We start from the raw sequence: 144,179 nt of genomic DNA, 5'->3' as shown, positions 1-144,179 counted from the left end.
GGAAGTGTAAGAGGTACATAACGGATTTCTCCCGTCTCAGGGGAAAATGAGAGAGTGTTGCACGACCATTCAATAGTATGACTGGGTTTCTAACAATGCAAAGCTTAATGCAAATGGGTGAAGTGTCCCTTTAAGTAAAGGGGGACAGAACTGTGTCAACAATTTTTGTGTAAACTAATGTATTATAATAGGCTTATATAATTTGGCCAAACTATTCAAAACATCATTCAATGTTGTGATAATTGTAATTAATAATCACAATTATCGTTCAGTCCTACTTATTAAAATAAAATATGAATGCATTTGACATTAATTGTTGTTTACTTGTTTGTTTATATCCATAATTAATTGATACCTGATTCCCTTACAAGAATTTTTGGCTAAAAAGTCACTGAATCGATTTCAGGCCACTGAATCGTTTCGGATCGTATCGTTCTAAATGAACCAATATCGTCCTTGAATCGTATCGACAACCACGAATCGCGAATCGAATCGAATCGTTGTTAAACCGAATCGTTACACCCCTAGTAATAAGTGAAGCTGGTAATGCTATTTGTGGAGTTGTTTAATCCTCCTCTGCTGAGATCTTGAGAAATGTAATGTTTTATCTTTAGTTGATTTCATCTAAGGTTGTGGCTGGAAGTCGTTTCTTGTGAAGTAGTTCTTGTGTTTCTCTTTTTTCTGTTCTTCTTCTTCATTTTCCCTTCAGTGATTCTGCTTGTTAACTGCAGGTGTTCACCACTAATGCTCAATCATCACTTAATTAATAACTTAATTTCTTGACTGCAATGTATATCTTCTTTTAGTGAACTCAACTGATATAATTTCCGAGTACTCATAACTATTGGTTTCTACAATTAAATTAATTAAGGTAATTGGTGTCCTCAAATGTTATGTGTTATCTTAACTTATTGTATTTGACTTTGTATGTGATATTGTGAGCTAGCAAGCGCTCTGAGTTCATTTAAAATTAAGAAATATCCTTGTTTTAGTAGACTCTATTAAAATAAGTTCAGAGAACTTAACATAACTATTGTTACTAATTTTATCAAATTAATTAAATAGAGGTAATCTGTGTCCTCAAAATAAATGAGCTACTTGAACTTGTTGGGTTTTACAGTTCTGGTTAGATCACACTGTAAAGTTCAAGTAGCTCATTTATTTTAGGCAAGGCAAGTTTATTTATATAGCCTATTTCATATGGCAATTCAAAGTGCTTTACAGAAAGGAAAAAAAAAAAAAGGAAAATTAAAACAGTTATAAAAGAAATTAAGAGCGATATATGATACAGTTATAAAATGATTTAAAAGAGTAAAAATATTATACATAGATAAACTCATCTGGGAAAAAACTGGTATATCCTATTTTTCACAACTCCCAGTTTTACTCTAAGATTTTCCCATGGTGTGTGTGATGAACTGTTCCCACTGTGTCTGTGGTTGTAACGGTCACTCACCTTGAGAGCCACCAGAGGGCATATATACTCGTATTACTCGTATAATACTCGTACTCGGCAAAAGTGCTTTATCCGTACAACTCCACTGATTGCATTCACCTGTGTCTCATTACCCTGTTAGTCTCAGCCTATTTATACCATGTTCACTCATTTACTCACTGTGAAGTTTTGTATGTTGTTGCACTGCATTTCCGAGCGTTTTCCCTGGTTTCATGTCTCTTCTTTTTTTTGGATTTCTTGCCTGTTCCGTGGATTACTCTTTTGCCTCTGACCCCTGCCTGTTTTGTTTGTTTGTACAGACGGACGGACGGCCTACCTGTGTTTTGACCTATTGCCTGTATACTGGATTACGTGTCAGGATTGCCCCTTAAGTAAAGCTGCATTTGGATCTCAACCTTCGTGTCTCGGAGCTGTTTGTGTCACGGTTCATGAATTCACTGTCGTCTTCTTGTCTCGTGTCGTTGTTGTATGTGTGTGTGTGTGTGTGGGCGTGGTCCGAGATGGGTCTGTCTGCGGACTGCAAGACTGGGGGCGTAACTTGAAGGGGGCGTAACTTGAAGTTGTCCAAATCACAACCGAATCACACGAGATGTCAGAAGAACGAGATTTTGTTGGCAAGATGGCAGCTCGTTCAGAGATCACGATAAGAATTTTTTCCTCAGATAACCATTTAAATTGAACTGTATAAGAAATGTTCATACAGTAACACATTTTGGTACTGTTTCTGGAGTTGATAATCTATTAAAAGTTTTTATTTATTTAAAACTAAACCGTCCTCGCTCGGCGTTGTTAAGTATTTTACTGGCTGGCGTGGAATTAATAATGCTGTCTGCCTTGCTCTCGGAATTGGCGTAAAACGACTTTCCTTGGTATAAAATGTACATGAACACCCTCCAATTTCGAACTTGAATGCAATGAGCTCGAAATCACGATTTCAAAAGTTGTAAATATCACATTTCTGATAGCATGTGAAAGCAACATAACTATTGGCGGGCAATAAGAACAATATAAGCTAGCTGGCCAGGGTAAACATTAGGGTAATTTGGGAGCTCACTCTGTAACATGCAACGTGTAATATTATTTATTTCCCCTCACACATCGCTGCATTCGGAATAATGCAAGTTTCTTAGTTGTGATTACTTGACGAGTGCCTTTTTACATGAATGTACCATACCAGTAATTCTGAAGATCTTGTTCACCAGCACAATAAATGTTAATGTTTGTGATAATTTTAATTCTTATTTTATTTTCCTCTAGCTTCATTCAGCAGTTTGTAGCGATGGTATCTTAAAAAATCTAATTTTTGTAGCCCCAAACTACAAATGCCAGTTCTGCAGCAAAATGGGAGAGTATGCATATGTTGCGGCACATATGCAAACACACGAGAAGACAGCTGTTAAACATGGAGGTATTTGTCAGTTTAAATAAATGTTTAATATTGTCCACTAGTAATGTTAAGCAGTTAATTGCAATGTTAATTTGTGTACAGTTTTAATCTTACGATAATGATAATGTTAGTTTGAGTTTGTAAACCTGGATTTCTATTTGTTTATAGGGTATAAAATGTACAGATGCCACGGTGAATGTTGCAGAAGTCATCATTATCACTGCTGCTATTGTGCTAGGACTATTACTCGGCAAAATTTGTTTTTGATCCATGTGCAGAAATGTGGGTTAGCTGATGTGTCAACAGCTCCCAGTATCTCTGCGCCCTCCAGCGTCCGTGAGCCCTCCTCCAGCGTCCGTGAGCAGTCTTCCAGCGTCCGTGAGCCCTCCTCCAGCGTCCGTGAGCCCTCCTCCAGCGTCCGTGAGCAGTCTTCCAGCGTCCGTGAGCAGTCTTCCAGCGTCCGTGAGCCCTCCTCCAGCGTCCGTGAGCCCTCCTCCAGCGTCCGTGAGCAGTCTTCCAGCGTCCGTGAGCCCTCCTCCAGCGTCCGTGAGCAGTCTTCCAGCGTCCGTGAGCCCTCTTCCAGCGTCCGTGAGCAGTCTTCCAGCGTCCGTGAGCCCTCCTCCAGCGTCCGTGAGCAGTCTTCCAGCGTCCGTGAGCCCTCCTCCAGCGTCCGTGAGCCATTCTCCAGCGTCCGTGAGCCCTCTTCCAGCGTCCGTGAGCCCTCCTCCAGCGTCCGTGAGCCCTCCTCCAGCGTCCGTGAGCCCTTCTCCAGCGTCCGTGAGCCCTCCTCCAGCGTCCGTGAGCAGTCCTCCAGCGTCCGTGAGCAGTCCTCCAGCGTCCTTGAGCCCTCCTCTAGCGTCCGTGAGCAGTCCTCCAGCGTCCGTGAGCCCTCCTCCAGCGTCCGTGAGCCCTTCTCCAGTGTCCGTGAGCCCTCCTCCAGCGTCCGTGAGCCCTTCTCCAGCGTCCGTGAGCAGTCCTCCAGCGTCCGTGAGCCCTCCTCCAGCATCCGTGAGCAGTCCTCCAGCGTCCGTGAGCCCTCCTCCAGCGTCCGTGAGCCCTTCTCCAGTGTCCGTGAGCCCTCCTCCAGCGTCCGTGAGCCCTTCTTCAGCGTCCGTGAGCAGTCCTCCAGCGTCCGTGAGCCGTCCTCCAGCGTCCGTGAGCCCTCCTCCAGCGTCCGTGAGCCCTTCTCCAGCGTCCGTGAGCAGTCCTCCAGCGTCCGTGAGCCCTCCTCCAGCATCCATGAGCCCTCCTCCAGCGTCCGTGAGCCCTCCTCCAGCATCCGTGAGCCCTTCTCCAGCGTCCGTGAGCAGTCCTCCAGCGTCTCTGCATGCTATCCAGCAGTCATTACACGTTCTAACAGTGAAGATACATCTGCCACATCAACTCCAGCCCAAACCACCTGTATGAGTAACGAAAAAATATTCAAGGCAAGGCCCAAAAGAACTATATGCACATTTTGTAATTTGATTCTGAACAAGAAAAATATCAAGAAACACATTGAAAGACGTCACTCATCAGTAAATGCAGATGTAACCGCAAATCACCATCTTCCATCTCAATGCATTGACCGCAATAATGGCATTTTCGCTGTTGGAATTTAGTAACCCTATTCATGTACAGAAATGCACCTGGGGTAACAAGCATCATGTCAGCTGTGAGCTGGAGCAATGCAAACGGGCTGCTGAATTTACCAGAAGAAGTGGCTTAATGGGGTTTCAGTGCATCCATGTTAAGTCGATATCATACTGTCCTATTTCATCCGAACCAGACATCACCCTTAAAGAAGAAGTTCTGTCAGATATGGTAAAACGAAAGTGGATTTCTGAAAATACAAAGAAAATGTGTCTTGTTAGGAAGCAAAAAGCAGAGTCTGAGAGCTGCCCACTGAGTCAAGAAGTTTCATTAGGAAATGGCACATCAAAAATATGTGTGTCAGTCCTAGAAACAAGCATCTCATATTATTCTCGGTTAGGGAGAGTAATTGTTTGTTTCGACAAAAAAAGAAACACTTGGCACTGCCCTTGCTCAAAGCCAAGGAATTCATGTCCTCATAAGTCCATTGTAAAATGGCACTTGAACCAGACTCACCCGGAACTTTTCTTAAAAGTGAGAAGTACAGACAGTGATGTGTTTGACATCTTTGTAGAATCTGGTCCTCAAGACATAAACAGTACTGAGAAAATTATTCACTATCCGCCTGAAAAAAAGGATTTGAATGCAATGGTCCTTTACTTGCTGAACAACAAGAAATTGCCAGCAGTTCTGCCAAAAGATCTTTGTTCACCGCAGAACATGGAGACTCTCCCAAAGCACCTCATTCCAATTGAGACCTTTTGCACTGTATGCCCAGGAAAGATCCCTCTTTCGGATCCAATATTAATTTCGCAAAAAGCTAAGATTGTCACGTTTACTGGCATACTGGAAGGTGGGTGTTAAGGAATACTTTATTGTTTCTTAGTATTTACATGGCAAAGTTTAATTATTTATTTTTCTTCTTTATAGATGTGACCACATACTGCAAAAGGTGTGGTGTATGTGGTCATTTTTACAGATACCAGGAATGGGCCGAGGGACTGCACAATTTCGATGACCACCCAATATTAACACTGCATCTTTGCATGTTTTTGAGACAGTCTGTGCAGGTAATTTTGCATTTATGCAACTTTAATGCACCCATCCTATTTTAATAAACGCAGTACTTGCATGTTTTTCTCATATACTACTTTAATTTTTTTAAGAGTCAGTCATGTAGGAATTTGGGTAGTTTGAAGTCTATATAAGCAAGCATATATAAGCACTTGCCCTTAAAGTGTGTCCCTGAAATTCCTGTTTTGTAAACCTGTACATAATGTTAAGAGAAAAGCAAACATGACTTATAATCTGACGTAATCTAATTTCAAATGTTATTACAGAATCACACTGCAGTTGGCAGGGCCTTGGACATCTTGGAACAAACAAACCAAACAAAGTATCCGAACCATGACTCCCTTCTTCATGGTAACCTTCATTTTGAGGCATTGACAGAACATAATTACAATTTTCCATCCACCTGTCGTGATAATGGATTTGCACAAGAAGGGAGTTTTTAGCATGCCAGGTAGGTAGTGGTCTCTCTTCTCTTAACATTAGTACTACCAAACAACACTGATTTTGAGGAAAATGTCTTACAGTTAGTGATATTGAGGATCCCCCACCACAGTTTGAAGGTCACGTTGACATTGAAGAATTCTGGCAATCTGTTGACCAAGAAATTGTTTGCAGAGGCTTTTTACAAAGTAAGTTATACATTTCTCTGTAAAAGGAGTATTCTGCAGCCATATTTAAAAAAGTTTTCCAAAAGATCTATCTATCCATGGATGATGTAGTGCCATGGATGATTGTGTATATACTTTTAATTGCCATAAATTGTATTAAATGCAATAACATTAAAAGAGCTTTTGTTTTTCAACTACAAAGGTAACCGTGAGAATCCATGTAAAGTTTCACCTTCCTATGTGAAATGGGCACCATGGATTGGGCCTCTCACCAGAGCCAGCAAAAAAGTACTCAACACTGAGTATGCCAAACTCACAGCAAAAAAGTCTGTTGTAGAACAGGCAGACATTGACATATCAGAAGACCGGCTGTCAAGTGAACTAATGAACTTAAAGGTGAATTTAGAATTTTTTGTAAATGTAATAGCAATGCACTTTAACTTTTTATTTATTTATAGACATTTACTACATTGTTGTACTGGATGTCTACTCTACTAGATGTTTTTTAAACCGCTTCAGATTTGGCTATTTACTAAATGCCAAAAACGCAAGGTGATGTATCCTGCTTTTTAATTATTGGCTGTTGTTGCATCTACTTTTACACAGGTTGATGCCTTGAGGAAACTTGTCAAAGAATGTGGTGTTGACTCAAAGGGCTCCAAAATGGATCTTCTCCTCCGTTTAAGGGAGGATATGAAAACAAGGAGCACTTATGACAAAGTGTTTCAAAAAGTTTGGGGAGCATCTGGTAAGTCCTACATATATGTAGTTCTATATTTATGTAAAATGTTTAATTGTTGTAAACATGTCACTATGTGTATGTACGTGTACCTGAAGACAGCTAGGTTAATGGCCAAGCTAATCGTGTGTATTTCCATTTCAAGGAGGCTGGGCAGTGATCATGTGTCCTTGTGGTATTGTGAACTCAGTCAAATTTAACATAAGAGCTGAAAGCCCACGCGATTATGCTGATATGTTGCTTTCCTTCAAACATTTCCCAAACGTTGTCATCTATGATTTTGCTCGGGGGTTAGTAACTCATACTAACCTCCGGGAACCAGAGAGACTGCCCTTCAGTCCATTTGAAGGAAGAGTGGCTGCAGCTACCCCAGAGAATATTGCATCTGCCAAGAGGGGGGAACTGAAAATAAATGTGTCATGGTTGCAGATAAAAAAAAGACTGCATTTTGTTTGACACAGCTTGCATTTATTTGTAATGTGTAGGTGAACTATGTGCTGGACGAGGACAGACCAATGAACGAACTGATTGTCAAAGATGGTCAGACGTGCCTCACAAGAGAGAACTTTGTATCCCTGGGACTTCAATGGATTCAATGGTGGGGAACATTTTTATTTTTAAAGTAATTGCACTTTTCCTGGAATTGGGATTAAAAGTGATGTATTTGCAGGTGGGAAATGCTTGCTTTAGGCTTATCAAGGAAATATTCCAGCATCAGGTGTGTCTGTCATATTATACAGATATCTGTGACCAGTTCAATTGAATTACAATTACTGTCTGTATTGTAATTATTGATAGAGATGTCTTCTACAGGGGAAAGATGTTTACATTGTGGATCTCCATATTCCACCAACGTGGCTCTTGCCCTCATCCTGTGACCCTTTCCTCTGTCTTCCAGTAAGTACCCACAATACTTTTAACTAATAGTGATAACCCTTATGTCTTATACAACGTTTTTTAAAACAAAGTTGCAACACTCAAGATAAAAACACTTTAAGGTTGTACAAAATGGAGAAAATGAAAAAAGGAGCTTCAAATGTCATGTCAAATTTAATAAAAATAAATATTATAAATGATGGATAAAATAAATGTTAAAAGTCAGAGCTAAGTGTTTGCAATATTTTCTTTAAGTTGGACCCCCAAAAGAAAGATGCCTTGATTTTCCCCCTATGGACCCCAGGGCACTTTCTGTGTGTAAGTGCATTTTTAGTATTTAACAAAATCACATTCATGGAAAGGATTCATACTGAAAAACACATTTAAGTTGTAGGTTTTCCTTTCTTTTTAGTCTTTTGTAATCCTGGCTGCAATTGACTTTATTTGTGGCTTAATGGTGAAGACTTGTTTACTCATTTCCAAGACTATTTTCCCTGTAGGTTATTAAGCCACTTAAAAGAGAGGTTCTGTTCCTGGATTCCAAATATTCAGTCATGGGACAAGGCTTTGCACACGGAACTTATCGAAACATCTTAAGGTTTCTAAAGGAAGATGTTTGCTGGAAGTCGTGTTCTTCAGACTTCCTCAAACTGTTTGCAATGATGTTAGTCGTGTTCACCAGACTCGCTCAGAATGTTTGAAGTTTTAGTCGTGTTCACAAGACTTGCTCAGTTGGTTTGAACTACTGCTGTTTTCCAGTCGTGTTCCTCAGACTAACATGTTCTATAGCGCAAAACAATGGGTTCCTCAACAGAACTTTGTGTGTGCTCTCAGTACTTCGAGAAGTTTCTGATGCCAATTTTGTTTTTATCAGGTCTGTTGCACAGCACATTGTCTCTGGACCATTGACCGAATTAACGGGCCTGGATGTTGAGGTAAAATATAATTTGCAAAGGACATTTTGTCAGCATATCACTTTTTTGTATTAATTATTGGTTTGTCACAACTTGGGCTATTACTACTTTAAATATTTCTCGTTTTACACTTACACACCCTACAAACCAGCAAGCAAGACCCTTTCACACTAACACAAATCTCTAAATCTTTAAACTTTTGTACTTTTTAGTTTGCTGTTTATTAAAATATATATATAGATATTGTATTTATTTTAAACAGGGACAACAATTTGGGATTGACTGTGGAATCTTCATGATGATGGTGAGTGAAGTTGGACTTGTGTAAATGGATTAAGGCTTTCTGTTCTCCTCAGTTCCACCTAAAGTAGTTTTTGTTAATGCAATGGGATTCATACTGTTGGAAAGAGGATTCTCTTTTTTCATTCAGCTTGCTGAATTCACATGCACACAAAAAAAGAATTACAACTTTAGTACAAACACAACTTTTCTATATTTTCAGTACTCCTGGTATGCTGTCTTGGAGGCTCCATTTGATTTCACAGTTGTAAGTTTAACTGCAATGCTCATAGATATGGGTTATAATATGTGAAATTTGGTTTTTGATTTGGTCCAGGAAGTCCTCTGTTGTCCTTCCTGATATTCCTCCCCTATTTACCTTTGTGTTTTTTTGGGAGAGTTTTTATTTTCTTGCTACAATGAGAGTTTAAGTCAGGGATTGTCATCCTTTTTTGCTTTATATAAAGTGGACCAGTTAAGCCCTTTCAGTCTGGAAAAGTGAGTTGGGCCTCAAAATAAACTTAACTTGCAACTTGAATTGTAAATGTGTTGTACTCCGTTCTCTTCTTCAGCATGACATGCCGTGCTTAAGGAGGTGGTGGTGCACAATGTTGGTTGAGAATCTCGAGATTGAAGGGTACCAGTGTCTTTAAAAAAATTAAGAAATTCAAGATAGTATTATTATTATTATTATTATTATTATTAGCAGTAATCTGGGGCAGCCAGGTAAACTTTTTTATTTTATTTTTTTTACTTATTGCTACAGCCATGGCCGGAGGTTTGCCCACTTTACCGAGCAGGGAATACAGATGGCCAGGGGAGGTCTGGACCCAATTTTCCGCATCCCTAGGAAGAGGAAATATGATGAGGTTACCATGGTAATAATTATGGCAAACAATTTACAGGCCCAAAAACTTGGTCTAAAGTAATCATCTTTCTTGTGCTTTACATGTTATTATTTTAAATGCATCTCACTACCTTGTTTTAAAGGAACCAGTCCCCTTAAAACCATGTAAGGTGAAGGAGCCTTGCAGAGTCGAGTCCTCTCCCGAGGGAATTGGCATTTTGCAGGTATGTATCTGTGAAGCACATCTATATGCCATAGTTTAAACTCGCACACAGGATCACAGTTAGTTATAACTGCACTCTGTAAGGCCCGATATATTGGTCCAATGGAGGTTTTCCAATACACGGGGAAGTTTTTTTACATGCTCCGTGCCTTTCTCATGGCAAAGTATTTTTTGGTTAAATTGCAATACATTAATCATATGTATTTACTCGTTATTTCATCTAACTCCATAAATGAAAGGTTTTAATATTTAACATTTTACAGGATAGTTGGTCCCAAGGAGCAGGGTTGAAGACCTCTAGTATATGCTGTTTGCAGGACACAAATGTGAAACCTACAGAACATGCCAATTAATAGTGGTCATTCACCCTTTCCTGGTTGATGATAATGATGATGGAGACCCGTTATTGAGCCTATAGATTTTGTAGTGACTCATGTTTTATGTTCACAGCTGCCTGAGGAAGTATTGCACAAGATCTTTATCCTTGTGGTGCTACAAGATGGTGATCCTGCAATTCTTACTCTTGCTCTCACATGCACTCATTTCTGGAAGATAGTGAGAGAGGAATCCTTTCTGAAGGAAGCACATTTCTGCTGGCTTGACAGTAAGTTTTGTCTCTTTCCTTCTGCCTTCCTCCCATATTTTTAGAGGTTAAGCACCCTTCTGAGCTATAGGTGAAAGTCACTCACTCACTGGATCAGTGCACTCAACTTGGACATGCCTTTTTACATTGAAGCCACTTGTCAATCTGTGTCCTGAAGCAACACAACACATAAGATGGACCCTGGAGTGGTCACTTGCCATTATTAAAATGTAAATGCATGTTGTACATAGATGTTGCCTAATTTATTATTTTCTGTATAAGTTTATGACTGTTTCCTCTGTGATTTGTGTGCAGCTGTTGTGCTTTTGAGTGACGAATCATAACTGTGGCCCACACAAATGTAGAATCAAGTCAAGGTTCTAGTGCTAAAATTATTTTAATCATCATAATATAACATTCACTTCTACATTAGACTAATGTTTTTTGTTTTAGGCAATAAGTGTTTCTTTTCATTTCTGAATTGTCTTGTTGTGGTGGCACACCACTACTAAAATTAATATTGAGGAAAAAGTTCATATAAAAAAAAAGAAACGCAAACATGTTTTACACTTAAACCTTTCTTTTCTTTTGTCAACAGGTGTGGTAAACTGGAACTCCTTTTTTAGAGGAGTATAAAAGGACCTACCGCGTTCCCGATCTGATCTCCCGTTGCATTCAATGCAATGATTTGTACAAAGACTGTGAAGGATACTGGGGAAGTGGACGAAGAGGAAAACTTCAAGGGTTCTACTCTGAAAATGTCTGCTGGATACTGCTGCATGGACTGTTTTTATGTGGCTGGAGGCACATGTCACAGGTCAGGGCGGGCCAAATCAGGCTGCACCCGACCCCCTAGGACCCGTACCACCCTTGGGGAGTTAGACAGAGGCCAGGCAAGAACAACAGACAAACAGGCTTCCAACAACACAGTATTTTATTGAATAAGATAGGGGCAAGGGGATCTAAAATGGGGAGTCTTCTGAGCAGGGTCGTTCCGTCCTGCGGACCGCCGGGGGACCCACAGTCAACAGACAGAGAACTTACAGCTGAAGGGCTTTACTGTAAGCAGACAGGTGAGTATACAGGCACGTAATCCTCTTCTTCAGTAACGACAGACAGGAACTTACGGCTGAAGGGCTTTACTGTAAGCAGACAGGTGAGTATACAGGCACGTAATCCTCCTCTTCAGTAACGACAGACAGGAACTTACGGCTGAAGGGCTTTACTGTAAGCAGACAGGTGAGTATACAGGCACGTAATCCTCCTCTTCAGTAACGACAGACAGGAACTTACGGCTGAAGGGCTTTACTGTAAGCAGACAGGTGAGTATACAGACACGTAATCCTCCTCTTCAGTAACGACAGACAGGAACTTACGGCTGGGGGAACTTCACTGCAAGGCGGTCAGGTGAATATTCAGGTATGCACTCCTCTTGAAGGGCTGACAGACACAGAACTTGACGACAGAGAGACATTACTGCAAAGCAGACTGGGGAGTACACAGATACGTAATCCTCTTCTTCAGTAATGACAGACAGAGAACTTACGGCTGGATGAACTTCACTGCAAAGCAGTCAGGTGCGTATTCAGATATGCACTCCTCTTGAAGGGCTGACAGACACAGAACTTGCGACAGGGGAACGTTACTGCAAAGCACACAGGTGAGTATACAGACACGTAATCCTCTTCTTCAGTAATGACAGACAGAGAACTTACGGCTGGAGGATTTCACTGCAAAGCAGTCAGTTAAGCATTCACCTATGTGTCTCTCTTCACAATGGGCTATCAGATAGTACACTCAAGTCTCTGTGGGGTACAACAGTATTAGCCTTTTCTCACGTCCTTAGAACATGATAGAACACACAGGCGAGTGATGGACATCCAGCGAGGTTAAGTTCACACTTCACACTCTCATCACATCATTTCATCACTGCAATTCAACACTCAGTGGGAAATACATATGGCCGTCGCCCATTTCCTGACCTGGCATTCTCATCAAGAAGTTCCATAGACAAGAGAGAGAAAGGATAGAGATCGGTTGAACTTCTCACAGTCTTTCACAAACGATCTTACTGTCCAACGTTTTCTTCCTTCCGATTGAGTCAGAGTGCTCTTTCTCCCAAACACATCACCATGCTCGTTTGCCAGCCCCATTTCCTCTTCTCCACCGCTCACGCTCCTTCCGGGATACCCGGTCCCCAAACACTTCCCTCTCCAGACACCTCCCGTCCCAGCCTTCACATCGTCCCAAACCTCTGGTCCCCCAACTTCACCCCTGTCTGATCTCCACTCTCTCCTTTTATCCTCCTCTAAATGGCAACGTGTCTCATTGCCCACAGCTGGCGGCAATTTTGACTAATTATCCCGTTCACGGGGATTTTGCGCTTGCCTGGAAGCGGTATTTTTTTTTCACAGGATGGTAGGGGAAGACTCATGAATATTCATTAGGGAAGTCATCCCTGATTGGTCTTAACCCCAGTGACGGGTAGGTTTAGGGCGGGGTTAGGGGTAGGTCATCAGACCCCCAGTGGCGGGTAGGTTTAGGGGTGGGGTTAGGGGTAGGTCATCAGACCAATCAGGGATGACTTCCCTAATGAATATTCATGAGTCTTCCCCTACCATCCTGTGAAAAAAAATATCGCTGCCCGGAACTAAACCGGTGTTCTCTTGCTTTGGGTCCGGCGGGAAGCAAATCCCGGCGGACATTAGTTCCGCTTTTGGGGAAAATTTTTAGTTTTCGTCACCCTGTGACACACAATCTGATTTTCTATGAGAATATTAGTGCCAGAAATTGTGGATTGGGTTTGCATAAACTCTCGTGTTGCCTTTCAATAAAAAATGTTTTGTGATAAGTTTGCTTGTAGTTAATTTGTCTCAAAGTATCATAAGATATTTGACAGTAGTGCATTTAGCTGTTTATTAGTGTTGTCAAAAATTCGTTTGTCAGCACATCAGGCAATATGACATGAACAGATGTTTAAAATTATTTATTTAAAACATGAAAAGATGTTTAACAATATTTATTAAAAAAATGTTTTAGACAAAGCACAATTTCAAAAGAATAGCTATATTAGTACTTGCTCCACAGTCTAGTTGAGGTGGGACAATTAGAAAAAAACAATACATTGCAATATGGTTTCTAGCAATACATTATCAATACCTTGGCATTAATGCATATTGACACTTGCTTTACTGTATACAGACAAAAACAAGCATTTTGAAGATGTCATCTGAAAGGTTTATGTTCTTGAACAGCTAAGAGTCAGTTTAGTTTATTTGAATATGTTCAGTTAAACTTGTGCGAGATCGATTAAAAAGCATACGGAACTAATCGCATACTTTTCTCTAATCGCTCTCGCGGTCATCTCGTCATATCGCGGAAGTGGGCGTAACTTGACGTGACGTAACTCGAATGGGCGTGGCGTGACGTGACTTGAAGTGGGCGTAACTTGAAGTGGGCATAACTTGAAGTCTTGCGGGGTGCAGACAAATTCTGGCCACGTCCACACGAAGCCGGTGCGTTTCCGATCCGATATTTTTTTTTTCTCGTTCTAAAAAAAAATTCCGTAAACACGGCGTCGTCTCAAGAAATATCTGCGTACACACGAAACCACTGAAACCGACTGAAAACGGTGTAGTATATATGCCAGACCAGTATGGGGCACTGTAATTCTGCCACAGAGATACACTATACACGGAGAAGAAGACTTTGAGCATGCGCATAACCTTGCGCGCTGTATACGAACCAAGAAGAAGAAGACAAAGATTATCGCTTTTTGCTCACCACAGTTGCAGAGAAGCAATAGATTTTGCTGTAATAAAGCTAGTAGGCTTAGTAGCTTCTGCAGCACGAATACAATCATATAAGTCCGCCATTATTGTTGTTGCTGTTACTCGTGACACAGACGACACGTGATGTGATGACATCATCGTTTCACAAAACATACGGATTGGCTGTACACACGAAACCGCAAGGGTGTCGTTTTCAGATTTATCCACTTTAGGACCCGGTTTCAAAAAATAGCGGTTTCAGTCTCCCAAAACGCCGGATCCGTGTGGACGAAACGCCAATACGATAAAAAATGTATACGTATACAGCGAAACGCGTCTCCGTGTGGACGGGCCCTCTATTGCGTGGTCCGGATCGTTACCGCTGATCAGTGGTGACAGCTGTAGCTCACTAACGGCGCCAGCTGCAGCTGATCAACGTGCCTTCATATACTCACGTTCTCTATCCTCTCATTGTCAGATCGTTGTGAAGTCTCCTCGTGTTATATCCTGTTCCAGTCTGGCGTGTTCGTGAGTCGGTGTTCCCGTTTGGTGTTGCAGTTTGTTCCTCGCTCTGTATCTGTATTTACTTCAGTCTGGTTCATTCACGGATTCCACCATTCACCACCGTCATCTTCTGTGTTGCCTGTCGAGGTCCCTGCGCCACTCAACTGTCACTGTGTTTGTTCTGTGTTCATCTGACTCTGAGTATTACTAATAAAATACTTTTACTTGCATTATTGCTTCCTCGCCTTGAGTACTATGACAGATTGTAACAGTGGTGTTCTTTTGGCGTGCCTAAGAAATGTATTGGACGTTTCTGATGGACCTGATTTTCCTCTAAAAGTAAAGTGAAAATTTAAGCAGTCTGTAGCCATGTATTTTTTTGTATTTTATTTTATAGGGGTAGCTAATAAGCGAGTATTAACAAATTAAAGTATCAGGGGTTAAAAAACAACCCAATTTACTGGGAAAAATTTGCACAACATGTGTTCTGTCCTATATTCACCTAGCCCTTGGGCTAAAAACAACCCAAATTGGGTTGTTAAACAAGTGTTTAAATATTTCACATATGTATGTTGAATGTTTTACACTTAATACACATAATGTTGAAATTGTCATTGTATGTGCTTTCTTGTCAAGTTGCTATGAAAGTTTTTACAGCAGTGCATGGGGCCAATTTTCATGATCTCGCCTAGGTCCCCACAATCCTAAGGGCTGTGTGTGTGCGCGCTTGTGTACAACCAAATGTAATGCCCTAAAAAAAAAAAAAGAAAGAAAGAAATTGGAGTGATTAGTCTACATCCTCATAATTCTTTTCTAATGCTTTCATGCTTGACACAGAGTCCAAATCTCCTAATTATCATACCAAAAGACTTGCACCCTAAAAAAAAGGCTTCAGACAACAATGGTCATGAGCGCTTGAACAAATGCCTCCACAATGCTGTCACTATGCCATTCTCAACTCTTTAGAAATGCAAATAGACTGCGTGAATATGTGATTCTTTTAGAAACTCGCGAGCACGTGAATGGCGTGTGAATCATGAGAGAGAATGACTGATATTTCTTAATACTTCAGAGGTTTAGCGGTCTGCTTTGTTTGTCATCGGTTATTCGACTATTAAACACAATTTTAAATAGAATAGTTGATTTATGATTTAACATTAACAACACTTTAAAAATATATAAATCTTAATAATGACATCCTTTCTCTTTGAACACTGAAGTGATTACACTGCTGTCAACTGATTGTGGTTCATATAGATATATATTTTTTTCTCCTTAACAATGATTTAAAGATCCATTGCGAGGTGTAAGCAAAAAGATTAGAAATAGCCTACATTTGACCCAGCTTGTTCCTATGGATCAAAACGGCTTTGTTTGGGGGAAGCAGGGTTTTCATGACCTTTGAGAGTAGGCTAATCAAAAAAAGCTGGGTTGTTTTATCCCATGGTCAAATATGGACTAACCCAACCTTGGTTTAAAACATTTAATTACACTTTTAAACCCAATGGTTGGGTTTAACCATTTTTGACCCAAACATGTGTTGTAACAACCTAGCATTTTTTTTTTTAAGTGTGCTTAATATACTGCATGGCAAATCTAATACTTATGACAATGCACTTCTTTCATTTGATGCTGAAAAAGTGTTCCACAGGATGAAGTGGCAATACCTGTTCAAGACTAAAGGATGGCATTTAGGGAAAAGTTTATGAAATGGGTCTAGATCCTGTATGCTAACACTTCAGATGAGATCCTAACAAATGGAATGAAATCTGCCCCATTCAGACTTTACAGGGGAACTCGTCAGGGTTGTTCGCTTTCTCCCTTGCTCTTCACCCTAAAGCGATTGATTATTTTTATGTAGTTGAAAATTCTCACCTCATTTACTCACCCCTCATGTCATTCCAAATATGACTTTTGTCTGTTGAACATAAAAGAAGTTAAGATATCCTGAGAAATGTCGTATTGTTTTTTTCCCATTTAAACAATGGGGACAATGTGCACAAATGGTTTGGTTACCAACATTCTTCAAAATATCTTCTATGTTCAACAGAAGAAGGAAACTCATACAGGCCTGGAACAACATGAGGGCAATTTAACGATGACAGAATGTTTATTTTTGGATGTACTAACCCTTTAACCTTTTTTTCAGGATTATTGGAAGGCATTTTTACTGGGTCACGTATCGATCTTCATCCCTACATGGGAACTAAAATTAAGTTACGTGGAAGCGATAAAAATTCTGTATTATAAATTTTAAGGCCAGACTAGTAGTATGTTGAGGGTTTACTTGTAGGGAAGGACTACACGCCTGCACACATATATTCAAACACACATACCTATAGACTGAACCCGTAATACGCATGTGCACACATTCGGCGTTCTCACTGGTTCGCGTTTTTGAAGTTTGCGCCGAAAGAACTTAAAGAGTTTTCTGTTAAAACGGTGTCGTGTTAGCGGCCCCTAAGTTAATAACTAATGATCGTTGCGACAGAAGTGAATCAATCAAACTAACTTTAGCTGGACGATAACTTTATTCTAGACCTGCTATAAAGCCAGAATAATCTTTGTTGCTTTAATTTCCTATTATCAATGTAAAGCTGCTTTGGAACAATCTACATTGTTAAAAGCGCTATATAAATGAAGATGACTTGACTGCCATTTCACGCACGCTCAATCCTCTCCGCATTGGATTGTGAGAAATAAAATCAGCAAGTGTACATCGAATGTACACTCAAATTCAGAGAGGATTGTGGGTAAAAGTAGTGAACGAATGTAGGGAATGATATCGTTCACTCAGAATTCGGACACCACTACAGAATGTCCGACACCCGATATATAGTGCACTATAGGGAGCGGTTTCGGACACAGCTTTAGTCATGTTTGTTCTTAGTTTCACTTTCATGGACTTTTAGTTAGTATTCATTGGTTCCTGACTTCCTTTGTTCCGCTCCCTCTACTTGTTTGCCTCCATGGTTACTAATATGATTTGTCATTCTGTTCAGATGTGTTCACCTTGTCATCATCTGTATATAAGTGTCCTGTCTCCTTAATGTGTTGTGGTGTTTATCTTTGAGTTTCATCATCTGTGAGCTATATTAAAATACCCTTTACCCTTCATCGTCGTGTTCATGATCCCTACAATCCTTGACAGTTGGAGGCTAATCATGTAATTGCCTGTTCTTGTAAAAATTTGAAAGTTCTGGGGTGTCTCATTACATGCATGGGATGACCACATGTCTTGCCTTATAAGATTCATTATTTAATGAAAAACAAACTTCATATATTTTGGTCCATCTGGAAAGTGTTTATGACTTTTTATAAAACCTTGATGGTAATTATTTTATAGATCTAATAGTTAGTATAAGAGTAGGCTACATAACTGTATTTTATACATGGAGATGTTTTTTTAAATATATATGTGGGCAGTCGTGATTAAAGAGTCAGACTGGTAACTTGAAGTTTGAGGGTTCGATTCTCAATACCGGCAGGATCTACTGAGGTGCCGATGAGCAAGGCACTTTATCCCCAATCATGTGATGGTTTTCAAGTGTGTGTGTTCATACTCACTGCTTCTAATGTGTGTGACTGTGCACTAACTTGGATGGGTTAAATGCAGAGGACAAATTCCGAGTTACCATAGTTGGCCTTCACATGTCACTTTCAATCAACGTTTTATCGTTAATGGTGTTATTATTATTATTATTATTAGTAATTTATTTGGTTTTGATGAAACAACCTATGTACACGCACACAAAATGTTAGAGGCCTTTCTTAAGATTTAGGAATTTCAATTGCATAGAAAAAGTCCAACAAATTGAATAGAACAATCCTTATTATTATTCATATTATGAATTTTAAATGAGTAAAAAACCTAGAGCTTGATCAAATATTTTGTAAAGGTCTAGGAACAAGGAAATGGAAACAATTTTTTGTGTGTGTGTGTGTGTGTTTAAGTAAATGAATGGTCCTTTCCCTTGTTCCATTAATATTTTTACAAAATGTATATATTTATTAAGCTCTTATTTTAAAATGATTACATTTTTTTACTTCATAATATAAATAATATGTAAGGATTATTCAATTCAATTTAATGGATTTGAATTGAAATTCGTAAATTAAAAAATAAAAACACTTTTTGTAACTTTTTTTTGAGTGTACTGTCTAAACTTCATTGTCTTTATAATGTTTGATGAATAAAATTATTGATCTTATTGACAGCCTAGGCACAACCGTAAGCAATGGCCCTGAATGGTGGTTCAATATCAACATTGTGACAACCTTAACCACACAACGCAGTTATAGCAACCTTTTGGCCATGTTGTTAAAACGTTGTTAGAAGGTTGGGTACGTTGTGCCAATTTACCTTGTAAACTTTATTATTCTAAATATAAAATAAAATAAATATAATTAATATAAAATTAACCTACACTTAGATTTAAACTTAACGTTATCTTATAAACCAAACAAGTGCAAGAGAAAAATATTGCCACAATCGTAAATTGCGTCTCGAGCACAATGGTGACAGATGGATTCCAACTGTTTCTTTGTGGCTCTGTTGTAAGTGTTGTCCAGTGAAGGGGAAACCTCCAGAAAATCCCTCTTAACTAGCCGTGGCGACCTCAGAGGCGCCCTAAACGCGTTTTAATAGGGCCTTCAAGTCGGCAGGAGCAATTCAATGGCCAGCTTAATTTAGTCAAAAGAGTTACGACTGTTGTGTCCCGTGGAGGCGACACGCATATGGCGCTGTCTTATTGTGTTCAATCTAAACGCAGACAGGAGAACTCCTGGGACTTCACCTCCCTCCGGCTGCCATTGCAAAATCATGCCATTGACGTCGCATTAGGATACCCCACTAAGCTATCACATGTGCTGAAGAGGGGTTCACAAGCATTTGATATTGGCTAATCCTATAGAAAGCCCTTTAAATACCCTGAAGCTTTAAATAAATCCTATTTGAGAAGGACCGTTTTACCCCTGGCACAGCAGGCTAGATTCCAGAAGGGAACAACAGAAATGTTGTGCTGTTGACATATCTCGTAAATTTAACAGTTGACTAATCACCATTAATGCTAGGCCTATATAAGAGGAAAAAGCTTCTTTTTTTTTCTTTACAATGCCTTATAATGGCTTAGCAATAAATAAGTAATCTAAAACTAGTTTGAATTTTTTTTTCTTTTTTTTTCCGTCAGTTTATGAGGGAGGACATGGCTTGGTGGATGTCAAGAGTTGTATCTGTGCTTTCAGATTACAAACAGCAAAAAAAAAAAAAAAAAAAAAAAAAGAATAAAATCTTATCTTATTATAAAGACTTGTCATGGACTTATATGTGCCATCTTGCAGAGGGCAGGTGGGTTTGGACTTGACAAACACCTGTTTCTAACAAGACTGGAAGATATGAATTTGTCCTCAAATGACACCTTTTTATCAGACAATGTTTCACATGAAGGATGTTTTAAAGGTGGACACAGATATTGTATCCTGGGGATTCTATGTGAGGTTGGGTCACCCAGGATAAAGATGGATGGAAATCTGTGAAAACTATTCAGAAAGTGATGGGCTTATGATCACAGAGACTTGCATCAAAACTGATAGAGGACATTTTTCTGGTAATACAAAAGTATGAACCAGAGTGGCAGACAAGTTTTTGAAGAGACAAGGATTGGTATTGCACCGCTAATGTGTGATGAGAATGAGGGTGAAATTGCTGACTCAATCCAGAATTTCTGGACTCCTCAATTAGATTATCTGGAATGTGCTTCAAAAAGGGCACTTTATCACACAACAGAAATCACTAAAGAGACACAAAGCCTCCAGATGGTCAGGGGCCATGTATAAACTTCCTGTAGAGAAGCAAACTGTTGATCTACAGTGGAGGATTATTCACCCGGCGATAGCTACGGACAGACATGTGGCACACCTGAATCCAGCAGTGGGTGAGTATTGTAGGGTTTTTGGCAATTGAGATTTTGAGCATCTGTTTTTAAAATGTTTTAGTCTTTTTGAAATACTTACAACTTAGTTTCAGGGCTTTACATTAGACTTTTCAGATAAAATATTCATAGGACTGAAGTATAGATTTGTATTAAGAAGGAGATTATGTTTATTGAATCTAATAGGGACAGCAAAACTGGCCATATGGAAAACAAGAAAGAATAAGCGTGTAGGTTGCAGCAACAGATGCTAAATCAAGCAATATTGAGAACAGTATTTGCATATTACAGTCTTACAAATAATGTTCCTGCTTTTTGTGAGATATGGTGTATTAATAAGGTTCTGTTGTACATGATGATAAATTGGTTAGCTTTTTTAACTTTTAATTCATTTTATCTATTTTGTATTCAATTGCTTTTCAATGATTATGTAATATGATGTTATATAAATAACAATATAAAATATGTCAAAATTAAAGTTTTCTACCCCTAAGGGGCCCCCTTTGGAAATAGGTGGCACTAAAATGCCTGCTTTGTGGCATGTATAATGAGCTTTTAAAAGACCTCTTTTTTCAAAGCAGGGATTAGTCACACTTTATCTCATTTGCATTAAGATGTCTATAAACCACCCCATCCATTGCAGTTTTCTCAAGCTGCCCGTAGAGCTGACAGTGTGCGCACCGAGAGACAGCTTTCTCCTCCTGGCTTCAGAGAAACAAAATACTTGTTTATTTGACAACTGTTGGCTTTAAAATATTTTCCTCAATTGAAGTTACATTCAGCGGTAACTTCTTGACAAACCACGATGGGAGGTACTCCTAGCAGTCGAGTTTTGTGCCATTGGTGGACAGAGGTTGCCTTTGTACTGCCTTTTCTGTCTACTTTAGCAGTGGGAATGATCATGACATATCAGACTTATGAAGAGGACGCTTTATTCACTGTCATCGGAAACTTGGCCGAGGACATGAGCTTAAATCCCTCAGATGACGCTAAGACCAATTTCAAAATGATGAAGCAGTTCAACGCATCTTTTATTAGGCTCAGAGAAAAAGACGGACAGCTAACAGTTGGAGAACGAATAGACAGAGAAAAAATATGTAAGAATGTGGTCCAGTGTCTTATTGTATTCGACGTTGTGAGTCTCTCGAATGAGCAATTTAAATTAATTCATATTGAAGTGGAAGTAAAGGACATCAACGATCACGCTCCTGAGTTCTCTAGAAAGGAATCAACTTTGGAAATTTCAGAAAACACAGCAGTCGGCACTAGGATATCTCTAGATGTTGCTATGGACGAGGACGTGGGTTCGAACTACATTCAAAGCTACCAAATATCTGTCAACACTCACTTTACTATTGACGTGTTGAGCAGAGCTGATGGGGTTAAATATGCGGAGTTGGTGCTAATGAAAGAACTAGACAGGGAGACACACGCATCCTATGTTTTGGAGCTCGTCGCAATAGACGGAGGAAATCCATCAAGGTCCAGCACCACAAAGATCAATGTCAAAGTAAAAGACTTTAATGACAATAGCCCTGTGTTCGACCGGAACAATTTTTCAGTTGATATACTGGAGGACTCGCCGGTGGGATTTCTGCTATTGGACTTAAATGCAGTTGATCCAGACGATGGATTGAATGGGGAAGTTGTGTATGGGTTCGGAAATCAGGTGCCCTTGGAGATCCGACAACAGTTCAGCGTTGACCAAAAATCCGGGCAGTTGACGCTCAAGAGCCTGATTGATTTTGAGAGCAAGAAAACATATGAGTTCGATGTACAGGCATCTGACTTGGGTCCTAATCCGAGCCCATCCATCTGTAAAGTTGTTGTTCATGTGCAGGATGTGAATGACAACGCACCAGAAATCACAATCACACCACTACATTACATCACTATTGCCTCAGTCACAGCGGAAATAGTGTACATCACAGAGGATGTTGCTAAAGAAAGCTTTGTGGCTCTGATCAGCACAGCGGACAGGGACTCGGGCGCAAACGGACAGATTAACTGTGCCCTCTATGGGCACAATAACTTCAAACTCCAGCAAGCCTATGAAGACAGTTTTATGATTGTAACGACTTCTCCACTTGATAGAGAAACAATTGCGGAGTATAACTTAACGGTTGTTGCCGAAGACCTGGGATCACCTCCCTTAAGAACAATTAAGCAATATACTATAAGGTTGAGTGATGAGAATGACAACGCTCCTGTCTTCAGTAAACCTGTCTATGAAGTGTCCTTGGTGGAGAACAATGCACCAGGTGCATATATCACAACTGTAGTGGCCAGAGACCCCGACTTAGGGGAAAACAGCAAAATCAGCTATAAGCTCCTGGACACCTACATCATAGGCTCTCCGGTGTCAACTTTTGTCTCTCTAGATCCCGCAACGGGCTCGCTCTATGGGATCAAAAGTTTCAACTACGAGGTCCTCAAACAGCTACAGCTACATATTCAAGCAAGTGACGGAGGCTCGCCACCACTCCAAGGCAGCGCAATCATCAATCTAAAAATAGTTGACCAGAATGATAACGCTCCCTCTATCACACAGCCTGCGTTAAGTAATAGTTCTTCCGAGGTTCTACTACCCAAAAACGCGCCTTCAGGTTACGTTATAACCCGGATACATGCTAGGGATGCTGACGAAGGTGTCAACGCAGAATTGTCATTCAGAATCTCAGAGGACGTCACCTCTATGTTCTCCATTAATGGAGCCACCGGAGAAATCTTTCTGAATCGTGAACTCAACTACGATGTTAACGAGAACTTGAGAATAACAGTAAGTGTCAGTGACAACGGGAGACCTTCACTAACTACAGTAATCACAATCGATTTCAAGATCATTGCAGGATCTCTTCCCAGTGACCGCAATATATTCAGGCACAGAACTGACGAAGAGATTCGGGAAGGGGATCATTCACTCGTTATAATTGTGGTACTGGCGGGGAGCTGCACACTACTACTTTTAGCCATTATTCTCATTGCAACTTCTTGTAATAAACTGAAGGTGAATAATCGAGGAGACAGCCATTCTGGAACTGAGGACAGAGTTAAAGCGGACCACAACGACCCACTAATTCCCATTCACAGTGGCATCGTGTTTGATATTCAACCTTACTCAAAAAAGCCAACTTTTTCTGGCTTCACCAAGACAGACAGCGATATTTCCTGCAGCTCTGAAGATGGTACGTGTGTCTTTGATCTAAAGGACAAAAGCCGCGGAGTCAACTCAGAAGTAAGTTATAGCCTAATGTCTTGCACTTTGAGATTCCATCTGATATTATCTGGTTCATATTCTAAAGTTTTGTTGTTGTTGATGATGATATATATTTTTATAGGATTATTCCACTCTACCTGGTTATGGTAATGATGCTCTGAGACTTACTACAATTTGGAAAGGCACCTCAACTATATCAGCACGAGACCCTCAATTCAGTGGAAAGGACAGCGGGAATGGAGACAGCGACTTCAATGACAGTGATTCAGATACAAGCGGACCGAGAAAAGACGATCATCAAGACAACGTTCAAAATGGTAGCCCTAAGCATCAGTGCCGTCTAAATATGCGCATGTAGTGTAAAGCAGGGTGCGAATTATACACAATGGGCTTCAGGGGGGTCAGAGAGTTGACTGGGGATGTGCACACATCCCTAATATTTTAATAATGCAACTTTAACGCACAATTGATTAATAGATAACCTGCTTGCTCCCATTTCAGTGTTAAGTTGTGTAAGCTATATTTTCAGCAAACAGCTTACTTCGTACATTCAGATTAACAGCATTAAAAAGGGCAAATGTTCTCATTCAACTGAACTGTGTATCTGCATTTTAAACACTTTATGTGTTTCTTCCATGCATTAAATGCACGTCCCTGAAAGTGCATGGTTTTTATAGACTATTTAATTCTGCTGCTTAAGTAATGTCAGATGTAGCCAATATTAGGAGATCAAGCCTTCTTTAGGGGCTCAGATATTTTTTAATTACCTTTAATATAATGGAGTCTATGTAAAAGAGCACAGCTGAGATTAAAATGTCAACAAATTGAAATTGAAAAAAGTAGTGTAAACCAAATAAACAATTAAAAACTACTGTACTATAGTATAATATCATATTGAATTGCTTTTATTATAGATAAATGTCTCCCAAAATGTAATTTGTGTGACAATTTACAAGCTTAAATGAACACATGACAGTATTTATTTGATAACTGCATCCTGCCTGAAACTCAAATGTAAAATTACGTAATTTACATACAGAGAGATTCAGCACAGCATGTTTTACTGAATGATTTCCTCACTTATTTAAGTGTTCCTTTTTGGATAAGCATGTTGTTATTTTTTATTTATTTTTGCTGGTAGATGTTGCCACTATAATAATCATTTTGTAGCAAAAAAGCATCTTCGCATATAATATCAAGTCTTAAAGACATAGCAAATAACCTATATCAGAAATGTGGTTTTATTGAGAGACAAGAGATGTAGGCTACTACTAATATCAGCTGACATATATGGTCTATTAAGCATGTATAATACCTCTACGTTGTCTGTTTTCATAGACTAAAAAGCTTATACCTACTGATAATGATCTTCTTTTTGTTGATCAAGGTCTGTGGGCATGCACAAGCAAGTGCAAGATTTTGGGCCATTCAGATGACTGCTGGTGTCCAACTGCTGCCATGACAAACAGCAATTTAGCACATTCCTTTGCTAAGACGGGTTCACTTCAACACAACACTCTCGGGAGGGAGAACTACCAAGCCCACATTCCAAAAACAGAGGGATTGCAGAATGTCTGTGAGAAAGTAATGTACAGAGAATATGACTATATAACTATAGTTAATTCACCTCAACAAGTCAGGGTACATGAAATGAACAATATTACAATCCCAGTGTATTCACCAACAGAAACACACTTTTCCACACATGAAGTGTAAAGTTAACAAAACCTGCATTACTGACAGCTGTTGGCAATTTGTTTATTGTGTGGGCATGTGTGAAAAGTGTAATGCTCTTAAGTTTTTTTTTTTACACAGTCAGACTTTGTAGATATTTTTTGTTTAAATCCTTTTGAAAAAGCTGAGTATATTTTTTATAATGCCACTATAAACAAAAGATGACTAAAATGATATTGCCTACTTGATTTTAAAAGCATGTTGATATATTTTTCATACTTTTTAGTGAAGTAACATTTATCTGAATTCAAAATGTGTCTGTTTATATATTTATTTGTATAGTATGTCTGTAATGTTAAGAAAATAAATGGTAAAACATGTTTGAGTTGCATTTGGTTAAATGTCTCATTTTATATGTATTATTTGACTTGAATCTTAAGGGATAAAAAAATATTTAAAAAGTGCATTAGCTGTAAATGTGTCTTTTATTTATTATACATTCAAAGATGTTGCACACACAGAATAGGCTGTTTTTCTGGTTGCACATATAGTTTTTATTTCTGTCACACACTGTGAGATCTGCAAGTTTAACAAAGACAACAGTATATTAGTTTCTGTATCACACAGTGTTGAAATACCCTTGTGAAAAAGAAGTGTACTTAATTGTATTGAAAGCGGGGGTGCTACCACAGAAACCGAAAATTCTCGGGCCAGCAGCATGTGTCCAAATTTCAATCTTAACCATTCTATTTCATCAGAAACGATCTGAAAACAGGGCTTTAAAGGAGAACTCCGGTCAATTTTAACACTGAGCTCATTTTTTTGTAAATTTGGAGTGCTGTCAGTACAGAGAACAACGACAAAAATCAGTGTTGCCTACACCGTGTTATCCTCTTTTTAACATTTGCACCCTGTTGACTTCAATGGGGCAAGTTTTAATCCTGCTTTTAGCCTCTTAAAGGAGAAGTTCACTTTTAAAATGAAAATTCTGTCATCATATACTCACCCTCATGTTGTTTCAAACCTGTATGAATTTCTTTCTTCTGCTGAACAGAAAGGAAGATATTTAGAAGTTTATCAGTAACCAGACAGTTTTTGGGTCCCATTGACTTCCATAGTAGGAAAAAAATATACTATGGAAGTCAATGGGACCCAAAAACTGTCTGGTTACTGATAAACTTCTAAATATCTTCCTTTCTGTTCAGCAGAAGAAAGAAATTCATACAGGCTTGAAACAACATGAGGGTGAGTATATGATGACAGAATTTTCATTTTGAAAGTGAACTTCTCCTTTAACATCCTTGGTGTGTCATTACAAGTGCACCAGCCATGTGAGTGATTCCTTCAGAGTGAACACGGTGAATCTGACTGCAGTAGATATGAAAGATATGAATAAAAATTATGTTAATAAATCTCCTTTAAGTGTAAAATACCGAACTTGTCCTTTAACAAATTATTTTTGGACAACACACCTGAGTTGAAATTAAAATTATATTCCATGTTTTCCATTAAAATTCTTATTTTATTTAGTATATTAGTCAATACATCAAATAAATGTCCTTTAATTCCTAACTTTAATAACTTTAAAACACTATAAAATCATAATTATTTAAAATGTTTAAGTAAAACTTAAGTAGACATTATTAAAAAGTGAATTTAAAAAGTGAACATGCACTTAAGTGTGTTTAGAAATATTATCATAAAAGTGTACTTTCTAAAAATAAAATTAATTAGACATTATTATAATGTGCATTTTTAAAAAGTACACTTAAGTGTTTAGAAATATTGTGATGAAAGTGTACTTTAAATGGGTTAGCTGGAAACTTTAGGTTCTCCTGTTTAAAATGATATATGGCACTTGATGCTTGCTGCTAGAATGGGTTAGAAAAACAAAGAAAAGTACAGGTGAGTCAGGCGCCCCAAAAATGTTCTAGGTCTTTAAGGGTTAAAAGTACTTCCAGTTATACGTCCTACTCTGTGTATGTTCCATGTTGTGCACTTTGCCTGCTCTTTAGTCACATCCTGTAGATGTTCCAGTTTAGAAATCTTATTCTCATTTTGTCAAAGCTAACTTCACAGTTAACTTTAAGGTCAGCTGGTGACAGGTCCCTTGCAGATGGATCATACATGGCTGTCAGAGGTTCAGGGAGTTCGTATTCAGTTTCAGAGGCTGTATCTGTGTCAGAGTCCATGTCTGTGTTGATAGCATTGTTTTCAGAGCCTGAAGATCATCGGATGTAATTGCTGAGTGTAGGAACAGATTTGTATATTTTCAATAGAAAGGCAGTATATTTAATACAACTTTTTCAATGAACATTTTACTACAGTTTGTATGTTTTTTTGTATTATGAAAATGCAACACCATCATTGTATTCATAATTTATTTACATGCAGGCCTATCTGTTGTCAAAGATACTAGAAAAGGCAGTATCTTCACAACTATGTTCCTTTCTAGAAAGAAATGATATCTGCGAGGATTTTCAGTCCGGATATAGACCATACCATAGTACTGAGACAGCTCTCGTTAGAGTAACAAATGATTTGCTCTTATCATCCGATCGTGGTTGTATCTCTCTATTAGTGTTACTCGATCTTAGTGCTGCGTTTGACACCATTGACCACAACATTTTTTTAAATAGACTAGAAAACTATGTTGGCATTAGTGGAATTGCACTAGCATGGTTTAAATCATACTTATCTGACCGTTATCAGTTTGTAGCAGTAAATGAAGAGATGTCTCATCGATCACAAGTTCAGTATGGCGTACCACAGGGCTCAGTAGTAGGACCGCTGCTGTTCACTCTGTACTTGCTACCATTAGGAGATATCATTAGGAAACATGGAATTAGCTTCCACTGTTATGCCGACGATACTCAGCTCTATATTTCTTCAAAACCTAACGAAACTTACCAATTCACTAAATTAACAGAATGCATAGCTGATATAAAAAATTGGATGACTCGTAATTTCCTACTTCTAAATTCTGAAAAAACAGAGATTCTAATTATTGGACAAAAAACTTCCTCACGTAATAACCTAGAATACTGTCTAACACTTGATGGCTGCTCTGTTAAGTCTTCGTCGTCGGTTAGGAACCTGGGTGTGCTCTTTGATACCAATCTTTCATTTGAAAGTCACGTGTCTAGTATCTGTAAAACCGCATTTTTCCATCTTAAAAATATATCTAGATTACGCCATATGCTCTCATTGACAAATGCGGAACAATTAGTTCATGCGTTCATGACATCAAGGCTAGATTATTGTAATGCTCTACTGGGTGGTTGCCCTGCACGCTTAATAAACAAACTACAGCTGGTTCAAAATGCAGCAGCTCGAGTTCTTACCAGAACCAGGAAGTATGACCATATTAGCCCAGTTCTGTCAAAACTGCACTGGCTCCCTATTAAACATCGCATCAATTTTAAAATATTGCTGATTACTTACAAAGCACTAAATGGTTTAGCTCCGCAGTACTTGAGCGAGCTCTTAACGCATTATACTCCTTCACGTCTATTGCGATCTCAAAATTCCGGCCAGTTGATAATACCTAGAATATCAAAATCAACTGCTGGCGGTAGATCCTTTTCCTATTTAGCACCAAAACTTTGGAACAGTCTTCCTACCATTGTCCGGGAAGCAGACACACTCTGTCAGTTCAAATCTAGATTAAAGACAAATCTCTTTGACATAGCGTTCACATAATACATTATAGACTTCTATAATTCAATATTAGGCTGCATAGATTAGGTCAGCTGGAACTGGGAACACTTCCCATAAATCCTGATGTACTTGTTACATCATGAGAAGAATGGCATCTGCGCTAATTTTAGTGTCTTTGTTTATCCCGAGGTTTTCCCGCAGCCTGCCGGATCCAGGCCGTTTCCAGATCTGATGAAGGACCTTCGCCTGGACCCGATGTCAACGCAGTGCTGAAGTGCCAACTAGTCTCTCCCTATGGGGGATCCCTTTCCCACTCTACAGATAAAGCGTCGTCGGGAAAACTCAATTTGCGTATCTACCCCGAATTGATAAAATAAAATTCTGAATCAAAACTATAAGGAAACACCAGTAATTTGTTTAGGCTTGGTTTGCAGGGAATTCCAAACCTGCACACATATATTCAAACGCACATAACTATAGAACCCGTTCTTAATGCCATCAGCGTTTCTCACAGGTTCGCGTTTAAAGTCTGTGTAGAGAGAATGGTGTCGTCTTGGCGGCCCTAATTTAAAAACAAATGATCGTTGCGACGGAAGCGAATCAATCAAAACTAACTTTAGCTGGAAAATAACTTTATTAAAGAACCGCTATAAAGCCAAAACAATCTTACATTAAATTATACATTTATCTCTGTAAAGCTGCTTTGAGACAATCTACATTGTTAAAAGCGCTATATAAATGAAGATGACTTGACTTGACTTGTGTTTTATCTGCTCATTTAAATGATACATGTTGCAAGTAATTCCAGATCAAGGCAAATGGAAGAGTGGGACAGAAGGAGGAAGTTGTATGTTATATTCTTTCTATTCATAATGGTTGCGCCTCTATGATGCAGATGGCTCAGTTTGTAGGCTACCTGGAACGTTTTGGAGTGTTGGTACACAACGAGATTGGGGTAACTCGGTTAGATGCCTTTTTGGACGGCTGAAGTTAATCATTTTCAGTTTCTGTGGCTCGACTTTTGACCGGGACATATCCTTCCACTGATTGGGTTTGGAGGTGCAGGCAACCTCCTCCTCAGTGGCATATTTCTGTCCCGACAGTTCAACTTGACACATGATGGCAGCAGCATGACTACAACAAGAGGCTAGGCTGGAGTGATGGACAGAGTAATGTGAGTAAAAGCAGAATTAGCATACATTATTTTTGTGTGATGGCAGATACATTTTAATAGACGGACCCTGCCATGCATTTGCAGTTAGCCGTAAGGATGTAACCAAGGCCCTTATGGACATACACCCAGGCATCATAAGGCTTGGCTTTAATGCCTTGCCTTTGACTAGGGAGCACATCTGACCTCAACACGCAAAAATCCGGTGCAGCATCAAAGTATTTGACGAGCTGCACGTGACCACATAGCACGTAGATGTATGCATCAAGGGATTTGTACACTCTAATCATTTCTCTTGTATACACACTTGGTGTCTGAATTAGATAATTATATATATCAGGCCATACAATTGCTGGCCACTTCTTGTCATCCACAATCCAAAGATCGTCAGGTATTGTGTAGGGATCCGGCAAGATCTCACCATTGCTGAGAGTAAGTTTTTTAATATAATCGCCACGGTCAGAGGTACTAAGGCTTCCCACATAATCCATCGTCAAATATTTGATTTACAGTAAAGTAACGTTATATGTGTGCAGTCATGATATGTTGCAGGTCGTAAAGTAACGTAAACAAGGTTAACTTATATAAAAGCAAATTCGGGCTCTATAGAGGCTATTACATTACTAACTTAGTCTAACATGATCATTCATACATGCATCACAGTATGTCCGGATTTTGATTCGTAAACAGTTGGACGTTTTACATAATGTTATATTAATATGAAACACAAACAAACAGATCCAACTCTGAAATTGCAGTTTATTATTGAGTCAACAAGAAATTACAAACAATGCGAAATCTACGTTAATTACAATGTTCTTTTACAGAACTCGGCATAACAGATAACGGTTTTCTGCCTCCTGGATGCGCGCGCATCCGGTATTGTTTGTATACAAGAAACCCGTGTATAGAACCAAAAATATATGCAACAAGTATTTAAATGAAAACAAAAATGAAAATATTTATAAAAATCGAGTATAAATCTGTAAATAATCCCTTAGCAGAAACAAATGAAAATACATACCAAAACTGTTAGTGATAATAATTATGCACTTATCAAAGAGGATTATTCAGCATACCACATTTACAAATTATGACAAAGGCTCTATCAGTCTTAGAAAAGGCACGAGAAAAGGCATAAGTAGCTGCTACTCCAGAGGATTGTGTACCCTTGTCACTTGAAAAGTACTTCTTAGGCCCCATTTACACTGCATGGTTCAAGTGACCCAATTCCGATTTTTTCCTCTCATGTGGCACAGATCGGATATGACCGGTGAACCGTGTAAGCAGGAAAAAAACGCATGGATTCCGATTTTCTCAGATCGGATTCAGGCCTCATTCATATGTGGTAATAAATCGGATATGAATCGGATATGTGCATTTGTGTGTGCCATGTAAGCAGAAAAATCGGATATTCCCCAGTATATGCGAGTCGTACAGAATTTCATTTTCTTAATGGCATAAACAGGCTTTACCCCTTGAAACTTAAACTGGAATGGAACATGCTCATATTTTAGAGAATGTAGTTAATATTTTCGTTAATAATTATTTATCTATCCACCCGAAATTAATCTTAATGTTATTTTTATTAGCCTATACCCGCCCGATCCGCGGATTATCTGCAGAGCCTCTGCGGATATAACCGTGATCCACGCATCACTAGAATAATTTTGTCGTATTGCATATCGAGCTGTTTTACTTCATTTTCCGGGCAGGAACGTCTACATTTGTTTGTTTTGGCAGTGTATAGTGTAAATGCAAATATCGGATACGGGTCACTTTTAAAAGATGATGTAAGCGGGTCGTCAAAAAAATCGGATACAGTCAGCAAATCGGAATTGGGCATCAAGACCTGCAGTGTAAATGCAGCCTTAGTACCCCACAGGAAGTGTACCCTTTGACTTGAATAAGGTACTTTTTTGTACCCTACAGGATGTGTACCCGAAAGGTACTTCTTAGTACCCCATGGGAACATGATAGGACCTTTAATGGTACATTTGTGAATATTGAACCTTAACTATTACTTTATATATGACAATGTACCTTTTCAAAGGGTACCTATATGTACCTTTCACCATGCATATTTCATTGTGTACCCCTTTTCTTTGGAAAGGTACTTTTGGTACTCAGCTGGATACATGTTTGTACCTTTGCTGGCACATTTGTGAAATTTGTACTTTAAAGTACTTAATTGTACCCTCACTGTACCTTTATTTCTGAGAGTGTATGTATCAGTTCCACCAAGATTTCATGATTTAAAAAATAAATAAAAATTGTGACCAGAATGACTGATTTCACAGAAATTTGCGAAAAAGTGTTTATTTATCATTAGGATACCCTATTTACCAGATTATGCATTGTGTTAGATGCACAATAGTCATACAGAGCAAAAAGGACAAACATACATCTGATACATTTTAACTTTTAAGACAACCTATTGACATTTTTTTTCAGGCTTGGAAAGAGGGGTATTGAGTGTAGGGCACGGTCTAATTACACAAGTCTTCACATCTGAAATCATATTATTTATTTATTTTTCAAACTTGTTAGGCTATTAAAGATAGCTAGTCTAATGGTGTACCAGCTTTTAGCATGAACATATATATGGGATTTATGAGTGTGACAAAGAGGAGAAAGCTTATGGACTGCTTTAAAAGGTAGACTAGGTCTGCATTAGTCATTACTGAGTCACTACTGTAGCATCTGGACCAATCAGACACACAGTTATTCATTATATTTAATGAATAATCCAACAGACACCTCAAGGCTGTATCAAGCAAAAGGTCCATGCAGGCGCCGGGATGTCTGCTCTCCCACTGATCATTATCAGTTTTTATTCCCCCTGGCTCGATACCACTTTTTCATGTCCGATACCGATTCTGATACCACAACCTTGAGGATTTGCCGATACCGATGCACTACCATCTTTTACTCCCTCTTAAACAATTAAGCTGTTAATTACACATTTGTCAGGAGAATGCACTATGCTTAACCTATCCATCTAAAAAGCATCATGCTCAAACAGTGCAACAAACGTTCTACTCCCCTAAAGAAAGAAATAAAGTAGCCCACAACATGACTCGGTTGTGCAATACTGCTGCTTAATTATTTATTTATTTTTCAAACAGAACTTGTTGCAGCATTTTTAATTAGTCAGCACAATTCAAACATTTAAAGTGCAAATTTAAAGAATTATAATTCCATTCGAATACTGGATGTAACTCAACACTCAATGTAGTCATACCTCTAATGTAAACCATAACTTATATAAATAAAATAAATAAAAACATAAAAAATAATAGTATCTCATTATAAAATGTACAGTAGAAAACAGTACAATAAGTACAATATTTGAACTGTAAAACACCTGTATAAAACAGTATGAAATTCCAGTATGAAAAGATACTTGCAATGTAAACAAAAGTTTCCCCCTAAGACGAAAAGAAATAGCAGTAGCTGCCTGACCTCAATACTGTCACAAAAACCACTGACTCATGTTTTTACAGTCCTTCTGTGACTTCCAGTAAGTGTGTTCACTTTAACATGAGGGGCAAATTCTTCTTTAGAAAAATTAGCATTTCATCCTTCTCAGCTGTCAGGCTGCTCCTCCTTTCATCAATAATAATAGAAGCTGTGCTGAAGAGTCTCTAGCTGTCCACTGCGGATTCAGATGAGGTCCCCTCTTCTGGCTCTGAGGCTTCTGATATGGTCCTCCTCAGCACTTCTCCCATCTTCCTTGCTTCTGCCACCAATGCATCCTTTGCATGTTTTGAGGTTTCTGCATTTGTGAAGTACCTGCATCAATATAAATACACATATGTAACATTTAAAATTAGCCTACCCTTAACATCACGAGATCCTATTCTGAATGCTAATGCTTGGTATGAAATACTTCACACATATCATATTACATATAGTTAGCAGACACATACCTGTCTTTATATCTAGGATCAAGGAGGGTGCCTTTCATGGTTTTAATTCCCTCGTCGGCCTCGTTTTCTCATGTGAGAACACGTTTAAGGACACTGGCAATGGGGATGACATCAGATGCAGAGGCAGACTTCATTGGCTTGCATTGGCTATAACCATAAGTTGGAGTTGTCTGTATTAGATTCAGTAAAACACTGCAGAGGCCAATCGTTTTACTGCTTCCTTGACAAGTTATACTGTTACTGAATACTGTAAAAAAACCTAAGAGAGCTTGATGCTGTAGTCTCTAAATTAGGTGCATGTTTGAGAAGGATTGGTAGAGATCTAGGGAGGCTTCATCTTTCAGAACAGTGAAAGCTGTCTGGTCAATGTATGCTAGGTAGAGATGAGAGCTGAAACTCATGTGAAAGATGTTGTGTATGATGGGGCTGCCTTATATAGAACTAACTGTTTACAGAAAGCTTACAGAAAGATTTTGTCATCAAATGTAGCTTTGCATACTGCCAGCATCTAGAATGATTTTGATCAGCATTTTAGTGTTCATAGTAGAGGGCTCTCTCAACTGTTATATTTTAGTTTGTGATTTTGTAGGCTTTGTATACACGTTAGGGCTGGGAGAAAAAATCAATTCACCAAGGTAATCGTGACTTTTTTTTTTAAACGATTTTAAAATCGATTTGTTTTATTACAGAATCGATATTAATTCAAATTAAATTGATTTATTTTTGTCCTTGCTTATAGACGAGGTTGACTGAAGTTAGCCGCTTTCATTCCAACAGAGGATGAAATGTGTCATTATCTAGTGTTGAGTGACGTAATATCCCTTTCAAGTGGACGCGTGAAAGCGATGTGAGACTGAACACACTGAAAAGCCCCTCGCAGAGATATAAGACAATAGAGCTGCACGATTCATGTTTAAAAGACTGTGATCTCGATTCAAACAACCACGCAATCTTCTTCCATTTCGTCTTTCTATTAAACCTTTGACAAAATCATATCGCAACATTCAAATCTGTGTTGGCGCTGCCGCTTACCCGGAGAGAGTCGTCAAAAAAACAGCTTCACAAAAAGTCTTTTCAACCTCATAGTATCATTATTTCTGTGATACAATAGTTCAAATTATCATAGAAGTACTGGGATAAAAGTTTAAAGTTCAAATATAAACACTGATGTCTACGATAGCGATCAAAATAGAGTAAATCAGCTTTTGATTTGGCGCTTAAATAACGCATTTATCGATCACATTGTTTCGCCACAAGGTGGCGACAAGCGACTGTTAAAAAATGTATTTGTTATTGAATCATCTATTCAAGAGAATGTAGGACTGTATGATGATTCTGAAATAAAAGTCAGAAAGATGTGATGAATTGTTTTTGTAAATATGACTCATCTTATACATCATGTACAGTCTGTATAAGTGAACGAATTAACTTTTTCCCAAAGTCTAGTGTTACTTTCTTTTTTTTTTTGCAATATATCGAATCGCAATACTTGAGGAATAGCAATTCTTAAAAGTCTCACACTTGAGACTTGCTTGACAAATATTAATAAAAGACTTGACTTGACTTTGTCATGAGTCCTCCTGGCAGAGCCTAGTAATCCAGCGCGAAATAGGCCTCCAAGGAAACAGGGCTCAGTCTGGCCCCTGCTACAGTGGAATAAACGCAGCTCCGGGTAATGTTTGAAGTAGCGCACGAAACGTAAAACAAATATACTGAGAACGTCACTCAACATGTCATGTCATGAGTGCTTCCGGTTCGCGAGTGAATGCTGGCACGCCTGGCTGCCGCTACTCCCCGGTGTCTTTGTTTGTTTGTTCTCAGTATATTTGTTTTACGTTTTGTGCGCTACTTCAAACGTTACCCGGAGCTGTGATAACGTTTATTCCACTGTAGCAGGGGCCGGACTGAGCCCTGTTTCCCTGGAGGCCTATTTCGCGCTGGATTACTAGGCTCTGAGTGTTTGGCTATTTGCTGTTTGGTACACCTGTTTGGACTGAGCTGGATGGTGTCCTACTCATAGCCCTTCCTAATGCATGTAACAATCGTGACGCTGCTCTGGCTTCTTGTTTATGGGCCAGAACACTTTCGCTACGGAGAGCCTAATTATCCGCATTGGCTCCTCTATGACTCTGGCATGGCATTAAGATACTCGTCAACCTATCTCCACTGCCTCGGGAACAAAGTCTACAAAAACCCAGATGTTCTCCATTCACACCAACATCTCGGTCTGCTGCGTCGTCCCAAACATATAACACCACTCTAATAACATCGATTCACTGTGGAGTTTGTCTCGTAGAGAGACGTGGCCTGTTGCGTGGCGAACTGCCGACATTGAGAACTTACACTCTATAAAGCTGAAAAAAGCCTCCCTGGACTACCCTGCCTCTAGAAATGCGCAGTTTGGTTTGCTTAATGTGCGTTCTCTTAACAAAAAAGCACCTTTTAACCCTCTGGGGACCAAAAACGCGCCTGCGCGTTTTGCTCGTTTTTTTTTTTTTTAGCAATGAAAATAAACACTAAATGCTCTGTTAATTTTGATCTTTCATTTTCGTGTAATACATCAATCAATCCTGTTCAGTTTCTATTTTTTTTCTGTATACTCACAATAAAAATAAAGTGTTTTGCTTTTTGACAAATAAAGAAATATTAACATGATGCGATTTCTGCCTTCTCTCTGTCAGTAAACTCCCATTTGAAACGCGTTCGAAAATGATCTATAACTCCGCGAAAATTCAGTCAAACAGGCAAACAGACCCACGGGCATAAAGCTTGAGATTGCATCTTTTAAATGAAGTAATTTATATAAAAAACAAATATTCTCAGCTTCTGTAATCTGTACAAAAAGAGAGCGACTCCAGTCAAGCTCATTACGAGCCATTCAAAAGTAATTTGACCACTCCCCGGAGAGCGCGTGCTATTCAAATGCAAATTCTGAGAACCATTTCAGTCTGTGAAACGCCCCCACATCAGCTGTAAACAAAGCGCGTCGCAATCGAGTGAGGCATAAGTTTCCTCAGAACAGTGCTGATATGAGGAGCAATATCTCCTGATATGAGGAGCAGATCCCGCTGAGGAGTGAGGTAGGCTGTTTTCTTTTCTCAAGTGTTGATGTGGAATAACGTTATGGAATAACGTTAGTGTAGGCCTATGCAAACCGCAAAAAGATGAATCGCATTTCTATAATATGACTCGCCTTTCTGTGAGATGAATGAAGGCATATTTGTAAAGACTGTTTAGCCTAAATACATCTTTTGTCCTTGCATTGTGGCTCAGTCAGTGTCACACCTGAATGAATGGCTAATTATGCAGAGTCATTATGCAGAGTGGGTGGGACATTGTAATCTAAGGTGTAAACTACTCCTCCCCCTCGCATATTGGCTTTCCAAGCAAAACCTGTTTTACACCATTTAAATCAATGTATTTTTTTTTGTGAACGATAAAGCAAGACTATTTTCACATAATTTTGAAGCTAGAACTCAAAGGGACAACATCAATTAGTCAAAAGTCTTGTGGACACATATTTAATATGTGTTTTGTGGTCTTAATTTAGCAACTTTCATTTAATTTTTTTCCAATAACCACGCATAAACATTATTCTCTTAAAAATACAAACATCTACATACACGTTGCTCGCATATTATGGTAGCCCTGTTTGTGCTATATAGAGTGAATTTACACCTTTGCCATTAACATGTTTATAAATAACTGAAAAAAGCACAAATGTCAGAGCATGTCAGAACATAAAAAAAAAAAAAAAAACCAGCTTGGTCCCCAGAGGGTTAACAATGATGTCATTACTGATGCTGGTACTGATTTATTTTGTTTAACTGAAACTTGGCAGATACCAAATGATTTTATTACATTGAATGAAGCTACTCCTCCTGGTTATGAGTTTGTTGCTAAGCCACGTTTAACTGGCCGGGGAGGTGGCCTTGCTGTGGTCTCCCGCTCCAGCTATAGGGTTGTATCAGTGCCCGTGCAGGATTATTCATCATTTGAATGTCTAGCCTTGAAATTCACTGGTGGTTTACCGCTCCTGTTATTACTTGTTTACCAGCCTCCAAAAATGTCTTCTGTTTTTATTAAGGAATTTGCTATGTTATTCTCATCTGTTAGTCCTATGTACTTATCCATCCTGGTGCTTAGCGATTTCAATATACATGTAGATTCTGGAAACTGTAATTTTGCTGAACAATTTCTGAATCTGTTAGATTGTTTTGACCTCACTCAGCATGTTGATTTCCCTACCCACTCAAAAAGCCACATATTAGACCTTGTCTGCACTGCCGGCATCACGCCAACTAAGGTGTGTCCTAAAGATCTCTCTGTGTCTGACCATAGAGCCATTATGTTCAATCTTGTTGTTCCTGAGCCTCTCCATCGCCAATGCGCCTCTCGCTCCATCACATACAGGAACACATAGAACAATATAGCTGCAAGCAGCAATACGGGGCCAAGCCCTGCAAGGCACAGCAAGCAGACAAAATACAGCAATCTACAAGTACTGTAAGCACAGCAGCGCAGCAAGCATTTAAGCAACAACAGCAGTGCAGAGCCGCAAGAACAAAAACAGCAGAAATTAAATATAAATGTAGCAAAGCGAGCATTTAAGCATCAACAGCAGTGCAGAGCCGGAAGGAATTTAAATGACAACTTTATACACAACGTTAAAGTCATCCCACATGGGACTCGAACCTACGACCAGAATGGTTCAGGATTCTAGATACATGGTTTAGCAGATTGCGCCACTCAGAGGACGTACAATCACTAACTGCAGAGGAGAGCTTCAGCGTAAGAATGAGCACACAAAAGCAAGTTAACCAGATTAGCATGCTAAGCTATCTTAATGCTAATGTAGCTTATGATGTGGTATATCCAATCCTGGCAAAATAGATATCCTCAGATTCGACATGACGCAAGGAATCGATAGACACCAATTTTATGATTTTGTGACAAACTGTTCACAAGTTACAGCCTCTGAACCAATTTTGGGTCGACCTCATTAAGTTTGCGACATCATAACTTTTTTTTTTTTCCAGTATAGCAAAAAAATCGGGGACAGTACTTTTATGCGGCTCAGTCCGAAGATGATTTGAGCATATGTTTGAACAAAATTAGACCAATTTTGAAGGAGGAGTAGTGAAAAATAACATATGAGATATCGTTGAAATCGGCATAAGCCAAGGAATATATTGACATAAAGAAATCACATTTCAAGCAATGTTAGCAAAAGTTATAAGCGTTTTTAAAAAAAACAATGATATCTCTGGAACACTAGGTGGCGCTGTGATCAAACTTCTCAGGTACCTTCGGTCCATGATAATGATGATCCATACCAAATTTGGTGAAGAAATTTCAAATAGTTTAAAAGATATTGCAAATTATGACAAAATTCAAAATGGCGGACACGTGGTACTTCCCATCATGGCAAAATCGATATCCACGGATTCATCATGACCCAAGGAATCGATAGACACCAAGTTTATAATTTTCTGACAAACCGTTCACAAGTTATTGGCCAAAGTATGCATTTTCCATATCTCATGACCCGTAGGTGGCGCTGTTCCCAACTTAGGCATGGCACCTCAGATAATGCTTTCAATGAAGTGTACCAATTTTCGTTTCGATTGATCAAAGTTTGGCCAAACTATAGCTTCTGAACCAATTTTGGGTCGACCTCATTAAGTTTGCGACATCATAACTTTTTTTTTCCAGTATAGCAAAAAAATCGGGGACAGTACTTTTATGCGGCTCAGTCCAAAGATCATTTGAGCACATGTTTGGACAAAATTAGACCAATTTTGAAGGAGGAGTAGCAAAAAAACTGCATACTGTACTTTTCAAAATGGCCACTACTGTAATGGGCGGAGTCTTAATGTAAGATATTGGTTCTGATCAGCATGATGAGATGAATCAGGTGTACTAAGTTTAATTTTTCTAGATCAAAGGGTTCAAAAGTTATAACCATTTCAATGTTGAATTTTTGAACTGCTGGTGGCGCTATAGAGTTGCTCCTAGAGACTCAAAAATTGCTACAATTACTTTTCATTACCATCACTACAAGTGTGCCAAATTTCATCATTTTCCTATGTATGGTTCATAGGGCTGCCATAGACTTCCATTGGCGGAAGAAGAAGAAGAAGAAGAAGAAGAAGAAGAAGAAGAAAACTAACAGATACAATAGGTGCCTTGCCCCTTCGGGGCTTGGCCCCTAATAAGAAAACTAACAGATACAATAGGTGCCTCAGCCCCTTCGGGGCTTGGCCCCTAATTACTACAGCTGCTCTGTTAGACACTCTAAATTCGAAACCCATCATAGAGTCATTGGATGCTTGTCTTGATGACTTAGTCGAAAATGAAGGTGGCTGGACGTCAGCTAGAGCGATTTAGTCGGAAGACTGGCCTAACTGTCCATGCCCTGGCATACAGTGATCATGTCTCCACTTACAAAGAGTCTCTCAATCAGGCTAAGACCATGTATTACACCACCATCATTGACAGAGGTTATAACAATCCGAGAGCCCTCTTCTCCACTATTAATAAGTTAACTCAACCTACTAAACCTTTCCCACTTACCCCATCCACTAAACTCTGTTGTGAATTCCTTGAATTCTTCCACAGCAAAATTAGTTTGACCTACAAACAGCTTCAGACAACCCAGACCACTCAAGATGATGTCCCCCCCTCCCCCTGTGCAACACTAAACAGATCTTTCTCTGCCTTTTCACCTGTTGATGAACAGGATGTCTTTGACCTTGTCAGTAAGTCTAGGCCTACCACCTACCTCCTTGACCCTATGCCCACCCCACTGGTCAAGGTCTGCTTACCTGCCCTCTGCCCCCTCTTGGTACAAATAATAAACTCCTCCCTCTCTCTGGGCTCTGTTCCTCTGCCTCTCAAAACAGCAGCCATCACTCCTGTTTTGAAAAAGCCTGGGGCAGCCGCAGAGGATTATAAGAACTATCGGCCCATTTCTAACCTCCCGTTCATTGCAAAGCTCCTTGAACGTACAGTTGCCAAACAGCTCCAAGAGTACCTCAAATGTCATGGCTTTTGGGAAAAGTTTTGGTATGGTTTCAGGGCCATGCACAGTACTGAGACTGCCCTGGTTAAGGTAGTCAACGACCTGCTGTTAGCTGCTGACTCGGGCCATGTCAGCATTCTCATTCTCCTCGTTCACTGACAGAGAACAGTTTGTTTCAATTGGGAATTTCAGATCTCCAAATTCACTCCTCTCACATGGTGTTCCCCAGGGTTCTGTCCTAGGCCCCCTATTGTTCATAATTGACATCCTTCCCCTTTGCCACATAATACGACATTATGGTCTCAATTACCATTGTTATGCGGACGACACTCAGATTTACATTCACACCAAGCCCACTAATACATTATCATTATCCAATCTGGTTAGCTGCTTAAATGCCATTAAGAACTGGATGACTCACAATTTTCTCAAACTCAATCAAGATAAGACAGAAGCTATTCTCTTTTCCACCCCTAACATTCTAAATCTGCAGCTATCTATCCCCGGCTATTTCACTACAAATCTGGAAGTAATCCTTGATCCTACTCTTTCTTTCGAGTCACATATTAAAAATATCACCAGAACATCTTTCTTTCATCTCAAAAGCATCTCCAAACTCCGCCCCTCCCTCAACTCATCTACAGCAGAAACACTTATACATGCATTTATTACATCTAGGCTTGACTACTGCAATGCTCTACTTCACGGCATCCCGGAAAAAATCCTAAATAGGCTGCAGTATGTCCAAAATTCTGCTGTAAGGCTACTCACCCGTACCAGGTCCTGGGATCACATTACTCCTATCCTCCAGCAGTTGCATTGGCTTCCTATCCACTATCGCATTCATTACAAAATCCTTCTCCTTGTTTATAAATCCCTACATAATTTGGCCCCATCCTACCTATCAGATCTCCTCACCCCATACCTGCAATCCCGCACCCTTCGCTCTACTGATACATGTCTCTTAGCAGTTCCCACATCTCGGCTTCGCTCCATGGGTGACAGGGCCTTCAGTGTGGCAGGTCCTAAACTGTGGAATGCCCTGCTGCTTGAGATGCGCCAAAGCACAAGTATATCCACTTTTAAAACTCAGTTAAAAACATATCTTTTTAGCTTAGCTTTCCTGTCAGCCCCCTGACTTCGACTTGCACTGCCTTTTTTATTTTGTTTTATTTGATTTTTCCTGTTTTTATCTGTCTTTTTCCCTACACTTGGTCTTCACCTTGTGCTCAGTGTACTCCTGTATGCCCTTTGAGGGTGATTATGTTTCCTCTGCATCTTGGCATGTCTAGCTTGTGTTTTTTGTTTTTCCTATGCTTATTCTTTCACTGTCCCTATCTGACTGTACTGTCCATACTGTCAGTGAATTCAACCATGGATGTAATTGCATGTGTTTTTTTTTGTACTTCCTTGACTATACCAATTTGTACAGTGTCCTTGGGTACCTTGAAAGGCGCTTTTCTAAATAAATCTTATTATTATTATTTATTACTTTGACTTGATATTCATGACCTGAGACTTGGCTCAGACTTAAGTTAAATGACTCGAAATAACTTGTCTTTTGTTTAATAAATATCTGTTTTTGAACGCACAGCAACCTAACCACATGACGCAGCAGGCAAGCAGAGAGAGCTAACGTAAGAGCAGTCGTGACTGAACATGGAAAGCGCTACGCCAAAAATAATTAGGTTCAGCTTCAAGGATTATGTGCATGACGGTGATAAGAAGAGAAGAACAGCAGTATACAAGGCCTGCAACACGAAGATATGTGATACAACCACCACCACTTCGAATTGTAAAAAGTAAGTGACGAAGTCAGTCTGGCTGTTCGCTGACGTCTTTGATTACAATTGACCACATAGCTCACAACTGAGTGACAAAGTTCTGTCAAATTATTATAATTTTTTTGCAAGTTGTATTGTTGTATTGTTGCATTGTAAATGGTTATTCACTGGTTATAAGGAAATGTCAGTTTTTTTTTTTTTTTTTTTCAATAGCACTTTTTTATTATTATACCTTTATTTAACCAGGAGGTCCCATTGAGATTCAGAATCTCTTTTACAAGAGAGACCTGGCCAAGGTAGCAGCCAAATCACACAAATGCATACATAACAAACACCAATTTACATTTTCACGATAAAAGAAGTACAAATTGTTAAAAAATAAAAATATAAAAACACAATGAGACTCTTAAGAAAAACAAGAACATGTCTCCATCACAACACTCTTTACAGTAGTTTTAAATTCATTTATGGACATAAGGGTTTCTAACTTTAGCTCTTTTTGTAGATTATTCCACCCCCAAGGTGCTAAATAAGAAAAAGCAGTTTTTCCCAATTCGGTTGTAACTCGTGGCACCTTAAAAAGCAACCACTTTGAGGAGCGTAGCTGATAGGTACCAGAGCAAACAGAGAGGAGGTTACAGAGGTACAGTGGAAATTTGCCAAGTATAGCTTTATAAATAAAGATATACCAGTGCTGTTGTCTACGAATTTTAAGTGATGTCCAACCAACTAAATCATAAAGAATGCAGTGATGGGTAAGGGACTTTGTATTTGTTATAAATCGTAGTGATGCATGGTAAACTGAATCAACATGACGCAGGATGGAAAATGCAGCATGCATGTACAATATATCTCCATAATCAATTACAGGCAGAAAAGTAGCTTCCACAAGTTTCTTACACTTAGTGTGTACAGTGTCTAATAACTGGTTTTCAGTGTTAGACTTTCAGTGAAAAGCCTATGGATAGTTTTTGGGGACACATATAAAAGATTGTATACACCTACACACACACAAAGAAAAAAAATCATACAGACTTGCAAACCCAACCATGCATACACAAATATGCAACAAAACATAAAAAAAATAATCAAACTTGCAAGCACAAAATAACACAAAATTGACTTGGACTTTCTTGAGACTTGAAGGTTAAGACTTGAGACTGACTTGTGACTTACTCCCACCTTTGGTTAAAACCCATGAGCTTAGTGATATATGGAGGAATTTTCATGGGAAAAAAGTAGACAATATACCGGTACATGGACTCAATCGCAATAAGGTTTTGTCTTTGGCAAGGCTAGATATATTACAGGGTTCTCAAGTCTCACGCATTGGCCGTGAGACACACGCAATTCAACCAGTTCACACGCTCACACGCCACACCGTGTATTTCTCACGCTGAAAAGGCAATGCCAACCAAGTTGTCCTGCAAGCTTTATAACGTTGTATACGAGGCGCAGGCACACAAAGTGAAGCTTCCTGCCGCCAGGCGCCAGCACGTATCTCGGCCAGATTGCGTTCGTTACTAGGCAACATAGATGCGCGAACCATAGGCGCAAACACACGGAAGTTGACGGAAAATTCTCGGCCGCCGTACGTTCGTTAATAAGTAACCAACAACATCACGCGAACACACGTCGTGATCTGGTCGTGATGGAGAAGGTAAGTTGGAATTAAGAAAGCTCGTCTAACATTTTTAGGCCAGAACATTAAATATATCAATGTTATCAAGGCGTCAAAATGTGCAACAAACACTTACAACACAAAACACATTTCATAAGCTGCAGTGTGTACTCTTGTGTACACACACACACACACACACATGTAGTGTTTTAATTTTTTATGGGGACTTTCCATAGACATAATGATTTTTATACTGTACAAACTGTATATTCTATTCCCTTACACTAACCCTACCCCTAAACCTACCCATCACAGAAAACTTTCTGCAATTTCACATTTTCAAAAAAACATAACTTTTTTGATTTATAAGCCGTTTTCCTCATGGGGACCAAAAAATGTCCCCACACGAACAAGGATTTCGGATAATGCCATCCTTGTGGGGACATTTTGTCCCCATAATGTAAGGTTTACCAGGCCACACTTACACACACACACACACACACACCATACTATGTCATTTGTTTACAATAGGGTAGGGTTAGACTAGACACATTCAAAATGCAAAAAGATTTGTTTTTCCAAACTGTTTGGAGCAATTTGTTATATTTTTGTATATTTGTAATTTTGAAATAACATTAAAGAGTAGCCTATATTTGATGTGATTAATTGCTCTGTCATTTATCAGATTTACCAATTGTTATAATTTCAATTTGTGCTGGTTAATTATGAACAATGGTTAAAATTGGGGGGCGGGGACGGACGGACGGGGGCGGGGCTCCATTAGGGCTCCTCCCCTAACCGCATGTGATCTCACTCCAAGCTTTTGATAAAACTTGAGAACCCTGTATTATATTGCTTTAGACACCAGATTAATGTTTATAGAAGTTGTATTACTCTTTGTAATGCTCTTTTGAATGACAAAGAATTTTTTTTTTTGAAGGATTTTAGAGATACAAAGTCAACTTTTACCTCATTACAACAGTAGTGGGACTTTGGAAAAGCCAAATTAAACAATTTAGCCAACAGTATACCAGAAGTGTCACTAAAAATATAGATAGGTCAATGAAAGTTTTAGAGATGGAAATTGTTAAAGTGGAAGAACAGTTAGAATTTACTAGAGATTGAACTCTAATGAGGTGTCTTTCAGAGAAAAAAAAAAATCCAAATTGTCTGAATTACTAGGGATGAAAGAACAGGGGGCTTTGGTTCGATAACACTTTCAAAGCGTTGATAAAATGGATGTCCAATATAAATGATTTTTTGACCTTGAGAAAAAAAAAAACCTAAGATTTTTTCATTGCGGTCTGAGTCAGGGAAGATGTTATCTGATGTCAATGAAATTTGTAAAAGAAATGTTGGTTTTTATAAAGAGTTACAGTATATAAAAGTGAGCTTAAAACAGAACAAAACATAAAAAAAAGTACCTGAAGTTTCTATGGAGTCTTATCGAGATCTTTGTGGTGTGATAGAGTTCTGTGAACTACCCCCAAAAAGCAACTCACATCCCAAAATGGCAGAACAGGCCTCTGGTTACCACAGCAGAAAAGCCATTTACGACCAAAAGGAATGTGGATAGAGTTAACTCTCACTAAAAAAGGACTCTTTCCTACTCATTCATAGAAAAACCTTCTATGAATAAACATGCATATCTCCTGGACATTGTGTGTATGATTATTACTGTCTTGTATAGTATATTTTATATTGTTTTTGCATGCTTTATGATAGAACCACTAGTTAATGTAACCTTACCTAAACCATTTTTGGTATCTTATGAATTTCTATTTTAATTATCTGAATGATCATTTATGTAATATGTTGATACCTATGCAACATATTAATATTACAAGAATCTTTAATAGTTTCTCCATCAACACCCAATCCAGTTACATATGCAAAACAGCATGCTCTAAGAAAAAGTTACCATTGGCTCACTGACCCCTGGAAGTGTGACCTCTACAAGGCCACTGTTGGAGTGATGTCCCTTCTCCTCTTCTTCATTCTTCTGATTGCTGTTCATGTGAAAAGTCTGGAGACACCCAGTCCAACCACCGGCCCTTTTCTCCAGAGTAGGAAGTAACTATTGTAACTATCGACAATGACTGAGTCAGGCTAACGTCGCAAGTTCATTATCATTTCTTCATTTAACGTGGAAGAAATTGATTGCAATTTCGAAACCATGGACTTAATGAACAATTAAGACTTTCTCCTGAGACTGCATCTGGGCGCTCGTTCAACGGCTAAGGCATTACAAGTATCGTACACTGAACTAAACAGATGTTTAGTATAAACTGTAGAATGGTTCTGTTCAGATGGTTAAATGACTTTTGCATAGCTTCATTAGTTTCTGTTTCGGATTAATTATCTTTCACTTTCCATTTTATCCATGTATGCGTGATTGTGTATGTGTTTGTTTAGATTAGTTATGTGTTCATTATTTAGTTACATAAAACTTTTATGTACATTCATACAAGTTGATTCTGGTCCCTGCTTGTCACTTTAACAATGCGATCGCAGCTACATGCTATGAGTGTTATTTTTCTGTGGCCACAAAAAATATTCTCTCTGAGAGTTGATAGATGATCAATACTGAGTGTTTGCAGGATTAACTTTCTAAAATGTAAGTATTTTAAAAAAAATTTTTATTGTAATATTAATTCAACTACAATAAGTCAGTTCTATTAAATATGAACTTGTTATAATTAATTATTAATATTTAGATATATATATTACAAGTACATTTATTATAAAATTCCCGTTTGAGCTAATTTGCTACACATTTATCCGTGATATTTTTGACCTTACTAAAATGAAATAGTTTGATGTTGGCCTAATCTTTTTAGATAGGGTAGAGCAATATCTTTTAACACTTTAGAAACTTTTGGCTACACAAAAGATTTTGTGGAAAATCAAGGTTTTAGATAATGCTTCTCTGTGGTATGTTCTTGCTCAAAGTCTTAAAACACTATAAATCAAAGCCTCAAATTCAATCTGTTTGTCATATAACGTGATTGTGTCTCTTCAGAAAATTTTGACTAAACCGCTCAAATCATATAGATTAGTTTAATGATCTCTTTATGAACTTTTTAAAGCGTCAAAGTGGTAGTTGTGTTGCTGTCAAAGGAGGGACAGAAATCTCTCAGATTTCATCAAAAAGATCTTGATTTTTTGCTCCTAATGTATCTGAAGGGTTTAGAACGACATGAGGGGGAGACATTTTTTGACAGAATTTTCATTTTTGGTTGAACTAACCCTTTAATTGGTGAAAGGTAACAAAAAGAGGCATTAATATTTTTTATTCTGTATACTTTATTATTACAGATTATACTGTATTAAGCAATTAGTTGTTCAAAACAATCTATCCACTTTCATTAATGATTAGGCAACTTTCTTGACTTAACTGAAGAAAGAAAATCATAAAATATTATCTAGTCTAATAGTTATTGTTTACACATTTGTGACACGTAAGAGATAATGGACAGGAAATCACTGGGAAAACCCTTTTGTCCCACCTCAACTCTGTTGACTTTTAATATTCAATTTTTTTAAATTCACTGTATTGTGGAGGATTGTCTGCAGGATGGTGATACATGGCAGGGTTCACCACAGATATCTGCAAGAAAAATTATATATGATCAGCTTCCTAGCGTAAAGATTACTTATTTATTGATATTATGAAACAATTACTGCACCCATTACTTAATGATTTACACAATACCAGTTCATATATAGTGACACTAAATTCAAATAATCCATTGTTTAGTGGAATTTCTTTGGGAGTAGGGTTAAAAGCTTCTCTTACCCCTGAGTTGTTGAGATCTTGATTGGGCCTAAAATCATAGGCCTGTGGAATTATAACTTGTGGAACAGACGTCACCTTTGGAAAAATACACATGTAGAGTTTTATGTCTTCTTACTGTGAAATCCCACACGTGCAATGACACTGGCAGACAGTTTCAGTATTACAGGTATCAATATAATTCGAATAGAGTAGAAAAAAGCAAAAGACAGAAAATCCTGAAATGAAATCAGGACTGAAATGTCCTCATGTGGAACCTTACACCTTCATCTAGATTTTTTAAAATATAATTTCACAACTGAAAAAACAACAACAAAAAAACATGACATTTCCCAGTAGATTCTAATGTTGTTGATTTTGAAGCAATTAAAGAGATAGTTTACCCATAAAATTAATTCTTCTTTTTTAGGGGAACTATCCCTGTAAACTTTTGCAATTACTAGTTCTGCTTAACACTGTTGAGAGATGCACACACTCAGGTAATTATACACGCTTAATTTATTTCTTAATATCAATGGCTCAAACCCCCATTACTAAAATCATGTTTTGGAATAAGGGATGTATAAGAAAGTAGTTACAAGAAATGGTGCTTTAAGGTAAAAAACCTGACAAATGTCTTGAAAGAAAATATTTGAACAATGTTTCTAAGTAGGGAAAAATTTACTCCATTGAACTATTATTTTGGCTTAAAGCACATAGTGATATACTAGTTAAACTTCTGAGATTACAAATGTGACGACTCTGAGGGGCATTGAAGTTTTAAAGCTCAAGGAGCAGACAGTAAAAGTGAACTTCAAAGATTTCTTATCCTGTTGCGCCCCCTATAGGCCATGACCAGCGACTAGTCGACGTCAAGCTTAAAGCGTCATGGCAGAGCATTAAAGTCAAGTCATTATGGTCAACAAAACGATGTCTGGCAATAATTTACACGCTTCACAACTTATTGAGAAAAATGACACTGACTGTGTATAGGTTTAAAGACATAAAGGTTAATTTCAAGCATTTATATTGTCGCTCCAAGCAAAATTATGCTTTTTATTGCAATATAGTGCAATTTAGTAATAGGGGATTGTATGCATGTATTTAATGTAAATTCAAATCAATTTCTGCTTATATTCCCAGATATACTATACAGTGTGTTCATGCATAATATTTCCTACATAATTACGTACATAAATAAATCTATTTTGTGTTAGTTCAGTTACTTGTCAGCAGTGTGCAGCAGACACACCCATCTCAATTTCAATATCTCACTTATCCTTATCCCAAAAAAGACCTTGAACATTACAGCTAACGTCCAAAGCAGCAATTAATGCACATACATACATCTTAAAAACTGTTAATGTGTGATTGATACGCTACAAATAGGGTGATTTTAGGTCAATGTTTTTGGCTGCAAGTCAATGATGCAGTAAAATATGCAGTATTGGTTCATGGAGGCATAAAATCCATCAGATGGTAGAAATGACACATATAGTCAGTTGTGCTGCTTGTTTTAGAGTCATGCTTCTGTTTGTGGCGCACAGTGACTGTAATCTTAAATAATGTAATCTTTCTGTACTACTTTAAAATGTAATAACTGCAAAATAACAGATAAAAATGATCTGTTATGTCGTAGCAAGATCCTTAAGGGCAGTGTTGTCATATAGCGCCGCTGTTCACAAAGCGATCCAAGTTCGAGTCTCGACTCGAGGTTCAGGCTCTTGTTGCAAATTGTGACATGGTGCAAAGCATTCCCATCTCTTGTGTTTTTATTAATGATATCATCAGCGATAAGTTGACGTCGCTTAAAACAAATCTGAGGTCGTTCAACCCCTAATTCGCTTAATTTTAGTGCTGGGCAAAGATTAATCGCGATTAATCGCATCCAAAATAAAAGTTTGTGTTTGCATAATATATGTGTGTGTACTGTGTATAATTATTTTGTATATATAAATACACACATATGCATGTATATATTTAAGATTTTTATTTATTTATATATAAATTATTTATATTTATATATAATATAAATTATGTATAAATGTATATACAGTATATACATACAAATATTTCTTAAATAAATACATGTATATGTGTGTATTTATATATACAAAATAATTATACACAGTACACACACATATATTATGCAAACGCAAACTTTTATTTTGGATGCGATTAATCGCGATTAATCTTTGCCCAGCACTACTTAATTTACATTCACATAGCTCACGAATTTTACATACTAAAAGTTTGTGGATTTGAATATTTAAAAGAGAAATTTAAGAAATAAATATTTTTAGTGTTTGTTGGTTCTTTTAAAGCGTGAACCCGAGTGTGAACACCCTTAAAAGTAACTATTTCCATTCTATATGCATATCTGAGGAGTTCAGCTGACAAACACATGTAAAAACGCTTGGCTTGACACATCACTCACCTGTGGAGAACAGCAGCAGGCGACTTTACAGGCAAACGCTGACAGAGACAAGGAGATGAGGCACTGAAGGCCCGCGAATATCAACAATACAACATTGATTCCTAAGAAGAGAGTCTGAGAGAGAATTCAACATTAGCACAAATAATAATGACAAAATAATTGATGATTAGCACTCACATCAGTACATAGGCTGTTCAGAAGAATCTATCATCCTTGAGGTTCATATAGTAATACAACATATTTATAGGTCAAACTGGACTGAGTTTAAAATTAATGTATAATGCCTTCTTGCATTGTAAATGATCAGATATAGCAAGAGATCTATAAACTACTTCTGAAATGTTGAGAAAAAGACTGGACAGATTATAGCTTGACTTTTGACAAGTGCTGACCACACAGTGATCTTATTGTGATTACTAAATAAATGTCAAGATAAAAGTTGCCGACATACCTTATACTTTACATCAACACGATAGTGACAATCATCACCCCAGCAGTGACTGTACATCATCGGGCCTACACCCAAATCTATTGAAAGTATGATAAAGGAAGTGCCTGCAAATAGAGCACTGAAAATGTTCATTCCAAGTGAACCTTTCACCTATAGGTAGGGGAAAAAGCATAAAATGGATTAATAAATAAACAAGAACTTTATGGCAAGTTCACACTGAACGATTTTAAGCCCCATTTTTATCCCCTCCCTGACAGGTTTTGTGAGATCCTCAACAAATAGCTGAAATCATAGGCAAATCGGTGCTCACTCACACGAGTGACAATCATGCAGTGTGCATTATCAAAAACGCTTTCTGAAAGAATCGTAGACGAGTCGCCGACGCATGTGAGATATTTGGCTTGCTCAATATCTGGACCTGTCGCCGTTTCAAAATCCTGCTGTGTGAATGTGTCCTGACTGAAAACTACATCGGCGATGACCTGCAGCTAATCAGAGCGCAAGATACAGAGCAGCGGGAAGTTCGGGAGGAGTTATAGATCAGAATATCAGTATTTTAATAGATATATTTACAATTATATCAAACAGAAACAAAGAACACACACACACACAATCTCAGAGTATTTGGAAGGGCTTTCAAATTAAAATTCGAATTTTGATTATTCATCAAATATTCATAACTGACGTGGTTTGTTTATGTTAGCTTATCCAGTACAGCGCGGAGCGGCTGCATTGTTAATTTGAAAATGGCGGAAAAAGGCTTCCTGTTGACGAAAACCCTCTATGTTGGTGGCAAAAATCTGTTTTAACTGAAAGCAACTTGCCCTGACAGATCTTAAAATGTATCAGTGTCATTAGTCTCTTACGAGAGATTCTCTCGTACTGCGTAGAATACGCTAGGGGAAAATCCTTTTCCACGAGAATACTGAAGCCAAAAAATTATCCTTAATTTTGTATTAATGTAAAACGCATTGTGGCAGCATACAGACATAGGCGAGGCAGCTCGCGCGCCTATTGGCTGGTCTGCTGGCAACTGCTTAAGCCTATCGAGCGAGACCTAGAGTGACGTCAGACCCAATGAGGGCGCTTCGCGTCACGTCCCGCCGAGACGGGCGTGGCTTAGGTCTATAAATACCGCTCGCAGGCATTATATCTCTGATTTTTCATCCTTCAGCGAAGCAACTCTCATCTGGATCCGAGAAGAAGCCGCGCTGTTGAAGAAGCACCTCAGCGGGACGAGTCGACGAAGCTGCTGGCCGCGCCGCCTTCATCGCCTTCCTGCTGCGCTATCCAGCGCCCATATCCTTTCATGCACTGTGTGTGTGTGTTCGCCGGCGCGACTCACACTATCTAAAAGAGCTGCGTCTTTTTCAAGATGCCTTCTTGCGGCTCGTGCAAAGCCACACTCAGCGACGGGGACCGCCATGTCATCTGCGCTTCCTGCCTGGGTCAAGAACATGCAGCTCTCGCGCTCGCTGATGGCGGCTGCCATCACTGCGAGCTGTTGCCATTAGCGACTCTGAGGACTCGCTTGGCACTGTTCAGCGAGACTGCGCCCACACCTGCTGTTGTGCCGCGCCGTAAAAAGCGCCGCGCTCAGCGAATCCCGGAGCCCTCTCCCAGCCGTCAAAGCTCGCCGGTGCGCCCGCCTGCTTCTCCGGTTTCATCAGCTTCACTTCCGGACGGACAGCGGCCGCGGCCTGCCGCCGCTTCTGTCGATGACGCTGATGAGATCGACGCGCTGCTGCGAGAGGGGGATTCCTGCTCTCTCATAGCATCAGGCAGTGAGGATTGGGCGAGCTCTGAGGATCCCGCCCCCCCTGCCCGTGCTTCTATGGGTAAGAGAGCGAGCATTGAGGCGGAGCTCATGCGCGTGCTCACTCAGGCCACGGCGAGCCTCGGCCTCGAGTGGATTACGCCTGAGCAGCCTGCTCACAACCGGCTGGACGGCTATTTCCTGCCTGGGGAGCGCGTTTCACCTGCATCCAAGCCAGCGCCTTTTCTTCCTGAGCTTCAAGAAGAAGTCGCTAAGTCTTGGGGCTCCCCTTTTTCGGCCAGGACACGATCCTCTGTCTCTTTGGCGTTCTCCGCTGTCGACGACACAAAGAACAGAGGCTACCACTCCCTACCGCCGGTCGAAGAGGCTATTGCAGCGCACTTATGCCCGCCCTCTGCTGGACGGCGTGCTAAGATGGCGCTGCCCTCAAAAGCCTGCCGCACGACGTCAGCCCTGCTCCGCCGCGCTTACTCCGCCGCCGGGCAGGCCGCGTCAGCGTTGCACACCCTGGCCACGCTCCAGATATACCAGGCCGATCTCTTCCGTCAGCTGGGCGAGAGAGGACCTGACGCAATCTGTGTGCCGGACTTGAGGAGCGCTACAGACTTCGCTCTTCGCGCCACCAAGTCAGCAGCACAGGCCATTGGACGGAGCATGGCCTCGCTCACCGTGTCTGAGAGACATCTGTGGCTGACGCTCTCGGACATGACTGAGTCAGAGCGCACCGCGTTCCTCGACGCGCCGCTTTCCCCTGCCGGCCTCTTCGGAACCTCGGTCAAAGATTTCGCCGATAGGTTCGCTGAGGTGCAGAAAGCGACCCAGGCCATGAAGCACTTCCTCCCGAAGCGCTCCAGTTCTGCAGCAGGCCGTGCGAAACCGTCTGCTCAGAGCTCACAGCCTAAGCCTCCGCCCACCGCCTCCTCTTCACAACGCCGCCAAACCCAGAGCTCGAGACCGCGCTCTCGCTCATCCGGCCGCCGCCCCGCCCGGCGTGGCCCGCGGCAAAAGATTGCGTTGAAGCCAGAGGCCCCGAAATCGTCCTAGCACGCCTAGGAAAGCGACGGTGTCCAAGTCGGTGTCCGGACTTCCACCAAAGCTTGCCGCTCGTCCACTTCCAGGAAATGTGACTGGTCCAGCGTATTTAGCAGCCAACAAGCCGGTTCCATTGCCCGCTTGCCTGCACACAAAAGCCGTTTTTACGGCTACCCAGATAAATCCCTTAAAGAGTGTATTTTCTGGTGTCCCGGCCACGGCCGACGGTGTTTCATGTGTAGAAAAAATGCCCACTACTCAGTGCCCATTCCTACACACAAGCACAGCCCTTCACACAGGGCTCGCGCACATAAAATCGACTCAGATCAATTGCGCTTCAAATGTAGCAAAAGTGCCCACTACCCAGTGCCCACAAACGCTACTTCCCACATGTCTCACGGTCCCTGTAAATACAGGACCAGTATGCATATGCTCTGCTCACGCGAGCAATGCTGTAAAGGTGGTGTATGTGCCCGCTGCTCTGCGCCCACGCCCACACACAGACATGAAACTAGCCCAGCCCTCCTCCTCTCAGCTAGACACTGCAGAGGAGTCGAGCGCGGGCATTCTGCCCGCTGTTATCAGCGCGCCCCCTGCCTCAGATGTCAGGAGCGCGACGCTTATGTCACAGCACACAAAAGCCGCTGTATCGCGAGCCGATCAGAGCGTGCTTCGCATCCAGCCCCTAGCTACTCGCGCACCTGCGTGGGAAAAGCTTCCCGGGGTTTCGAGATGGGTGCTGAACATCATAAAAGAAGGCTATTCGCTGCAGTTTCGCCGACGCCCTCGCCGCTTCATGGCGCGCGTCGAGACTACGGTAGAATCGAAAGTAGCTCATCTACTTCGAGCCGAGATTTTGAAACTGTTGAGCAAAGGGGCTATAGAACCCCTATCTCAAGCTCAAAGCGAAGGGGGGCTTTACAGCAGATACTTCCTGGTGCCCAAACAAGACGGGGGTCTCAGACCCATACTAGATCTGCGGCAGCTGAACAGAGCGCTTATGAAGCGCCAGTTCAGGATGCTCACAACCAGAAAAATCCTCGCGCATGTCCGCCAGAGGGACTGGTTTGTGTCAATAGATCTAAAGGACGCGTATTTTCAAATACAGATAGCGTCACGTCACAGGCAATTTTTGAGATTCGCCTTCGAGGGCCAGGCATATCAGTACACAGTCCTGCCTTTCGGCTTGTCCCTGGCACCCCGTACATTTACGAAGTGCATGGACGCAGCGCTCGCACCCCTCAGATTACGGGGCATACGAGTGCTGAACTATCTGGACGACTGGCTGATTCTAGCCCAATCTCACTCAGAGCTCGTAGAGCACAGAACCATTTTACTCGATCACCTCGAGAATCTCGGTCTCGCAGTGAACTGGGAAAAGAGCTCGCTATTCCCCAGACAGATTATATCTTTTCTGGGAATAGAGCTGAACTCGCTGCTAGCGCACTCGCTCAGCGCACACTGGACATTTGGTGCGCAGCCGGCTCGTTCCGCTGCGGCGCGATAGTCCCTCTCAAAGCCTTTCAAAGGATGCACGGTCTGATGGCCTCAGCATCTTCAGTTCTCCAGTTGGGCCTTCTGCGCATGCGCCCACTGCAGTTCTGGCTCAGAAAGCGAGTACCACGCACAGCGTGGGCCTCCGGTCGGCTTCGCGTCAAGGTCAATCAAGCATGCATTGCAGCTTTGAAACCTTGGGAGGCAAAAGACTGGTACCAATCAGGTGTAAGCCTGGGGACTTCCTCGAGAGTGACGGTGGTGTCCACGGACGCATCCACCTCGGGATGGGGAGCGCTGCTCGAGGGCAGACCGCTTTTTGGCCAATGGTCAAAGCAGGAGAAGCTCTTACATATCAACTGCCTCGAAATGTTGGCAGTGAACAAAGCGCTCACGCGATTTTGTCCCCTCATAAAGGGACACCACGTGCTAATACGTGCACCACGTGCTAATACGTGCTAATGGGTGGTGTGGCGCAATGGATAAGACACATGCCTTTGGTGTGAGAGACCCGGGTTCGAATCCACTGTGAGACACCAATGTGTCCCTGAGCAAGACACTTAACCCCTAGTTGCTCCAGAGGCGTGCGACCTCTGACATATATAGCAATTGTAAGTCGCTTTGGATAAAAGCGTCAGCTAAAATGAATAAATAAAATAAATGAATAAATAATACGTTCAGACAACGTCTCAGTGGTGTCCTACATAAATCGCCAGGGCGGCCTCAGGTCCCTGACTCTGTACAGGCTAACCAGGCGCCTCCTGATATGGGCCCGCAGCAACCTGCTCTCGCTGAGAGCAGCGCACGTGCCAGGGCTCCTAAATATAGGACCAGACAGACTGTCCAGGAACCAGGTTCCGACAGGAGAATGGTCTTTGCACCCACAGACAGTCCAGCTGCTGTGGAAGAAATTCGGCAGAGCGGAAGTAGACCTGTTCGCGTCTCAAGAAAACGCTCACTGTCCAGAATTTTTCTCGAAGAGCAAGGACGCGCTGACCCACGAGTGGCCTCGCCGTCCTCTCTACGCTTTTCCCCCCGTCTCCCTCCTGACTCAGGTGGTAGAACGGGTCAGGGAAGAAGGATGCTCAGTGCTGCTTGTAGCCCCACTTTGGATGAGCCAACCTTGGTTCCCAATTGTGATGCAGTTAGCGAGCACCGCCCCGTGGCCAGTGCCTCTGAGGAGGGATCTCCTCTCTCAAGCCAACGGCTCGATTTGGCATCCTCACCCAGAGCTGTGGTCCCTCCATGTGTGGGCCATTAACGGGTACCCGCTGACCTCCCACAGGGAGTGTTAAACACTATCACACAGGCCAGAGCTCCGTCTACGCGACGTCTCTATGCCTCAAAATGGTCAGTGTTCTCTAGCTGGTGCACAGCTCGTGGTGTGTCACCCCTGCATTGCGGTGTGACGGAGGTTCTCTCCTTCCTACAGGAGCTGTTGGATAAGGGCAGGTCCCCTTCCACGCTCAAAGTCTATGTAGCGGCCATAGCAGTGTTCTCTTCGACCACGCTCGGCCAGTCTATTGGAAGGAACGATTTAGTCATTTGCTTCCTTAGAGGAGCTAAGAGACTGAATCCTCCCAGACCTCCCACAGTCCCTATATGGAACCTTTCTACGGTACTGGAAGCCATGAAAGGTCATCCATTCGAGCCCTTGCAGAAGATTGATCTTAAACACCTGTCTTTCAAGACGGCGTTTCTTCTGGCTCTCGCTTCTGTGAAGCGCATAGGGGACTTACACGCGCTCTCAGTAAGCGCGACGTGCATGGAATTTGGGCCGAATGACTCTAGAGTTATACTCAAACCTAAGCACGGTTATGTTCCTAAATCCCTCAATACACCGTTCAGAGAACAGGTCATTTCCCTGTCTGCTCTGCCGGTCACTGAACGAAATATGGACGAAAGCTCCCTTTGCCCAGTCAGGGCGTTAAGAGCTTATGTGTCTCGCTCGTCTGTTTTCAGACAGACGGAGCAGCTCTTTGTTTCGTTCAGCGGGCGTTCTAAGGGACTAGCCGCTTCGAAACAGACCCTATCCAGATGGGTAGTGGACGCAATAGCGCTAGCTTACACAACCAAGGGCATGCAGTGCCCGCTGGGTGTCAAAGCGCACTCCACGAGAAGCATGGCTTCATCGTGGGCCTGGTCAAGTGGGATTGCCTTGCAAGATATTTGTATGGCGGCAGGCTGGGCCTCTCCGTCTACATTTATAAGGTTTTACAACCTAGAGGTTCCCGCACTACAGGCCAGACTACTGTCGGTCTAGTATGGCCAAAATCTCATAACTGGCGCTGTCAGTTATGCAGCTATTAAGTATTGCAATCCTTGCTCTATGCTGCTTTAAGGAAGATAGTGGCTAAACCCCCCCTCTCTTCCAGGATTCCCTGTGAGTCCCCTGGGTGATTATGTACTGTATGAACTCCGGGCCGGTCGCCCCTGAGTCTATAGTATCAGATCCCAGCACGCACGGCGTTTTACAGTAGGTTCCCCTAGCGTATTCTACGCAGTACGAGAGAATCTCTCGTAAGAGAACGTACTCGGTTACTAACGTAACCTTGGTTCTCTCTAGAGAGAGGAACGAGTACTGCGTATCCTGCCGTGCCTGCACGCGCTCTGGTTGCTTCGACTATGAAAAACCAGAGATATAATGCCTGAGAGCGGTATTTATAGACCTAATAAATAGGAAGCGCCCTCAATGGGTCTGACGTCACTCTAGGTCTCGCTCGATAGGCTTAAGCAGTTGCCAGCAGACCAGCCAATAGGCGCGCGAGCTGCTTCGCCTATGTCTGTATGCTGCCGCACCGCGTTTTACATTAATACAAAATTAAGGATAATTTTTTGGCTTCAGTATTCTCGTGGAAAAGGATTTTCCCCTAGCGTATTCTACGCAGTACTCGTTCCTCTCTCTAGAGAGAACCGAGGTTACGTTAGTAACCGAGTACGTTTTGTCTCAAGAAGCACACCAGTATTTTTTATTTCAGTTTATTTCAAAAGGCACATTCATATGCCCCAAATGAACTAAAGCCTTATCCTGGCTTAATCTAAGCCCTGTCTGTGAAACCAGGCCTTAATATCCTTTTTATTTGTGTTATATGTGTGGCCTTCTAACCTTTTTAACCCTCTGATGGTTTTCGGGGTCTTTTTGACCCGCAAATTACTTTTGCTCAAATAAAAAAAAAAATGTCCCTTTGTCCAAATGGTATGAAACCTTCTACGGCTCTCAACACTTTCTAGATCTACAAAAAAAAAAAAAAAAAATTGGAATGATATCTGTTTTTATGTTAGCGTGACAAAATGTGTGACACTCGTGGTCTTCGGGGTCTCTGGAGACCCCACAATCAAAATAGACAAAATTCATCATCAAAATCTGAAACAACGCAGAACACATCGACAGAAATGGCACAAATGCAAAAAATGCAAAAAACATCCACAATGCTAAATTATATTGCTCACAACACGCGTACACACACACACACACACACACACATATAGAGCTTTCCTGTAGCTCAGTAGCTCACACACACACACACACACACATAGAGCTTTCCTGTAGCTCAGTGGTAAGAGCATTGCGTTAACAACGCAAGGTTGTGGGTTTGATCCCAGGGGATTGCACATACCTATGTATAAATGTATAGGATAATGTAAGTCGCTTTGGATAAAAGCGTCTGCCAAATGTAAATGTAAATATAGAGGAATACATTTTTGAGACTATAAAAACTGTTCTCTTATCATTTGTAAAATAAAATCATCCAAAATGCAGTACCACCACAAAAATAAATTGGTGACACTGACACATTGAAAATGTACACACACACAAACACACACACACACACACACACACACACACACACACACACACACACACACACACACACACACACACACACACACACACACGTAAGGCTATACTGCCTTACACTACTGCCTGCAATGCATTGACGCATAAACACCTGCAGTGCACTGTAAACGAGACTGTATGAGATGAAACCACTAATTATTGTTCCTCGTTGTTTGATTTTTTTCCCCATTTACCGATATTTTTTTTTACTAAATTTTATCTTTTTACTGCTTTATTTGCTCACTTGTTATTGCTGTTCAGTTCATGTGTTCATATGTAATATAACTGTTCATTTCTGTTCATTTTTGTTCTGTTACAGTTAGTAACTGAAATGTTGATTAAAATTGTAGAATTATATTAAAAATAGATGATTGAAATAAATGATAAAATCTTAGGACTCCAACATTTCTCTTTGTAACATTTTGTTCAGGTTTGATTATAATCATAATGTAACATTATTGAAAAACTGAAAAATACTAAACTTTGACAAATAATATTTCATTTTTGTTATAATTGTGATTTTTATAATATTTAGATATGAATCCAACTGAATCCAACTTGTGAAAAGATATCTTTCAGATAGTCAAATAGCAAATAGCATATAGTGGAGCTCTATAGCCATCTAGTGGTTAAAGTGATTTTTTTTTTATTTTAAAAGTGCATTTTCCAAAAAATGGGTATAAATGTTACATTAAACCATTAAAAATTATCCATGTTATCCCCATGAATGAAAGTTAGAAATCTGGGTCTTTTATAAAGTGAATTTTACATCAAATGCTGTTTTTTTGTAAAAAGCCTATTTAAATAAATGTTTATTTATTTATAGAAATGGGGGTGGTGTGGCGCAATGGATAAGACACATGCCTTTGGTGTGAGAGACCCGGGTTCGAATCCACTGTGAGACACCAATGTGTCCCTGAGCAAGACACTTAACCCCTAGTTGCTCCAGAGGCGTGCGACCTCTGGCATATATAGCAATTGTAAGTCGCTTTGGATAAAAGCGTCAGCTAAATGAATAAATGTAAATGTAAATGTAAATGTAAAAGATATCATAAATCCTCCAAAAACTGCACAAATGTTGAGTAAAAACATTAACAAACAGAGTAAAATTACATTTGTGAAAAAAAAGACTATTATCTTGTTACAAAATTAAATGTTATTGTCTGGAGACCCCAAAGACCACTGTTACATCCAACGATTGTCTGTATTTCTCCTGTTCTGTATTTCCGTGTCTTGTTGTTATCCTAGGTCAGTTCCTGTGCTTAATTGATGGGGTGTGTCGGCGCGCGAGGCGTGTCCCAGCTGATGGCATAAAGAGGGCTTGGTTGTGGCGCGTCGGGCGGGAGAGAGCGGGAGAGAGCGGCTTTGCTTTGTGTTTGAATTGTTGCTTTAAGTTGATCCTTGGTTATGTAAACTTTTGAGTTAATAAATAGATCCTTAGATATTTGGTTGCCGAACTTTCTCCTGCTTCTTTTGTTACTATTTGAGAGCCAGTAGTAACAAGTGGGGGCTCGTCTAAAAACAATTTAGCCTATAATCTATTGTGATCGGAGGCTGATGGGACGCTCGCTCGCGTGTCTCCGTTATTAAATCTGGCGTTGTTTTTTTTGCGATTGCAAGTAATGTGAACAGAGGAAAAAGCTGTGCGGTCGATCAGTAGAATAAACCTAAACGTTATATTGTGCCTTGTGCGTTTCTGGGACTAATATGAATGTTTGTTGTCTTGTTGGAGCCAGGACAATGGATTTTCTATTGTAATCAGACTACACGTGAATGTTGGACATGGAGGGTAAGTTCAGCGATATGTATTTAATCAATTAGCCATAACCTTTCTTTTTGTGCTTACATTGTAGGTTGCGTGTTTTTTGGGTCGTGTGGTTTTTTGTTTTTGAACAGGTCTGTGGCTAGAGCATTGGTCTCAGGGGCACTACCGAGGAATTGGGGAAATCGCCAGATTACTGGTTGTTTAGCCACTCCTGCGGGCTTGGTGTTTAATCCATCCCACCGCAGGCCTGTTTGAAGATCCGCGTCTATAGGTAATTTGTATGGGGTATTTTTGTAAGCTTAAGAGAAATGGTTATATGGTTTTTGAATATGTCGCTGGCCTAAACGGCTCATGTTTAATTCATTCAGATCGTACAGACTGTAATAAGAGACGTTGATTTGAGTTCTTAATAATAGCGGTCTGCATTGTTTGAAGGATGGCGTCACCGGTAAAAATCTTTGTAGAGGAACCCTCGAAGTTTTTGTTAAATGCATTGACAAAAGAACAATTAATAGAACTTGCTGATCATTATAAAATAGAGCTTACAAGTAAGCGATATAAAAAGGAGATCAAAAGTATAGTGAATGAAGCCTTGTGTGCCAAGGGTTTATTGATAGCATCTGATGCATCTGAAGATGATGATGATGAAATAGTTTCTCCGACTTCAGGTCATGCTGAAAACTTAACCTTTGCTGAACAAAAAGAATTGTTACTTTTACAATTAGAAAATCGTAAGTTAGAACATCAAATGCATATGGATAGGTTGCGTCTAAACGAACAAAATGAACGTGCGAAACGAGCACTAGAGCAGCAAAAGCTTGAACTTGAAGCTGAACGTTTGGATCTAATAAAACAAGGGAGAATGTCTGGTTTAGGGGACTCGAAATTAGATATCTCCACTAGTTTACGGCTTCTTCCCTCGTTTAATGAGAAGGATGTCGACACTTTTTTCCTATTATTTGAAAGGGTGGCAGACGCGCAGGGTTGGCCTGATATACATCGCGCTCTTATGTTGCAGTGCACTCTTACGGGGAAAGCACAGAGAGCGTTTTCCGCTCTCAGTGTGGATGATGCGAAAGACTACGAAATCATAAAGGCGTCAGTTTTGAGATCATTTGAGTTAATTCCAGAAGCCTATCGGCAGCGATTCAGAGGTATGCGAAGACGTTTTGATCAAACCAATGTGGAGTTTGCGAGAGATTTGCGGTTACAATACCAACGCTGGTGCGTCGCCTCTAATGTTCAAACAGTTGATAACATGACAGACTTAATAGTCTTAGAGCAATTTAAGAACACATTGCCGGAGCGTGTTGCGATATATATTGCTGAAAAGCAGGCAACAAACGAGGCTGATGCTGCTGTGTTGGTAGATGAATACGAACTAACGCATAAAGCTCATTTTGGCGAACGCTTGCGTTCAGTAAGTGGACAAAGAGACGCGTTTTCTTTTCGTAATAAAACTCCAAACGTTAATCCTCCACCAGTAAATCAGGATCGCTCAAGTGTAACGTCTGATGCAGAGCAAATTTGCCGTTATTGCCAAGGGAAAGGTCATTGGAAAGGGAGCTGTCCAGTGCTGAAGTCAAAAGCTAAAGCTCGTTTTTCGTTTGTGAAACCTGCTGCTTTGGCTGTGTCGCCTGGTAATTCAGATGTTGTGCTTAGTAAACTGAAGCCTAATTATCTTCCATTTATTTCAGATGGATTTGTTTCACTACTTGGCAACGAGGAGAAGTTTCCTGTAAAAATCTTGCGGGATACAGGAGCATCAGAGTCCTTTATTTTGGAGTCTGTGTTGCCGTTTTCTTCTTCCTCAAGGTCCGGGAGGTCACTTTTGGTGAGAGGTATTGATCTTAGTACTTTAGAAGTCCCTTTACATAAGGTTGTGCTCTACTCTGAGTTGGTAGAGGGGGAAGTTGAGTTGGGAGTACGCCCAGCTCTCCCTGTTGATGGGGTGTCTGTTATATTAGGGAATAATCTGGCTGGCGGCCGTGTTTGGCAGACTACTCCTATTCCTGTGGTGACTGATTCTCCTCAGCTGGGGAATGAATCTGATGACTGTTTTAAAGAATTTCCTCAGGTGTTTGCTGCTTGTGCGGTGACTCGTGCTGCTAGTCGTGCTGACATGGAGGACCTGGAGGTTAAGGCTGCTGCAGGAAAGGTTAGCTTTGCTTTAACAGATTTTCTCTTGACTCTTTCTCAAGAAGAGCTAGTCAAGGAACAGCATACAGATCAATCTCTGTCTTCGTTGTTTGAGCGAGCTGTTCCTGCTGATTGTTTTGAGAGTGTGGATCATGGTTATGGTGTTCTAGATGGCTTGCTAGTGAGGAAATGGACACCCGCAACAAACATTTCACTGGGGGAACCATGGTTTCAGGTTGTTGTGCCTATCACCATTCGACAGCTGGTGTTAAAGACTGCTCATGACATGTTGGGGCATTTGGGGGTGAGAAAGACGTACGATCGTATTATGCGTCATTTCTATTGGCCAAAATTAAAGAAAGATGTTGCGGCTTACATTAAAACCTGCCACATTTGCCAGATGACTGGAAAGCCCAATCAGGTTATAAAGCCTGCACCTCTGCATCCAATACCTGTTGTAGCTGGTCCTTTTGAACATTTACAGTTGGACTGTGTAGGGCCATTAGTTGGTGCTAAATCTGGGTCTAGGTATTTGCTGACCATAATGTGTCAGGTAACCCGTTATCCTGCTGCCTACCCACTACGCTCTATTACTACCAGGGTCATTGTAAGGGCTCTTACGCAGTTTTTTTCTATATTTGGTATACCAAAAGTTGTCCAGACTGACCAGGGGTCAAATTTTATGTCTCGTGTTTTTGCTCAGGTCTTACGCCAGCTTCATATTAAGCACAACAAAGCCTCGGCTTACCATCCTCAGAGTCAGGGTGTTCTTGAACGTTTCCACCAGACACTGAAGTCCCTTCTCCGTGCATATTGTATGGAGTTGGGACATGACTGGGAGGAAGGTTTGCCATGGCTGTTGCTTGCCTCTAGGGAAGTCGTTCAAGAGAGTACAGGGTTCAGCCCTAATGATTTAGTGTTTGGCCATTCTGTACGTGGACCTTTGGCTGTCCTAAAAGATGGTTTGGACCTCAAAGAACCACCAAAAGCCTTGTGTGATTATGTCAATGGTTTTAGGAGACGTCTTTATGAGGCGGGGAGGTTGGCCCGTGAGAAGTTAACAAACACTCAGTCTAAAATGAAGGAGCAGTATGATAAGCGAACAGAGCGTCGTGTTTTGGCAGTCGGTGATAAAGTGTTGGCTCTTTTGCCGGTTGTGTCATCTCCTTTCCAGGCAAAGTTTTCTGGACCGTATACGGTTGTCAAGAAGGTTTCAGATGTTAATTATGTAATTGCCACTCCGGACAGAAGGAAAAGTACTCAGTTGTGTCACCTTAACCTGCTTAAGCCATATCACGAACGTTCAGATGCATTTAAGAGTAAAACTGCTGCACAGCCTGTAGCTCTAAGTGATGCCAGTTTGTCTCCTGTTTTTTCTCTTGTCCCTCCGGTGGCAGCGCAGGAGCAAGAGGAGATCAGAACTCCTGATGATGGGGTTTTGCGTGCGCGTTTGCACAATTCTGAGACATTGAAGCAACTTCCACAGTTGCTGCAGCACTTGTCTGGGGACAAGTGTGCTGAGATAATTAAGTTAATTAATGACTTTCCAACTCTCTTCTCAGATACTCCGACTCAGACGCATCTCTTGGAACATGATATAGATGTTGGTGAGGCTTCTCCAATTAGGCAGCGGTTTTATCGTGCTTCTCAAGAGAAGCGGAAGTACATCGACACAGAGGTAGAGTACCTTCTCAACAGTGGGCTGGCTGAACCTTCTGCATCGGCCTGGGCATCACCATGCCTTCTGGTTAACAAGCCAGATGGTACCTTTAGGTTTTGCACCGACTATCGGAAACTTAATGCGGTCACAAAGCCAGATAGTTTTCCCTTACCTCGTATAGAGGATTGTGTAGACCAGGTTGGTGCCGCGACATTTGTTAGTAAATTCGACCTCCTTAAGGGCTATTGGCAGGTGCCTTTGACTGACCGTGCAAGAGAGGTGTCCACTTTTATTACTTCACAAGGGTTGTTCTCGTATAAGGTAATGAGTTTTGGGTTACGAAACGCTCCTGCCACCTTCCAGCGACTGATGAACACCGTGGTCGCTGGTCTAGAGGGTTGTGCAGTGTACTTAGACGACGTGGTGGTCTTTAGTAACACTTGGGGTGAACACTTGGACTCTATTCGAGCTCTGTTCCAGCGTCTTGCCCAGGCTCACCTAACTATCAATCTCGCAAAGTGTGAGTTTGCGAGGGCGACGGTAACCTACCTGGGAAAGGTGGTAGGCCAAGGACAAGTGTGTCCTATTCGTGCTAAGACTTTGGCCATAGATCAGTATTCGTCACCTACAAATAAAAAAGAGTTGATGAGGTTCTTAGGTATGGCGGGGTTTTATCGTTGTTTCTGCCCAAATTTCTCTTCGGTTGTTGCTCCGCTAACTGACCTACTTAAGTCCGGTGTTAAGTATAGCTGGACACCTGTTTGCCAGTCTTCCTTTGAGACCGTTAAAGCTCTCTTAACCTCCTCTCCTGTCCTTGCAGCACCGCAGTTGAACCAGGCGTTCAAGCTGCAAGTTGACGCTAGTCAGGTAGGAGCTGGAGCTGTTTTGCTCCAAGAAGATGAACACGGTGTTGATCGTCCGGTTTCTTTTTTCTCTCGAAAGTTTCTTTCTTATCAGGCAAATTATTCTGTCATTGAGAAAGAAGCTTTGGCGTTAATCTGGGCGCTTCAACATTTTGATGTATATGTAGCTGGTGCCTTTTCTCTGGTGGTCTTCTGTGACCATAATCCGTTAACTTTCTTGCACTCCCTTCAAAATCCAAATCAGCGCCTAATGAGATGGGCTCTTTTTCTGCAACCATACCACTTGGATATTCGTCACATTAAAGGCACAGATAATGTGATTGCAGATGCCTTATCTCGTGCTCCCGCTGGTTAATGTTTTGTTGTTTGTTACCCTATGTTTTTTTTCCTGTCTCTTCTGTCTTCCAGGGCCCGGATTACAGAAGTTGGACAGTTGTGAGTTGCGTCTGAATAAAGGGGTTACAACATTTGTATATAGTATGGTGTGTTTTTGTACATATCTTTTGAATGTTTTGCACATTTTTCTGCACTAAATTTTCACTCTTAACACTATGGTACTAAGTTTCCTGTAGTGTTATTCACATTATGGTTGCGGTGTAGCATAGCCTCCAAGACCCGTTTTTTTAAGGGGGGGGGGGGGGGGGGGGGGGTGTTACATCCAACGATTGTCTGTATTTCTCCTGTTCTGTATTTCCGTGTCTTGTTGTTATCCTAGGTCAGTTCCTGTGCTTAATTGATGGGGTGTGTCGGCGCGCGAGGCGTGTCCCAGCTGATGGCATAAAGAGGGCTTGGTTGTGGCGCGTCGGGCGGGAGAGAGCGGGAGAGAGCGGCTTTGCTTTGTGTTTGAATTGTTGCTTTAAGTTGATCCTTGGTTATGTAAACTTTTGAGTTAATAAATAGATCCTTAGATATTTGGTTGCCGAACTTTCTCCTGCTTCTTTTGTTACTATTTGAGAGCCAGTAGTAACACCACGAGTGTGGACAGAAACGAAGACCATCAGAGGGTTAAACTGTATTTGTGTGAACTGTTGGGCTTAAACTTTAATGTCAACACTTTAAGAAATACAATATCAGCCCAAAATGTTACACATTCATTTTTTCCACAAAATTTGTTACACATACTAGTTTTCACACTACATACATTTTGTGGGCCATTCAAATTTGAGGTTATTAGTCACTGAAATGTGATTGGTTACTAGCATACATGATTTGACCTTAGCCAAGTCATATTGTAAGTTTTCTTTTGACATCCAACAAAGAAGATTCATATTCATTTTTAACTTTACCGATCCTCCAGTTACACTGTTACAATTTCTGTTGTAGCGGCTAGATCCAACTTTGACACAATTTGGTGTGAATTCTCGATGTGTCCTGTAGTCTTTGTCTTTTAAATTAAGTTTGTGCGTTGCGTACGGGCGAAAAATGTAAATTTGTGGAAAATGAGCATTGCTCAATGAGACAGTTTGATTCACTTATATTGGCACAATGCTTCGATTAATCAAAATTAGTTTGATGACTTTTTGCCAGCAACATCCCTAGCTGCAATGTGCAAACTTTAGTGCAGATTGGACCAACGGCCTAGAAGTTTGAAATATATATTAGAAAATGAAAATGTCAGAAATGTTTATAGACGGAGATAAATTCAGAGATACTGTATACATTTGAAGATTCATGGAAAAAATTATTTGGTTTCTCGCCATTACTCAAGACAAGTTTGGGGTCTCTACGAATTACAGTCACTGATGCCCATAGACTTTTTTTTGGCAGGAAAATAAAGAATAAGAAATCACTACAGAACATCAGTACAAACACAACAGGGTTCCAGTATCTCTACTGCTTAAACCCCTAATAATAAGAAGTGGTGTGTACATACCAAACACAAACTGGAGGGTGAATTCGGTTTGTTTTCTGCAGCAATGCAGAGTGAGCCTGCGATGATGTACTGAGAGCAGAGAGAAAGACACAAGTCAACTCTTCTGTTGGAATATGTAACTTGTGTTACTTAAAGACAACACTTTTTTGTATAATTGTGTTTCTTACGAAGAGAGATCCCCAGTAAGGAATACCACTAAAGACAAAGATGGAATCTGCATAAATTGTAGACACGATTCCCAACAGGAAAGTCCACAGACCAATCATTATCTGGACAATCTGTGAAGGATAAGAAAGTATTTTAAAGTAAACAGCATCACACTTTGGGGAACAATATTACATAAACAATATAGATTTATAACAGCTGTAGTTAGGTACTCTCATTGCAAGTAATGGACAGATTTTTCTCATCCGTAAATCATTCTACTCTGTGACTGATACACTATACATTTTTTGCATTGTCACTTTAAAAAAAAATGGAAAAAAATATTGTTATGCTTTGTTTGGACTGATTTACTCTGACCTTTTGCCTGCTTAATGGACTACAACTTTGGGTTGTGTGATTAATTAACTGCGCTTTATTTTCAACTGTTGTTGCTGGGTGCTGTCCACAACAACTAATACCACCAAATCATAATACTCATAAACATAAACACATAAAAATGATTTGGGATTATGAACAATTTCTCACCCCGAGGGCTTTTGGTTGGCCTTTCAGAAAAGGCTGAAGTCCATGAAGAGGTGAAACTCCTGCTAGCTGTTGTTGTCCATAAACAGGCACAGGAACATTTGTCCCAGTTCCAGCTGCTGGTGTTTGTGTTGGTGGTTGAAACTGGATGACCAGCGTTGAGGAGGTCATGGGTATGACAGTGTGAGACATTCTTCTTTCTGAATCTGAAATTGACCTGTAAAAAATCGTTGTAAATCAAGACTAGATTATAAAATAGATTTTCTATAAACAAACTTTCCAGTTTATTTATTAAAATATTATATATTCATAATGTTGTAAGACAAAAAGAACCTCAGACCAGGGGCCGGTTTCACAAAGCTATTTTAGACTGGTCTATAGTGTTAGACTAGTCTAAAATTTGCTCATAGACTAGTCTAATGCAAGTTAGACACTTTCACAAAAATAAAGACGGACTTAATTTAGACCAAAAAAATTAGACACCTTACCCCCAGGCTAACTTCGGTTTAAGACTCTATGTTACCTTGGCAACCAGCAGTAACATTCAGTTAGCCTACATTACAGACAGCCAGAAGAAAAGGGAAAATGGCTCATAATTTAAACATTTCTTCTTGTTACTACATTCCCAAGTAAAATGTCCTTGTAACTGTTAGGGCCGTTACATAGTCAACGCGAGCAACGATCGACGCGCTCCCTTTCATAGTCTAAGCAGTGGACGCAAGCACCGCTCACTACGCAACAGGGAGTAGTAGAGTCATAGTGGAGTAGTAGAGTCATAGTGGAGTCATAGCTATGAACGCCAGTCTATTTCACTTCAAACGCTCGCTTTGGATTCGCAAATGCTCGCAAACGCTCGCAAATGGATTCAAAATGTTCAAGCGTCGAACTAGACGCGATAGACGCGGATTTGACGCTCTATTCGCGTATGGTGTGAACGCAGCATAATCACAGGCTGCGATGTCAAGATTGCAATGCTGGAATGTGTGTGTGTGTTTCAGAGAGAGAGAGAGGCACGGGCGCGATCGAACAGTGGAAACATAAAAACATACAATACTCCGTCATTTATACTCCTCCAACAAACACATATTTTCCGCTCGTGTAAACTGCACTGAGTGGTTGAATGCGCTTACTTGATCCGCCATGTTTTTTGTTTTGAAAAGTGTCTTATTTTACCCAGAATGCATTGCAGTGTAGTCCTACTTAACATAGTCAGAGTCTTAAGTGCTTTGTGCAACGGTCTGATTTAGATGTCTATCTGAAGTCTGACTATCTACTATATCTAAGCCATAGTCAAAGTCTATCTTTGTGAAACCGGCCCCAGGCCGTAATGCTGAGTGTCGTCCAGGCATTATATATGTATGCATCTTTTACTCTTTATTTCTGAACATTTGATGTTTTGTATTGACCATCTTTGAATTGATTATGTAATCGGCATGATACATTTACCTGATTATTAATACCTGATTTACTTAAAATGATTAACTCTAGTAGATTACGTTGTATCCATTGTTACCGTAAAAAAAAACGCAAAAGTCCAGTTTTGAGTGGAGCATAGGGCACACCAACTGAGATTTCAGAGATCCGGCTAACACTTGGCACTAATTCAAGTGTACTTGGACTGTAAAGGCTAATAAAGCGAATTTCCGTTTAGGATAACAAATTGTTGCTCGACCAGCCTAAATAGGGTGAGTCTTACCTCTGTTTAAGGTAATGTTACTCTAGATGGGAAACCATGGCATGACCAAACCAAAGCTACTATCAGAGAAAGTAAGGTTGGTTGGCTTATATCTGTAGTAGTGGTCATGACGTCTGACAGAGGAGTGTATACAGATATAAGGAGTCTAAATAAAATACTTGGCAAAAGCATGGGAGCGGCCCTCGTGGAATCCACATTAAACGGCGACATTGGTATCCAAATGAACAAGTAAAGAGTTAAATAGAATAATCAAGTCAGATAAGTTTTTTATTTTTACATTTTAATTGGAATTAAACTACTTTGCCACACTGAAAAGACCAAACGTGCAGGTATCCAATACCCGCTCTACTGAAAACTGCTGTTGGGCCATTTGGCTGGGCCTTACAATATTTATTATTATAAATATAGTCTTCATGTTGTTGAAACACTTTTGAATGCAATTGTGTCAATAGTAGTTATTTCCATTGGTTAAATTATTGGCATTAACTAGAATTAGACTGTAATAACAGAGAATGTACTATATAACAAACAGCTCATGTTTATATTGATCCACATCATTTACATTTAAGGCATTTAGCAGAAGCTCTTTTCCAAAGACACCACAAAAGTGCCCTACCAACCAATATAGAAGAAATTCATGTATTAATAAAATGAATACATATATAAATAAAATGCAGATATAATGCAAAGAAAAGCATCTGTATAACGATAGTCAGATAGTAAATGTAAGTATATAATTTGTTGTTTTACCGGAAAGAAGTCTTCTCTTCAGTTGGTTTACCGCACTTTGCTCTGTTGTTCAGTTCACTCTCCTGAGATAACCCTATGCAAGTAAGATGTCATAAAAGTAACTGCTGATACTGTTTCCCAGAATGAAAGGGGAAGCAGGTGGAGCTCAGGTGGTTATGAGGGGTGGTAAAGCTGGCCATATTAGTCATAGTGGTGTGACAGCCTATCAGTACCTGATTCCTGTCTATTAAAGGTGCTGTATGTAACTTTTTTTATAAAATGAATCCTTTTTTTATTGCCCGTCTGTGAAGGGGTTGTAATCACACATTACAATGATCCACTTTTCGCATTTTGCTATTACCTCTGAAGGCCAGTATTCCTATTTTTATGTGAAGTCTCCGGGTCGGATTTTCTGCGAAATCCACCGGATGTGACGTGCATGCGCGCTCCCGAGCCTCTCCGTTTTATATATACAGTCTATTGCGACGGCACTGCAGCTAACGACATGGAGTCTGATAACACCAAAAAACGACCTGCCTCCAGCACAACACAGACTCCAACACAAACTCCAAAAAAAATAAAAAAACAAACAAAAAAAATTATCTGCTAAAGCTCGTCAGGCCAAACGTCAATCGGATCGACTCAGGACGAAAACACGGATCAACATTGGCAGAGCGTTTGAATTATGGAGAGACCCTGAGTTGGCTTTCATCCTTTTGGACAGGTAAGCTAACAATACTTCAAAGCATGTAAAAAATATTGTGATTGTGCTTTAGTTGGCTCAAGTTAGACATCATTAGTTCGCCAGCTAATGCCGACCATTTGCTAACGTTATCTGATGTGAAAGACTACAGTTGTAACTTTATTGATTTTCACGAGCACGAGCGCTATTGTTGCAATCTGAAACATCACCGCTAGAGGCCGCTGGATCCTACATACAGCACCTTTAAAAGACCGCAATTATGCTACCTGGGTGTGCATCATTGCTAGCTCCGCCCCTTGGTGCATGTGTGCTTCCATTATAAAGTATATTTTAGCTGTCTTGCTAATGATGGTGTTATGTGCATCATTAAAACCTAAATTACTTCTTATCGCTGGGGCCTGTACCATGATGATAGTTGAACAAACTCTGGGTTACAGGATTGGTTTTGAGTCGACAAAACCAAACCGATGCGATCAGGCTTTATTGGTACCATGACGCAGCTCATCAACTTTCTCTGTCAACTCAGGCTTTGATCTTTAAGCCTTGATCTTTATGATTACTCCACGAGCGCGTGCACATACCAAAGTGACGTTGGCACCGAACAACCAATCGCGTTCGATATGGATAGAGCGAAAGCGATATATTTTTCCGTGGAGGAACAAGAGATAATCGTTCAGAATTATGATGAATTTAAATATGTATTTCAAGCTCGAAACAATACGGTCTGCTGATTGCGTTAGGGTTAGGGGTAAGTTAAACAAATACGTTCTATATTCATGATGTATATATTTTAGCCTATTTTTATATGTTTTCTGGTTTTCTGAGTTAAATTCAGAAAACCAGTGGAGGGACACTCTTCCAGAACACACTCCTCCAGAATACATTGGCGAAGGAGTTGGCTCTGAGTAGCAATAATGGACGGCCGATTATGGATGAGATTACAGAACACCAGAAACGTAACCTGCTTTACAACAGTTATGCTTTATATTGGCCTATTTATTAGGGTGGAGGAAATGATGAAGACACTGTATGTGTGTTTCTGAGACAGTTGCTGAGGTGAATGCACTGGGCTTTTTACTATGGCAAACATTTGAATGTGTGGCATAAAAAGGGGCTGGCCCTTACGCATCTCTTTTATTGTAGTATTTTTCACAACCTGCCCCAGAAACTGAGGCCTCTACCTCAATGGGCTTCAGAAGAAATGTGAACAAGGATTTAAAACCCTTGACATAAATTACAGTCAGTCCTGTGTTTGTAGGAAGTCAAGGAACTTTTTGTGATTTGATGAGCCTCCAGAAAACTTGTAAAGATCATGTTTGTGGTGGAATTATGTTTCAGGTGGAAACAGACTCAGTCAGGGCCCTGTACAAAAGGAGTCTTGAACTAGACTGCACACTAAAGGAGTCTCGAACTAGACTGCACACTAAAGGAGTCTCGAACTAGACTGTTCACTAAAGGAGACTTGAACTAGACTGCACACTAAATGAGCCTCGAACTAGACTGCACACTAAAGGAGTCTTGAACTAGACTGCACACTAAAGGAGTCTTGAACTAGACTGCACACTAAAGGAGTCTTGAACTAGACTGCACACTAAAGGAGTCTTGAACTAGACTGCACACTAAAGGAGTCTTGAACTAGACTGCACACTAAAGGAGTCTCGAACTAGACTGCACACTAAATGAGTCTCGAACTAGACTGCACACTAAAGGAGTCTTGAACTAGACTGCACACTAAAGAAGTCTTGAACTAGACTGCACACTAAATGAGTCTCGAACTAGACTGCACACTAAAGGAGTCTCGAACTAGACTGCACACTAAATGAGTCTCGAACTAGACTGCACACTAAAGGAGTCTCGAACTAGACTGCACACTAAAGGAGTCTCGAACTAGACTGCACACTAAAGGAGTCTCGAACTAGACTGCACACTAAAGGAGTCTTGAACTAGACTGCACACTAAAGAAGTCTTGAACTAGACTGCACACTAAAGGAGTCTTGAACTAGACTGCACACTAAAGAAGTCTTGAACTAGACTGCACACTAAAGGAGTCTTGAACTAGACTGCACACTAAAGGAGACTTGAACTAGACTGCACATTAAAGGAGACTTGAACTAGACTGCACATTAAAGGAGTCTTGAACTAGACTGCACACTAAAGAAGTCTTGAACTAGACTGCACACTAAATGAGTCTCGAACTAGACTGCACACTAAAGGAGTCTCGAACTAGACTGCACACTAAAGAAGTCTTGAACTAGACTGCACACTAAAGGAGTCTTGAACTAGACTGCACACTAAAGGAGACTTGAACTAGACTGCACACTAAATGAGTCTTGAACTAGACTGCACACTAAAGAAGTCTTGAACTAGACTGCACACTAAAGGAGACTTGAACTAGACTGCACACTAAATGAGTCTCGAACTAGACTGCACACTAAAGGAGTCTTGAACTAGACTGCACACTAAATGAGTCTCGAACTAGACTGCACACTAAAGGAGTCTCGAACTAGACTGCACACTAAAGGAGTCATGAACTAGACTGCACACTAAAGGAGTCTTGAACTAGACTGCACACTAAAGGAGTCTTGAACTAGACTGCAGACTAAGGAGTCTTGAACTAGACTGCACACTAAATGAGTCTCGAACTAGACTGCACACTAAAGGAGTCTCGAACTAGACTGCACACTAAAGGAGTCTTGAACTAGACTGCACACTAAAGGAGTCTCGAACTAGACTGCACACTAAAGGAGTCTCGAACTAGACTGCACACTAAAGGAGTCTCGAACTAGACTGCACACTAAAGGAGTCTCGAACTAGACTGCACACTAAAGGAGTCTCGAACTAGACTGCACACTAAAGGAGTCTCGAACTAGACTGCACACTAAAGGAGTCTCGAACTAGACTGCACACTAAAGGAGTCTTGAACTAGACTGCACACTAAATGAGTCTCGAACTAGACTGCACACTAAAGGAGTCTTGAACTAGACTGCACACTAAAGGAGTCTTGAACTAGACTGCAGACTAAGGAGTCTTGAACTAGACTGCACAACTAGACTGCACACTAAAGGAGTCTTGAACTAGACTGCACACTAAAGGAGTCTTGAACTAGACTGCACAACTAGACTGCACACTAAAGGAGTCTTGAACTAGACTGCACAACTAGACTGCACACTAAAGGAGACTTGAACTAGAGTCTGTTCACTAAAGGAGCTGGACTGTGAGCTGAGGAGTTTCTTCAACGGTAGCGTGTTTTTTCAGTTAGATTAGATTAGATTAGATTCAACTTTATTGTCATTACACAAGTACAGGTACAAGGCAACGAAATGCAGTTTAGGTCTAACCAGAAGTGCAATAGCAGCAAGTGCAGGATATACAGTGGTTCCATAAGTGCAGAACATGGATATGTACTGAATAAATATAGAGTTGAATACTATTATAAACAAAAATTTACAGATAGATTGTCCTATGAATATAATATACAGATAACTATTACTGTGAACAGAGTTTACAGCTAGATATGTACTGAATATAATAATATACAGATGGCTATTACTATAAACAGAATGTTTACAGATAGATATGTACTGAATATAATATACAGATGGCTGTTACTATAAACAGAATTTTACAGATAGATATGTACTATGAATATATATATATATACAGATGCTGTTACTATAAACAGAATGTGAGCATAATATACAGATGGCTATTACTATAAACAGAATTTAACAAATAGATATATGTATAAGTTAGGCTAATGAGCAGTATAACAATGGATTTAAAGTAGTGCAAATAAAGTTTGGACAGAAGCTATCCGAGTGAAAGTGCAGTGGAAAGTAATTGCATATTACAGTTAAGGTACGATATTGCAATGTATATATAAACAGTCGGTACTGTAAATAAACAGTCGGCAGTGCAAATTGAGCATATTCCAGTCAAGGTAGTAGTGCAAGATGCATATGTAAACAGTTGTTACTGTAATAACAGTCAGCAGTGCAAATGAACATTATAGTATTGCAAATAACAAAGTTACTGGGTGATGACGTCATAAGAGGAACTCGCAACCCATTCTCTGCTAGATTCCTACTGTATTACGGCTGTTTGGAGAACGACTGAGGATGTGGGAAACCATCAAATTCTTTATGGACCACAGCCCTACAATTTTTAACCGGTCAGGCGCGAGAGAGGGGAGCCATGGCACTCAAAGAGTTATTAATGCTTGGTGTGAGGAGAATTAGTGGAGGGTTGGCCAGGTGAGTAACGTTAGCTACGTTAGAGCTAGTCTAGCCTGGTGCAAACTAACCCGGATAATATAACGGAAAAGCAAGTCTTTTCAAAATATTGCCGTCATGTAAAATAGCAAGGAGGGACAACGACTGAAGACATTATTAACTTACAGTAAGTCAGTCCAAATCAGAGCTGCAACGTTAGAGATGCACACACGCCTCAAACGTCATGTAATACCCTTCCTCAATCCACGCGTTATCAATTTCTCACGATTTAATTAGCGATGTTTATTGTCAGAAAAGAAAAAGAGAGATCGGTGTCCCCATCACTGTGTTTGTGTGGGCTATGCCACCCAGTTGAATCAGCACGATTCAGCAGTGGAGAGTATGTGCTGCCGTGAGGTGAACGCGTTTTGGAGTTTAGTGGAACAGCTCGACCTGCGACCCGCTGATCTGACGCGCCTGAACCCGTTTGTTTTGCGAATAGCTTATTCTCATTTCAGGCAGGATCACGGTCCCCTTGAAGTCAGCACACACGAGTATGTTTACAATGGAGTTATTTTATCCATAATTTTTTTTATCAAATAAAACATACAACCAACTTTTCTGAAGTTATGTAAGGCGAATATAGCTGCTAGCGTACGGTAACTCTACTAGTGAGTTCCTCTTATGACGTCACGCCCCATCTAGTGGAAGGGAGCGGTTAAAACCACTGTTAAAAGTGCCAACTTTTCATATTATATCAGCATTTTGCTATAAAAAAACAATGATGGGCGGTTATTATCTTTATGTTTAATAAACACATTGCATTATCTTCGTGAAAAATTTAACCTGCAACTTACACTTTAAAGACCGATACGGCCGCCCGCGGCATAAAATAACTATCGTTCTAAAATGTTTAATAACTTTTGAGTCGCTAATCCAATCTGTATGCTTTAAAATGCACCGTAAAGATGAGATTCACAGCTTTCCCGTGTTATCACGGTTGTCTCTATTGGTCATTAATAGGCTGCGTAGTGCCGGTGATTGCATCATCAAAATCTGCAGCAGTGATTCGTTGGTTGTGGTTTCTGTGGTTTCTTTCTCTGAGCCAAACAGGAACGATTGTTGATGCTTAGTCCCACCCCCATGCCCAGATTCGTCCAAACGGTCATCAACTCAACCAACAAACATAAGCCGCGTTTCCACCGCAGGAACTTTCCCCAGGAACTAGGAACTTTGGGCTGGTACTCGATGTGTTTACACCGCAGGAACCAGGGTCTAAATGAAGTTCCGGGTAAATATTTCCCCCTCCGATAGTCCCTGCTCACGAGGTAGTACTTTTTCAAAGTTCAGGAACTTTCAGGGGTGGGACTTGTGCGCTGCACAAGCTGATTGGTTGTGTTCACGCCGCATTTTGGTTGGATGACTCCACGCAGCATTTTCTTTATTTTTAACCTCCCTTTTAAAAAGTGGCTTCATGCAGTAAAGTTGTCTGTCTGCAAATATGGAATTTAATAAAAAAAACTGGGGGACTGGCGACGAGTTTCAGGCTTTATTATTTGGGTATTTGTGGAAGAGGAAACTTTCTGCGCGTTCGTCACAGCCATCTCACGGCCAATGTCCGCAATAGCTGATAACATACAATTTTATATCTAACGTTAGCATTACGAGCTCTAAACACGCTTTATCAGTACTCGTCTCTTTTCTGTCACAGCTTTTAATATTAAGTCATTATGTTTACACATTGTCATCTATTGCAAGGCAAACCATGTTACAAATTTACTATAACAGGATTGAAATAGCGCATTGAGGTGTAACAAACAACTATTTACAAGACTGTCACTATTTATGATTGATAGACGGGGTTCAGGCTTTTTTTAAAGAGTATTTGCGCAAAAGGAAATTTTTGCGCGTTCGTCCCAGTCATCTCACAACGTACCTTGTCTTAATTTTATACGCATACAAGCTTTCTGAACACGCTTTAGTATCAGTGCTCGTCTATTTTGTTATGTTAATTACCTCGTTAGTAAACCAATAACTGCAGCACAGTTTGAATCTCCTCCATACTTATAAATGTGGCGCTCAAAACTGATTACTGTCCGTCGCAGACTGGGAGGAGCAGTTGCGCGCAGTTTACCGTTCCGGTACTTTAGACCGCGGTGTAAACGCAGAAAGCAACCGGTCTGGGGCAAAAAAGGTTCCTGGGAAAAAAGTTCCTGGGACAAATTGTTCCGGGTAATTTCGGTGGAAAAGCGGCTATAGTGATTGGTGATTTTAACAACCAATCACGTTTCTTTATACATTTTTAACAAACGCAATGCATTGAAAACTACGCATGAAAACTAACGGATGCAAAGTTTTTGACCATAGCGCAAAACACGAAAGAGCGCAAAACATGAAAGAGCATAAAACACGAAAGAGCATGAGTATGTAAAAAAAAACAGCAGTACAAATCGGAGGATGTGTTAGAATTGATTTTTTTAAACGAGTCGTTAGACCTGGTGGAACCTTCCGATTCAGAAGATTGTTTGAATCATTTGCACTGTTTATTTATCTATTTGTATTTAGTTTGTGGAGATTATTTGCACTATTTGTTCATTAGCACTCAGTATATTACCCTCAATGAACCATTTCTTCATTTGCACTGTTTATTTCTTTTTGTATTTAGTTTGTGAAGATTATTTGAACCATTTGTTCATTTACACTCTGTATATTGTATTGTTAGTATTTATATTGCACAGTTGTCACTACTTGTTATGTTGTTTGCATTTGTTGTTCATGTTCAAATTATAATATAATTTTCTGAAGAAAAATGTTTGCTTCAGTGTTCTGTTGTAATATAACAACTTTTCTATTTACTTTACTTCCTGAACTTATTTGGACACATCTACATTGTCAGTAAATGTAATACACCTGTTTTTACTCAAAAACGCCTAGAATAATATTATAATAAATGGCTATAACTTGCTGAGGGATTGTTACATGTAGACAAAATTTCATCTGGAAGTCTAAAACAACCAAGTCTAACTTTCTAAAAGAAAAAAACAAAACTTCAGGAAGTTCTGTTTGAGTTCACACTGAAAACACCACATTTTTTGCTACCGTTTTTCTTAAAATCCTGTTAATTTCATAAATTCTCTGACAAAAGAAATGTAAAACTGGGACTTTAAATGAGCTAGCTGGAAACTTTAGGTTCTCCTGTTTAAAATGATATATGGCACTTGATGCTTGCTGCTAGAATGGGTTAGAAAAACAAAGAAAAGTACAGGTGAGTCAGGCGCCCCAAAAATGTTCTAGGTCTTTAAGGGTTAATGCACTCCTGCAGAGCGAGGACCACCTTGCGAATGGTTTGACAAACTGTGTTTTCCCCTAGCTTCTGTGTAAATTACGGTGCAATTATGTACCACTTGCAAAAAAAACGCAACGCGGTACCATTTGCGGTACAGTAGGCTAAGTGCATGAATTCGACATGTTCAATTCTTTATGTGCGGCTCAAGAAGTTCGCAAAGATAAGACATTCCTTCCGCGGGAAATCTGTATCTTTCATACAAGTAACTATCAGGAAAGGCAAGGGGATTTTGTCTGGCTAAAAACTCTCTCTACGAAATGCTCGTCAAACAATTTGCACTGAGATGTCCACCGGATTTGGAAGAAAAGGTGAAGCCATTGCACGAACAGACTGGGAATTAGTTACGCCACCCATATGTTTCTTTACTCACAGCTGATTGGTCAAACTTCAGTCTGAGATCTTGAATCCAGAACATAACCAGCCCCGGAGCAGGTTAGCCGTGCAGCGTAAGATATCATGGCGACGAACACCGATTAAAGCCGAGCTACTTTCATAGTACCTAAAACCCAGGGTTGGCGGAAACTAAACTGAAACATAGCTGGCTAGCCACCTAAACCAGCTTCATGGTACAGGCCCCTGGACTAGTGTTTGTTTTGCAGCTCTGTGGTGGTGTGCAGGCTGTTATTATCCCCAGAGAGGTTCAATTTGAATTTGAAAAATGCAATTGTAAGCTGTGTATACAGTGTTATGGATTTTAACGAATCAACTTTAATTAATCAACTTTAATTAGTCAGCTGGCATTTGTTGCTTTACCTAGTCATATGCTTTTAAATGTGTCCAAACTCTTTGGGGAAACTTGTGACTGACTGACTGACTGACTGTATGTGTCTGTTGTGTATTAATAACAAAAAGGGGAACTGAAAACTAAACAGTCTGTTAGAATCTTGTGATGAACAAATTAAGTCATCATTAGAACCTTGTGATAAGTAATCACAAGATCAGAGTTTGCTTTACCTAGTAACAGAGGGGTTTGCATATGAAGAACCAATCAAATAGTGGGGAAATTATGTAATGCAGCCTGACATGTATGCCATACCTCTATACTATAAAAACTGTGGTATATGTGTTTTACGGTGGGATTCTCAATGGAATTTGTCTGAGATCCTCCGGCCTTGCTTCTTGGGAGAGATTCCCTGAGAACTGCTCGGGAAGATCTCCTGGTCGTGATTAAAGCATTTAAAGGACATTTGCAGGTCTGTTTGTCAATTTATTCCTGCGCAGGAAGCTAGTTTAGGGAAGCAAGTTAGTTAGAAACTCGGCCAGTTGTCGACTGAAGATGCAAGAGCTAGAGTTTAAGGTATTGGGTGTCGATTTGTAGACACCCCAGTTTAAGGTATTGAGTGTCGATTGGAGACGCCCCAGATGAATGTATTGGTGTCGAGTGGAGACGCCACAGATATTAAGATCAGTAGGGTGTCGAGTGGAGACGCCCCAGATAGTTAGGTTTAGGGAAAATATCTACCACAACAGATATGATTATAAAATAGATTTTATATGTAAACAAACTTACCAGTTTATTTATTAAATCTTCATGTTATTGAAACTCTAGTAGTTTAGTAGTTATTAACTTTGGTTAAATTATTATCAACTAGAATTTGACCTTGAAACCGTAACATGATAGTAGTTGAACAAATTCAGGGTTACAGGATTAGTTTCGAGTTCACAAAACCAAACCAATCCAACCAGGCTTTGTTGGTGCCATGATGCTGATCATCAACTTTCTCTGTCAACTCAAGCTTTGATCCTGAGTTTAGGAGTTTAGGTGTGACATCAGTAGCGAACAGCCAATCACATGCTGAGAAACTGTGATTCACTTCTCTCTTCTCCAGAATATACTGAGAAATATTAAGAATTTAATATTTGAATTTGTGGTGATGAACACTGCTGAAATCTGAGCCAAACTACTTTCATGGTGCCTAAAACCCAGGATTGGTGCAAACTAAACTGAAACCTGGCTATCTCTCTAAACCGGCTTCACGGTCTAGGCCTGAATTCACTCTTCTGAGATAAGCAGAAGTAAGATGTCTGTCACAATTTTGGGTTTGTTCTTGTCATGTTTCTGTGTCATGTCATGTTTCCTTGTCTGTAATGTGACCCTTGTAAGTCATGTGATCCTGCCATGTGTTCCCTTGTCTAGCCATTACGATACAATCAGCTCCGATACGGCTTCGAAACAACCGGAAGTCATTAATTTCCTATGGAAATTCGCAGACTGCATGCGAATGGATCCGAACCGGGTCCGAACGAGTGCGGTGTGAAAAAAATAGTGTCAGTTGGTCATCCGGATGAGTTAAAAAATTTTAACTCTTGCGAAAGGCTACGGACGGTTCCTATCCGACAATTCCAGCGGAAGTTAGCGTTGCTATGGTACTGATAAACAAACCTGAATTCTTAACTTTTAATAAAGTTGTTAATAAGTAGTCATGTCAATTATTTAATTTTTTTTGATTTTCTAACATTATTAGGGCAGTTAATACAATTAAAAGCCCTATATACCACTATATCACATTTAGCCGACCTGACATGTCAACGTCCTGGGCAACTTTCCTCCACGCAGCAGCCTTCCGATTAATGTCTCTATAACCCTCTTCAGAGAGATCATACAGAATTGTACATTCTGACACTGACAAAATCAACCGTTAATCTCTCTGCCATTTTTGTTCTACTCGCTTCCGAAGCTTTTCAACGGTGTAGTACGACGTCCGCTGGGGGCGTATTAGGTATTATGGAGCTGATTTCAACTGCCAGTGTGAAGGCGGCGTTAGTCTTGTGTGTATTTAAGCCCTCTTGTTTGCCATGTGTCTTTGTCAAGTATTGTTTCCTGTAATCTGCTATGTGTAAGTTCATGTTCATGCTTTGGTTTTTGTTTTCATGCCACCACGCCATGTTTTTGTTTTGGTTTTGTTTATAATAAACAGCACTTGGGTTCTCATTTACACTTGCCTCCAGTGGATCACATTACAATGTCATAAGAGTAACTGCTGATACTGTTTCCCAGAATGAAAGGGGAAGCAGGCGGAGATCAGATGGTTAGGAGGGGTAAATGTGCTTATGTTGTAGTTTACAACAAGTAATCTGCATGCTGGTTCGGAAACAGCCATGAAAATGCCGCTGAATGATTTTGTATATTATTTGCATTGATACATTATTAATACATTATTTTGTACCAATATACACTAACGTTCAAAAGTTTGGGGTCTAACACTGAAATTGTTGATGTGACTTTAAGGTCTGTTTGTTTAATTTAAATAATAAAAGCAGGATTTTGTTTTTGGGAGGTTTTGTTAGAATTATTTGGATTTGTTGTGGTCAATTAACTAATCTTAATTGTGTGAATTTTATGTAAGTCCAAAATTAGGGATGCACCGATTGGGAAATTCTGGGCCGATACCGATACCGATGTTTAACATAACAACTTGGCCGATGGCCGATGCCGATGCCGATGTTTTTTCTTTTTGTTATTTATTCCTTCTTTTGTGCCACGGAAACATACAAGTCTTTCGGCTCTTGATCACACTATCCTAGAATGAGCACAAATTCAATCAGACCAATTTATGAAACAAAAAAAAACCTTTAATGTCACTTTCTGGTTGACAGTTATAACCTTATTTATAAGTTCTTTTTCAGTTGTTATGAGGAGCAATATGAGAGAGAAATTTGGTAATCATTGTCTGACCCAACAAAAAAAAAACATTATAATATTCATTTTATTTTTCGTGTTCGCATTTATGAGGGAAAAAACACGGGTGAATGTTCATATTAAATTTTAAACGCGCACGCGCTCTTCTGCGAGAGAGAGAGAGAGAGAGAGAGAGAGAGAGAGCCCCGACCGCGCTCGCGCTCTCACTCACTATTCAGAGCGGTCAAGCTTCCCCGTACTTTTTGACAAGCGCCCTTGACAGGGAGGCCAGAGCTTCTTTGCAGCTCAAGTCGGCGGCGGTGTGTACAGTTAACGCTCTATCTGTTGACGGCGCTGAGGGAAAAGCTCCCGCCACTGGAAGAAGCGGTCGCCGCCCATTTGTGTCCTCCTGCGCACCCATCAAAGCCGTGCAGAACGTCTTCAGCACTCGCGGATCGTGCATACTCCGCCGCTTCTTCTGCTACACACCATGGTCGTTCTTTTCTCGAGAAAGGGAGTTTTCTCATAGAAAAATAAATAAATAAATGCGTCATTGTACCCAGCACTTCTGAAAATGCACTTCCGAATGCGTCTCTGTCCCCAGCATATCAAACCAAACTGACGCCCATGTGACATCGGCGAATGTCATTTTTATTTCCCGATGGCCGATGGCAGTTAACGAGGCAAATATCGGCCGTTACCGATGTTCAGCCGATGCATCGGTGCATCCCTATCCAAAATGACTTCCATTCAGGAATTGAATGTAGAACTTTCTGAGAAGTTTCTAGATAGATGCACCAAAGAACAACTTTTAGAAATCGCAGAGAGTCATGCAATCATTTTGACTGGAAATGATAAGAAGCGCAAGGAGGATTTGTTAAGAGCTGTTAAAAGCCAGTTTATAGCCAAGAGAATTCTGGTTGTAGGAGATGATTCTGGCTTCTTGAAAGTTGAGAGGGGTCTGTTGGTTTGGCACTAATTTCTGAGGAGTCAAGATGGCAACACCCAAGATAGTCTGTTCCGAAGTTGAAGGATTTGTCCACAGTGTGTCTCCAGTTTTACAATCACGTTCGAGTGATGTAAAATACTTCTCTGCAGTGGTTCAGGAGGCTACTCATAACAGTAGACTCATCGTTTTTGATGTGCAGCGGCACAATCAATTTCAGTGTGTGGAGAAAGACAAAAGTCCAGTGAAGCTGAGTGGTGTGTGTTTGATCAAGTCCCTCCAAGAAAAAGACAAGCTTGACATTACTTTTAATACAAGGATTAAACTGTCTGTTATCAAGAAACTTTCATTTGCTTTTGATGAAGTGCTGGATCAGGATGTGGATCAAGAGAAAACTGGGAAAGTCACAGTGTAAGATGGAGAGGTTGTTTAACAAACGAGCAGTGGCTCGGAAATTTGAGGTTGGAGACCAAGTATTAGCTTTGTTGCCACTTGTAAGTAATCCTTTTCAAGCCCGGTTTGCAGGTCCTTATCCGGTCCTCAAATGCCTTTCTGGACAGAATTATCTTTTGAAAACCCCAGAACGATGCAAGGGAGTACATGTTTGCCATATAAATCTTTTGAAGCCTTATTTTCCTCCTGCATCTTCTGTGGGGTTAGTAACCACTGTGTTAGATCAGGGGTTTTCAACCTGTGGGGCCCGCCCCCCTAGGGGGGTGCCAACACCTGTTAAGGGGGGCGCGAGAAACTGTGAATTCAGAGGCTTAAGTGAAACGTGAATGTAAGATAGCAAATCTTTAGTCATCCACTAGAGGGGGCAATCTGATTAGTCCCGCAGCTAATCCCGTAGATTCCCGCAGCTAATCCCGTAGGAGAGGGGGGCGTGGTTCCGCGAGGTCTTTAACGGGAGAGTTTGAAGGATCCTGTGGAAATACTGACGAGTGGAAAGAGTTACTAATGAGTGGAAAGAGTTACTGACGAGTGGAAAGAGTTTTATTGTGAGATTGTTTTGTATGCTGTAGCAAGGCTACGGTGAATGCGCTGTTGGCGCAAATTTTTGTTTGTTGATTTGAGTTTTGTAAATAAAACGTGCGAGTCCCAGTCACGCCGACCCTGTCTTCCTTCCAAACACTGAACCTCTTCACAACTTGTATAGCAATGATGTTTGTTTGCACGCACTTTGGGAGGGTGGGGGGCGCGAATGAAATTAGACAAACTTGGGGGGGGGGGCGCATATCCTAAAAGGTTGAAAACTCCTGTGTTAGATGATTCTTCACATTTGACTTCCATGACTTCCTTTTCAGAGAGTTCCTCCTTGAATTGTATGAGGGATGATTGTGTTCACTTTCCTTCTCCAGGAGTTATTGAAGGACGATTGAATAACTCTGAGATGTATTTAAAATTGGCTCATCATTTACCCCATCTATCTCACTCTGAGAAAAATGACATTCTTCAGTTAGTGGAGTCTTTTCCTCACTTGTTTTCTGATGTGCCTACTTGCACCACAGTGATTGAACATGACATTGATGTGGGTTCTGCTTCACCAATTAAGCAGCATGCGTTTAGGGTAAACCCTGTGAAACGGGACTTGTTGAAAAAGGTGACTTACTTATTAGAGACTAATTTGGAGTCCAGCTTTAGTGCTTGGAGTTCACCTTGTCTCCTTGTAAATGAGCCCGATGGATCCTACAGATTTTGTACAGACTATCGCAAGCTTAATTCCATCACTAAGCCTGACTGCTATCCTTACCCCGCATAGATGATTGTGTGGATAGAGTGGGGTCTGCGAAGTTTGTGAGCAAATTTGACCTTTTAAAAGGGTACTGGCAGGTTCAACTGACTGTTAGAGCAAAGGAACTGTCTGCATTTGTGACACCTGACGACTTTCTCCAATACCGTGTTATGCCGTTTGGGGTTAGAAATAGGGATGTTGCGGTGACGGATTTTTTCCACCGGTTAATCGACGTGTAAAAAAAACGGTAATCCCGGTGTCACCGGGGTTGCGTATCGGGGATTTCGGGTGGCCGAAAATGCGGACGTGCACACGTCTCAATTTACTTTCACTTTAATTAGCGGCAATTCAGTAGCATTTGTTTGAATTAATCATGGGTTAATTTATTTTATTCTTAATAAAAAAACTTAAAACAATAAGACACTCGCTTGTATTACACACATCTTTATTGCAAAATGAATAATAACTTAACACACCATGTAAAAACTAAACAAAAGCACTTATGAAACACCTTTAAAGTGCATTTATTAACAAAACGAACCACTGCACACATCGTGCAAGTATCAAACAAGAAATTATATATAAAAAAAAAAATCACTATTCGTTAAATAAAGTGCCTGCCTTTTTCAGCAAAAAAAAAAAAAAACACCGCACAACCATCGAATATGAAACGAACGAACATCAAAAACTTCGTTAAATAAGGTAGCCTACCCGAATAATCACTGGACACTTAAGTGCAAAAAAAAAACTAATATAAAAATTAAACTCACGTTTGCATTTCTCTTTGAAACCAGATCTTCCGCCATCCTTTGCCAGTTAGCTCGCCTCTCTCTCCTCAAATGATAAATGAAATCGGACACCTGCTGCTTTACTGCGGCGCTCGTTCCGCTTACGCTAAATTACGAAGTCACGTAGTCACTAACTGAATTAAGTGCTTTATTACTATAGGCTAAAACTTCAACATGATGGGGACGGTGCCGGTGGTCAAGTGCTATGACCGGTAGGTGGGTTAAACACCGTGTATCACCGGTAACACCGACTATCGCAACAAGCCTAGTTCAAAATGCTCCAGCCACCTTCCAGCGCCTTATAAACAAGGTGTTGTCTGGTTTATCTGACTGTGAGGCTTATTTGGACGATGTGGTTTAATACAGTTCATCTTGGTCAGATCACCTAGTCCAAATAAGGGACTTATTTGTTCGTTTGACTGAGGCTTCTTAACTTTAAATTTGGCAAAATGCGAATTTGGGAAAGCTACCGTCACCTATTTAGGTAAAATAGTAGGAAATGGACATGTTCGCCCCATTGAAGCTAAGATTGAGTCCATTTGTGCTTTTCCAGTGCCTACAAATCGCAAAGAATTGCGTAGGTTTCTGGGAATAGCGGGATATTATTGTGGGTTTTGCCCAAACTTTGCATCTATTGTAGCACCCTTAACCGATCTTATAAGCACAAAAGTATCCTTTAATTGGACCACTGTTACCCAACAGGCATTTGATGGAGCCAAAGCACTGTTGGTTAGTGCTCCTGTGCTTGTTGCACCAGATTTTTCTCAACCTTTTTGTTTAGCTGTTGATGCCAGGGATTAGAGCTCTCAACGGGTCGGGTCAGCCCGACAAACCCGACGGGACCCGCGGTTTCGGGTCGAAAATATAAGCAAATGACTCGGGTCGGACCTCTGGCTCAATCTTTTCCGCTCAGTAAAAAAAAAAAAAAAAAAGTATTATTCATCGCTGCTCTTCACCGTACAGAAAGTCTGACTGCTGCGTGCAACGTGCATCGCGGGGGCAGACCTGATGCCGCTGCGTGCATGCCTTTAGCCTGGAGAAGAAGAGGGAGTTGGTTAAAAGTAAACTTGCCGCAGGTGAATTCACCGTCGCTACTACAGGAGTGGGAAAATCAGAGGTCTGGAAAGTGTTTGGAGTGGTGCTGGATTCTGATGGAAATTCTACAGGTTATGTGCAATGCTCAAAATGCAAGGTGCTGATGAAATATGACAGCAAAAATCAAAAATATCAAACATTTATATTTATATAGCCTATTTATATATTTAAAGTTTATTGTTTCAGTTGTTTGTATTGTTAAAAGGCGTGAACATTAAAGGTTGATTTGAATTACGGTCTGCTGGTCATGATAATACGTGTGTGAGAAAACCCCCCCGGAGAAAACGGCCCATCGGGCCGCAGGCAGGGTTCAGGCAGATTTATGTTGATGTGTCGGGTTACATCGGGTCCGGGCTTTAAAAGCCACGGGCCGGGTCGGGTCGGGTTGTAATTTTCAGGCCGGTTGAGAACTCTACCAGTGATACTGGAGCCGGAGCTGTTCTCCTACAGAGAAGTCAGGATGAAGTAGAACATCCAGTCTGTTATTTTTCAAAAAAATTCAATGTCCATCAGCGAGTTTACTCTGTTGTGGAAAAGGAGACACTTGCTCTTGTTTTGGCCATCCAACACTTTGAAATCTATCTGGGATTGTCTGCAAGTCCAATTGTGGTTTATACCGACCATAATCCTTTGGTGTTTTTACACCGAATGAAGGATCGTAATCAGAGGTTAATGCGGTGGAGTCTCTTCTTACAACCATTTTCCCTTGACATTAAACACATTCGGGGCAGTGAAAATGTCATTGCTGATGCCCTATCTCGAGCTTGAGAATATATATTTTGTTGTTTCTCCTTTTTCTCTTCTCTTTCTCGTTCTATCCTGTTTCCTAGGCCCCAGGAAGCAGGAACTAGGAACCAAGTGGAGTGGGATCAATCGTGGAGAATTTGTACCCACAGCTCTGCACAGTTTTTGTGTCTCCCTCATTTAACACACCTGATTCAGATCATCAGCTCGTTAGGAAAGAGCTCTATGAACTGAACTGGGTGTGTCAGATAAAGGAGACATATAAAATGTGCAGAGCAGTGGGTCCCCAGGACCAGGATTGAGAACCAGTGCCTTAGAGCAGTGGTTCCCAATGTAAATGTTATTTTAACTGATTAAATACAAAAGTATTATTGTGTTAAATGAGAAAAGATAGCTTTAGAAAGAAATATTCTATTTGACTCAACATGGATACATTTTACATTTAAAAAACATTTTTTAAGTTGAATGTTTATTGGTTTTTAACAGGAATAACATAAAATAACACATTTAAAAATTATATTTTTTTAATTACTTAAGTTACTATAAATCTCTGGAAAACACAGGTGAATTGATGGTGGTTTGTCTTTAAAATCTTCAGGCATCTTCAGGGAATGAAAAGAAACTTCTGTGCAAGAGTTATGTCCCCCGGTGCAAGTGTCAAGTTATTGCGTACCAGACCTAGGATGAAGAACCATGTGCCGGCGGCAAAATGTCAGAATGTCGGAATGCGCACAGGGTATTTACGAGCTACAGAAGACTGGCGCTTCCCCTCAGCACAAGTATGTATCATTTTAAAACGCAGCATTACAACTTTGTGAATATTCATAGAGAATTCTTGATGGCCTGAGTCTGAACCAAAGGAATGTGTTTTTCAAACTCATGCTGATGTGGACAAAACGGTCTTCCTCGCTCTGACTGACAGATTCGAAGCGTGAGCACAAAGACGCCTCAGACATTTTTTTTTAATTCAGATGTTGCATCTGAATTGGTATTTAGATATATTTACAGACCAAAATGAATTGGTAACCAAACATCTTTAAAATATCTTATTTATGTTCCATAAAAGAAAGAAATACAGGATTGAAACAGCATGAGGGTGAGTAAATGATGACAGAATTTTCCCTTTTGGGTGAGTTATCACATAAATACTGATTTTTTTTTATTTTTTTTTATTTTTTATGAGATTATACTCTAAATAAGAAAATAAAACTGCCAGTAGGTGGCGGAAAATGTCTAAATGAGTAATTGAGCAAAAATAGACAAAATTGTGTGTAAAATAACACAATATTAACTTCTTTTTGATTGAACTGTTGTATGAAATTAATATCACATGTGCACTCATGCTATTTGGGACAAAAACAGCACTCGTGATATTGCTGAAATATATTATATGATATAAATATGAGGGGATTTTTTGCCCTGATATCTTGAATTTTAGGGTCACTATAGGCTTCATCACGCAGTGAGTTGTTGCCCTGCTTCATGTTCGTCACCATCAGCTGTATATAATGTAAGATGATCTACGTAGGTCTGAGGCGGAGCGGCTGCATCACATCATCTTAATCACATTATTTTCATGATTGTGGAAAAGCTTCCTTGTGTATACACAGACTTATTAATTTTACTTAAAAAAAAAATCTTTCTAGACTCATCAATTGTAACGCCAGAAAAAAAATATGGTGTTATAAAAGATGCATTATTGTTTCTTTATTGGTGGAGGTTAAAGTTCCATCAATTCACCAGCCAGTTCATCCAATGAAGAAATAAAATAGTAAATTTTCTACTGAGAATCAGACGATTTGCTTTTTAGTTATATATTAACTTATTTTTTTAATTTCCAGTCATTGTCATAAATTATTGCTTTAAATATAATGATAAACGGTACTTGCCAGATCTCTCACGGTCTCAGATCCACTCGATGCACTTCACCACATACATGACACAAGAAAAGAACAAAACAGGTGCAACTGGTTTTCAGGCTTAGTAATGAGATATAGGGCGTGAAGAATGAGCCGGTCATCTATACACACACAGAAACACAACAACTGAGTCGAACTAGTTCCGGGTTGATGACGCAAGACGCACAGCCGAAGTAACACAACAGACTCAAAAAGAACCGAATGAGTCGTTTCAACCAGTTTGCCGAGGAGTCTAATGAGTGAGTTGACGATACTTATGTAAGCCTGAGACACGTACTGGGAATAATCTTATTATGACTATTAAATTACATTTTATTAAAACCAAGGAGATCAGGGAGTTTATAAGACTGGCTTATTCTTCTATATACTATAGTCTATAGAACATATTCGCGTTTGTGCATCAATATCTGTGTCAGGATCCTGTTATCTGTGTTATGTCTTTTATTTTGAAATTTGCCATCAATGTGTTTATGTTCATTTGTAGTTCTGTCCATGGTCTTTTGTAGTTCTTTTGCTCTTTGTAATTAGTTCCAGGTGTTCCTTGTTATCATTGTGTCAGTTAGCTATTTGATCTGGGCTGTGTCCAATATCACCCCCTATACCCTTAAATAGGGCATTATTTGAGGGGACAGGCATTTATAGTGGTGTCCGAAACCATAGTGGAAGATATTGAGGGCACTCATTCAATCCCACAATGCACCTCAATAACGAGTGTACAACTGATGTACGTTCAACGGCTAGAGACTACCCATAATGCACTGAGAGAGTTGCGCGTCGAATGAATTCCTGCATCTGACCATAAGATGGCACCTGCAGCTGAATCATCCATCCATCCATCCATTTTCCAACCCACTGGTCCAGTGTGGCTACAGCGTAATATCATACAGGTATAAATTCCTTTTTAATTGATTATTAAATTACGTAGTTTCCATGGCAGAGTTCAAGATAAAGGGCGCAACTAAGCTTTCAATTGAACCAATTGCTTCGCAAAATGACTTGCTGTTTCGAAGCGTTCAAAACGCCACACGCTGGTGACCCCTGCTGGTAAGAACAGTGTAAATGCAGCAAAAAATCCAGCTAAACATGCATAAAAACAGCTTTTACAATCCCATTTCAAATGTTTTATTGAAAGTATAATCTAATAAATGCAATTTTACTAATCATCTAAAATCTAGATAATCTAAAAGTTGTACAAAAAACATCTGTACATTAGAAAATGAAGTTGAAATTCTAATCAAAGCAATTAACATTGCCACTGTTTTTCAATGTTTAATATACTATAAAGCCACTGCTTTTAAGTAATCTATTGTTCATTCTATAATGTATTATTTAGAGGTGTAAAGAGTACCTGAAAACCATATTTGAGTAAAAGTACAGATACCTTACAGCAAAAAATGACTCCTTTACCAATTCCAATACAACTTGAGTAAAGGTCTTCGAGTATCTGATTTTAGCAGTACTAAAGTAAAGCAATTAATTACATTTATTCAAATATTTTACACCACTGATACACCACTGGGGTCAAGGGGAATCCGTTCCTGGGATAAAGATGTTGAATTATTAATATGACTGTTTAACCTTTTATTATGATGTTTCTGAAGGCATTTTATGTACATTGAAATGACTTAATTTGAATAGAAATTGTTAATATAGAGTGCAAGCAGATATCCTTATTTCTTAAATATGTAAATGATCACTGTTTAAAAACTTAAAAGGTTTGCTTCCATCTCAAATGAGGGTTTTGTTCCTCGATCCTCTGAGAGAAAGTTCTTCAAATCTGAAAGGCAATTATATTTTTGAGTCTATACTGCCATCTACAGGAAAATTACAAAGTTTTCATATAATTTAACATATCTTGTCTCTACGGTTTAATCTCTAAGTATTGACAATACAACAGCGCATATCATATTTTTGTAACTCCAAATGATCAGCCACTGATCGGAACCTGCAGATAATCAATTCGATACGTCTTTTAAATTGACGCTCACATAAACCGATCACATAATTATGCAAAACCCGCGCAAGCTCACACCGTTAGAGGCGAATGAAAGGCTGATCAGTGGCGTCTCAGTATTCACCGGGCTAGAGTCAAATAAGAACACACTAACAAGGTGTGTATGATTGAAACTACTTCTATTGTAACTCCTGACCAATCTGCACTAACAGTAACTGGTGTTCAGTTCTCATACTGCATTTCTCCTTCTACTCTCTTCATTAACGCTCAGGTGAAGGGTTGCCAGATATCACAACATTTCTGTGACCCTGGTTGACCATGTCAAGGTAATCTCGTCTTCAACAGACCCAGTGGACGCCTCATCATCTGCTCCTTTATTAATAAACCTGCATATGGTGTTTCTTTCTTTACAGGACAATCACAGATTAAATGTCCCACTTCATCGCAGCCAAAACACTTCATTTTTTCAGTTGTTGCAAATCAATCAATACAAAATTAAAACGTTTGGTCCAACTCATCTTTTACAATCATGTGAGAAAATCGACTAAATTAAACAGATTTAATACCACTCAAAGAAAGAAGAGAAAAAGATAGAAAAATAGCTTAGGTTAAACACTCGTTCGAGGCGCAGCAGCCACAAACACAGCGCTCTGCCCACTAATCCCAGCATGCACTTCTTTTTTAATGTATTAATTATGTTCTTGATTTTATATTTTGTAATGCTCCTGTCTTTTTTTCTTTTGTGAACCACTTTGTGCTAAGCTTTAAAAGTGCTACATAAATAAAGTTCATATTTTTATAATAATATCACTAGGCCTAACATAACTGCACATATCGCTGCCTTAAATCTGGGATAAGGAACCCCAGGACACATGTTATGCGTCTTTTAACAGTCGTACAGGAAATGGGAAAGAAACGTGAAGCAAATGGGAATCTCTCACTATTGGAATACACTTTTTAAACCTTATATTAACATAGCTAGCCTACGCTACATAATTAACGTTTTCTGTTCTCCCTGCAGATCCTGTCAAACGAATAAACTGTGGTTTACAAAACCCAAAAGCACTTTTTAGAGCCAACCTCTATCTATCTCTTCATCATTTTCTATCTCTGTCTATCTCTTGCAGCCTCTCTGTATATACAGCATCTGTTTGTTTGTGTCTGTGTTCGTCTGTCTTGACATAACCTTGACTCGCAGGATCCCCACTATCAAGAGGCTCTTGAACTGAAACATGACCATGTTCTTTCAGGAACTCAAGGTCATCTCTACGGGATTCTCCAGACAAGCCTTCCCAAAAGCTGCTGGAACATCGCACTAAGTGTGGAAGAAGAGTAAGTGTAATTGTTATTACCATATTAAAAAATGTCTTTCCATAAGCAGACAATATCACAATTACTATTTCATTCCATATATCTTCTAGTCTAGACATTTCAATGGTGATGCACTGCAGCTTCTGAGAGTTTCCATATGCTTAATTTGACGAAGACCAGCTCAGCTGTGAAGCTCTTTCACCTGAAAGCTGGAAATGTTGGCTCAGCAGAAGGAAACAGAAAGCTATATCGCTTTCGACGAAACAGAAGGTGGTCTTTGTTCCAGTCTTTTTATTGATTTATTTTCTTACTTTATAGGGGAAATATGAGGGGCTTTTGTGGATGAAGACAGATCGGTGTCTAGATTTGTCAAAACCTCACAGAAAGCAGTGAGAAATGCACTGTTTTAATCATAACTTGACAAAATGGTTGTTACAAAAATAACCATATATGTCCGACCTTGATTTCCTTCCCACTTCGACTACTTCAGCCTACCAACTATTCCAAAATCAAATTTAGAGAATAAATGCCATATATTGTATGACACCATTGCTTTTATTTGATTTGTTGTGTTATGTGTGTTTTAGACACAGGGAAGAGACACATGTGGGAACTCCCAGTGGACAGTCAGCATTGTCTGTGTCTTTACACACAGCATGCAATGTTCATGCCAAAGACCCCAGGATCCACTTAATGTGGTCGAGATATGGTGTCCAGGAGGTGGGCAACAGAGGGAGTCTGTTTTCTGCTCTTTCATTAAATGAGACAACTAACTTCTAGGCTAATGTCATTTTTTTTTATAAGCCAGGGTTAGGTGTGTTCTGTGTTGTATTTTTGTAAAGAAATAAAAAAATAAACTGACAAAAAAATAACAGTAACCCAACCTCTGACATTACACAAAGCAGTGTAATGTCAGTGCTGGTCCCAAGCCCGGATAAATGGGGAGGGCTGTTATTCACTTAGGGTGGGGTTTGGGGAATAGGTTTAGGGGAATGAAACATCCAAGGCTCAAACCTAAGGTCTGAACCTGGTTGTGCACGGTCCATCCGTCCACTGACCACTTCAGACTAACCCGAGCCAGACCAAGTTCACAAGCATGCATTCCATCTCATTTTTAAATCTCTTATATGAGTATGACCTCTTGATCCCTATATTTGGTCCCTTAAGCTGACATCGACATAAACTAGGTACGATTCGAAAGGGTTAGTTCTCACCTTTCCAAAGAGTCTACTTTGATGTCTCTGTTATGTAGGGTTCATGAGATATCAACACTCCAAATTGTGTGTCTGTATCTCTTAATTAGAAGGTCGTATTGAAGTATAAGAGGAGTTAATAGAAAGGTCCGGATGAGGCCTTTAACATGACACCAGATGCATGTCGTTCTGAGCTTTGGAGGCGGAGCTATGGAACCTAATATATTTGTTTATCCAAAAATTATCTCGGTCTAGGAAAGGGGAAATGGCTCGTAATTGGTGTCATTGGAAAGGTCTCTGTGAGTGCTTTCCAATGACACCTTGCTTGTAGCACTGAGTCCTTCCCAGACCGGGATATATTTTTGAAACATGCATATATTTTGTCCTATAGCTTTGTCTTTACTTTTCCAATTTAAATTAGACTGATGTGCCTTTTTATGTAACTGACTTTGAAAAGTTTTTAAATGACTAGCTTTTAAGACTAGTCTAAGCTGTTTAAAAAAATTTTTATTGGACAGCAATATTTAAATTAAGAACCACCAAAGCCTTTATAAAAAGATAATAGGAAATAAGCACAAACAAACAATTCAATCAAATGTACAAAAGCAGTGCTCTAGAACAGAATTTAAGTTAAATATAGCCTAAATATAAAGTTGTGAAACTCAATTTTCTCCTTAAACAAAATCAATTTGCTCTGATACAAGTAATAGATTAATAAGACCAAAGATCGCCCGTTTGATATACTCTAAATAAATTATATGTTTAACCACTACCTACATTAAAGCGAGCAGTAAATTCAGGGCTCCAACTAACTTAATTTACAAGGAGCGCTGTAGCCCCTGACTTAGGAGCGCAAGCAATTTAGATGCACACTTTAAATCAGCTTGCAATGCAATTATTTTATAAATTTCCCCCAAAATAACTGTAATACTGACACATGCTTTAATAATAAATAGACTGAACGTACAGATATTAGAATGTGCAGTTTTATTTTAAGTTAACAGGGCTCCAGACTAACATCTGAGGGCAGCAGCACCGCAGACACTGAGTTCTACAGAAATATCTGGTAGCACTGGGGCTGACAATAAAGCATTAAGCTTAATTTAGGGTGTAGATGAAATTAACTTTAATTATTATCATTCATACCCCCGGTTTCACAGACAAGGCTTAAGTCTAGTCCTAGACTAAAATGTAAATCTGAGCTATTTCAACTGAAAGAAACTTGCACTGACTGATCTTAAAACATGTCAGTGCATTTGTTTTGTCTTAAGATGCACACCAGTAATGCCTTTTTCTAAGGCATGTTTATAAAAATTACTTAAACGCCTAATTGAACTATGACCTAATCCTGGCTTAATCTAAGCCCTGTCTGTGAAACCAGGCCATAATGTCTTAAAAAGCAAAATGACTGAAAAACATCATATTAGGGAGTGATAATAGCCAATAAACATCCTACTGTTTACAATGGTAATTTAAAATAAAAAAGTGTTTAAATAAGAGTTTCCCTACATCTTAAATCCATGGTGAATGTTGCTGATTTGTGGACTGAAAGCCTTCTATACGTGTTTCTCCTGGTTTCCACGTCAGCGCTGTTTGATCTGATCTATGGTTTATAACCAAGGCTGGACTGGGACAAAAAATCGGCCCGGGCATTTTGGCCCAGACCGGCCCACTATATGATCATAAACACCACCCATCTTTGCACGCCCTTAATTATATGCATACCAACTCCTATTCATTAAAACCACTAATGCCATGTAATGAGTGAGTATAGGAACGAGTGAGAGTTAACAGATGAAATAAGTACAAATTTTGACATTTATTAATACAGTCGAACTATACTCCATAGTGGTGAATCCTAAAACAAGCTATAACCGGCTCTAGCATAGCAATACAAGTGTTTCTTACAGGATTTTTGGTAAAACTGTGGTGGGTGGACCTTGGTCCTTATAGGGGGGTTCGGGGGCATGCCCCCCCCGTGAGAAAATTTTGTGCATTTTAATGTTAAATCCATCAATCTGGTGCACTTTGAGAGTTCAAAATTAAAAGCTCCAACCCATATTCAGTGTGCAAATTAAACTAAGAAAAATTCAAACCTCTTTTAGTTACAGTGTCTATTTACATTACACCTACTACATAATAGTTATAATATTAATCCAATGACAGTAATAGCCATATTTTGTAAAACAAATGCACTAAAAAATAAAGGAAACTTTCATAATTAGTTTTGTACCAATTTCTATACTTGAAAGAGATAAGCACATGATCTTTTATTTTGACACAAACTGCATCAAGCTTTTATTTTGGCGGAAAACATGGTTTACAAAAGCCTCTCATTAAATTTCTAGTGAATTGCGGTAATCGTCAACTATGCAGATGTGGAAATAATCTGTAACTGGGTTATGGGTTCCTACACTCATGACATAGCAATATGTCCTTTGGAAGAGACGTTAAACCGAGGTCCTGACTCTCTGTGGTCATTAAAAATCCCAGGATGTCTTTCGAAAGAGTAGGGGTGTAACCCCGGCATCCTGGCCAAATTTGCCCAGTGGCCTCTGTCCATCATGGCCTCCTAATCATCCCCATATACTGATTGGCTTCATCACTCTGTCTCCTCTCCACCAGTAAGCTGGTGTGTGGTGGGCGTTCTGGCGCAATATGGCTGCCGTCGCATCATCCAAGTGGATGCTGCACATTGGTGGTGGTTGAGGAGATTCCCCCCTTCCATGTAAAGCGCTTTGAGTGCAGAGAAAAGCGCTATATAAATGTAATGAATTATTATTATTATTTATAGCCTAAGTGTTTTGAAAGTAGTTCTGCTTACTGCAGGCTCTACACTCACTCATCTCTCTCCTTCCTGATCCTCCTCACTATCATCATCTGCCGCTGGAGCTGACGAAGGTCAGAAAACATATATTTTGACACATTTTACAGTGTCTGCTTTAAGGGCCTGTTTCTATTTTTTCACGCTATTTCTCTGCACATTCCTTGCGTTTCTTCTCCATCTATTTTGACAGAGACACACAGACGCTGCTGCACGCTCGCTCACTCGTTTAAAGTTGTGATTGGGCCAGCCCAGTGTCAATCAAGGAAAGAACCAATGGGCCGCTGATCTACGTGTTTCATGGGCTGGTCTGTCAGAAAAAAAAAACTAACACTGACTTTTTTTGACCAATGCATTACACGGCACAAACCCAGCACCGCCAATTAAGCAAAACAAAACGAATGGGCCACCGATGTACAAATTTTATGGGCCGTAAAAAAAAAAAAAAAAAAGTAAATAAATACAAATTATGTATTTATGAGATGTATCGTCCCAAAAAGCACGTCGGCCCACCGGGAAAATGCCCGGTATGCCCAATGGCCAGTCCAGCCGTGTTTATAACAGAACTCTGCGCTGAATCAGAATGTTTCTCACTGGATCTTGTAGCGATGATGTTATTAATTCTGAGGCGAATTCAATGGATTTCTTCACTGGATCTCCAGAGTCTGGATCTCCTAGTAATAGTGTTGCGAGATCGAGATCGGCCTGCAACTGGCAAGTTCGGGGCGCTGTGCTGTTTATTATTGGTCCGATCTAATAAACAGTCTGTGAAGCGTAAATGAGTAGCGCATTTTTGTTCTGTTTTCATTTTGTTTGCATTCACTGCTCAGCAATGTTGTGGTCGCGCCGGCGTTTGGCAAATTCACCACTGGCGCCCTGTGCTCTTCACAGATGTTGCAGGCAGCAGAACGTTGTCCACGGCGTCTCCAGACTCTGTCACGTCTGTCACATGTGCTCAGTGTGAACCTGCTTTCATCTGTGAAGAGCACAGGGCGCCAGTGGCGAATTTGCCAATCTTGGTGTTCTCTGGCAAATGCCAAACGTCCTGCACGGTGTTGGGCTGTAAGCACAACCCCCACCTGTGGACGTCGGGCCCTCATACCACCCTTATGGGGTCTGTTTCTGACCGTTTGAGCAGACACATGCACATTTTTGGCCTGCTGGAGGTCATTTTGCAGGGCTCTGGCAGTGCTCCTCCTGCTCCTCCTTGCACAAAGGCAGAGGTAGCGGTCCTGCTGCTGGGTTGTTGCCCTCCTACGGCCTCCTCCACGTCTCCTGATGTACTGGCCTGTCTTCTGGTAGCGCCTCCATGCTCTGGACACTACGCTGACAGACACAGCAAACCTTCTTGCCACAGCTCGCATTGATGTGCCATCCTGGATGAGCTGCTCTATCTGAGCCACTTGTGTGGTTTGTGGGTTGTAGTGTTGTCACGATACCAAAATTATTGTTTCGATACCGATACCAAGTCAAGAATTGCAATTTCAATACTTTTTCGATACTTTTCCTGAAAAGGGAGAAACACTCTCAAATATCATTGCTGTGCTTTATTTTAAAACCGGGACAACATTCTAATCATATAACACACTAATAAATGAACATATGAACAGCAGATATATTAAACATTTGAACAAAATATGAAATATAAAAATATAAAAAATAAATTAGAGCAATGACATTCAAGGTAAAAAAAATATAAATTTAGCAGCATTATCTCAGTTGTCATAAGAAACATAAGAGTTACCGGTAAGAACTTTATCTTGATTATGAACTTTCAATAAAAATATGAACAGCGATTATATTAAACAATGTTTAATATTGGTAATGATAAGCCTCATTGGTGATATATTTGACATATGGAGAGAGTTGTGGAAGGCCTATACTTCATGTTAAACATAAATATATAGCAGCAAAGACAACGTCGGCAGTGTTGACGGCAAAATAGGCTACAGAATATTTTGTTCTGTATTGAGAGGTGCAGTATTTGAAAATCGATCATATTTTTTTTAAATTACATTTATATCTGCATTTATGTCAAAACCTAGACTTTCAAACATCAAAATGTAATTTATTAATATGCATTCGTGTCAAAATGACATAGAAACATATTTTCCTATTCTATTTTACCTGGAAATGATTCCAACACGCTTGCGTGTCGCGTGAAAAATAGGCGTCGGTTCTATTCTAGCATGCACGCGTTTTCCGCGCGGCTCAGGCGAGCGTGTCACGCAGGCAGTGTGCTAGCTCTTAACATGGGAGCTGAAATAAAAACGGACACGCCACGCAGCCAGTGTGTCGCCGGCCTTACAAATCTGGAACGCGGTCATTCTTAGAAGTATCGATACTAATACATTTAGGTATCGTGACGTTTTTAATTTCCAAGAATCGCGATACTTTTGAAGTATCGGTGCACCGTGCAACACTAGTGGGTTGTAGACTCCGTCTCATGCTACCACTAGAGTGAAAGCACCGCCAGCATTCAAAAGTGACCAAAACATCAGCCAGGAAGCATAGGAACTGAGAAGTGGTCTGTGGTCACCACCTGCAGAACCACTCCTTTATTGGGGGTGTCTTGCTAATTGCCTATAATTTCCACCGGTCGTCTATTCCATTCGCACAACAGCATGTGAAATTGATTGTCAATCAGTGTTTTGTTTCCTAAGTGGACAGTTTGATTTCACAGAAGTGTGATTGACTTGGAGTTACATTGTGTTGTTTAAGTGTTCCTTTTATTTTTTTGAGCAGTGTATTTGACAATACCTAATTGGTCGAAGCTCTCAAAGAGACTGGACAGACTCATCAGGTTAAAATCTCAGGACTCTAACCAGATAATCTCAAATGAGTAGACGAGTAGACAAAAATCAGAGAAAATGCACTGCTTCATTCAAGCCATCTATACTCTCTTCTCACTCACTTTTCTTTTACCTAGTTTATTTTATTTCCGTTGAGTCTCGTGTTCTAGGTTAAGTTTTGCTGGAAAAGCCACCTCAAACTTCAACATCAAACAGAGACTCAAACGCTTCCATTCATCCGCCAACACCACAACGTGATTGGCCACCCAGAACATCAATCCAGACACGACAAGACCGCCAGCCAATCAACAAACCCAGGAAATCCCCCCTAAGAACCGATAGAATGATGGTTCGTTAAAATATATATTTTTTAAATATTTTATATCGTTCAAATTTATAGGTCATCAAGACAAAATATGCTAATCAATGACTAGAAGATAACTACACATAAGCTACATAAATTCATCAACTAACCATTCAGAAATGTCCTGTTGACTGAATTCAAGAATTCTAACCTGCAATAAAACAATAAAACTCACTAATCTGAAGAAGAGATCTATGGGACAGAGAGCACAACACAACTTCTCCAATCTCGTCTCTTCCCCCCATGCTGAGTTCCTGACTCCTCACACTATCTTCTCCCCTCTAGGTCTCATTCAGTCATGCAAAACACACACACACCTACTGTCTCCAGTTGTTTTATGAGAGGACTAAATAAATACTTTTGGTGCGAATGGTAAAGAAGTTTCATTCCCGCAGCAGCAGAACAGTCAGAAAAAAGAAAACAATGCCTGTTCTTCTGATGTGGGAGATGCCCCAATAAAGATTGTTGATAACATTTGTCTTTATCCCCCAAACTCAGGCGTGACCACTTGGGCACGAGAAAGGGTCCAGCAAAAGCTGAATAAATATTTGGGTGCTAGATGTTTATTGTTCTTTTGTTCCACTTGGGTATTTAAAGGGGATTGGCAAACCACTCAAGGAAGCATCTGTAAACAGAACTTCCCACACTATTGCTGTGTGTCTCTATTGCCAGGTATGCTGACTCTTTGAAACTATTTTTGATATTGCATTTTGAATGTTGTCTCTATTATATGCTGATCAGTTGCGTATTATGTATTCTTTTTAATTATTTTTATTGGATGTTTAATTCTGCCTGGCAAAAATAAATGTTAACCTTGAATAAATAACCAGAATAAATATTCTGCATTCTTCTGAAATCATTATTTCCAGTAGATTAACAGAGTAGTCTGGTCAAGATAGAAACTGAAGGCACTTTGAATGGAGCATGGGGCACATCTTAGAAAGACCTTCTGATTGCTGACTATTCCCTGACTTAGCATGTTGTACGCTGCAAATATTATAAAAAATTACACCTATGAGTCTGCAGTGAGCGGCTGCATAGGGTAAAATACTTGCACTGCATCCTCTGACTATATCAGGACTGGCTAGTTTGTGATCGTGAGCGCACATTCGCAATGTGGCGTCTCAAAGTGACACTAGGTCCGTAATGAACGAATATTTGAAATTATGAGATGCCCAGAATAATCCTTGGACTAAATTAAATCACAACTAATCCGAGGATCAGCTGTTAAGATAGAAAATTTGAAAAATCAAAGAGTCACTTAAATTTGGAGTTAGATTAAATTATTCATGGAGTCAGAATTAAAATTGGAAATCAACTGTTTAATAAATTAAAGTGATTTTTCCAGAAGCGTCCGAAAAGACATACACGCTGAATTCCCTTCGAACCAAGACACTGGACACCGTCTTTGGGCCGGTGATTGGAGCTTACAACCCACAATGCGAGTACAACAGTATTTTAAAAATGTTCGTTTGTTTCAGGGGAAATATACTGTTAATATTTGTAAAAGAGTTTGGTGTCGTTTCTTTGAATGTTAAATCATATAACAAAACAAAACATAAAGCAGAAAAAAAAAAAAAAAAAAAAAGGAAAGAAAATGATATGTAACGCGTTGTATCACTCTAGTGTAGGGTTCTAAATTAACTGATCAGGTTGAATGTAAACAGTAGCATTACAATAAAGTTACGTCTAAGTTCGTAAGGAGGATTTGAGACAGCAATTACCACTTGTCAAATAAAGAAAATATTTGTATTGGTACCAGTTTGTAAACACACAATTGATAGAACAACAACAAAATACAATCAGGCCTGTTTGGTATGACAAATAAAATAAACGGTTCCCCAAACACAGTTCAGAAAGTCTTTTCCTTGTGTTCTTATTTATCTTCTTTTTCTTTTATAAAGTCTGATCCTTTCAGGAAAGAAATATTGAAGTAGAAAAAAAAATAGAAACAGAAGTAGTCACATGACAGAAGAAAAATGTACTACCCGGGTAGTTTTAAACTCAGTTTCACTCAAGGTATCCAAAGTGTATGGTGTGTTGTGACATCAACTAGGCACTGTTGGCTCGCTGTTCACTCATCCACGGTCAACTCAAGAAGTACACATCAACAGGAACAAGAAGAAGAAAAAAAAAAAAACTGCATAATGCAGAGAACTTGTTACTCATTCACATTAACTTTATCTGAATTGACAACAGTAAATCACATGAAATTTCAGATCTTTAGCTGTTCTTTCTTCAACTGCATATTAACTCATTAACTTGTTTTACAAAGCACTTGTTTTATACCCACTTAATCAACATTAAACAGAGTCTGACATATTATTATTGTATGACTCAAACACTAAATGAAACTACTGAATGTCATACATGCATATTCATCAATACTCTGATTCTTTTACAATAATATATCCCCAGAGTTAATTAACAATATCAAAACTATCGTCAAATGGCTCTGTTTACACGAACCAATGCACATTAATTAGAATGTCACGCAGTTGATTTTAACATCACATTGGATTCAACTTCGATTGGTTTAATGACAAAACTATCCTTTATCTCTTCGTCACAACATGCATATTTCAATATTTACTCATCTTCAGTTAGTTATCAATCATATTTATTCTGTAAATTATTAATTGAACACATATGACTGATTACAGCGCAACAACGGTGTACAAAACACTCACCGGAGTTCCTCTGTTATGAGGTGAGAGAAGACCCAATAGCGAGTGACAGTGAATCAGTCTTTTAATATAAAGTAAATGAGGTAGCCTCCAGCAGAGCAGTTCAACAGAAAACTTCTTTGTAGATAATAGACAACAGAAACAGCCAAAAATACGGCCAGTAATCATAAACAGAAATAATCCTCTTGCAAACAATTAGACAGCGGTCAGCGGCGATGCGTGAACACAGCAGGTGGCTAGCCTCAGGTCACAGAGATGGATGCATAGTAGACACACAGCGGGGAACAGCAGCAGCACAGTCAAGCGTTTCACTGGACACAGAGAGCTGGTTAGAGCATGAGTTGTAAAATACTTGCTGCTAGATGAATTCCCCGACAGGACAGGAAAAAGGTAGAGCGAGAAAGTAACACTGTTCTTCATACAACTGAAGTCAACGAACAATCCGACAAAGAGGCAGGAGAAAGAGAGCGAAGAAGTAGCAAACGTAATCAGAGAGAAAAGGGGACAGGTGCGATGCACTTAGGGTAGAACAGGAGAAGATAGGAAACAGCTGGAATGATTCAGTGAGTGATTGATTGCGTGCGTAAAACAAGTGTAAAGAATGAAGTGACCAGAAGAGGGCGGAAATAAAATGAAAATATGTTTCTTCCCCTTGATTTCACTAGAAAAGAACTTGAAACTTTTTTCTTCACACTCTATTACTCTCTTTTAAATTATTTACACTTTGAATCGTCTTTTTCCTCCGTTCTCTCTCTCATTTTGTAAAATGTCTTTTTCTCAATTATTTCACTCATCACGTGGAGAACCTCACCTCTAGTGGAGAATAGTAGTTACTACCTTTTTCCTTCAAATTACGAGTCTGTTAACTTCCTAAATTTAAAAGGAACCATGGAACTAAGCAGAGGGCCTAATAGGCCCTTTTCACATGACGTCACGCAACTTCCGTTCTGACTCAAAGCAGTGTATGTTTACTTCCGCCGCCAGCATAACGCTACGCTATGGAGTTTACTCAGTCCCTTCAACACCTGCCAGAAATACATCTAGATGATGTACATCGTCTTGCAGACAAATTTTCACTCACCACACGGTCCAAACTTGATAAAGGATACAAATTCTTCATTGAGCAGTACCTGTTTGCATATGAAGGTAAGCATTTTGTATTGTCCCGCCCAACTTACGTTAGCGGAGGAGTTAGGATAACGGTAGCTGCTAGTTGTTAGCTTTCTCTTCTGCAGTGAAAGTCCATAATCTTGATTAATTTACTGTAATACAGACCTGCAAACTCTTGTTGCAATCATGTTTATTACTGATATTATTACTTTGCTATAGATTGTGTATTGTTAGATAAAAGTCAGTAACGCATTCATGGTTAATGTTGTGCCCTTTCACCAAAACATTGCATTGGAATAGTTTCGAATGTAGTTGTCGATGAGGTGACAGTGAGAGGGCGCTGTCACAGGTCCATGAGGAAAAATGAGGAGGCTCATCATCTTCAGGTTTTTCTGATTTTCATGTTCTGCTGCGGTTGCAGACTTTGCAGTATCCCACAAAGTTCCATTGTGGTTCAGTGTGTTTCTCAGCCTGGTGTCAATGAGTGTGTGGCGCCAAACTCTAGATGACAATCTTACATTTAAAAACAGAAGAGGGTTGTTAGGGGACATTAAAGGCTGATAAATATTCTGTGTTATAAGTTATAAAAAGTTGGTGTTCAGAGTTCATAGACTTGCTTTAATCCTTAAGTTTGTTCAATTACTCCAAATAAATGTAAAATTGTTGTGAGCAAAAACTTATTTTCATGTTTCTATTATCAGGTTACATTTCATGCGAAAGAGGTTCCTGTGGTAGTGAAATGCATGTCATGTACCTGCTCTGCTGGGAAAGCACTGTGCAACCACATTGTGGCATTATTGTTTCAAAGTGCTCACTACTGTACCATGGGATTCAAGACAGTGCCATTGCCACTGTCATGCACCAGCTCACTGCAGACCTGGCACCGGCCTAGGACACATGTAATACTTTAACATTCATTACATTTAATGATGTTGGACTAGAATTTTGTAATGACATTTGTCAATTAATAATTTCTCATCAATATATTACAGGGAATTGCTCCTGAGGCAACAAATGACATGGTAGTGCGTAAACCAGTACCAAAGACTAAGGATCATGCCCGAACTGGAGTGAAATGTACACTGTACAGAGCTTATGGTGGTAAGTCTGAATGAACACATGTCCAAATATTTTAATGTATAATAGAACATTGATTAGTATCTTTTCCCTTTAAGCCTTCAGTTGATATCTTCTGCAAATTATGAACATTTCTTAATATGTAAGGGTTTGGGGCAGCTCAAAACATTTTCATGTGTATTTATAGAGAGGTGATATGTGTTGGTGTCTGCTAAAACATGAAAGGTCAGGTGACAATGATATGTACATTTAACTTGACATATCTCACTTTTTTGTCAGGGCCTCTTCCAGATCCTCACATCATTGCCAGTGCTGAGAAACTTCAAGACAAACGCCCACAACCAGGCATTTGCAAATTGCTGCACGGGCTCGAGGCCCTTAATTTTGTGGACTCTAAATTTGGCCCTGTGCCATTTGGGTCTTTGCTCTCTTACCAGTGCCCTCCCGAGATAAGTAGAGACATTATTAAACACCCTGGTGCCCCTGGATTTCCTCAGTTGCCTTTAGAAGGTTACAATTTTAAATTTAATTTCCAATTTGAGCCCAACTACAAGCAACAATGCCACTTAGAGAGCCTGAAGGTGTCAAGGGAGATGTCTGCTGCAATTGAGGAAGAAACACGACTGCAGTCAGAATGCCAGCTGTGGACCCAGGTACGCAAACCCCGACTTACAGCCAGCAGATTTGGTGAAATATGCCATGTCCGTGGAGAGTCTACTGCAAAATCCTTGGCTGCTCGCATTCTGAGAGGAACTCCTCAGACAGCTGCTATGAAAAGAGGGCTGGACCTGGAACCTGACATACTGAGGCAATATTCAGAGTTTTGTGATGTCTCTGTGACGCAGTGTGGGGTCATCATCCACCCTGATGCACCTCACCTTGCAGCCAGCCCTGATGCTAAAGTCTTCAACCCCAGAGAAACACCGCCATTTGGGTTGGCAGAGGTAAAGAGTTGTGATGTTGAAGATGTTGCTCAAGTTAAACACCTGATCACAGTTCGAGGCCAGGCCTGCCTCAAGAAAAACCACAAATATTATTATCAGGTTCAAGGCCAGCTGGCCTTAAGCGGACTTCAGTGGTGTGATTTTATAACAGATACCCACACTGACTTCACAGTTGAAAGAGTATTTAGGGATGAGGAGATCATCAACTCAATGCGACAGAAGCTGGATTATTTTTATCACAACATCTACATGGATGCATTATTACGTTGAGGCAGAATTTTCAAATGTAAATAGTTCTATGTACATCTGTGATGCATGCAATTCCTGTTGTAAATACTTTTTCAATTTACAACTTCAGTCAATGTTGCATTGTATGTAAATATATATGGGCTTTATAGTCTGTCTTGGTCACTTTTTGCTTATGTTCCATGGTTGCAAGGAACTGCTTCCAATCTTGTTTGTAGCTTTGAGCTGCTATGGAAGCTTTTTATTAGTTTCATTCACCTCACTTATATGCTATTATCAAATATGTAAATAAAAAATTGACAAGTTTTAAAAATATTGTTGTTCTTTTAATGGTTAAGGTGTAAATGCATTTTACTCTGGATAAACTTTTTACAGAATGCTTCACAACATTGTTTATTAATAACATATACAAATCCCTATGTTCATAGAAAAGATAGTAAATGTAACAAATTTACAAATATATTACAAAGCACTTGTATTTACAGTATATCTACACAGTGTCAAACAGCTAAAAGTACTGTAGAATTAGTCTCACCCAAGAAAGGAAACACTTCAGATGGGTTTGTCCCCTTTGATATCAAGAGGTCCCTGATAGTTTGAGAGTAGGCAACAGATGGCCCACAGCTGATTGACTGAACCTGCCATAGAAAGAGGAACAAGCCCATCCCAAATGTGGTACTCCTTCACCCTGCGTATCGCCCTCTCAACTAAAATTCTCAGATGGGCAATAGCCTGTGTTTTCTGGGTGTCCTCTGTGCTGAGCTGATTTGATGTTTTCAGTGGAGGGATGATGAGGGTTGCCCCCACCTGTGACAGCATCTTCTCAATTTGGAACCCCTTGTCAGCCATTACTCCATCTTCTGGTTGAAGTAACTGCAAGATCTGTGATTGGCGAGTTATTTCTATATCGGAGATGGAGCCTGTGTACAATTTGGATACAAATGTGATAACCCCACATGGGGCAATGCCAATTAGACCTTTAAAGGTGGTGTGGTTTTTATAGTTGGAAAATGTTTCCGACTGTAGTAAGAGAGAAGATGCTGTTTCACAACGGATCTCGGTGCAGTCTATTATCACTCTCACCTGAGGGCAGTAGAGCTTGAACTTGTCAGGCATTGTGGCCTGCACTTGCTCTCTCGTCATCCACAATGGTAGCGAGCCAAGAACCTGGTAAAGGTAGCTTGTCCATGTTAAGATGATGCGACTAACCGTAGACAAGCTGACCTCGAAGATGGATGACAGGGTTTTCTCCTGAAGCCCAGCTGCAACACGACAGAGAAACATGAACAGTTCATCAATGAGCGGAAGTTTTCGCTGAGGGCTTGGTGTCTCTTGTGCTGTTCGCTGTGCCTTGGACCAGTACAAAAGCCTTGAAGCAGAAGGGTAAACTGACTCCCAAAACACAGTGAAGACCTCCTTTGAGCTGAACCTAGTGTAATAACGAAAGTCCTCATCTGTGACACAGAACTTGAAAATCAGAGGCTGCTGCTGCTTAACTGTCAGCTGCTGAATTTCACGTTCTAGTGACAAAACCTGAAGCTCCAACTCTTGAATTCTCCTTGTGGCAGCATCCAGTTTACCTTTAAAGCAAGAAAAAACATACACCTTAATGTTTATCATTGAGTCATATACTAGTTTTCACTTCGTCTTCATTATTGGATGTTATTTGTTAGTGAGCTTGACAGTAATTCTTGGCTTTTATGAAATGAAGAGACTACAATAACTAAGATTACAATGTAATTTCTGTAATAGTTCTCAATCATCCAAATCATTATCATATTGTGTGGTATTATTCAGAGTAACTGAGTTTCCTGTAAAAGCATTTTACAGTAAGCACAGCTGCTCTGCCGACGAACCCTATAGTTACAAAGTAATTTATTGCCACATAGAAAAACCTGTTAATCTGTTTTTGAATTACTAACCAGGAGAAGGATGGTAGGCATAGTCATGATCTTTTGCTACTCCACCCGCAGGCAGTGCCTCTTCTGTGAAGTCTCCTACAGGCATCTCCTGAGATTCATCTAGGACTGCAGCCCTAAAATGCTTCCTTGCTCTCTGGTAAACCGGCTGTCGAGCTTGTGAGGCTCTTCCTAGAGATGTGAAATAGATACACATAAATGTCAATATGGATATTTAGTAATAATTTCTCAGAACCCAAAAAGTATGTATAATACCACCACAAATGCAATTATAACAAATGGCAATTTAAATGCCAACAGGATGATTTATTATAGTTTTTATATGGACTAATAAGCTGTATAAAAAAAATACAGCTATTAATAAACATTTCTTCGTTTATTTCATACAAGCATAATTGTATGTAAACTGTAAATAATGTAATAAATTATGATTTATTGTTATTTTAAAGTACTACCAGGCTTAATAGTGTCCTACCTTTACCCCAGTCATTCCAGGGGAATCTAGACGGCGTTGCTCCTTTCTTAATCCTGGTTCGTCCACTGGCTGATGTACATATATCCTCTGGGGTAAAGTGCTGACTACACACGTAAGTGCTCCCACGGAGGATTTTAAAACTCGGTCCCTCGTCTCTTTTGATCGCCCTAACCCAACGGGCACGTATTTCAGCGTCCACTGGAAAATCGTGGAAACTTAAATAGGGAAATTTATGTTTGTTGTTTGAACAACAAGGAACACTACAATAGCATCTACAAGATGACTGTGCCATGCTTATTGGATGGGAAACTGGTGAAAAATGAAAACAGGAAGAAATAAATGATAAATCACATCAGCATATGGAAATGGTTTGACATTTAGCTTTGATAAAAATGTAACACTTGTTAGTAAACTTGTGGCAACACACGCTGACCGCGATTTATCTTGTTGCTAGCTAGTCTAACTTTCCTCTCCACGACAGTTACACGTTAAAGAATGCTATACGTTACTGGAAATTATCATTAACATTATCAAAATACGCTAAATATAAGAATCAATAACGCTAAATACGTAAACATTATTATTTTAAACTTTACCTTTCGTGTTGTTAGTTATCACCTTTTGTATTCTCCTGAAGTAACGTTAACCAGCGCGCGCAAGTTAAAACGGAAGTACGTATACCCTGCTTTGCAGAAAAGCGGAAGTTTTCTGACGTCATTGTGAAAAGGGCCTATACACCACCTAAACAAAAAAATAACCACACATCTAGTATATGGGTGTTTCTGCAACACTTTTGACTATCCCAATTAAAAAAAAATCAACCTCTATGAATTTCAATTTTAACCATCACAGTCTGTAATACATATAAAAATTGACACAAAATAGAATGTAGTCGTTAAGATTTTAATCTGGAACATGTTTATTTTTTATGTTTTTCGGGTCATCTTCTTAAAAAGTGTCCTTACCACAACGTTACAATAACGTTCATTTTACACATTTTTCTTTAGTAATTTCTATAAAAAAATTATATATTTAAATAGCTTTTTCAAATTTGATGCAGTTTTGTAAATGGGTAATTCTTCAACTATGGTACTCTTTGAGCTAGACAGTTTCAGAAAATAAAAACATTTCTACAAACAGTTTTTTAGTATCAGTTGGTTTCTCAGACTGTCTAGAAACCTTCCCTTAAGTTGGCTGTGATGATTTGTATTGAATAATATATATTTTTTTCCATTTTTATCTGACAGTCCAAGAAAACGGTCATTTCCATCACATAGCAAAACGTGTGTTTTGAAGAGAAAATAATTAAATATCTTCTGTTATAAATATATTTGATTAAATAGCACACACATCTCTGATCAAATTTGTAATTTATTTATTTTTCAGAAATGTTACTGTAAAGATTTTACAATGTTTACACTAAAAAACACCTAAAACTAGATCACTGGAACATTTCATTTACTTATCATAGCTCAAAATCATGTATTTCTCAAAGTGTATACACATATCTTACCCCTAACTGCACAATTGTCAACACCACTGAATATAGTTGGTTTAATTGTATGTTTTTTATATGTTTTACTTTAAAATATGTGTTGTGGTGGAAATGACATGGCGTGGCGGAAAAGACAATGTGTGGTGGAAATGACATAGATGGGCAACTTCCAATTAAAAACATTTATTTCATTAGTGAACAAAAATATATAATCAATATTTTTGAATAAAAAACAATCCAAAAAATGAAAAAACATGAATATGTGTTAGAAAAAAAAAAAAAAAAACATTTCTTCACTGCTTTCTACATGCTGAACTAGTACAAACTAGAGCAAACCCTTTATGTCATCATTACCTTAATATAACCTTAATATAACCAGTTGAATATAAATGTTGAATAACAGATAAACATAGGCAATATTTTGAAATCGAAAACTTCTATATGCCTATATGCTGAACCAGAGAAAACACTCTGTACTTAAACGTTACTGTCATGTGTGTTATGTCGTAAATCCATGTACTGTCAAACGTAATAATGTTGAATAACAGATAAACATAGGCAATATTTTGAAATCGAAAACTTCTATATGCCTATATGCTGAACCAGAGCAAACACTCTGTACTTAAACGTTACTGTCATGTGTGTTATGTCGTAAATCCATGTACTGTCAAACGTAATAATGTTGAATAACAGATAAACATAGGCAATATTTTGAAATCGAAAACTTCTATATGCCTATATGCTGAACCAGAGCAAACACTCTGTACTTAAACGTTACTGTCATGTGTGTTATGTCGTAAATCCATGTACTGTCAAACGTAATAATGTGGAACAACAACTTGAATCTGACAAAATAGATATTGTATTTGCAAAATACTGTATCTGGCAAACTTGCAAACTTGCATATGGGCCTGAGGTTCAGTTATGTGTCATGGTCAAGAACAGAGCATATTTCCTTCCAAACTGTTGGCTCCACCATCACATGCCTCTTTGTTACTGGTAGAGGCTCTGGGACCAGCCTGATCACATCTTCTGGCCGGTACCAAATTACATCGTCTCTCATAGGCCAGAAGAACTTGTTTTTGCCAATATGACTCATGGTTCTCACCAGAGCACAACCCTCAGGGTCCACATCCTGTATAATGCCAGGGTAAGGATCCCCATCATACCGTACCACACACCAACTTCCAATCAGTCCTTCATGCAGGTCTATGATGGGTTGAAAGGTGCTGGTAAGTGTGCTTGAACTTGGTGATCCCAATGCAGTCTCCATGTTAGAGCCCTGCACGGGCCTCAAATCTAGGCCCGAGCCCGGCCCTGGCCCGAGACGCTCAGGCCCTAGCCCGACCCGTGTCCGACAGCTCATCAGAATTATAAGCCCGAGTCCGACCCGAGCCCGGGTTTTTTTTTTTTTTTTTTTTTTTTTTTTTTACAGCGGCAGCCTGCCCTATTTGCAGCCATTAAAATATGTCCGTTTTGTTAGTTATGTTTCTTTTCGTTTCATTTCTTTATTAAGTTAATTTAGACAAATGTTTGGAGCATTTAAAAAAAAAAAAAAAAGTAATAAAAACTCAGTGAGTGTTTTAGCGCAATTTTCTGACGTCATGGGATCACAACACAAAGAGATAGTAAATCTTTTCCTGGATTTTTTTTTGTGCGTTCCCGAGATTAGACCTTCCTTAACATAATGCCGAAAACCCGAAGTCTCTAGGTGGTCTGGTTGAGGAGTAGATAGAAGTGCAAGATTGGTGCGCACAGACAGAACAGAAATCATGAGTTAACAATCGCAATTTTGTCCGGTGGAAAATTGCGCTAAAAATTACGACCTAAGCAGCCAAGCCAACAGCGAGTAAAACATGTTTGATCAATTTAGCCTCTCAAATCAACGCTAATACTTTACTTGGCAACAATAAAATCCATAGATATAAAACACTTCAAGCATATCACACAGACAGTTAGTTTAATGTTTATTTATTAAACCACAGTGAGTAATTTTTTTTTTAAATACTGAGGCAGGCTCAGGCTGCTCGCAACAGCGCTCGCAAACGAAACGAGCAATAGAGCAAATTAAATTAAAAAAATCAAAAACAAACTTGCAGGTTATCTTACCTCAAAAATGCACCACAGAACATGGCCATTCTTTTTTTCCAGTAGTTTCCAACAGTTAAACGAAAATAAAGTCCAATCAAACGAAAAACGAAAAACATCAGTAGCCTAGTTTCCAACAGTTAAACGAAAATAAAGTCCAATCAAACGAAAAGTTAGAACAGTCTCTTACAGAGCATCGTGGAGAAAAAGAATAGCATCCACAGTGGGAGATTTTAACCCAGTCCTCTCTTCTATCACTCTGCGATTTTTCTCTTAATATTCTGCATTATTTGCAAGTGAGGTGAATCGTTGGTTGCGCTGACGGGAAACCTTCTGTGTGTGCGCGTGCTTGCGTGCGTGAGACTGTCATGTCAATCATATGTCAGTGTAATTATAAGATTATGAAAGTTATGAGGTTATTAAATGTCTTTCTATGTTTGTTCTTCTATCGTCGACGTCAACTTCTCATATTTTTTTAATTAATGTCTAAAAATATAAAAAGAAGGATAACCCAAAAAAGGCCCGAGGCCCGGCCCGCATGTGAACTATGACGTGAAAATTGGCCCGAAGCCCGGCCCTAGGGGCGTAAAAAAGTCGGGGCCCGTCGGGCTCGGGCTGAAATGCAGGGCTCTACTCCATGTTCTGTGCTCCCAGTATGTCAACATTTTTGAGACCAAAACACTGGCAAGGATGGGGATCTGCACAAAAGCAACTGAGAACTCGCCAAGAAATCTCCCCCGGTCTTGTAGAGACTATCTAAAAGAACAAAATGCACTTAAACACTGTGGAGATATAAATTGAAAAATGTTAAACTCTCATTACAAAGGTGACGTGTGATACCTGATGTATCTGCATGGTTCCTTTGATGGTCAGCAGACCATCAGGAAGGAGACTATCCATCTCTTCAATTTCCCCCTCAGTGATGTACATTAACTTGACAGTCGATGGCTGGTTAAGCAGTTGTTCAAACATCACTTTTCCAGTTGGAAGGTCAATGCCTTTGGCCACAAGCGAGTCTGCCTGGCGCTTAACAGCCGCACCAATTCCATCAGCTGGGCCCTTCCCATGTCCGGCCTCCAGAAAATTCCAGGTCACCTTTTGGAATCCCAGCTCATATGGTACTTTGCTCAGGAAAAAAAAGTTCTTTTTTGACCTATACTGAGTGGTTGGGCCATCACTTATGACATGGAGGGTGGTTGCAGCTGTGTTTAGTTGTTTGAGGTAGGGAAGCACTTTTTTGAGGTGAGCCCAGATTGCAGGTGGGTCATGGCGCATTGAGGAACTAATGGTGCAAACAGACACAACACCATTCTTAGTGTGAGCCACACCAGTATGGAGGCTTACCTGCTGGTGGGAATCACCAAAATGGACAGCTTGAATTTCATTGTAAAATTTGCACATGTAATTTTCTGCGAAGTCAATTTGTAGAACAATACTGTCTTCGTCAATCTTTTCTTTTAGTTCTCTCAAAGACAGATATTGGTGTTTTATGTTGTGAATGTGCTTTCCCATCTTTTTCTTCAGTTGGTCTGAAAAGTCATCCAACAGTGTCTTCAATGTCCCATATACTTTTTCCTTTGTTGTGTGGTGAACTTTAATAATTTCTTTGGAGCCATCTTTTTTATTTTTTTCTCTGTCTTCCACAGAACTTCTCCATTCAAACCACCAGGTTTGCTCCCCAGCATCGAAGGCAGAGGTTTGGAGCTCATGGTCTTTACAATCCAGACACTCCCTGTACATGCATTCTTTTGTCACATTTTTGCATGCAATTGAATACATGAGATCGGTGACTTTAGACGTTTTAATGACTTTGTGAAAGAATAGTTTGTTTGCCATGAACTGTATGTTTGAGTGTAGCTTACACAGACACGTGTCTCTGTCTTTGATCGTTGGTGTAACAATCCAAAAGGGTCGCTTTTTGCAAAACTCTGCATAGGACAGTCTGACTTCGGGATGTTCGTGTCTAAACTTCAGGTGCAGTGTCTGCAAAGAATCCACCAGAAAGCGCTTTTGCATTTTATTTTTCATCTTTGTAATTGTCTCTTTCTTTCCAGTAGTGGCCCTACTGTTATCGTCGCGTTCTAAAAACTTTGTTATCTTTTCCTTCACTTCTTGACTGATTCTGTTTCGTTGTGTTTTGCGGGTGTATTTGAGTTTGTCTGCCCTTGTCATGTTTGTCCTGATTAGCTTTGTAGAGAATCCAAATTCTTTCTTGGCCATGGTGACCAGGCGGTATTTTTTCAAGATCTTGCCAGCCACAAGTTTGGAGATCAGTTGCCGAGCTTTACGATTGTCAACATTCTGATACTTTTTTCTTATTTCTGACATAATGGTGTTATGGAATAGGAGTGTCTTCTTTAATTGCTTGCTTCCTTGCTGCATATGTTGCTTTGTTTTCATTTTAGGTGACTCTAGGGTTCCCAGGTTCTTCCTAAGTCGATTACATCTTTTTTTGTATTTTTCAACTTTTCTGAGGGCATCCTCAAGCTTTTCTTTAATGTGATTAAGATCTCTGTACACCTTTGCTCTTGCCTTCGCAACCTTTTTTCTCCCTCTTTTCCTCTGTGGAGTTCTCTCTGGTGTAGGCTCACACAGCTGAGGTGTTTCAGGGATGTCTTCTGCATCAACACTCATGTTGTCTGGTGATTCTGGTGGTGTTGTATGTGCTATAAAACTATTCACTGCTGAGACCATTTTCAATTTCCTACGTCTGTTTTGTTGAGAAATTCGCCACTGTCTTCTCATTTTTCGATGTTCTCTTTTTGGCATTTCTGTCACAGATTTAACAACACCTTGTTGCTTTTTCTTCAGGTATCTTTCTCTGTCCTTCTTGAGGAATTCTGCATATTTAAGTGGATCTGATTTTATTCTTTTTCTATAAGATCTTGACCTCTGTGCTGTGGTATTGTTTGCCATCTTACATCATGTCAAACTTACTTAACAATTGTTCTCTTATTTACCAAAAATATTTTAACAATAATAAATAATAAAATATTTCCTTACTACCTTAACTTAATTAATTATATGTTGTTGTTTTTTTACATTAAAGTTTTAGTATTATAGCCCAAATAATTTGCTGTTTTGCACCAACAATGTCATTTCCACCACACCATGTCTTTACCACCACAATGAACCCCGTGGTGGAAATGACTGTGGTGGAAATGACATTTCCCCCCTTTCCCTCTAAAATATCATGCTATGTTAGCCTGCTAATATTAGTTTTAGAGTTAGCATTAAATATACACAAATTACACATTATTAAATTAAATTTATCCAGTTATTTTTACGTCCATGTGAAATATGAGCCGTTTGGAAATGACGACCAATAAACATACTCTCAGTTTAAGTCATATTTACCTTGATTTTTCTTCTTTTCATTACCCCCAAAAGAGGTCACCCTTTCACCCAGCCTTGTGTTCCACTGTGGAGTTTCTGTTGCTATGGTTACCAAGTATACAAACCTAAAACAATGATTCCAGGATTCTATTTTGTACAGTGTGGTGGAAATGACAGTGAACCCAAGGGACAAGGGTTCTACTTATGAAAAATATAGGAAAATGTGAATAAATATTGCAATATATAATATGTATAATTGAAATAGACATTATTTTATAATTTGTACTTGAAATCTACATTTTTTAAATAATTAATTTAGAATTAAGCGAGGTTGAAGGTACAAAGTCTGGCTTAGGGACGGAGGGAAAACAGTAAAAAACATGTATAAAAGGACTCATATTATATAATAAAAAGAATGATTGAGCCATGATACATTTTTTATAAGTTCCCCTTAGGGTGAAGTAAGTGTGACAAAAACAAAAAAGAAGAAATGTTTTTTAGATTTTATTGTTTCATCCAGGGACAAGAAAAGTACCATAGTTAAAGAATCACCCAAATACTGATATAAAAAAAATATACAAAATTGGCAATTTCATGTTTTTTTCTATGCCATGTAAAAAATTTACAGTAACCTTAGATGTCAATTGTTTCCATACACACAAAAGATAACATAATTAACTTTTTATGACAGATGTTGCAATTTCAATGTGTTAATCATCTCAACTTAAGTGTAAAAATATTTTTTTGCAAATTGAAATGTGAAAAAAAATGAAAATAAAGCAGTGCTGCGGTAATGACATCTTGTGTCGGTAAGGACAAAATGTTTACTGCCACGTTAAAAAATGGCATGTTTATATATATACTAATATATATACTAATATATACTTCAGTACTAATAATATACTGAATATATGTAATTTAATATACAGTAAACCTTGAATTTGTCTCTACCGCAACACAAGGTCTTTACCGCAACACCTAAATTTGCTGCGGTAAAGACATGTTGCGGAAATGAAGTTTTTGCTAATATTTTTGCTAATTGGCAGCTAGCAAGGCCTACCACATTAGTTTTGACTCTTAGCATCTTAATATACATGAATTCAACAGTAATATACATTTATTTTTAAAATGTAGTTCAAAATACACAATTATTAAGCTGAATGGTAAGGACACACAATAAATACTAGAGCAGAAAAGATGATGTTTACCTTATTTTTTTGGTATCTTGTGAGTGAGGTAGTGTGGTGGCCCAGTCTGTCAGCAATGTGCTCAAGTATTCATTTCTGTTTCCATAGAAACTAGACTTGTTTGGGTTTGATAAAAATTCATAATAAAAGCTTTTTTTCATTGTTGCGGTAAGGACTCAAAAGTGTGGGACAGGCACATTTAGTTTAAAAAAAAAATCATAAAAATGATCAGTAAATAATACAAAGAATTTTAAGATGCTGTAAATTAATCTGTATATTAAACAATTCCATTTGAAATAATGTCATATTGTAAAAGAATGAGCTAATTTTAAGTATCTCAACATTGAAACCACGGGTGTGGGACATGAGCAAAAATTGTGTATGGACCTATAAATGCTTCATAATTTTACATTAAATCATATTATTTATTCATTATTTTTTTATGTCAAGGTGTGTATTGACACTACGTTTATATTTATGAAACATCAAATGACAAATTTTAACATAAATCTAAAATTTCACTCCTGGGACTTAAAAGTGCCCGTAGTTGCAGAAACACCCATATATGATGTTATTTTGCCAGCATCTAAATTGTGCATGTATTGCTAGAATCTTGGGATTTCATAATTTCACTCTAAAAAAATTATTTCATCACTTTCTTTCTTTCTGCGAACTTGTGTGAATGTGTGTTTTTGTGTGTTAGAATAGTTAATAAAGTCTTGTTTGTATTAAAAAAATAAGTGTCTTGTGTTATTGTGCTTACAAATTTAATGTCTTAAACTGCTGATCTATGTTACCGAGATGCTTGAAGTCCAGTGTGAAGTTTCCACGGTCTGTGTTGGTTTGGGGAGCCATGTCATCGGCTGGTGTTGGTCCACTGTGCTGTCCACTCAACGCAGCCGTCTACCAGGACATTTCCAGAGCACTTCATGCTTCCTTCAGCAGACAAGCTTTATGGAGATGCTTCCTTCATTTTCCAGCAGGATTTGCACCTGCCCACACTGCCAAAAGAACCAAAACCTGGTTCAATGACCATGGTATTACTGTGTGATTACTGTGTGATTTCATGTAATATTCTAATTTTCTGAGATTTTGATTTTGTGGTTTTCACAAGCTGTAAGCCATAATCATCAAAATTATAACAAATAAAGGCTTGAAATATCTCACTTTGCATGTAATGAGTCTATATAATATACAAGTTTCACTTTTTGAATGGAATAACTGAAATAAATCAACTTTTTGATGATATTCTAATTATATGACCAGCACCTGTAGTATATAAACTGTATATATAAATTGTATATAGTTTATAAACTTTTATAAACTGTATAGGTTTTTTTTGTTAAAAAACTTAACAAAAAACTTGAGTCACATGACATTCATGGGTCCTGTCTGTCTCAGTGATGAAACTCTTTATACAAAGTCACATGAATAGACAGCTCAGAGTTTTATACAGTAATCTATTGCAAATTTCAAACACTCATTAATAAAGGTTCATATGTTAATGATTCTTCATGATTTTCATCTTAAATCATACACTGAAGGTTCAGAATTATTGGAATCACATTCTGCAAATCTCCTGTTCTCTTAAGGGAAACAGTAGGAAACCACTGAAAGTGTTGTAGTTATTCCCATTAACAAGTATCCTCCTGCCAGACCAAAGACTCACATAGACAACATCTCCAACCTCCAGGATCAACACAACTCCATTAGAGGAGTTTACATAATCCTTAGCCTGAAGAACATCTGCTGAAACCACACGCTCTCCATTCTTAATAATGGCTACAGATGCTGAAGTTGGGCCAAAACCAAATACAGAGACTCTGAACATGTACGCTCCTTTCAGTGGGGCTGTGAAAACACCTAAATCAAATAACAAGAGATACAGAATCAGCTGTTTCCTGTATGATTGCTTAATTACAAAGAACACTGTGTAATAGTTTTGAAAGATGGCAGATCATTTAATTCTCTAATACACATTACACAACTACAGAGAGGTCTGAATGGAGCAGAAGGGTTTTCATTACTATAAACTGAGTTTTATGACTCATTTCATTGATCATTACCTGTAACTGGGTTGTAGGCGTTCCCTATGTTTGTGAAGACGTCCCTGTAGGTTAGTGTGAAGTCAGTGGTAAAAGGACCAATATATCCATGGCCAGATTGCATCAGTGAAGCTGAAAAAGCTATTTCTCTGCCTGATATTGAAAAACATAAGCAATATTGCAATTACAATTGTGTTGTTACTGTATTAAACTGAGAATGTAGGCAAGGCAAGGCAAGTTTATTTATATAGCACATTTCATACACAATGGCAATTCAAAGTGATTTACATAGAAGAAATAAAAATAATAAAAATAAATAAGAATAATTAAAATATGCTTGGTGTTAAGGATATAGCCTTCATAAATAGTACACTAGTGTTCTCATTTAAGCATCTCTTCTTAACAGACACAGATCTAGCTTCAATGGCAGGAGAGATCAATATATCAAAGAAAGACACTGAATTTAATAAAATTCAAGCACAGTCTCACATCTATTTTTCTTTCTCAACTCCTCCACTTGACTTGTAAGTTTTTGAAATTTCTGTGAAGAAATAAAGATCCTGTTAAATTACATTAACACTGCTTATTGTACTAGATAGATAACACAATTTACACAGTATACACTCAACTTTACACTAACATTTACACTATGCATTAATAATGTATTTCATTGGTGTTTTACTTTGAGGATCATTGATAAAAGAGTGAATGTTTTGGTGAGGTACCATCATTTTTCTTGTTCATCTCTTCCAGGATAAATGTCTGTTGTTCACTCAGTCTCGTCTCTAAAGCTCTGTTGATGGTTTTCTGCTCTGTAACAGTGGCGGTCAGTTCTCTCAGCACTGCATAGATGTCAGGGAAGCTACATCAACCACATTACTGCAGAGGCTGCACCAATCCGTCTTCAATCTCCCATTCTAGCCTTCCCTCACTCGTGAACAAGACCCCAAGATACTTGAACTCCTCCACTTGAGGCAGGAGCTCTCCACCAACCTGAAGTGGGCAAGCCACCCTTTTCCGACTGAGGACCATGGCCTCGGATTTGGAGGTGCTGATTCTCATCCCAGCCGCTTCACACTCGGCTGCAAACCGTCCCAGTGCATGCTGAAGGTCCTGGTCTGATGGGGCCAACACGACAACATCATCCGCAAAGAGCAGAGATGAAATCGTGTGGTCCCAAACCTGACACCCTCCGGCCCCTGGCTGCGCCTAGAAATTCTGTCCATAAAAATTATGAACAGAACCGGCGACAAAGGGCAGCCCTGCCGGAGTCCAACATGCACCGGGAACAAGTCTGACTTACTGCTGGCAATGCGAACCAAGCTCCTGCTCCGGCCGTACAGGGACCGGATAGCCCTTAGCAAAGGGCCCCGGACCCCATACTCCCAGAGCACCCTCCACAAGATGCCAGTATCAGTACCTCAAGACAGAGATGTCTCTAAATAAATGTTCCTTGCAGTTTGTGCCTATAATAAATAAATGTTCCTTGCAGTTTGTGTGTGTTTGTGTCATATTTTTTTTTTTAATTCACTCTCTGTAATTTATTTTACCCTAGACAGGCAAGTGCTCATATATGGTAACTTCATTGACCTTGATTTGCAATGCAAAGATGAAAAAAATTGGGAATTTTTTTTGTTTGTTTAAATGTCCTTTAACATCCCCCATTAGCTTTCTGAGGTTAAAATTTAGAATTTCCAAATATTTTAATGAGTGCCCTATAAAGGGTTAAGCAGAAAAAAAAAACAACCAACAAAAGGAAAGAAAATGATACACAAAACCATGGAACTAAGCAGAGGGTCTATTACACCACCTAAACAAATAAAAAAAAATAACCAAAAATCTATATGATGTTATTTTGCCAGCATCTAAATTGTGTGTGTGTGTGTGTGTGTGTGTGTGTGTGTGTGTGTGTGTGTGTGTGTGTGTGTGTGTGTGTGTGTGTGTGTGTATTGGTGTAAACTGTTTATGGGTGTATATGCACTTCAGCAGTCCTTTCAAAATAAGTGTCATAGAGTCTAAATGTGACAGCATGTATTGCTACAATCTTGAGATTTCATAATTTCACTCTAAAAAAATGATTTCATCACTTTCTTTCTTTCTGTGAACTTGTGTGAATGTGTGTGTTTATGTGTTAGGTATTAGTTTTGTGTGTTAGAATAGTTAATAAAGTCTCGTTTGTATTAAAAAAATAAGTGTCTTGTGTTATTGTGCTTACAAATGTAATGTCAAACTGCTGATCTATGTTACCGTGCTAATAAATAGTATTTTTTACTATAATTTAGATATTAATATCCGCTGAGCTGCTCGTTCAAGTGAACGCTGGACGACTCGTTTGTTTGGCCGTAAAATAAGTGACTCAATTCTCAATAAATTAATGATTTCTTTTGAGCTTAATTGACATGTTTCCCTTACATTGCCCATCCTAAGAAAATTAGGCCCAACCTTCTGGAAATTGCCATCATTTTAATAATTGTATTTACAAAAAAAGAAAATAATAATTCACACACAACAATTCACAAAATCCAGGTGGGACTGATAAATATGAACGTCTCTTTATTCTCTTATTATTATGTAGGATGAAGAGATGCAGATCAAGGATCAATAAGAAAGTACACTTAAAAAGATATTACTTAACATTCTAGATTTAATAATTTAACAAAACACTTGAGTCACATGACTTTCATGGGTCCTGTCTGTCTCAGTGATGAAACTCTTTATACAAAGTCACATGAATAGACAGCTCAGACTTTTATACAGTAATCTATTGCAAATTTCAAACACACATTAGTCCTCATTAATAAAGGATCATATGTTAATGAGTATTCATGATTTTCATCTTAAAATCATATGCTGAAGGTTCAGAATTATTGGAATCACATTCTGCAAAGCTCCTGTTCTCTTAAGGGAAACAGTAGGAAACCACTGAAAGTGTTGTGGTTACTCTGGCTATCATATATCCTCCTGCCAGACCAAAGTCTCACATAGACAACATCTCCAACCTCCAGGATCAACACAACTCCATTAGAAGAGTTTAAATAATCCTTAGCCTGAAAAGCATCTGCTGAAACCACACGCTCTCCATTCTTAATAATGGCTGCAGTTGCGTGAGTTCCTCCAAAACCAAATACAGAGACTCTGAACATGTACGCTCCTTTCAGTGGGGCTGTGAAAACACCTAAATCAAATAACAAGAGATACAGAATCAGCTGTTTCCTGTTTGATTGCTTTATTACCAAACACACTGTGTAATAGTTTTGAAAGTTTGCAGATCCTTTAATTCTCTAATACACATTACACAACTGCAGAGAGGTCTGAATGGAGCAGAAGGGTTTTCATTATTATAAACTGAGTTTTATGACTCATTTCATTGATCATTACCTGTAACTGGGTTGTAGGCGTTCCCTATGTTTGTGAAGACGTTCCTGTAGGTTAGTGTGATGTCAGTGGTAAAAGGACCAATATATCCATCGCCAGATTGCATCAGTGCAGCTGAAAAAGCTATTTCTCTGTCTGATATTGAAAAACATTATCAATATTGCGATTACAATTGTGATATTACTGTATTACACTGAGAATGTATACATTGAATTTAACATCATTCAAGCACACTTTCACCTCTATTTTCCTTTCTCAACTCCACTTGACTCAGAGTAAGATTTGAGATTTCTGTGAAGGAATAAAGATTCTGTTAAATGACATTGAAACTCCTTATTGTAATGGATAGATAACACAATTTACACAGTATACACTTAACTTTACACTAACATATACACTATGCAATGTATTTCATTGGTGTTTTACTTTGAGGATCATTGATAAAAGAGTGAATGTTTTGGTGAGGTACCATCATTTTTTTTGTTCATCTCTTCCAGGATAAACGTCTGTTGTTCCCTCAGTCTCGTCTCTAAAGCTCTGTTGATGGTTTTCTGCTCTGAAACTGTGGCGGTCAGTTCTCTGATGTTCACTTTCTGCTCTGTAACGGTGGCGGTCAGTTCTCTCAGCGCTGCATGGATGTCAGTGAAGAACAGATGGTAGTTTTGTTGGCTGTCAGTTGAAGCTTCATCTCTCAAAGTGTCTGTTTGAGGTGGATTCTGTCTTCCGTCCTCAGATCTGAACTGTTGACTGATCTCATTCTCATTGAGTCCTCCATCTACCTGATGCTGTACGACACACACAAAGGTTTCCAACAGCAGCAGTAAACATACTAAACCCTTCATTCTTCACTGATGTTTGTTTCCAGCTCTTGCTCTGTCATCCTCACAGCCTCTCATGTTCCTTTATAGTGTCCTGATTTACTGTCTTTTGTACATGATTTACATTGCTTCAGATAAATAAGTAGTTCAAGTTAATTGTTAATCATAATTAGTGGAATGTTCCGGGTTCAGTAGATGTTTATCTCTATTTACAACATTTGTGGCACTATGTTGATCTCAACAGAAAATAACTTTGACTTGGTTTAAGCCTTGTGGCTTTATCTTGTAACAGTGTGTATTTTAATGTTAACTGCTTGGCCCATTTCCATCAATTGTAAGTGCCGGACAAATTTTTTTTTTTTAAATAAAGAGTTGACATTCATTTCTGTGATGACTGACTTTATGCCGCAAATGTTGCTGATGGAGTTTAACTTGTATTAAATCCACATAATTCCTTTAAATGTTATTTTCCCCCCTCATGCAACAACATCCTGTCACGGTACAGTGCGTGACTTGACTTTTTGCTTTCTATTAGAAAAGCACATAAAGACAGTTTTCTTAACATTCAGAGTAAGATGATTTTCCTGGAGCCATAATAGATATGGTCATCTGTGATTTGGATTTTCTACATCCTCCAGGCCTTTATGAATTATTTCTCTGTGGACTAAATAAACTCTTTAATTGCACTCGGCATTTGGGTACTGTCTGTTTACAGGTTCTACTCTATTGTAGTCTGAAGGAGCCAAATGATGACAAATGTAAAAAAAAAAAACAGAAATGCACAGAATAAAATGTAATTTAATAGTCATAAGCATATATATCCATTACATGTCTCAGGCTTACATAAGTATCTTCAACTCACTCATCACTCAGACTCCAGTTTTACTTGTTTTGTTCTTTTCTTGTGTCATGTATGTGGTGAAGTGGGAAGCATCGAGTGGATCTGAGACCGTGAGAGATCTGGCAAGTACCTTTTATCATTATATTTCAAGCCTTAACTTATTACAATCAATGGAAATTAAAAGAACAACCAAGTTAATATATGTAACTAAAAAACAGAATCGTCTGATTCTCAGTAGCAAATGTACTATTTTAATTCTTCATTGGATGAACTGGCTGGTGAATTGATGGAATTTTAACCTCCACCAATATCCATCCATCTTCTACCGCTTATCCGGGGCCGGGTCGCGGGGGCAGCAGTCTAAGCAGGGATGCCCAGACTTCCCTCTCCCTAGACACTTCCTCCAGTTCTTCCGGGGAGACACCGAGGCGTTCCCAGGCCAGCCGGGAGACATAGTCTCTCCAGCGTGTCCTAGGTCTTCCCCGGGGTCTCCTCCCGGTGGGACATGCCCGGAACACCTTCCCGGGAAGGCGTCCAGGAGGCATCCGGAAAAGATGCCCGAGCCACCTCAGCTGACCCCTCTCGATGTGGAGGAGCAGCGGCTCTACTCTAAACTCCTCCAGAGTGACCGAGCTTCTCACCCTATCTCTAAGGGATCGCTCAGCCACCCTGCAGAGAAAGCTCATTTCGTCCGCTTGTATCCGGGATCTTGTCCTTTCGGTCATGACCCACAGCTCATGACCATAGGTGAGAGTAGGAACGTAGATTGACCGGTAAATCGAGAGCTTCGCCTTGCGGCTCAGCTCCTTCTTTACCACGACAGACCAGTACATCGACCGCATTACTGCAGAAGCTGCACCGATCCGTCTGTCAATCTCCCGTTCCATCCTTCCCTCACTCGTGAACAAAACCCCAAGATACTTAACCCTCTGGAGACCAAAAACGCGCCCGCGCGTTTTGCTCGTTTTTTTTTTTAGCAATGAAAAATAAACACAAAATGCTCTGTTAATTTTGATCTTTCATTTTCGTGTAATACATCAATCGATCCTGTTCAGTTTCTATTTTTTTTCTGTATACTCACAATAAAAATAAAGTGTTTTGCTTTTTGACAAATAAAGAAAAATTAACATGATGCTATTTCTGCCTTCTCTCTGTCAGTAAACTCCCATTTGAAACGCGTTCGAAAATGATCTATAACTCCGCGAAAATTCAGTCAAACAGGCAAACAGACCCACGGGCATAAAGCTTGAGATCGCAGCTTTTAAATGAAGTAATTTATATAAAAAACAAATATTATCAGCTTCTGTAATCTGTATAAAAAGAGAGCGACTCCAGTCGAGCTCATTACGAGATGATTCACAGTAATTTGACCACGCCCCGGAGAGCGCGTGCTATTCAAACGCAAATTCTGAGAACCATTTCAGTCTGTGAAACGCCCACATCAGCTGTAAACAAAGAGGCATAATATATCCTACCGTAGCCTATGGAGAAAAGTTTCCGTGCTGATATGAGGAGCAATATGAGGAGCAGATCCCGCTGAGGAGTGAGGTAGGCTAAGTTATCCTTTCTCAAGTGTTAATGTGGAATAACGTTATGGAATAACGTTAGGCCTATGTAAACAAAAAGATGAATCGCGTTTCTATAATATGAATCGCGTTTCTGTGAGATGAATGAAGGGTACATATTTGTAAAGACTGTTTAGCCTAAATATGAATCGCGTTTCTGTGAGATGAATGAAGGGTACATATTTGTAAAGACTGTTTACCCTAAATATGAATCGCGCGTCTGTGTGTGAAAGAATAAACTGCTTTTCTATAGCCTACTGAGATGAGTAAAAATCGACTGAAATATGTTGAAATAAAATGTATTTGTATAAGCAACGTATTAAACTGCAAATTAACATTTATAGGCTATGCCCTAATATTTCATAAAAACAACGTTACAGTCAGGCGAAGTATGAAAGACAACATTTTGTTGACTAGATTTGGGTACAGTTTTTACTGTAGAATATACTGTCACATCAAATAAGCTTTTCTGCTCATATATATAAAAAACTATTTTGTCAAAAATAAAGTCATAGACTAAGATGTTCCAATGTTGGCTATATTCAAACTAATGAATACATATGATAAAATGTAGGCCTATAATCTTTTTTTTTTTTTTTTACAAAGAAAGAGTACTTTTTTGCAGAAATATTGCTGAAATTGTAACCTTTTTAATAAAATAGCAAAACATATTTACAAGATAGATGTAAGCAAAATCTTAAATGGTCAATATAAGTCTTCTTCAAAATATATATTTTGTCCTTGCATTGTGGCTTGCATCAGTGTCACACCTGAATGAATGGCTAATTATGCAGAGTCATTATGCAGAGTGGGTGGGACTGGGTAATCTAAGGTGTAAACTACTCCTCCCCCTCGCATATTGGCTTTCCAAGCAAAACCTGTTTTACACCATTTAAATCAATGTATTTTTTTTTTGTGAACGATAAAGCAAGACTATTTTCACATAATTTTGAAGCTAGAACTCGAAGAGACAACATCCATTAGTCAAAAGTCTTGTGGGCACATATTTTGCATGAGTTTTGTGGTCTTATTTCAGCAACTTTCATTTTTATTTTTTTAAATAACCACGCATAAACATTATTCTCTTAAAAATACAAACATCTACATACATGTTGCTCGCATATTATGGTAGGCCTGTTTGTGCTATATAGAGTGAATTTACACCTTTGCCATTAACATGTTTATAAATAACTGAAAAAAGCACAAATGTCAGAGCATGTCAGAACATCTCAAGGGCCCCAAAAACAGCTTGGTCCCCAGAGGTTGGACCAAGCTGTTTTTGGGGCCCTTGAGATGTTCTGACATGCTCTGACATTTGTGCTTTTTTCAGTTATTTATAAACATGTTAATGGCAAAGGTGTAAATTCACTCTATATAGCACAAACAGGCCTACCATAATATGCGAGCAACATGTATGTAGATGTTTGTATTTTTAAGAGAATAATGTTTATGCGTGGTTATTGAAAAAACTAAAAACTAAAGTTTCTGAAATAAGACCACAAAACACACACTAAATATGTGCCAATAAGACTTTTGTCTAATAGATGTCATTGCCTAGTGTTTTTTATTCAAAATGATGTGAAAATCACCCTGCCTAATCATTCACATAACACAATACATTGATTTGAATTTTGCAAAGCACTTTCTGTTTGGAAAGGCAATATTCGAGTGGGCGTCACAGATCATGCATATTTAGTGGTTCACACCTGAGGACCGCATACTTAATGAGCCATTCATTCAGGTGAGTCACTGAGCCACAAGAATGCAAGAGCAACAGTTGGAAGCATCTCAATTCTTTTTTATTTTTCCACATATTGTGCTTGTAATTTGGCCTATAATATCCAAGGAAAACATGTCTAGTAATTGTGCAGTTAATTCTCATACTGTATTTTCAGTTTTGGAATATTTATCCTCTCCCCAAATTTGTCACTAATAAAACACAATAAAAATTATTTAAAGAAAAGGCTTATATTTACCTTTTAATAGTTTGTTTACATCTACCTTGTAAATATTTCAATAAACAACAATTCAAGTGTAATCTTTCTTTGTAAAAACTAAAGTATACATTTTATCATACATATTTCAAAGTTAAGGATTTGATTGATTATTTGATTATTTTTGACAAAAAATTGGCAAATAAAAGCTTATTTGAGGTGGCAGATATTTTACAGTAAAAATGTATAATCTATCCAAAACTAATCAACGAAATGTTGTCTTTCATATGTCTGTAACATAGGTCTTTCATTTTTATTATAATGAATATAAATGCTAATTTGCAGTTTAATACGTTGCTTATACAAATATATATATGTGCATACACACACACATATATATATGTGTATATATTTATACACAAAAATAAATTGTATTTATATTTTTTATATAAATTTTTTTTTCCACAAATTGTGCTTGCAAATTGTATAATATCCAAGGTAAACATGTCTAGTAATTGTGCAGTTAATTCTCATACTGTATTTTCAGTTTTGGAATATTTATCCTCTCCCCAAATTTGTTACTAATAAAACACAATAAAAATTATTTAAAGAAAAAAATTATATTTACCTTTTAATAGTTTGTTTACATCTACCTTTTGAGGGACATTTTCCATTATTATTATTATTCCTCACAGCGCTGCGAGACGGTGTAAACAAGTAATGATCTGAATAAACTTGTGTTTTCTCGAGCTGATATGGGGCTCGAGAAAACACAGCCCCTCACAGGTTTGCGCCGTGGATTCCCGCGAGTCAAACGCGGATACTGTGTTTGTTTTAGGCTCGCGCAGTCTTCACTCGGACGCGCGCTTCAATCCGTTGTGGAGACTCTCTTTTCGTTCGAGTGAAATTATAAAACAAAATACACACAAACATGTCTCTGCCTGATATACAACCACTGATAAACATAATCTGATTTGATAATAAAAAATAAAAAAAAACTATATGAGTGCAGATTCAAACTCAGAACCTCTGACACGCTAGGCAAATGCTCTACCACTAGACCACTTGAGTACACGTATTTACTCACGTGAAAACTCGGTGTTTACTCGGCGTGATCAATTCGCCCTTGAAAATGCTGCCGTTCGTCGTCTGAGCTACAATCTTCCTCTGAGGAAAAGCCAAGGTGAGTTATTCCTCGCTGTCCAGAATCATCTGAAGGGCGTCTTTCCCGGAGAAACGCGCCATCCTCTCTAAACGCGATGAACTATCAGTGAATCTGATCTGATGAAACTTCGTGTTTTCAAGGCATTGATCGGGGGGCGGGTGCGAAGCATAGATTACCTAAACTATTTACCATGTCAATAGTGCCGGGAGTGGGGCGGCCTCGGTTCATTATAGAGATAATGAGGCAGAAGGAAAAAACGGTACCTCTCCTTGCTTTCAAACGGATTACATGAGTTGAAAACATTTGTTTTTTATATTAATTACTTCATTTAAAAGAAGAGATTTCAAGCTTCATAAAGACATATACCACGTGTCTGTGTGAGAAGTATTCGCTGAGTTATGATTCATTTTCGGACGCGTTTCAGAATGGACTACACGGACAGAGAGAAGGCAGATCGTGCTCCGTGTTTATTTTTCTTAATTTGGCGAAAAGCACAACACTTTGTTTTTATTGTGAGTATACACAAAAATAATACACATTTAACAGAATCGATTGATGTATGAAACTCCTATGGAAAATCAAAGTCAACAGAGTATTTATGAGTTTCTTTTACACTGATAAAAAAAAAGCGAGCTGGTATCGCCGGCGAGACCGCCGACCTCAGGGGGTTAAACTCCTCCACTTGAGGCAGGAGCTCTCCACCAACCTGAAGCGGGCAAGCCACCCTTTTCCGACTGAGGACCATGGCCTCGGATTTGGAGGTGCTGATTCTCATCCCAGCCGCTTCACACTCGGCTGCAAACCGTCCCAGTGCATGCTGGAGGTCCTGGTCTGAAGGGGCCAACACGACAACATCATCCGCAAAGAGCAGAGATGAAATCGTGTAGTCCCCAAACCTGACCCCCTCCGGCCCCTGGCTGCGCCTAGAAATTCTGTCCATAAAAATTATGAACCAATGAAGAAACAATAATGCACCTTTTATAATAGGTGTAGACAGATTATTTTTGATATAGACAAATTAATAAGTGTATACACAAGGAAGCTTTTCCACAATCATGAAAATAATGTGATTAAAATGATGTGACGCAGCCGCTCCGCCTCAGACCTACGTAGATCATCTTACATTATATACAGTTGATGGTGACGAACATGAAGCAGGGCAACAACTCGCTGCGTGATGAAGCCTATAGAATGCAGTTAGAATGACCCTAAAATTCAAGATATCAGGGAAAAATGATTCCCTATATGAGTTTTTCTCATATTTATATCATATGATATGATTTATTGTAAGCAATATCTCATGTTTCTGAATGGATCAGCTGTTTGAAAGAATCGAATGAAAGATAATGAGAAAGATAAATATTTCTCTACAGAGAAAGGGTCACATTAGGCTCTGTGTATGCCCACAATTCCTTTCAAAATATATGTGTACCTCCTTGTTAAGGGATCAGGCATCCTGTTCCAGCTCATTTACTGTTCTGGGTGGTGGTGACTACAACTGTGTCATGAATGCTGACCTTTGACTGTAAACCGCCTCTGCCAGAAAGCCCAGGCCCTTAAGAGACCTCTGTAATGATCTTAACCTCCTTGACATTTGGAGAATTTTACACCCCGACAGTGTTTCCCCTACAATGTATTAAGCAGCGGCGCAGCGCCACCGCTGGATTTTCAGCGCCGCTGCAAAATCTTCACATGATCAGTAATATCACGACCGGATCACGACATTCACTTACACACCTAAAAACACTGAAACATGGCAACCGGCGGCGCTGCTAATGCCATGGTTCAGAATCCACTTGTTGACAAGAAAGGAGGAAAGAGCCAAAAAATGGAAATGTTTTTGATTAGGCTAATGTCACGTTGCCAAGGGGCCGTTCACATTCACGTTCACATGCAAATATTTCAAATGTCTCATAATAGAAGCGACGCGGCACGCTCGTTTTCTTAGGCGCGCCTCTGTTCATGGTTGCATAGTAACGACAGATGCCACGGGAGAGCAAGCAAGCGCTTGTGGAAAGGAGAAAGCAGTACGAACTTTTCTCCATTGAAGTCTATGGGGTCGCTTTGCCCTTTTTTTTTTACTGTGGCCCTGTCCCAAATGGCACACTCCGGACTTGTGGACTTCCTCAGAGTCCACACTTTGGTGACGTCATGCAGTGCAGACCTATAGGGCCCTTGGCGGGAGTCCACGAGGGCGCATTGAAAGGTATTTTTGGGACAGACTCGATCAGCACGTCGGAAATAACGGCCTGTTTTTTTTTTTTTTTTTTTTTTTTGCATTACAATAAATCATTACAATGGAAATAATACAAAACAATGAACATGAACATGTGGGGATACAGAGAAAATGAAAGTAAATAATAACAGTAAATAAAAATATTTGTACAATTTATATAAAACTTGTTCTATAATACAGGATATTTTCGAAGCTCTTTTATTGGAGGGGATTTTTTGAAGTGAAGAATAACTGCAAATCATAAGCAAAAAATTTGCAACTAGGTTTGAATTTAAGGTATCTTGCTTTGTGAATATGATATTTACCCATCGTACAGAAAAAGTTTAATATATCTTCTAGCTTTTTATTTTCAGAGACATCAGATCAGAGTGAAAAATAACCTTACTGACAGAAATATTACAGGCCTGGTTGTTGTTGGACAGGAGAAATCAAATTTTTTTGCGCTCCAACGTCTTATCTCCATGTCAACTACACTACACAGCCTAATTTTACAGTTCTATATTTTGATATTGTGCATATCACCTGGGTATTAGACAATAGATATATCATGCTTATTTAAATTATGTATACAGTTGTACATAATAATACATAATGTTCCATTTGAACTAAGATTGCAATTTTAAAACATAATGAAAATGTGCATGAGTTTCAGATGAATTTACAGGTTTCAATATTCATACTATGTTTATATATGACTCAGTAAAGCCCTGACATTCGGTTCTATTTATTTAATGAATCATAATGCGATCGTATTATTAAACGCGGTATTATTATGTTTGAGACATCAACCACTGGTCGATGACCATAATGTTTGTATAAACTGTAGGTAACAACTGGTAAAATGTACATTTAGGTCATAAAAACCGTAATATTTTCTTCTCGGCCATGTCAACAATTATCCGTGAGCGAAATCTCCTCCCATCTGTTGTCTGATTGGCCTTTCGCAAGGATTCCTGGGTAGTTAAAGTGCGTGGAGCCTGCATCTATGCGGGCTTCGCGGAAGACCGCTTCAAGGGTACAAAGGGGGCGCTGCTGAGCACACTTCAGAGCGGTAAAATGCTGAATGGGACAGCCTACGGACTCGTAGACTCAGCGAGCACGCGCAATTCAAGTCCACGAGACCGAAAGTCCGCATGAAGTGCGCCATTTGGGACAGGGCCTGTCTATGGAAAATATGCCGTCCTGCCCCTCCGTGTTCGGCGATCAGTTTTCATACTGGCGCAGCTTGTTTAGTAACTTCACGTGCGGGTCTTTTCCGCTCTGTGTTTGCGCCGCACTCTCCGTTCCGTGTGTGTGTGTGTGTGTCGGCGCGTTCTGCTCTGTGGTTAACGGCCAAAACGCTCCAATCATGTAGGCTACCGATCACGCACTGGAAAAGCAAAGTCCGCTCAAATAACGTGAAATTTCTCAGTAGTAGACTTCTGTTTGCTGAGCTGGTATAGTCATGCTGGGCAACAATGGTAAAATGACCTGCTCTGATCACATGCTCTGGTAATAATAGCTTTGTATGACTATACTTTATTTTGATAATTAGTCAAAAAATAAATCTGTTAAATCTGAGTATGTTGCATAGAACTGAATGTAGAATAATATATTGATGTTTTATATTTTAATATAGGGCTATTTTCTGTCCAATTTGTGAGGACATTTTTCTTTTTTCCCCTTTTTTGCGTGTTTAATTAAATTAGTGATTCTGGTTTTAAATATTGATGATTACAAGTTTGGGGGAAATGCGATTAATTGCGATTAATCACAGCAAATTGTGCGATTAATTAGTTAATTTTTTTAATCGATTCCCAGCCGTAATATATATATAGCCTATATATTTTTTGACATAATCCCTTTCTTACATTTGAGCCCCTGCCCCTGATGAACTCTTTGCACGTCCCTGGAGGTTAGTGAAGTAAAATAGGCTATGCAAGCTAGTCACCTTTTAAACTAATGAAAAGTTTCATTTGGATTTTAATGTTCAAAATGTCAACAGGATAAAATATATGAAAGTGGTTACATGATGATGTATCTGTGCTAAAGTGTGTTACAGAAAAAAAGATCAGTAGTGCAGGTGAGGGAGGAAAGAGTTTCATTTTTCCACTATCAATTTCTACCTTACAGCTGAAAATTAACACAAAAGAAAAACATGACGTCCCTGTCCGATGAAAACCGCGTATGTCCATTTTGCCGATTTTGAGATTTTTCGACGGATAGAATGTCCAGGTTAATTTCCATATACAGTATGCTTCACATATCTAAATGACCAATGAAAAGTTGTGAAATCATGTCATCTGATTTCCACGTATATCCATTTGGTGTCAAAGCTGTCAATCACGCCGTGTATCTCCCGCTCTGTGGAGGCATCTCGCCGGTCTAAGCGTCTCTGGAAGCTCCGCATTGGATAGCCGAATAATTCTGTGAGGTAAAGTATCAGCAAATGTTTGTTTTTGACAACTGTTCAAGTTCATTATATATTCGCAATATATTCACAACTGTTATTTACCGGTAAATGGTCTAGACGAAGTAATTGTCACTGTTTATTGTGGAGATGTTAACGCACGGGTCTGTTAACTTAAGCAATACTATAGTCTAATATTTTTCTGACTAATAAATTACTGACACAGTAAAGGGTAGATTTAAATAAAGAATAACGAATTTTAAATAAAGAAAAACATAATTTAAATAAAGAAAAAAACTAAATTTAAAAAAAAGAAAAAATGAAATTTAGCCTAATAAAGAAAAAACGAAATTTAAATAAATAAAAATGACATTTAAATAAAGAAAAAACGAAAATTAAATAAAGAAAAACCCGAAATTTAAATAAAGAAAAACGAAATTTAAATAAAGAAAAATAAAATTAAGTTAAATTAAAAACGAGATTAATTTAGATTGATAACGGCTAAAAAGGCTATAGCCATGTTGGGTCCGTGTACTTTTTCGTTCATTCATTATTCTATTTCGGAATGAAAGATGAAATGTAAAAAAAAAAAGGGTGCAGCTTGTTTTGGTTTTTTTTGTTTAAAAGAAAAAAAACAGAAATGGCTGTTTTTTTTGTACATAGCATAGCCTACTTTGTTATGATTTTAGTATCATGATTAATAAATGCACGCACAATTATCCGTGAACTTGATTTGAAGCCTTTCAACTTGTTTGTGCAAAATTCAGAATTAAATGAATGTGCAGCAATTTGTACAAATAGAGTCTGTAGGTCTACTACTATACTGTTGAAAGTATGAAAAGTGAACAGCACGAGTAATAGGATGCCACATTTGAGACGGGTCAGACATGATTTTGACCACTTCATCAAGTTTTGTTTTGTGAATTTTGAAAGTGAATTTCGTTTTGTATAAATTGTATCTTATTTTTAATAAATTTTTCATCAGCCAATTGCCTGTAGTGGATTTAATATATAAGCAGCAAATATATAGCAGACAATATAATCATGGAGGCGCCCGCGCGGTCACTTGCATTGCACGTTAAGCGCATCTCATCCTAACTTAACGAAACTCAGTGTATGCCTCACACAGACACGAGAATGACATCCAATACACAAAGCTTGAAAATTCTTTAAACGAAATAATTCAAAACGAAAAGAAAAAGGCTACTCTCTGATTATGTATGATTATCATAGCCTAGCCTATTTGTGAATTGTTCATTCCCGGTTGGCATTGGCACACATTTTGCTGCCCTTACAAAAGTGCCGCTCTAGGCAATTGCCTAGTTCGCCTATAGGCTATGGACGCGCCGGCCGGTTAGCAATGAGTGTATTTATTCATTGTCCCTTCATATATCATATGAAGTTTGCAAGAGACATTTAAACTGAGACGTATTTAATAAACTGAGCGTAGCCTATTCATCTGTCAATATGAAACGCGACTTGGCCATTCTAATGATCGGAAGAACGCGTATCGACCACCGTTACTGTAAAATATGCACGTATGTCCATTTAAACTCGATTTTGGTCAAATGTGGACTATATCATTACACTGGCAAGAATATGGTTACATTTAAAGATGCCGTACCAAGTATGACAACGCTACGTTCACATGCTTTTGAAATTATGGTGTTTTTTTCACTTCCTGAAAAGTAACCGTTTTGGACATACGTGAGTTTCATCGGGCAGCGACGATATGCTCACTGAATATAAACCCAACAGATCACTCAGATCATTAGGATCATATCAGCTAGAAATACCAAGGGTTCACTCTAAGCATGGCGAGTCTGCTTTTAGCTATTATGCCAGCCGCAGCTGGAACAGCTTCCAGAGGAGATCAGATGTGCTCCTACAGTAGTCACATTCAAATCCAGACTCAAAACACATCTGTTTAACTATGCATTTACTGAATGAGCACTGTGCCACTGTTCGTCCGACTTGTTTGTACTGTATTTTATTTTTTATTTTTCTAAACTGTTTTAATTATTCTTATTTCTTTTTATATTTTAATTTCTTCTATGTAAAGCACTTTGAATTGCCATTGTGTATGAAATGTGCTATATAAATAAACTTGCCTTGCCTAAATAAATTATGTTTAGCCACTACCTACATTAAAGCCAGCAGTAAATTCAGGGCTCCAACTAACTTAATTTACAAGGAGCGCTGACTTAAAATTTTAGTTATTGACTTATGTTACGTGCCACATGCACGAACATCGAGAGCGACACCCGTTAAAATGGATGACGCCCGGAGTTCAATCTCCTGCTCCCGTAAACACAACGGCACACAGCCAAGATATCAAGAAAAGTGGTTTATTTGTTTACAAAAGGGTCTTTGCTGTTCTTTAAAAAAAGTATGTCACTGAGAGGTTTTTCAGTCGGCCAAAATAACAAACAAAAAGGGAGTCTCTAACTAAGTTTTAAGCCCTCTTACCTGGAATTAAAACTATAAATAAAATACATAGTTCTTACCTCCCTTACTGACCAGTAAACAGGAGAAAAATAATGTCAAAGAAAAAGGGCCTCTTGTCTCTCTCAGGGTTTGTTCTTTTTACAAAGATAAGAGGAGTAAGCTAAATACAATTACCGGCCTATACCGCTACAACAGTTAAAGCTCCTCTATAGGAAAGTTCACATGAGCTGGGACGCAGCGCAGCTCTCACTGATGAACAGACAGCACGAATCTCACTCTAGATTTACAACTCGTTTTGGGCAGCAGTCGTACACACACGCTCTACCACGGAAGCAGGAGGGTGAACTCGACGAAGAGACGGTTCACACTGCTTTTATACACACGCTGACACGCTGAGTGGCTTCAGCCGCACCCACTTAACAGCTGCACCTGTTGCACTCAAATGAGCGGGGAGAGAGAGAAGAACACAACAAGAAACATGCATACACTCACATGTGATACAACAATCACTAAACAACATTTACGTTCTGACACGTAACGTGAAAAAAAAGATGTGTAGTACTTGTAAGCGTTTGACCATTTCTGTCACAATACCATAGTTAGAGTTACTACATGGTTAGAGTTACTACATTAAATCCATGATGAATGTTGCTGATTTGTGGACTGAAAGCCTTCCATAAGTGTTTCTCCTGGTTTCCACATCAGCGCTCTTTGATCTGATATCTATGGTTTATACAGAGAACTCTGCGCCGAATCGGAATGTTTCTCACTGGATCTCGCAGCGATGATGTTATTAATTCTGAGGCAAATTCAATGGATTTCTTCACTGGATCTCCAGAGTCTGGATCTCCTAGTAACAGTGTCGCGTGATCGAGATCGGCCTGCGACTGGCAAGTTCGGGGCGCTGTGCTGTTTATTATTGGTCCGATCTAATAAACAGTCTGTGAAGCGTAAATGAGTAGCGCATTTTTGTTCTGTTTTCATTTTGTTTGCATTCGCTCCTCTGCAACGTTGTGGTCGGACAGAAATATATAAAAATCCATATAGTTATCGAAGTCAGTCACACCTCGACTTTCTTCCAAATAACGCGAATTTCATTCATAATATTATAAATACAGGCCTCTATATTTCCTGCACATTTTTGTTTTTCTGAATGGTCTGAATGGCTAATAAAAATAGGTAATACAAAACGATTACTTGGTCACCACCACCAAGGTGAATTGGTTTAGTCTTGACTTCTGGTCGTGACTCGTGAGTGACAGTTGGTATGGGGGGGATCAGGGGAAATCTGTTGATTGTCGATGTCGAGTGCCAAATAAGAGATGGACAAGAAAGGTCAAAGCCATCAGGTGCCCAATTTAGAAACGAGCGAAAGATAAAGGTATGCAATGCAACTATGTTTTCTCTGTATGATTACGGTATCCATGTCATGAATGAAGGGGCAATATTAATTGTTGGGTATAACTCTTATTTGTTAGCCTTTTTGCTATGATTCTTGCTATGCTTAACAATAATTCGGTTTTAACTCAAACATGAGATCTAATTTCACCATAATATTGTTCTAATATTGTAATATTGGGGTATTGGGGGCGCTCGAAGGGGGTCTCGCCCAGGGTGTAATTCAATGTAGAACCGCCACTGTTTATGGCAGCAGTGATCCAGTGAACATTAGGCAGTTTTTTTAAATGACGGATTGGTTTGGAGAGGGCACAGTTCGAGCCCCACCAAGATAACGCCAGAAGTTGTTTGATCCCAAGACAAAATATCCCAAACAGACCCTCCTCTCCTTAAAGACCTGTGAGTGACCTTTTACCACAGGATTGAAATCCACAGAAAAAAACACAGACTGTTTTCACATATAAAATTAAATCATTCCAAAACAATGCTTGATGGACTTCAACTGCATGATTCTATAGCATTTCTACAACCTATATATTTGACTGTTATGCTTAGATCACACATAATTTATGCAATTGTTATAACTATTGAATGGTTGATTAAAAGTGTGCCTTGCTTGGTATGAGTGTAAATCTCTGTTCATAACTCAAATTTTGGCTTGAATGAAATCTGTGTAAAATGTATAGTATTCTTATAATAGAAATGTCCAAACTGTACTCTCTGCTTAGAGCCGGAAGTTAAGAGACCACAGATAACGTGTAATCTAGGGTGAGAGGAGGAGAAACAGCCACCTCTGAACTAAAGACAATACCTAATTGGTCGGAAGCTCTCAAAGAGACTGGACAGACTCATCAGGTTAAAATCTCAGGACTCTAACCAAATCTCAGATGAGCAGACAAATACGAGTAGACAAAAATCAGAGAAAATGCACTGCTTCATTCAAGCCATCTATACTCTCTTCTCACTCACTTTTCTTTTACCTAGTTTATTTTATTTCCGTTGAGTCTCGTGTTCTAAGTTAAGTTTTGCCGGAGAGCCCGCCTCAAACTTCAACATCAAACAGAGACTCGAACGCTTCCATTCATCCGCCAACACCACAACGTGATTGGCCACCCAGAACATCAATCCAGACACGACAAGACCGCCAGCCAATCAACAAACCCAGGAAACCCCCCCTAAGAAACGATAGAATGATGGTTCGTTAAAATATATATATTTTAAATATTTTATATCGTTCGAATTTATAGGTCATCAAGACAAAATATGCTAATCAATGACTAGAAGATAACTACACATAAGCTACATAAATTCATCAACTAACCATTCAGAAATGTCCTGTTGCATTCTACATGTTGTCACTTCTTCTTGAGTCTCTCCATCATTGACTCCGGAGCTCCGTCCTCTGTGCCGGGAGCAGCAGCTCATTTGCATTGAAAGGAACAGACACAAAACGGTGCGTTTTTGCTCACCCTCAAAAAGTGACAACTTTAACATGCTATATGCAAATATCTGTGGGGTATTTTGAGCTAAAATTTCACATACACACTCGGGGAACATCAAAGACTTATTTAACATCTTGTGAAAAGGGCATTATACCACCCCTTTAAAATGGCAGCCGTCGCTGCACATGGGTTTGAGTTCAGTTGAGAATTGACCCACAATGTGAGTACAACAGTATTTTATATATGTTAGTTTGTTTCAGGGGAAATATACTGTTAACATTTGTACAAGAGTTTGGTGTGGTTTCTTTGAATGTTAAATCATATAACAAACAAAACATTAAGCAGAAAAAAACAACAACCAACAAAAGGAAAGAAAATGATATACACAAAACCATGGAACTAAGCAGAGGGCCTATTACACCACCTAAACAAAAAAATAACCAAAAATCTAGTATATATGATGTTATTTTGCCAGCATCTAAATTGTGTGTGTGTGTGTGTGTGTGTGTGTGTGTGTGTGTATATTTGTGTAAACTGTTCATGGGTATATATGCACTTCAGCAGTCCTTTCAAAATAAGAGTCATAGAGTCTAAATGTGACAGCATGTATTGCTAGAATCTTGGGATTTCATAATTTCACTCTAAAAAAATTATTTCATCACTTTCTTTCTTTCTGCGAAACTTGTGTGAATGTGTTAGGTATTAGTTTTGTGTGTAGAATAGTTAATAAAGTCTCGTTTGTATAAAAAAAATAAGTGTCTTGTGTTATTGTGCTTACAAATGTAATGTCTTAGAATGCTGATCTATGTTACAGTGCTAATAAATAGTATTTTTTACTATAGTTTAGATATTAATATCCGCTGAGCTGCTAGTTCAAGTGAACGCTGGACGACTTGTTTGTTTGGCCGTAAAATAACTCTTTTAAAATTCTCAATAAATTAATGATTCCTTTTGAGCTTCATTGACATGTTTTCCTTACATTGCCCATCCTAAGAAAATTAGGCCCAACCTTCTGGAAATTGCCATCATTTTACTTGCAAAAAAAGAAAATAATAATTCACACACAACAATTCACAAAATCCAGGTGGGACTGATAAATATGAACGTCTCTTTATTCTCTTATTATTATGTAGGATGAAGAGATGCAGATCAAGGATCAATAAGAAAGTACACTTAAAAAGATATTACTTAGCATTCTAGATTTAATACTTGAACAAAACACTTGAGTCACATGACTTTCATGGGTCCTGTCTGTCTCAGTGATGAAACTCTTTGAAACAGCTCAGACTTTTATACAGTAATCCATTGCAAATTTCAAACACACATTAGTTCTCATTAATATTACTTAATCATGTTAATGATTCTTCATGATTTTCATCTTAAATCATATGCTGAAGGTTCAGAATTATTGGAATCACATTCTGCAAAGCTCCTGTTCTCTTAAGGGAAACAGTAGGAAACCACTGAAAGTGCTGTGGTTATTGTGACTATCATATATCCTCGCGCCAGACCAAAGTCTCACATAGACAACATCTCCAACCTCCAGGATCAACACAACTCCATTAGAGGAGTTTAAATAATCCTTAGCCTGATAAGCATCTGCCGAAACCACACGCTCTCCATTCTTATAAATAGATGCAGCTGATTGAGTTGGGCCAAGACTAAATACAGAGACTCTGAACATGTACGCTCCTTTCAGTGGGGCTGTGAAAACACCTAAATCAAATAACAAGAGATACAGAATCAGATGTTTCCTGCATGATTGCTTTATTACCAATCACACTGTGTAAAAGCTTTGAAAGATGGCAGATCATTTAATTCTCTTATTAACACATTACACTATAAAATGAGATTTATGACTCAATTTTATTAATAATTACCTGTAATTGGGTTGTAGGCGTTCCCTATGTTTGTGAAGACGTTCCTGTAGGTTAGTGTGATTTCAGTGGTAAAAGGACCAATATATCCACTGCCAGATTGCATCAGTGAAGCTGAAAAAGCTATTTCTCTGTCTGTTATTGAAAAACATAAGCAATATTTTGATATATTACTGTATTACACTGAGAATGTATAGACTGAATTTAACATCATTCAAGCACACTTTCACCTCTATTTTCCTTTCTCAACTCCACTTGACTCAGAGTAAGATTAGATATTTCTGTGAAGGAATAATGATTCTGTTAAATGACATTCACACTGCTTATTGTAATAGATAACACAATTTACACATTATACACTCAACTTTACACTTATATTTACACTATGCAATGTATTTCATTGGTGTTTTACTTTGAGGATCATTGATAAAAGAGTGAATGTTTTGGTGAGATACCGTCATTTTTCTTGTTCATCTCTTCCAGGATAAACGTCTGTTGTTCCCTCAGTCTCGTCTCTAAAGCTCTGATGTTGGTGGTCAGTTTTCTGTTGATGGTTTTCTGCTCTGTAACGGTGGCGGTCAGTTCTCTGATGTTCACTTTCTGCTCTGAAACTGTGGCGGTCAGTTCTCTGATGTTCACTTTCTGCTCTGTAACGGTGGCGGTCAGTTCTCTGTTGATGGTTTTCTGCTCTGTAACGGTGGCGGTCAGTTCTCTGATGTTCACTTTCTGCTCTGAAACTGTGGCGGTCAGTTCTCTGATGTTTGTTTTCTGCTCTGTAACTGTGGCGGTCAGTTCTCTCAGCGCTGCATGGATGTCAGTGAAGAACAGATGGTAGTTTTGTTGGCTGTCAGTTGAAGCTTCATCTCTCAAAGTGTCTGTTTGAGGTGGATTCTGTCTTCCGTCCTCAGATCTGAGCTGTTGACTGATCTCATTCTCATTGAGTCCTCCATCTACCTGATGCTGTACGACACACACAAAGGTTTCCAACAGCAGCAGTAAACATACTAAACCCTTCATTCTTCACTGATGTTTGTTTCCAGCTCTTGCTCTGTCATCCTCACAGCCTCTCATGTTGCTTTTATAGTGTCCTGATTTACTGTCTTTTGTATATGATTTACATTGCTTCAGATAAATAAGTAGTTCAAGTTAATTGTTAATCATAATCAAAGGGATGTTCCGGGTGCAGTAGATGTTTATCTCTATTCACAACATTTGTGGCACTGTTGATCTCAACAGAAAATAACTTTGACTTGGTTTAAGCCTTGTGGCTTTACTTTTGAAACAGTGTGTATTTTAATGTTAACTGCTTGGCCCATTTACATCAAGTGTAAGTGCCGGACAAATTTTTTTTTATTGTTTGTTGCTGATGGAGTTTAACTTGTATTAAATCCACAAAATTCCTTTAAATGTTATTTTCCCCCCTCATGCTTTGTACAGTGCGTGACTTGACTCATTCAGCAGAAATTAGTTCACTCATTCTTTTTGATTCGATTCGGTTTGTGTTCATTCCCAGTCAGATCGTTGTTCTTGTCTCACCGTGTTGTTTTTCTCATCTGGGGTTTATATTCATTGTTCCCGGCTCTTTTTGATTTGATTCATTGCACGTTGAATTTCCTGTCATTCTGCTTGCCTGGAAAATACAGATTGGACAGTTCTGACTGATTTCTCGCTGTTGAAGTTCATCTGTCATTTGGACTTTCTACATCCTCCAGGCCTTTATGAATTATTTCTCTGTGGACTAAATGAACTCTTTAATTGCACTCTGCATTTTGGTACTGTCTGTTTACAGGTGTTACAGAATGATCTGATCTGAAGATGAATCCAACGAGCGTAGAATTTAGCGAGTTTGTTACTAACCGCAACATCCGAATGATTTATCAGAAAGACCAGATTCTCGCGACGGGACAAGCTGTTCAGGTGTTGGTCAATCAAGTTCACCACGCAGTTTTAACAATTCTGGGCTGATTTTACCTCGCCATCTCCCCCAGCACCGATGGCCATTAATCCTGCCTAGATCATCTTACATTATATACAGTTGATGGTAATGAACATGAAGCAGGGCAACTCACTGCGTGATGAAGCCTATAGAATGCAGTTAGAATGACCCTAAAATTCAAGATATCAGGGAAAAAAGGCCACCGTGTACGCCCGCCTTTACATGTGTTTCATTACCATCATGCACATCATTTAATTATTCAAGCTGCTGTGAGAAAAGGCTATAAATGATAGAATAAATGACCATTTGCAGCATCCTCACATGTAGCCTACTAAAGACGGGCATACACGGTGCAATTTTTGCTGTTTTACGAGCTCGCAGATAATTTTTTTCATTTGGGAGAAATCGAGTGTAAATCGGTCCCAGTAAACACAGAACGTTCCCCTAAGGTTTTTTTTTTGGGAACCAAATAAGAACATTCTAGGAACGTTCTCTGTAGGTTTTCTTTTTATAACCTATAGAGAACCTTCCCAGAAAGTTCCCTGCAGGTTATTTTTAGGTTTAATTTTTATAACCTTAAGAGAACGTTCTGGGAACGTTCCCTGCAGGTTGTTATTTTATAAGCTAAAGAGAACCTTCCCAGAACGTTTCCTGCAGGTTATTACCCAGATAACAAACTGACTCCAGACCGGTTCCGCCGCGGAGGTACCACAAGCTCCGGAACGGATCCGCGAAATGGGTCCGGAATGGAGTCCACTTGCACAGCACAACGAATCCGGAACAGATAAGGATTGCGGATCCAGACAGGATCCGCAGCAGACCCTACCCGTATCCGCTGATAAAGCAGCTTATCCGCCGCGGATCCGATCTGGACCCGTTTATGAAGCAGTGTATCCGCCGTGGATAAGATCTGGACCCGTTCATTTCGGTCAGGAAACCTTTCAGATCCCAATTATCAGGCCAAAATTATAGCTACATATATATTTAAAATCTAATGGTGGTCGAACATTAGATAGACTGGATTGCTCTATAAAAGCTTGAATAGTTATTAATGTATCTTCCTTTATTAATATGAATAAAAAATGAAATCATTAAACGTTAATAATTTTTAGCCAGTAACAATAAAAAACAGGCTATTACAGACTATAAATGTACTAATTTTTTTTATAGTTTTATTCATGTATATATTGAATAGACATTACAGAAAAAATGAAATCAACCATGAATTGTACCAAGAACATAATTTTATTTAGTGAAAAGTCAAAGTATTGACTTGGAGATTGCTACAAAAAGTATTACAACAAAGACAAAAACAGATACAGAGTTAAAACTGTTAAAAGACAAAAAAGTATATAACATTAAGGCTACTGAAAGAGCTGTGCAAATTGCAAATCACCATTTTACAAAATCTGCCTTGTGCAAAGGTAATATCATATCATGTCCATACATAACATTCCATCACAGATATACAGTACAAAAAGTACATAAAACATTAAGGCTACTCAAAGAGCTGTGCAAATTGCAAATCACCATTTAGTGAAAAC

General features: G+C 39.3%; 7 protein-coding genes and 2 long non-coding RNA genes across 10 annotated transcripts; 4 read left to right on the top strand and 5 right to left on the bottom strand.

The window, feature by feature from the left end:
• The first annotated feature begins 7,421 nt into the window (after nt 1-7,421).
• Nucleotides 7,422-8,642, top strand: LOC311289631. Its single transcript, XR_014627180.1, has 3 exons — nt 7,422-7,458; nt 7,650-7,733; nt 7,968-8,642. It is a non-coding gene; the product is annotated as an uncharacterized lncRNA (long non-coding RNA).
• Nucleotides 8,643-8,896: 254 nt separating this feature from the next.
• Nucleotides 8,897-11,313, top strand: LOC311289630 (uncharacterized protein). Its single transcript, XM_084407759.1, has 7 exons — nt 8,897-8,930; nt 9,129-9,173; nt 9,478-9,542; nt 9,672-9,783; nt 9,896-9,976; nt 10,426-10,579; nt 11,157-11,313. The coding sequence occupies exons 1-7, from the start codon at nt 8,922-8,924 to the stop codon at nt 11,192-11,194; spliced, it is 504 nt and encodes a 167-aa protein (XP_084263885.1). The 5' UTR covers nt 8,897-8,921; the 3' UTR covers nt 11,195-11,313.
• A 10,119-nt stretch (nt 11,314-21,432) lies between these two features.
• Nucleotides 21,433-25,886, top strand: LOC311289939 (protocadherin-8-like). The gene is made up of 3 exons (XM_084408220.1): nt 21,433-23,997; nt 24,101-24,296; nt 25,367-25,886. The coding sequence occupies exons 1-3, from the start codon at nt 21,568-21,570 to the stop codon at nt 25,693-25,695; spliced, it is 2,955 nt and encodes a 984-aa protein (XP_084264346.1). The 5' UTR covers nt 21,433-21,567; the 3' UTR covers nt 25,696-25,886.
• A 22,169-nt stretch (nt 25,887-48,055) lies between these two features.
• Nucleotides 48,056-90,232, bottom strand: LOC311289244 (membrane-spanning 4-domains subfamily A member 4A-like). Of its 2 annotated transcripts, none has more exons than XM_084407086.1 (8): nt 90,131-90,232; nt 68,640-68,900; nt 68,117-68,227; nt 67,950-68,018; nt 51,509-51,658; nt 51,058-51,171; nt 48,645-48,719; nt 48,056-48,455 (listed from the first exon to the last, which is right to left on the bottom strand). In XM_084407086.1, exons 2-8 carry the CDS (start codon nt 68,826-68,828, stop codon nt 48,372-48,374), a joined length of 792 nt encoding a protein of 263 aa, XP_084263212.1. In that variant the 5' UTR covers nt 68,829-68,900; nt 90,131-90,232; the 3' UTR covers nt 48,056-48,371. The 2 variants fall into 2 exon arrangements, with proteins under 2 accessions (XP_084263212.1, XP_084263211.1); XM_084407085.1 differs by lacking the exon at nt 90,131-90,232 and adding an exon at nt 71,083-71,195 and having other exon boundaries at nt 68,640-68,853.
• Nucleotides 90,233-104,243: 14,011 nt separating this feature from the next.
• LOC311289520 (uncharacterized protein) lies at nt 104,244-106,955 on the top strand. The gene is made up of 4 exons (XM_084407593.1): nt 104,244-104,435; nt 105,101-105,298; nt 105,392-105,500; nt 105,756-106,955. The coding sequence occupies exons 1-4, from the start codon at nt 104,334-104,336 to the stop codon at nt 106,688-106,690; spliced, it is 1,344 nt and encodes a 447-aa protein (XP_084263719.1). The 5' UTR covers nt 104,244-104,333; the 3' UTR covers nt 106,691-106,955.
• Nucleotides 106,956-107,196: 241 nt separating this feature from the next.
• LOC311288785 (uncharacterized protein) lies at nt 107,197-109,439 on the bottom strand. The gene is made up of 3 exons (XM_084406377.1): nt 109,061-109,439; nt 108,589-108,756; nt 107,197-108,246 (listed from the first exon to the last, which is right to left on the bottom strand). Exons 1-3 carry the CDS (start codon nt 109,350-109,352, stop codon nt 107,219-107,221), a joined length of 1,488 nt encoding a protein of 495 aa, XP_084262503.1. The 5' UTR covers nt 109,353-109,439; the 3' UTR covers nt 107,197-107,218.
• A 9,078-nt stretch (nt 109,440-118,517) lies between these two features.
• LOC311289033 lies at nt 118,518-119,431 on the bottom strand. The gene is made up of 2 exons (XR_014627064.1): nt 119,233-119,431; nt 118,518-119,029 (listed from the first exon to the last, which is right to left on the bottom strand). It is a non-coding gene; the product is annotated as an uncharacterized lncRNA (long non-coding RNA).
• A 2,653-nt stretch (nt 119,432-122,084) lies between these two features.
• LOC311289080 (uncharacterized protein) lies at nt 122,085-123,459 on the bottom strand (the record flags this gene model as incomplete). The annotated part of the gene is made up of 5 exons (XM_084406839.1): nt 123,169-123,459; nt 123,056-123,126; nt 122,827-122,877; nt 122,590-122,721; nt 122,085-122,386 (listed from the first exon to the last, which is right to left on the bottom strand). The coding sequence occupies exons 1-5, from the start codon at nt 123,426-123,428 to the stop codon at nt 122,085-122,087; spliced, it is 816 nt and encodes a 271-aa protein (XP_084262965.1). The 5' UTR covers nt 123,429-123,459.
• A 12,304-nt stretch (nt 123,460-135,763) lies between these two features.
• Nucleotides 135,764-141,760, bottom strand: LOC311289079 (uncharacterized protein; the record flags this gene model as incomplete). Its single annotated transcript, XM_084406838.1, has 5 exons — nt 141,155-141,760; nt 140,930-140,980; nt 140,703-140,834; nt 140,345-140,538; nt 135,764-135,832 (listed from the first exon to the last, which is right to left on the bottom strand). The coding sequence occupies exons 1-5, from the start codon at nt 141,714-141,716 to the stop codon at nt 135,764-135,766; spliced, it is 1,008 nt and encodes a 335-aa protein (XP_084262964.1). The 5' UTR covers nt 141,717-141,760.
• Nucleotides 141,761-144,179: the final 2,419 nt, after the last annotated feature.

Source organism: Rutilus rutilus (genome assembly GCF_951802725.1).
Source record: "Rutilus rutilus genome assembly, chromosome: 4".
Taxonomy (NCBI): Eukaryota; Metazoa; Chordata; class Actinopteri; order Cypriniformes; family Leuciscidae; genus Rutilus; species Rutilus rutilus.
This window is presented reverse-complemented; position numbering and strand designations above follow the sequence as displayed.

Bases quoted from the DNA above. Each gene is read 5' to 3' on its own strand.
- LOC311288785 (XM_084406377.1), bottom strand. From the start codon at position 109,352: ATGGCACAGTCATCTTGTAGATGCTATTGTAGTGTTCCTTGTTGTTCA. The intron at 108,757-109,060 runs GTAGGACACTAT...TCACATCTCTAG, and splicing joins CTGGAATGACTGGGGTAAAG to GAAGAGCCTCACAAGCTCGA. The intron at 108,247-108,588 runs GTTAGTAATTCA...CTTGCTTTAAAG, and splicing joins TGCCTACCATCCTTCTCCTG to GTAAACTGGATGCTGCCACA.
- LOC311289939 (XM_084408220.1), top strand. From the start codon at position 21,568: ATGGGAGGTACTCCTAGCAGTCGAGTTTTGTGCCATTGGTGGACAGAG. The intron at 23,998-24,100 runs GTAAGTTATAGC...ATATTTTTATAG, and splicing joins GCCGCGGAGTCAACTCAGAA to GATTATTCCACTCTACCTGG. The intron at 24,297-25,366 runs GTAGCCCTAAGC...TTGTTGATCAAG, and splicing joins TCAAGACAACGTTCAAAATG to GTCTGTGGGCATGCACAAGC.
- LOC311289520 (XM_084407593.1), top strand. From the start codon at position 104,334: ATGATGTACATCGTCTTGCAGACAAATTTTCACTCACCACACGGTCCA. The intron at 104,436-105,100 runs GTAAGCATTTTG...TTCTATTATCAG, and splicing joins GTACCTGTTTGCATATGAAG to GTTACATTTCATGCGAAAGA. The intron at 105,299-105,391 runs GTAATACTTTAA...AATATATTACAG, and splicing joins GGCACCGGCCTAGGACACAT to GGAATTGCTCCTGAGGCAAC.
- LOC311289244 (XM_084407086.1), bottom strand. From the start codon at position 68,828: ATGTCTCACACTGTCATACCCATGACCTCCTCAACGCTGGTCATCCAG. The intron at 48,720-51,057 runs GTGAGTGATGTG...ATTTTTCCAAAG, and splicing joins CCTGCTGCTGTTCTCCACAG to GTGACGTCTGTTCCACAAGT. The intron at 48,456-48,644 runs GTAAGAGAAGCT...TTTTTCTTGCAG, and splicing joins AAGATCTCAACAACTCAGGG to ATATCTGTGGTGAACCCTGC.
- LOC311289630 (XM_084407759.1), top strand. The intron at 9,543-9,671 runs GTACCAGTGTCT...TTATTGCTACAG, and splicing joins GAGAATCTCGAGATTGAAGG to CCATGGCCGGAGGTTTGCCC. The intron at 10,580-11,156 runs GTAAGTTTTGTC...TTTTGTCAACAG, and splicing joins ACATTTCTGCTGGCTTGACA to GTGTGGTAAACTGGAACTCC.